Genomic DNA, 134,958 nt, shown 5'->3' on the forward strand with positions numbered 1-134,958 from the left:
TTCTCTCCCATCTTACTTTCAAAAAATCCAACTTTAGGAGGAGAGGCTGGGAAGATAAAAGGAGGAGATGTAAGCCCCTCTTCTCTTTAAAAATCGTTTTAGCCCAATAAAAGGAGGGGAGTGACTCTCCTTCCTCTCTCAATGCTTTATTTGAATGGAAAGAAAAGTTGAGAGGAAAGAAAATGAGAGAGATAAAATGGAGAGAAAGAAAATTGAAGATAAAATGTTATTATCCTTCTTGTTTGACTAGAGGATTGAAAAAAGGGGAAAAAAAGAAAATAAACAAATACATAAATGACTAAAATATTCTTATCTCTATATCAAAATATGTCATCTTGTAAATCAAATTAAACATCACAATGAAAACACCATATTAAGACTAATATCATTAAATAATTTAAAATCAAATTATTCGTTAAAAGTGTATCATCATGTGATTATATTTTGAAAACCAAATAATCTAATAAAAATATTATTTTTTAAAGTTAAAAAAGTGGGTAAATTTTTTAAATTAAACATAATTAAAGAAATAAATGAATTATATATTATTTAAATTATTAATAAATACCAAAATTTAAAATAAAATCTGGAATATATGAAGATTTTTATAAAATGGAACCAAAATGAAACCACAAAAGTAAAGTAGAGAAAGATGAAGACAAGAGAATGAGAGAACTATTGTATTTCTTCACTTGTACTAAAACACAAATAACATCCCCTATTTAGACATAGTATTACATGTAGGTTACAATCGTCCTTAAATGATAAATAATGGATAATCAATCTCATGAATGTGAATGAAGGTGAGTTATAAGATTAAATGGATAGTGGAGGAGTAATGGATAGTGCATGAGTAATAGATGAGGTAGTGGAAGTTACTTGGTGAAGATGAAGAGGAAAGGGTAAATGGACATCCACATAATATTCATAACACTCCCCTTTTGATGTCCATTATACAAATATGTGCCTTATTAAAAAACTTCAACGAGGAAAAACCTTGTGGGATAAAAATCTAGAAGAAGAAAAAGAGTACACATTTATCGATATACTATCTAGTGCTGTCTCATTAAAAACCTTACTAGGAAAAACCTAGTGGGATAAAAACCACAGTTAAGGAAAAAAGAGTATAGCATGTATTAACTCCCCCTCTTAGTAACACAGTTGATATCTCTGAGTCTACAGCAACCGATATCATGAACAAGCTTTTCAAATATTGTACATGGAAGTGACTTGGTGAACAAATCTGCCAAATTTTCATTGGAACGAATTTGCTTGATGTTGATTTCACCATCCTTTTGAAGATCATGAATGAAGAAGAATTTTGGTGAAATATGTTTTGTTCTATCTCCTTTGATGTACCCTTCTTTTAGTTTCCTAATACATGCAGTATTATCTTCATACATAATTGTCGGGATCATTTTGCTGGAAGACAAATCACAAGTGGTTCGTATGTGATGTATTATTGATCTTAACCATACATATTCTTGACTTACTTCATGTATTGCAAGAATTCTGCATGATTAGATAATGTGATTGATATGATTTGTTTCATATAATGCCATGAAATGGCTGTATCACCATATGTGAACAAATAGCCTGTTTGTGATCCACCGACATGTGGATCAGACAAGAACCTAGCATCTGCATAACCAATGAGATCGGTCTTGGGTACATTCAAGTAAAATAATCCCATGTCCACAGTACCCTGAGGTAAGGAAGAATGTGCTTAACTCCATTCCAATATCTTTGTGCCGGTGATGAACTATATCTTGCTAGTAGTAGGGGTGCACATGGGCAGGGCTGGGTAGGGCAGGACCCCTGCCCGATGCCCGGCCCGAAATATGAACGGGCTGCAAAATGCAGCCCGCTGCCCGGCCCTGCCCATAGAAGCCCTAACCATTTTGGGCTGGGCATGGGCGAGCTGGGCAGGGCGGGCTTCGTTGCCCAAATAGTGATGACCTGCCGATATCACATGTAAAAAAACTTTCGTCCATAATTGAAAATTACATTTCATAGGATGTACTCAATAAAGCTCAAGAAGAACAAGTTAAAAGTAAGATACTATTGCTTTTTTTAGAAAAATTAGACCCCTAAGATGGAAAACTAACAGACATGTAACAATAATAAATTAAATTGCAAAGAGGAGGGAATAACTTTTTTTTGGGTAAAGAAATGTAATATATTAATATTATTTTATAAATTATAATATATATAAATATAATCTGGGCAGGGCCAAATGGGCAGGGCAATATGTCCTGCCCGATGCCCAGCCCTGCCCATGAAATGCCCAGCCCAAAGATGCCCATTCTTTTTCGGGCTCCTTTTTTTTGGGCTGGGCAGGGCAATTTTTCTTCGGGCTTGGGCGGGCTTAGCGGGCATTTGGGCTTCATGCACACCCCTAGCTAGTAGATTAACAGCAAATGATATATCAGGTTGTGTGTAACTAGCAAGATACATGAGCGCACCAATTGCACAAAGGTATGGTACTTCTGGACCAAGTAGTTCTTCATCATTTTCTCGAGGTCTAAAAGGATCTTTATTTTTCTTCAAAGATCTTACAACCATGAGAGTACATAATGGATGTGATTTATCCATATAAAAACATTTGAAGACCTTTCTTGCATAGGTTTCTTGATACAAAAAAAATCCCATTTCTTGAATATTTAATTTACAATCCAAGACAAAATTTTGTTCTTTTCAAGTCTTTCATTTCGAATTCTTTCTTTAAGCAACCCATAGTTTTTGTAAGCTCTTCAACAGTTCCAATAATATTTATGTCATCAACATAAACAGCAATTATAACAAACTCATTTCCAAATCTTTTCATAAAAATGCATGGGTAAATTGGGTCATTCTTGTATCCCTCATCCAACAGATATTTACTTAAACAGTTATACCACATACGCCCTGATTGCTTCAATCTATATAGAGATTTATTTAACTTAATTGAGTATTGCTCTCGCAAACTTGAATTGTATGCTTCCGGCAACTTGAATCCTTGAGGGAGTTTCATATAAATGTCATTGTTAAGTGAGCCATGCAAATAAGTTGTAACAACATCCATCAGACGCAAATCAAGTCCTTCTTTTATTGCCAGACTAATTAAATATCAAAAAGTAGTTGCATCCACCACTGGTGAGTATGTTTCTTCAAAATCAGTACCAGGTCTTTGTGTAAATCCTTAGGCAACAACCCATGCCTTATGCTTATAATTTCACCATCTTCATTTTGTTTTCATACAAAAAAACCATTTGTATCCAATTGGTTTTACATCTTCAGGTGTATGGACTACAGGTCCAAAAACTTTTCACTTCTCTAGTGAATTCAATTCTGCCTCAATCGCGTCGTTCCATTTTGGCCAGTCTTTTCTTCGCTTACATTGACTAATAGACTTTGGTTTGTGATCCTCATCATCATTTATCACATTAAGCGCTATATTATATGCAAAAATATCATCAATGTTGACTTCATTTTGGTCCCATCGTATTTCATTCATAACATAATTTATTGAGATCTCATCATTTTCGCACATTTTAGGTACTTGAGTTTCTTTTGCGATTGAGACATTAGCAGTATTTAATGACTCCTCTTGAATTACTATTTTTTCTTGATTATCCTTGACCGGGCCATCTACATTTTTAGCTCCTTTTCTCTTTCAAGGATTATTATCTTTGGAACCAATGGGCCTGTCACGCTTCATGCATGCTTTAGATTCATTTACAATTACAATAGCAGGTTGTCTAGCAGGGACATCAATTCTGATAGGAGCATTAGCAGGTGAAATATGTGATTTGGTCACTTTCTTTGGGTCAGTAAATGTGTCTGGCAACTGATAAGCTAACCTTTGTAAATGAGTTATCTTTTGAACTTCTAGTTCACTTTGTTTTATATGAGGATCAAGTTGAGATAATGAAAGTTCCTTCCAACGAATCTCTTTTTCCAACTGCTTCTTTTCTCCCCTTCATGTTGAAAATTTTGATTCATCAAAATGACAATTGGCAAATCAAGCCGTAAATATATCTCCTGTTCATGGTTTTAGATATTTTATTATAGAAGGAGATTCATATCCAACATACATTCTCATCCTTCTTTGGGGACCCACCTTAGTACGTTGTGGTAGAGCAATAGGAACATATACTATACTTTCAAAAATTCTTAGATGGGAGATATCAGGTTCCTGACCAAAAACTAATTGTAAAGGGGAGGACTTGAGATAACTTATTGGCCTGATATGAATTAATGTTGCTGCATGCAAAATTGCATGTCTCCAGGCAGAAATTGGGAGATTGATCTCATAAGTAATGGTCTTCCAATTAATTGTAATATTTTAATTAATGATTCTACAAGTCCATTTTGTGTATGAACACGTGCTATAGGATGTTCAACATCAATCTCAAGAGACATATAATACTCATTGAAAGCTTGTGAAGTAGGGCTGAGCAAAGAACCCATAACCTGCTATACCCGCCCATAGCCCGGTGAAATTTTACCCGTTTAGACCCGCCCAAAAAGCTTATAAAACGAGCGAGCTCAAATGGACGGGGCTAATAGAATAAACGGGCGGGCTACGGGCACACCCCCGGGTTGCCCGTGCCGCCCGTATATATTTTTTATTTTTTATGTATAAATTTTATTATAATAAATTATTTTTCTTCCTCATTCAACAATAATCGCTTTGGTTCAGTGGCAAAAGTGGCTTGTTTATTACTTTCACTCGCTCCCAGGTTCGATTCCCCGCCAGCACCTACACAAAGGTTTTGAATATTTTATTAATTTTTATATGCCATTTAAGTTTCATAACTCAGATTCGGGGAGAAAAAAAACCCTCTCACTTCCATATCGCTGTCTTTCCCCCCTTCCGTCCTTCTCCCCCGAGATCGCCATTTTTCTGATTTTCTCCCTTCCTCTAATCCTTTCCACCTTTGTTTGTTTCCGTTGCCTTCCTCCTCTACCTACTTCTCTCTTATTTCTTTTCTCTCTCACATCGCCATTACCAAATCTCTTTCTCCACCATTGCTAAACCACCTCAGCCCTTGTCCTCCGATCTCGAGCACCCGACGGTGACGACAACTAATCAGCCACTCTCATGGCTTCATCGTGGTGTCACTCTCCTCGCCTCTTCTCTCTACGTCCATGACTTTGCTTCCCTCTGCTGATCTGCTCACTGCTCTCCACCGTGCATCTGCATCGTGAGTCTTGGACTGGCTCACTCATTTTAAATTTATGCGGTTGTGCCTATATCTAAGGATGTTGTGATTTTTGCTGTGAAAAAATTTTCTGCTGTCTTTCATCCTTCTTCATCTTCCTCGATCTATCATCTACATTTTCCAAATTGTTATGCCCTTCTTGTTATCATGATTTTCCTATGAAATTTGGCGCTGACTTTGAAAATTTGGCTTTAAAAATGATGATAAGCTATTGGTGATGCTCTTATAGAAATTGTGTGGTTGATTAGGTGAACTTTAAGTTGAACATAACGGGTTACCCATAACCTATTTAACCCGCCCATTTATTTTCAGACCCGTTTATAACGGGTTTAAACGGGTTTATTACGAGTACAGGTCAACCCGTACCCGTGTAACTTTAAATGGGCGGGCTACGCGTTAGGGCACGGGCTGCCCAACCCGCCCGTTGCTCTGCCCTATTGTGAAGTAAATTCACTAGCATTATCTAAACATATTCTCTTGATTGGATAGTCTGGAAAATGTGCTCTTAATCTAATTAGTTGAGCAAGTAACCTTGCAAATACTAGGCTTAGAGAGGATAATAAGCAAACATATGATCATCTTATTGATGCATCAATTAAAACAATGAAATACCTAAACAGTCCACATGGTGGGTGTATCAGCCCATAAATATTCTCTTATATACGTTCTAGAAATGTGAGAGACTCACTTTCTATTTTTACTGGTGATGGTTGAATGATTAACTTTTCTTTAAAACATGCAACACATGAGAAAACATGTGATTGTGGAATCTGTTAACTTTTCAGCGAATGTCCACATGAATTCTCAATTATTTTTCATATCATAATAGTCTCGGGATGGCCTAACTGGTCATGCCAAACATTAAATTTATTCTCACTCGTAAACTTTTGGTTTACAATAGCATGTGTTTCAATTGTACTAATACATGTGTAGTACGAGCCTAAAGAAAAGGCAGGTAATTTTCTAAAATGCATTTCTTACTAGAAATTAAATTTGTGATAACTAGGCATCCTTGATTTCCTTTATTTATTGATTCAACATAATATCCATTTCTACGGATGTCCTTAAAGCTCAATAAATTTCTATTAGACTTGGTAGAATAAAATGCATTATCAATATGTAATTCTGTTCCTTCAGGTAGCAATACATAGGCTCTTCCAGAGCCTTCAATAAGATTTATACTTCCAGATATAGTCTGAACATTGGCTTCTCGCATTACCAGAGAAGAGAAATATTTCTTATTTCTAAGTATTGTGTGAGTTGTTGCACTATCAACGAGACACAAATCTTTATTATTGATGTCAATAATGGTCATTCTTCATGAAACAAAAACATAGGAAAAAGATTATAAAAAGAAAACATGATTAATTTTATGATGAATAAAAACTCATAATAATATTTATTTGGGAGGTAATAACCTTACAAATACAAAATTTATTGTGGCAGATGAAAGAACACACTTATAAACAAAACATGAAAATATACTTAATTATAAAAACTCAATTACATCAAGATGACTTATTTTGGACACTTCCATCATCAATTAAGTGATCAATTCTTCCATTGGAGTTGGCAAAGAAATCAGTAACATCCAAATGAGTAAGATCCATGTTGTCGTGATCAGAATCGCCTTCTTCTCCAACAAAATTTGTTTCTACCTTTGGCTTTTTGCCTTTATTTTTATTCTTATCCTTATTTTTTAGCAATTCTTGGTAGGGGTTAACCAGATGTTTTGGTGTATGACAGGTACAAGACCAATAACCTTGCCACCACACCGATATCAAAGATTTTCAACATGATTATTATTTCCACTAGATTCCTTTTGGTGATTCTCATTATTATTTGCTCACCTCTGGTGGGAACGACCATCTCCATGATGACAGCCACAGCCACGTCCACGACCATGACCATGGCCACGTCCACGACCATATCCAGAACCATGGCCACAGGTTGATTCACTTGCTACTGCATTCGCTTCTGGGAATGGAGTAGAGCCAGTAGGACGAGATTCATGATTTCTCATTAAAAGCTCATTATTTTGCTCAGCAAAAAGCAGGCAATACGGTATTGCTGCTACAGGAACACATTGGATGCATGAAATGTGGAGAATGTTTTTTTTAACATATCTTCATTAGTAATCTTTTCTCCATATAGTTTCAGTTGAGAATTGATTCTAAATATTACAGAATTATATTCGATCACAGATTTAAAGTCTTACAAACGTAAATGCATCCAGTGATAACGAGCTTTAGGAATGATTACAGTTTTCTGGTGGTCATACCTCTCCTATAAATTGTTCCAAAGAACAAGTGGATCTTTTATAGTGAAATATTTAATCTTGAGTCCCTCATGCAAATGGTGACGTAAAAAGATCATGGCTTTGGCTTTATCTTGGTTGGATGCTTGGTTGCCTTCCTTGATTGTGTCTCCTAGACCATTGATATTTACATAGATTTCCGCATCTAATATCCAGGATAAATAATTCTTTCCAGTAATGTCAAGAGCCACAAACTCAAGTTTCGTGAGATTTGACATGAAGATACTATCATATAAAAGTTAAATGAAAATTAATATTAAGATAATGAAATAGTTATGAAACAAATCAGTACAAAAGTAATATAGAAATTTACTTTGCAATTAATTGGCCTTACTACAAAACCTTCCGATTACAAGAGGGCTTTGTGCTGATAACGTCTTATAAAATGGAACCAACATGAAACTATAAAAGTAGAGTAGAGAAAAATAAAGACAAGAGAATGAGAGAACTATTGTATTTCTACGCTTGCACTACAACACAAATGACATGACCTATTTATAGGCATAATCTTACACATTGGTTACAATTATCTTTAAATGACAAACAGTGGATAATCAATCTCATGAATGTGAATGGAAGTGAGTTACAAGATTAAATGAATAATGGACGAGTAATGGATAGTGGAGAAATAATAGATGGTGGAGGTAATAAAAGTTACTTGGTAAAGATGAAGAGAAAGGGGTAAATAGACATCCACATAATATTCGTAACAAAGATATATATCTTAATTTGTGCGTGTATTTCATTGAATGTAAAAAAAATGGAGTTTGCGTGCCGGTTTTGAATCTTGGCCATAATACAGTGAGATAATTTATTAATATTAATTTGTTGAATTATGAAGTGTCAATAAATAAAATTAAAAAGAAAAATTTGCATCAAATGCCAACTATACTTGAAAAGAGCGTAAGAGGAATATGAGTTTTACTCTCATTTTCTCTTTATATTTAAAGAGAAAAGATAGAAAGGAAATAAGATGGGATCTTTATCCTATTTTTTCCTTATTTTTCTTTTCTCTCACTTTTTTCTCATAACTTAAATAGGAAAAAAAACTCTCTTTTTTTCATTTGTTTTTTTAGTTTTTTTTTTGCTCCGATTTTCTCTTTATTTAAATAAGAGATTAAAAAATGTTCCAACCAAACAAGAGGGGGCCCGTATCATGCCAACACAGTGTTAAGAAAATGGACCGTCGTGCTCTTTGCCAGACGGTTTCATCCAAGCTCTGGACACATGGCGCTATACTGAGCGTTAAAACTGACGGTTGAAATCGCACGCCTTTGACCTTCCGTCACCCAACGCGCTCCTCACGGACTTCGGAATTCGGATACGCGTGCAGAGATGACTCTTGCGGACACAAAAAGGAATCTTTATTTTGAGTTTTTTTTTTTTTTTGAGTCAACAATCCAATCAACGTAAATTGAAGAAATGCATTTCTTGTAAACGTGTATTCCGTTTTATTACGTTATCCCTTCCTTAAAATGATTTCTATTTCTTCTCTATCCATTATTAATGTCTTCTTTGTTATTCTGATTAATTTTCTCTTACACTTTTTAATTATCAATGATCAAAATTAATTTTTGTAATTTAATGAAATTATTACAAAAAAAATTAGTCATCTAATTCTTGTAAGTTTGATTGATTAAAAATTAGTTCTTAAATAATTAAAAAAATTTAAAAGGTAAATACTTATAAAAATTTTTTTTACACAAAATACATATTTGTAGAAATTGAATGGTTAGTTTTTCCTAACATCTGATACATAGAACATAATTATTTTAGTTCACTGGTTCCTTGATTATAAATATGTACACGTCAGAGACCAAAAGAACATGTGATACAGAGAATTCATTTTGTGAAATTTTTATGTAATATTTTTGTAAAGAACCTGGTAAGCTGAATAATACTGCTGATTTTTTTTTTAATACAAAAGTTTAGGTGAGTCGGGTTTCGAGAACTCACCAGGACCAGGATATGTCTCCAGGCTCGAAGAGTGTTTACAGAGGTATTTACAGATCACCTACTAATAAGGTCTTCACATTGATAGCGAGATTCGAATTCACAACCTTATGAGTTATGAATTGACTCCTTTTTAACTAGACCAACTCTTATCAGTAATACTGCTGATATTATTGACGTAGGCCACGCGGCCATGAATCTCAACTCTGTGACCTGTATTTATACACAACAGGGCCCTTTAGGCCTATTTATGATACACTGGACACTGCACCTCCTGTCAATTCTTTCTTTTGTAATACCATCTTGGACTCTTAATTATAAGATCCTATTTATATACTCCTCCGATTCTAATTATAAAACCCAATTGACTTATTTGAGGAGATTAAAAAAGTAAGTTAAGTTGGTTATTTATAATAAATAAGTAAGTGTTGTCATTCCTAAAATATCCTTGCTAATTAAGTATATTGGCTAAAACTATCATTATTAGAAGGATTATCTTGGAAAAAAATGCATAAATATAAGAGACAAAATGGATTGGGGTCTTATAATTAGGACCAAATAAAAAGTCAAATGGAGTCTTATAATAAGGACCGGAGGAGTATTATAAATAAGATATTATAATTAGGACTAAAGATAGTAGAATGCTTTTTGCCATCCTTTATTGATAAATTAAATATAGTATAATTGCTGTTGGAAAAAAATAATATAATGTCAATCATGAACCGGTGCAAATAGGATAATATAGTTTAATATTAAGGACAAAAATCCCATAATTGAATTATTATTAAGAAACTATTATTTGATTTGCCGACCATTAGCTCAATTCACCCTCACACCGATCGCCTTTTTTGAAAAAATTTTAAGCAATGATGCCGTGTGTTCGAATTCTCAGGGAAAAGAAGATTTTAATGCGCTCAATTTTTGAAAAATGAGTGAATGAGATTGAAATTTTTAATAAAAATAATAATCATTTGCTCCTATTTATATTTATAAGATAAAGAAAAACTATTTTTTAGTCCTATTTATAACTTATTTTATTAAATTTTTTAATAAATATACCATTTTGTCCTTCATTCATGTAAATAATTTCTTTAAAGGTACATATATTAACTATAGGTAAAATTAAAAAGTTATTATATTTTAATAAAGAGTTAATGCATTTTAAAATTTGTTTTGATCTGTATAAAATATGTTGAAAGTACCTTATAATTAAAACTATAAGAACAAATAAGAAGATAATAAAATTAATTAAAAAATTTTAATCTCACTTCTTTATTTTTTTTTAATGGTTAATATCATTGTTGTTCCTTACAATTTAATTGACTTCTGATTTCACTTCTTATAATTTCATAAGAATTTAATCTGAATTAACGCTATTAAACAGAGAGACCAAGACCAAAACGTGAAACTATAAAAAATTAAAAAAAAAAAACCCCATGATTTCAAAATGTAAATAGTATTAACTCTTTTTTTTAAAAAAAATCAAACACAGTGATTTTAAGTAAGTGGTTAAGGGAATTTCGTTTACAAAATTTACTCCTTCTTCATGAAAAAGGAGAAAATATTGAACAGTTTTCCATTATAAAAATTATTGCCTATGGATACTTGAAATTTGTTTAAGTATATAGTCATTCAAATCTAATCTATGTTCAATCACTATAGCTCTTTTTCAGTCATGGATAACATATTTTCAAATTGTACATACCTGCAAATGAGAGTAAAAAAGTTGTTTATTGTGTTTTAGGATTAGGAATATAGAATAACAAGTACTACTACCGGTCCTAATTATAAGACCCAATTGACTTATTTGAGGAGATTAAGGAAGTAAGTTAAGATAGTTATTTGTAATAAATAAGTATTGTCATTCCTAAAATATTCTTGCTAATTAAATGTATTGGTTAGAACTATTATTATTAGAAGGATTATCTTGAAAAAAAATACATAAATATGAGAGATAAAATGGATTGGGGTCTTATAATTAGGACCAAATAAAAAGTCAAACGGGGTTTTATATTAAGGATCGGAGGTAGTATCTTAATGGGTAAGAATGCCATGAATTTGCTCGAGTTGCATGAGACAAAGGTTACGTTTAGAATTGTGGGAAACTTGTTCATGCCATCCCCGCCTCCTCACATTCTTCCTTCGGCCACAAGCCTTTGTTCCTTAATATCCTCAAATTTCCTTTCCTTCGTTTTCTTCATTGCCTGCTACCTCAATTCAATCATTCATCGATCTCAACGTCCACGAAACTCCCTCAAGCCAAGGCAAGTCCCACCCTCTCTCTTCTTTCTCTTCACATTACATTTTCTCCAACTAATAAATCTTTCTATATTTCAAGTTGTATATTAATCTAACTTACACGCGTTATTAAGATTGATAGCTTCCCACCAACCTGTTCTTCCTTTTCTTAGTTTTTTTTTTAAAGAGCATTTGTTATTGCATGGAGTTTGAGGATAATTTATTGAGAAAATTAAATTTTCAATTGCCAGTTTCACCGGCTTTTTTGAAAAAAATTTATAAGTCTTTTAGGGTCAGTATAATTTTCAGTCATTTAAACTCGTTCTTATTTTGGTTTTTGTCTCTTAAGTTTTAAATTATAAGTTTTGGTCCCTCAGATTTCTTTTCATTTAAAACATTAATCCCTATAATTCAGTAAGAACTTAGATCATTTTACCCTTTAATGGACCAAAACTTATTATTTGAAACTTGAGATACTAAAACCAAAATAAGAACAAATTTGAAAATCCAAAGATTACATTAACCCATTTTTTTATCAATACTTATAAATTTACTTGTTTTCAATCAAGTTCGTATAATTTTTTTATCAATCATTTGAAACTAAAGGGACTTGATTAAACATTAGATGAAACTTTAAAGACTTGAAAATTAATTTTTATAAATTTATAAATAGTATATTTTATTTAAATTTTTATATAATAGTTTTAAGTTTTTCATTTTTATAATAAGCATACGTCTTTTTTATATCAAACCATATATATATATATATATATATATGTATATCATTCTATGTAACATAGAAAATGTAGAGTTTGATGTTGATTATTCTTTTTATTTATTTATTTTTATTTTGAAACCTCAGTGGAGCTGGTAAAATGCTGAAGAAACTCAAACGAAAAGTCAACAATGCATTTGGTGATGGCTTCAAGAAGCGTACCAGACAATCTATAAAACCCCATCAACCTCTGTCTTCTCCTTCATCCTCATTGTTGCCATTGCCAACACCATTGTCGCCGGCGCCGCTGCAACCTCCTCCTCCGCCTCCTCTGGTGTTGCCATTTCCAATGACTCAGACGCGACTGAGTGGGCCTTTCCTTTTCCCACAAGCCCAATCCACAGTCCTCCCTGAACCTTCCAATTTCTTCTCTCCCAACCTGCTCTCCACCCCACTCCCCACAAACTCCTTCTTCCAAAATTTCGTCCTGAAAAATGGAGACCAAGCTGAGTACGTTCACCCTTACTTGATCAAATCTTCAAACTCCACCGTTTCTCTCTCTTATCCTTCTCGATTCTCCACCTCTGCTTTCATCTACCAAACCTTCGTCGCCGATCTGACCGTCGGCAAAGTCAATCCTGATTCCAATGCCAAGCATGTAATCTCTTCCTATAATGATCTCAGCGTCACGTTGGACATACCATCCTCGAATTTGCGATTCTTTCTTGTCAGAGGAAGCCCCTATCTCACGGTTGCAGTGTCTCAGCGTACTGCACTTTCGATCAAAACAATCCATGCGATCCTCTCTTTCTCTTCTAATGATTCTCTCACCAAGTACACAGTTCAGCTCAACAATGGCCAGACGTGGTTCATATATGCGTCTTCTCCTATCAATTTCAGTCATACCCTTTCGGAGATTACATCGGACGGGTTTTCGGGCATCATTAGGATCGCTGTTTTGCCTGATGCAAACCCGAATTATGAGGTGATTCTTGACAGGTTTAGTCCTTGTTATGCGGTTTCAGGGGATGCTTCATTAACAAAACCATTCTGTGTCGAATATAAATGGGAGAAGAAAGGGTGGGGGGATCTGCTGTTGTTGGCTCACCCTCATCATCTTCAACTTTTGTCTAATGATAATGCACGTGGTGTTACTGTTCTTGATGATTTCAAGTACAGAAGCATCGATGGCGATCTTGTTGGTGTGGTTGGGGATTCATGGTTGTTGAAGACCGATCCTATTTCTGTGACTTGGCATTCTACCAGAGGTGTGAAAGAAGAATCCTATGAAGAAATTGTTTCGGCACTTACAAAAGATGTAGAGGGCTTAGATTCCACCTCAATAACAACAACTTCATCTTATTTTTATGGGAAATTGGTGGCAAGAGCAGCTAGGTTGGCATTAATAGCTGAAGAAGTGTCATTTCTCGATGTGATTCCTGCGATCAGGAAGTTCTTGAAGGAAACCATTGAACCATGGTTGGAAGGAACCTTCAATGGTAATGGCTTTCTGTATGACCCCAAATGGGGAGGGATTGTGACAAAACAAGGGTCTAAAGATTCAGGTGCTGATTTCGGATTCGGGATATACAATGATCACCATTACCATCTGGGGTACTTCCTTTATGGAATTGCAGTTCTTTCCAAGATTGACCCTGCTTGGGGAAGAAAATACAAACCTCAAGCTTACTCACTCATGGCTGACTTCATGAACCTGGGAAGAAGATCAAACTCAAACTACACACGCCTAAGATGTTTTGACCTTTACAAGTTACACTCGTGGGCTGGAGGTTTGACCGAATTTGCAGATGGAAGAAACCAAGAAAGCACAAGTGAAGCTGTGAATGCGTACTACTCAGCAGCATTAATGGGTCTAGCTTATGGTGATACCCATCTTGTTGCCACTGGATCAACACTCGCAGCACTGGAAATTCATGCAGCTCAAATGTGGTGGCATGTAAAAGAGGGAGATACTTTATATGAGCAAGATTTCACAAAGGAGAACAGAGTAGTGGGTGTTCTCTGGGCTAATAAAAGAGACAGTGGACTCTGGTTTGCTCCTCCTGAATGGAGAGAGTGCAGGCTTGGTATTCAGGTTCTGCCATTGTTGCCTATAACTGAAGCTTTGTTCTCTAATGTGAGATATGTGAAGGAGCTTGTGGGATGGACTTTGCCTGCTCTGAATAGAGAAGGTGTTGGTGAAGGCTGGAAAGGGTTTGTTTATGCGTTGGAAGGAGTTTATGATAAAGAGGGAGCATTGGAGAAGATAAGAAACTTGAAGGGATTTGATGATGGAAACACATACACCAATCTCTTATGGTGGATTCACAGCAGAGGGGATCAAGTTGAAGATGAAGATTATTATGGTCATGTGAAGAACTGCTGGTTTGGTCATTACTGTCATTGAGAGTCGTTTGATTATTCCCATCTTTAAATGATTTACATAAAGTTTCAAAGCTTCTGGGATTACACTCATAATACTAAATTATTATTATCTCATATCCATGTTTGTTGATCATTGTAGTTATTGAGGAGCTCAAAATTCATTTCAGGGACGTTTGTTTTCATGCTACTTGTGTATTTCTGTAGCTCTCCCCTTAATTTTAATTTAAATGGTCTGATCCACCGTAATCAGTTAATATTACTTTAAGCGCATTATTAGTGATAAGTAACCATATGTATCACCTGCAGTGGATAGGATACGCACACACCCAAAACGAGTTCTGAAACTTGCAAGAGATGACCGAAAAAGACAATATAGTTGAACAAAAATATATGTATCAACGTCACGTGAGAAACTTTATAATGTTCACTTTTTAACTACTCTTCCGGTATAAGGGTTTTATATTTAGGATCAGGAAAGTATATAGGATCTAATATCCGGGCATTGTAAAGTTTGGACAAGAATAGTTCTCCCCAATATGATTATTTTTTATTAATGTAATTATAAGGAAAATTAATCATCTAATTCTTATACGTTTGCCTTGATCAAAAATTAGTTCTTAAATAATTAAACATTCTAAAAAAAAAAGTTACACACTTATAGAAATTGAATGGTTAGTTTTACCTAATATCTAATATACATTTCAAGATAATTATTTTAGTTCACATGGTTGCTTATAAATATCTACCAGTCAAAGAAAGCGGGGGATAGAGAGAATTCATTTATGAAACTTTTGTGTTATATTCTTTCTTTCGTGATAGATTATTTTTTGCCGTGCTTTATTGATAAATTAAATGTAATATAATTGCTGTTGGCACAAGCAGGATAATATAGTTTAATATTAAAAAAAAAAGCCTAACAACCATTATTTGATTTCTCTGGATTTTGTAAATCAAATGACATCAAACTTTTTTTTTAATAATTTTTTTAAGCAATGATTTTGCGAGTTTCAACTTTCGGTGGAAGATACGATAGATACATAAGGTGTGGACTTGTGGTAACAAAAAAAATAATCCCAAAATTGTTTGATTCAGTTTTAAAAAAATGAATGCCTCGAAATTAAACTTAAAAGCTCGAGTTTTGCGTTAAAAAAAATAATGTTAGAGATCTAATCAGACTTGGTAACACTAAAATTTAACACGCTAATGTATATTAATACTAGATAATCATATGAAAAAAATAAAACTCTGAATATTCTTACAAATGAAATACAACTTTCAAGTCCGCTGAATTGCAGTAAATAGTAAGGACTTTTGTCCATAATCTCTTGTTTGGTTGATGAGGAAGGGGGGAAAAGGACTTTAATAGGGTTCAATTTTTTAAAAATAAGTGAATGAGATTGAAATTTTTTAATAAAAATAATACGTGCACAAGAAGAAAGAATAGATAAAATTAATTAAAAAAACTAATTCCCTTTTTTTAAGAGGTTAATATTATTGTTAGTCATTACAAATTTTGATTTTAATTTCTATAATTTCATAAAAATTTGATTTAAATAAACTCCATTCAATAAATTAGCCAAAACCATAATTCGTTAGAAGTACAGGAATTAAAACCAAAACTCGTCTAATCTGTATACTTTTAATGAACTTTGATTAATAGTTCATGTACTTTTAACTAATTTTAGTTTCAGTCATGGCATTAACTAAAAATTAATATCTTTAAATTCAAACAAATCCTTATAAAACTATCAAGATAAGAGTAACCAAATTTTAAAATTACAAGGACGAAAATTAATATTCAATCAAACTGTAATAATATTAGTTATTTTTTTTAAAATCAAAACTCTCCCTCCACGGTTGATTGAGTCAAACAAGATGTCAAGTAGGTAAGGGAATTTGATTTCTAATTTTTGTGTTTGGAACAGTCTTACTTGGCTAGCTAGAGTATACTCTTGGCTCTAACAAATATACTCCCTATTCATAAAAAAGAAAGGAAAAATGTCGAAAAAATTTTCATTATAAAATTTATTACTCATAGGTAACTAAAAATTTATTTTCAGTATATCTTCAGCGAGTGTAATACTTTTTTAGCTATGTACTACCTCCGATCCTAATTATAAGAGCTAGTTGACTAATTTGAAGAGATTAAAGAAAGAAACTAAGTTAGTTATTTGTAATAAATAAATGTTATCTTTTCTAAAATATCCTTACTAATCAAGTATATTGATTAGAACTATTATTGTTAGAAGGATTATTTTGAAAAAAATACATAAATATAAAAGACAAAGTGGATTGAGATCGTATATTTAAAACCAAAATAAAAGTCAAATAAAATCTTATATTAAGAATTGAACGTTGCATAACATATCTTTACTTTGTACAAAAACGAAAAATATTTATACATAATTACAAATATATAACACATAGTTGTAGATGATTCGGATAAAAAATGGAAAAGTTTTTGGAGGGAAAAAAAAACCATAGAGGGAGGGAAAAAATATAAGTTGCTTAACTTGGAATACGGAGTTACAAGTGTCTTAATGGTTAAGGTCCCCTGAATTTGCTGGAGTTGCATGACTCGAAGGTTACGTTTAGAATTAATCGTGTAGGAAACTTGATCATGCCATCCCCACCTTCCCTCACTTCCTTATTATCCTCAAACTTCCTTTCGCTTCATTTGCTTCGTTCCCTTCCACCTCAATTCAATTCATCTCTCTACTTCCACACGAAACGCCCTCGAGCTAGCTAAGCCAAGGCCCCACCCCTCTTTAACCTTGAAAATATAAAATGGAATAGTTAGTTAATATTGCTCTCAACACTCAATATAAAAACTAATTTGACATTTAATTTGATTCTAAATATAACACTACAATCTATTTTATCTCTTATATTTATTCATTTTTTTCCATGACAATTCTTGTAGAGTGTAGTAATTGTATATGTTAAAGATTTTATCGAATAGTAATTCTAGCTAATACACATAATTAGCAAAAATATTTTCGAAAAAATAAAACATATTTATTATAAATAACTAATTTTTTTAATGTACTCAACTTAATCAATTAGCTTTTACATTAAAGACTTGGGGTGATATATTTTTATTAGAGGTAATGCAATTTTTAATCCCTCAAGTTTGTTATTATTTTGGTTTTAGTCTATCAAATTTCAAATCATAAGATTTGTCACTCAATTTCTTTTTATTTAAAACATTAATTCATATAATTCAATAAAAATTTGAACTATTTTGCTCTCTGAAGGATCAAAACTTAGTAGTATAATTTAAAATTCAACAGATCAAAATCAAAATAAGAACAAATTTAAAAGATTAAAAATCATATTAATCATTTTTGTCATTTGTAAATTCTTAACAGATGGTGGCTACTGGCTTAGTTTTGACTTTTGAAGGGATGTTTGGATAGAATCGAAATCATAATTTTAAAAATACTTTTATGGGATACAAAAAAAAATATGTAGTAAAATTACTATAATGCCCTTCTGTTTAATTAAAAAAAAAAATCGTGTATGATTTACTTCATTTCCTCGTCAGGCGCTCGAGTTAAAAAGGAAAGGGGCAGAAAGAAGTCTCAGGAGCCTGGAAGAGCCGAAACCCGATCGGTAGATGTCCTTAACGTTCTTCTTTCTGCATGTGAATGCTTTGATCTATGTGCGCTTCGTTCTTCTTGGGTCTTCATTGATTCTTTCTAAGAGGGGTAAGTTTGAGTCCTTTCTTTTTATGGTGGTTGCTGCTGATTATGAGACAAGAAAGGAGCTACATGTTCTTTTACTAATTAAGATTGGTATGCCGAGGAGTTTATTGACAAAGAAGGGTCTATGTTGTCTGTTACAAATTTGACTTTTTTTTTCCCCGAAGGAAAGAAAAAGCTTAAGAAACTTTATTGATGTTTGGGAGTGTATTATGTTTTGGTGGTTTTTGAATTGGAGTGGTTGTTCTATGACTTAATCTTGAATGGTCACAAGGTGTTTGATGAAATGTTTGAAAGGAACTGGACTTGTTTGCATACGTACTTTTATCGTATTTTGATGGTGGAGAAGAGTTCAGATTCTGTTTTAGGTTGATTATGATCTATACCTTGCTTAGAAAGGAAATTTTGGAAGATTTATAACTTCATAACAGTGTTGGGAGATTCCAATGATCAAATTTGATTTTCTTGTGAAATTTTGCAATGGCTCATGATTACTTTTGGATATCTGATTGTAATATTCCACTAGAGATTATTTCATCTATAGTAAACTTGTGACATCTCACTGATAAGAATATCGTTGTTATTTTCTGTCTACTTATAACTGCTATATATATATATATATGTATATATATTAAAACCTGTGGATTTACTTGCTTGATAATTTTTTCTCCAACACTGAATATTGCCTTCATGCCGATAAATCTTTCCTTTTGGGGAAACTATGATACAGCCAACATTCACACTTATGTACACACAGCATTCAAAATAATTCTTATATAATGGTGAAATTCAAGCTGAATATAAATTTCATTTCGGATATGTGATATTTGGTGCATGGAAGAGATCTAAGAAATTTAGACTGATCTGTTTGGTGTTTGTGAAAAGGACTACTCATAAGTGATGGATGCCAAGTTAGAGATTCATAAGCGAATCCATTATAATTGGTTTTAGTTAGTGCATATTAACTATTTGTTAAAATGCCTGTATAAGAGTGCTACATTGAGCATAAAATGAAATTGACTTGTTTCTTCATTTTGGATTAGTTTAAATTATTTTGAGTGTGATATTCTATATTTGTGTTTAGAGTTGTCGTGGATTGCAAAAAATCTTAAGTGCATACTACCTTATCTTGATTTTCATAAGTACCTGAATAATGTTGCACATGTTCATTTGTGCTTGGAACGTGGTTCTATTTTGTGGTTGCAAATGCTTAAGATACATGGAGCTATAATAAAAGCTGATAACAAATCATCCTAATTGGAATCTTGATTTGATTATTGTTTTTCTTGTTCATTGAACTATCTTGTTCTATATATATGATTTCTAGTAATGAGATTATAAAGTCTACAAAAGGAATTTTAAGACATGGATTATGAATATTTTGTTTTTTTTTTTTTACAAGATAAAATTTTCATAATATAAAATAATGCTCATCTATAAATCTGATTAGTTAATTAGATCTTAGATTAAGAACTGGAAGTAGTAAGTTTTAAATGGTGTACTTAGTACACACATGGGAGTATCTGGTTAACCTCATAGTTTGACTTGACTGTGATTCCTCGCCTATAGCTGCTGGTGATTCCTCATTGGCAGCAGCTCCGGATTGATTTAAACATTATTATATTTTTTAAGCTAATGTCTTTTTGATTATGAATTGCAGCATCATAAATGATGGAAAGTATATTAATAATGAATATAATGATGTTTATCTAGTGACAACTCTTGATCGAATTCCACAGGAAGCCTTTACTCTTCATGCTTCAAGTGAGGATGCTTTACATGTTAGCAAAATGGACTTCCATTCATCACATATTCTTTGTGATTTCCTAAAATGGCAAGTGTAAGATTGTAGTTAAACTGATGTTACCACGGTTTTTCCATTAGATGTATGTACAGTGTTCTTTCTTTCTTTGGTTGAGAAGTATAATGCCCGTAGTTAATATGGCATGTGTTTATATTAGATTAAGATTAAGGTTTGTCTATTCTGTGCCACAGAACTGATTTTGTGTGACCTCTAAATTATTGATCTGAGTTTTATTGTTGTGAGAAGCTTGTGCCTTTTTAAACGAGAGTTGAGACTGAGAGAGTGGACGAGGGTTTGAATCAGGATAATAATAAGCTTCGGACTCAAATTTTCAGCACGATTTGCATGTCTATTGTAGGGGGGGTCTTTTTTCACATTCTGCAAATCACATTCAGGTCCCTAGGGATTTGCAATCATTTTTTAACCAAATCATAAGTATGCATCACATTCGATATAATATAGAAAAATGTACATGTTGGTATTGATTACGAATTTTAATTTTAGTTTTTCATTTTTATTTCTAGACCCAGTGGAGCTGGCAAAATGATGAAGAAACTCGTATGAAAAGTCAGCAGTGCAGGGATTGATGGCTTTAAGAAGCGTACCAAACAATTTGTAAAACCCCTTCAATCTTTCTCTTTTCTGTCATCCTCATTGCTATTATTGCAATCACCACCGTTGCAGTCGGTCATTGCAGCCACCTCTGATGTCGCCATTTCCTATGACGGAGAAACGACTGAGTGGGCTTTTCCTATTCCCACAAGCCCAATCCACAGTCCTCCCTGAACCTTCCAATTTCTTCTCTCCTAACCTCTCAACCCCACTTCCCACAAACTCCTTCTTCCAGAACTTTGTCCTGAAAAACGGAGACCAAGCCGAGTATATTCATCCTTACTTAATCAAATCTTCGAATTCCTCGCTTTCTCTCTCTTACCCTACTCGCTTCTTCACCTCTGCTTTCATCTACCAAACCTTCGTCGCTGATCTAACCATCGGGAAAATCAATCCTGATTCCAATGCCAAGCATGTAATCTCTTCCTATGATGATCTCAGCGTCACGTTGGACATACCATCTTCGAATTTGCGATTCTTTCTCGTCAGAGGAAGCCCCTATCTCACTGTGGCAGTGACTCAACGTACTGCACTTTCGATCAAAACAATCCATGCGATCCTTTCTTTCTCTTCCAATGATTCTCTCACCAAGTACACCATTCAGCTTAACAATGGCCAGACGTGGTTTATATATGTGTCTTCTCCTATCAACTTCAGTCACACCCTTTCTGAGATTACTTCAGATGGGTTTTCGGGTATCATTAGGATTGCTGTTTTACCCAATTCAGACTCGAATTATGAGGCGATTCTTGACAGGTTTAGCCCTTGTTATGCGGTTTCAGGGGAAGCTTCATTAACAAAACCATTCTGTGTGGAATATAAATGGGAGAAGAAAGGGTGGGGGGATTTGCTGTTGTTGGCTCACCCTCTCCATCTTCAACTTCTGTCTAATGATAATGCGTGTGGTGTTAGTGTTCTTGATGATTTCAAGTACAGAAGCATCGATGGCGATCTTGTTGGTGTGGTTGGGGATTCGTGGTTGTTGAAGACCGATCCTATTTCTGTCACTTGGCATTCTACCAGGGGTGTGAAAGAAGAAACTTGTGAAGAAATTGTTTCGGCACTTACAAAAGATGTGGAGGGCTTAGATTCCACCTCAATAACAACTACGTCATCTTATTTTTATGGGAAATTGATTGCAAGAGCAGCTAGGTTGGCATTAATAGCTGAAGAAGTGTCATTTCTCGATGTGATTCCTGCGATCAGGAAGTTCTTGAAGGAAACCATTGAACCGTGGTTGAAAGGAACCTTCAATGGTAATGGCTTTCTGTATGACCCCAAATGGGGAGGGATTGTGACAAAACAAGGGTCTAAAGATTCAGGTGCTGATTTTGGCTTTGGGATTTATAATGATCACCATTACCATCTGGGATACTTCATTTATGGAATTGCAGTTCTTTCGAAGATTGACCCTGCCTGGGGAAGAAAATACAAACCTCAAGCTTACTCACTCATGGCTGACTTCATGAACTTGAGAAGAAGATCAAACTCAAACTACACACGCCTAAGATGTTTTGACCTTTACAAGTTACACTCGTGGGCTGGAGGTTTGACCGAATTTGCAGATGGAAGAAACCAAGAAAGCACAAGTGAAGCTGTAAATGCATACTACTCTGCAGCATTAATGGGTCTAGCTTATGGTGATACCCATCTTCTTGTCACTGGATCAACACTCGCAGCACTGGAAATTCATGCAGCGCAAATGTGGTGGCATGTAAAAGAGGAAGATACTTTATATGAGCAAGATTTCACAAAGGAGAACAGAGTAGTGGGTGTTCTCTGGGCTAATAAAAGAGACAGTGGACTCTGGTTTGCTCCTCCTGATTGGAGAGAGTGCAGGCTTGGTATTCAGGTTCTGCCATTGTTGCCTATAACTGAAGCTTTGTTCTCTAATGTGAGATATGTGAAGGAGCTTGTGGGATGGACTTTGCCTGCTCTGAATAGAGAAGGTGTTGGTGAAGGCTGGAAAGGGTTTGTTTATGCGTTGGAAGGAGTTTATGATAAAGAGGGAGCATTGGAGAAGATAAGAAACTTGAAGGGATTTGATGATGGAAACACATACACCAATCTCTTATGGTGGGCTCACAGCAGAGGGGATCAAGTTGAAGATGAAGGTGAAGATGACTATGGTCATGCGAAGAACTGTTGGTTTGGTCATTACTGTCACTGACAGTTGTTTTATTATTTCCTTGTTTTAGAAGTTTACATAAAGTCTAAGTTTTTTGGGTTATAATATTGTGTTGTATTATTCATATCTCATATATAGGTTTGTTGATCATTGTAGCTGAGGAGTTGTGAATTCATGTCTGTAGCGTCTGATTTCGAGCTGCTTGTGTATTTATGGCTTTTGTCTCTTTCCTTGAGTTAAATATAATGGCGTGAGCTACCACGATTAATTTTACTTTAAGCCATAAGTAACTACTATCTAAATGCAGAAATACCGTATGTAGCTCACAGGCACATACAAGAAAGTTCCAAAACTTCGAAAAGGTGAGGCGAGAAAGACAACATAGTTGAACAAAAATACATGTACCAATATCAGGTGAGATAATTTATAATGTTGGGAAAATTTCATTTGAGGGTCATTGTAGCCAATTAACATTGGTCAACCCTCAAAACATTTGAAAATTTCAGTCAACCCTATTAAACCAAAATGAATTTAAAATTTAAGAGTAAAATTACAATACTACCCCTCCTTTTTATTTTTTTAAAATATAAATATTAATTGTTACTGGAGTTTCGGCCACCAGTGTTCAGGTAGCCGGTTTCAGAGATCAAAGCTCCTGTGGCAGCCGCACAACCTGAGTGGTAGGAGGATTTTTTGTTTAAATTAATGTGATCAAGGGGGTTTGAACTCATGACCCATTGGCACATTAGAAGTAATGTGACCATCAAGCCAACCAAATCATTTAATCATATAATGCAAAGAAAAATATATATAACAAAACAAATGCAAGTATCTAATTGTAAATGGATAAATAAAATTCGACAATTTACAAGTAAAATTCATCAACTTACAACAAAAATTTGACAATTTACAAATAACAAAATGAAATTTACAACACCAAATGCAAATATCTAGATGTGAATAAATAAGTGAAATTTAGAAATTTACAACAAAAATCCATGCATTTACAACCCAAATGTGACGATTCATAAAAAATATAAGGGAATTCACAACTCCAAATACAAGTATCTATGTGTGAACGAACAAGTAAAATTCAATAATTTACAATCCAAATTCGGCAATTTACAAACCAAATTTGGTGATTCATAAGAAATATAAACATTGGAAAACTTATAAGAAAATTCACAACATCAAATACTTATAATTTTGTTATGAATTACTGAATTTTATTTATTCATTCACACTTAAATACTTGTAATTGGGTTGTGAATTTTATTATGTTATTTGTAAATTACTGAAGTTTTGTTTAAATTGTTGAATTTTACTTATTCATTTATACTTGGATATTCGCATTTGTTTTGTTACATATATTTTTCTTTACATTATATGATCAAGGGCTTGTTTAGATTGACTTATAATTAGCTTTTCAAACATGATTTACAGAATATTAGATAAGTATATGAGGAGATTTTTACATCAACTTACGTGAATTTGTTTAAAAATCCGTTTTAAATGGAGCTCCGACCAATCTCCAAATAGTTTGGCTAGTTTGGTGATCATATTACTTTTTGGTGTGCCAAGGGGTCATGGATTCAAACTCCATTGGCCACCTTATTTTTTAAAAAAAAAATATCACCTTATCTGTTTATAAGATAAAGAGAGAAGAATTTTTTTATCTTATTTATAGGTGGAGAGACTTTTTCATATGAATGTATATCACAATTTTTACACCAAATTTGTGCATATCCATATTAAAAAATTTTAATTTTAAAATTAAAATAAACCTCCTAATCAACATTTAAAATAATCAAATTTATAAATTTATTTTTAATTTTAAAATTTACATTTTGTAAAATTAGATAATTAAAATTATAATTATGATATATATATATTGATAATTATAATTTTTTAAAATTAAATGTACAGGAAAATAAAATTTATAGAAATGAAAAAGAAATCATCCTGAAATTTTCGCAATGCAAGGGTGAAAGAAGCGGAGAAGTATGAGAGAAGGGAGGTGGGACTGTGATAGCCGTATAGGTACCCATTGAGGTTGAAGGCGGTTTGGAACAATTTATAAATGGTTTATAAGTTACTTTTTAATAATGATTTAAAGAATAGAAAATAAGTATGTAAGAAAAGTTTTATCTCGATTTATATAAAACGTGCTTATAGAGAATTTTTACTGCTCTGCCTGCTTATAGAGAACGCTTAATGAGATCATTAAACGAGACCTTCTAATCAACAATATATCTAAAAACTGGGTTGTTAACAGAACACGATAGCGTCGTGTGATTCATGTAGCCGATTCCACCTAATAGGATAAGGCTTATTGTTGTTGTTGCCGCCTGCGTACCTGAGAGAGAGAGGGGGGATAGCTGTTAAAAAGAGGAGAGAGGATAAGAGAGATGCATATAAATAAGTATGAGAGAGAATATAAGATGTTAGGAGGAAAAAAAAAAAGACACGGATCTCTATACAAATTATTAATATATTACAGAGGGAGGTGGGGCATGTCAGCTGACAGATGGTATGAAATTGTTTGACATGTAATGATTTTATTGGTCAGCGTACAGATTAAATGGTAGTTTGGGACTACCCAAGAATTTCTCCCCCAAGAGAGGCCGATTAGCCATACTGGGCCTTTGCTAACTCAGATTGGGCCACTGCGAGGTCTACTTGGGCTAGATGAAAGAAATGATACGTAAACATGAACATGGGCCTCAAGAGCTCAAGGAAGGATATTAAACGTTTTGTCTTCGGCCCAAAGGTCTGCCTCAAATGGTCCATGAGTCATCCTTAAAGAGGAACCATGCTTGCAAGCCATACCTTTTTTTTTTTTAATATAAAAAAGTTTAGGTGAGTTAGATTCTAATGACTCATCAAGATCAAGACATACCTTCAAACTTAAAGAAATACTTTCAGATCGCTTGCCAATAAAGTCCTCATATTGGCAGTGGGATTCAAACTTACGACTTTATAGATTATAAACTGACTTTTTATCAACTAGGTCAACCCTTATTAGTTGCAAGCCATACTTTAAAACAACATTTGGGTCAAAGTTTAGAAAACAAAATACAATTGCTGCACCAAACGGGTGATCCCCATACCCACAGGCAAAAAGTTAAATTTAGTGAAAGGGACTAATCTCTCATAACATAACAAATCAAGATTCAAATCTCCACTGGAAAAAGTATTCACATTTAGCACCCGATAATTTATCGAATAGGATTACTTTCAATAAAAGAATGCTTATTGATGATAAGAAAAAAGTGTGATCCCCATGATTTGCAGTACTAGCAGTGGGCCCTCTTCAATAGTGATATACTCCCTCCGTTCCTTATTATAAGAGACGAATAACCGAATTACGTTGATAAAAAAAACAGTTAAAATTAGTTAAGAACAATTAATGTGTAAAAAGTATAATTTTTTTTCTAAAAATACCCTCATTAATAAGGAGAGAGAGCATGAGAGAGAACAATGGTAAATTATTAAAAGAAATATAAGTGGGAAGGAGAGAGAGTGTGAGTTGAAGACAATAAATATGGGTAAAATAGAAAATCAACACAGAAAAGTAGAGACAACTTTTAAGTGTCTCTTATATATAGGAACATGCCATAAACATCAAATGTCTCTTATAATAAGGAATGGAGGGAGTAACATATAGAATCAACGTTTCAACTGTTTTCCCCCCTTGATTAGCAAGCCGAATCGGAGCCGCAACTAGTTGCACCTAAGGGCAGCTAACATGCCGCTCCATGGTGTCGGTATCGTCTCAACTGTTAGATTAAATAAATACGCGGCCCTCTTATGCAGGATTGTATTGGTACATTCGAGCTTATATCAATGAAAACTAACCCTTGTGCTAATTTTTTGGCGTGTCATGATCATCAAATGAATGTTGAAGCTGTCATCATGAATATCTTACGAAGCCATTATCTTTGAAGATTTTAGCCTTAGACTTCCATTAGCTAATTTGAGAGAGAGAGAGAGATATATATATATAATTGATTGCTAAAATTAAAATTATTTAAAACTATCATGATTTAAAAATCAAATATATCCAAATTTGAGTCAAAGTTGGTGATCAATAATAAAGTAGTTTTTATAAGTTTCAAATAACTAATTCATGAATAACGAATAATTAGTTTAAAACAGTAAATAGATTAGAAATATATTTTTATTTTTAAATATGTTCTTGTAATAAATGATCAAAAAGGATGAAAGAGAATGTATACGAAAATTTGATAAGAGAAAAATAATTAAGAACGACATTGAAATAAAATGCTTTAAATATTAAAATAAATCCAAATTAAAATTTATAAAATGAATCACACCTCTTGTCAAATGTGAAGCTTATAAATTGGATTGGAAGAAGTATAATTTTTAGCTAATGCAGTTCATTACATACACAAGGTTAAGGTCATGGATTAGAAACAACTAATACACAGGGGGCCTGAACGTTCATTTAGATCACAACGGCCGGCAACCAAAAAAAAAAAGTGATCCCGACCGCTAATCCAAACTGACGCTTACTTTCTCGATTATCCGATATGATGGCCCAAAAAAGAGATTATTGAAGAAGGATGAAGACTTTTGGCCCCAAAAAAAGGGATGAAGACAAACCGATAGTAATTCTTTCCCCCCAAAAAAAAACAAAAGAAAAAAGAAAACAAGCACTTTATTATATTCATTTAAATCAATAGAGAGGAGGACATTTATAATGAACTCACATTAATGGCGAAGAATTATTTGACACTCTAAACGTTTCAAATATTGGACACAATTGCATTAAAAGCGAGAACAATGATGATAAAACTAGAAATTGTTGTATAAAAAATGATGATAAAACTATAAATAAATCAAATTATACTTTTAATATTAATAAGTAAATGAATGAAACATTAATAATTAATAAGTAAATGAATGAGAAATCTATTAATTTTTTTAAATTATTTGTCAATAAGATCAAAGCATAATCTTATTATACAATAAATTAAGAGTATTCTTGAATAAAAATAAAAATTCATTGAAGGCTATAATCTAAATGATTGAATTTCATCATATATAAATACTACTTCTCTGATCCTATTTATAAGGCAAAAAAAGAAGGTTTTTTTGTTCTATTTACAAGTTACTTTATTAAATTTTTAGTATGAATGTACTATTTCGTTATTCATTTATTATGGTATAAGTAGTTATTTCTTTTGAAAAGTGTATATTAAATATAGATAAAGTTAAAAAATTATTATATTGCAATAGAAAGTTAATACGTTTGAAGTTTTTTTTTATTTGTATAAAATATACTAGAAATGCTTTATAAATAAGACCAGAAGAGTATATTTCAAGTTCAACATCTTAAGATTGGAAAAATTCATGAATGGATAGGTTGGGAAAAACTCAATAGCCAGCTAAGATGCACGGGGTATTTGAAAAACACTTAAAAGTACTTTTAAAGAGTATTTTTTTATAAATCTATACAACATCCTTTATATATTTACTTTATATACTATAAAATTTTAAAACTATGATTTGGTTTTCAACCAAGTAATCTACAAACCTAAATCCAAAGTTTGATGGGTTCGGACATACGCAGTGAAGTTTCCCTGATGGTTTCTCGTCAGAGGAAGCCCGTATCTCACCATGGCAGTGACTCAGCGTACTGCACTTACGATCATAACAGTCCATGAGATCCTCTCGTTCTCTTTAAACCACTCTCTCACGAAGTACACCGTCAAGCTCAACAATGGCCAGACTCGGTTTATATAGGCGTCTTCTCCTATTAATTTTAGTCGTACCCTTTCTGAGATTACTTCGAATAGGCTTTCCGGTATCATTAGGATCCCTGTTTTGCCCGATTCAAACTTGAATTATAAGGCGGTCCTTGACAAGTTTAGTCCTTGTTATGCCGTTTCAGGGGATGCTTCATTAACAAAACCGTTCTGTGTGGAATATAAACGGGAGAAGAAAGGGTGGGGGGATCTGCTGTTGTTGGTTCACCCTCATCATCTTCAACTTTTGTCTAATGATAATGCACGTGGTGTTACTGTTCTTGATGATTTCAAGTACAGAAGCATCGATGGCGATCTTGTTGGTGTGGTTGGGGATTCATGGTTGTTGAAGACCGATCCTATTTCTGTGACTTGGCATTCTACCAGAGGTGTGAAAGAAGAATCCCATGAAGAAATTATTTCTACCCCTACAAAAGATGTTAAGGGCTTAGATTCCACCACGATAACAACAACGTCATCTTATTTTTATGGGAAATTGGTTGCAAGGGCAGCTAGGTTGGCATTAATAGCTGAAGAAGTGTCATTTCTCGATGTGATTCCTGCGATCAGGAAGTTCTTGAAGGAAACCATTGAACCATGGTTAGATGGAACCTTCAACGGCAATGGCTTTCTCTAACCCCAAATGGGGAGGGATTGTGACAAAACAAGGGTCCAAAGATTCAGGTGCTGATTTCGGCTTTGGAATGTACAATGATCACCATTATCATCTGGGATACTCCTCCGGTCCTAATTATAAGACCCAATTGACTTATTTGAGGAGATTAAGGAAGTAAGTTAAGTTGGTTATTTATAATAAATAAGTGTTGTTATTCCTAAAATATTCTTTCTAATTAAGTATATTGGTTAAAACTATCATTATTAGAAGGATTATCTTGAAAAAAAATGTATAAATATAAGAGAGAAAATGGATTGGGTCTTATAATTAGGACCAAATAAAAAGTCAAATTGGGTCTTATAATAAGGACCGGAGGAGTACTTCCCCTATGGAATTGCACTTCTTTCAGAGATTGAACCTGCTTGGGGAAGAAAATACAAACCTCAAGCTTACTCACTCATGGCCGACTCCATGAACCCAGAAAGAGGTTCGAATTAAAATTACACCGGCCTAAGAAATTTTGACCTTTATAAGTTACGCTCTTGTGCTGGAGGTTTGACTGAATTTGGATTCACAGCAGAGAAGAGAGGGGATGAAGTTGTTTGATTATCCCCATCTTTTAAAAGTCTGCATAAAGTTTTGATATTTCTGCAGCTTGTTTTCTGTGTTCATTTCTCATACGAGTTTGGGAGTTCTAAATTTATGTCGGTAACGTCTGTTTCATAGCTACTTGTCTATTTCTAACTTTTGGCCTTTATATTGGTATGATCTATAAGAATCGATATTATTTTGAGCCAATTACCAGTGAATGAAAATCCATATGCAAACATCATGCGAGATACTTCATAACGTTGAACTATCAAGGATCTGAAACATTACAAGGTTCTAACTCCGATCCTAATTATAAGACCTTATTTGTAGTCTATAAATGATGTCTTACAGGACAAGAGGTAGTAGCTCTCCCTAATATGATTGCTCGATGATGAGACCTCTGCAAATTTGGGTTGGGCCATAAACATGGGCCTTAAGAGGCCGAGGAATGAGAGAAGAAGTTTGGTCGCCAGGCCCAAGGTCTGCCTCAAATGATCTGAGAGTCATTCTTCATCTTTAAAGCGAAACCGTGCTTGTAGGTTTACGATGATAAAGTATATTTTATTAATTAATGTAATTCATTATTTACAGGGTCAAGGTCATCTATTAAAAAAAACAAAACAAAAAAGAAGCACATTGTGCCTCAACGTTTAAATTAAGATTACATAAGTTGTCTTGACCTTAATAAAGTAATAAACTTTATGGACTTAGCAGATTAGATATTTTCTTTCTTTAAAATTTAATTTAAATAATATTTAAAAAAAGGAATATCACTAGGAAGCAGATTGTGCCCACTAGGCCATATTTGTTTATTGGTCAGCTCAACAAACCATAAACGTAGTTTTGAAGATTTATCATTGCTGGTGTGCTATTGATTTGTGACAAAGCCAATATGTAAACTAATGCCATGGGAACTTCGTATATATTAATTTATATTCAATTTAAAAAATATGTGCTCATAACCATTATTTTCCAAATTTGTCACGATAAATCTTAACTATTACTTTTGGTCTTTAATATACTACCTCCGGTCCTAATTATATGATCTTATCTGTAAACTACAAATGAGGTCTTATAATTAAGACCGGAAATAATAAGAGGTAGTTGACTAATTTGAATAGATTAAGAATATTAGTTAAGTTAGTTATTTGTAATAAATAGGTATTGTTTTTCTTAAAATATTCTTGTTAATCAAGTGTATTAATTACAACTACTATTATTACAAGAACAAAAAAAATAGATAAATATAAGAGACAAAATAGATTGAGATCTAATATTTAAAACCAAAATAAAAGTCAAACAAATTCTTATATTAAGAAACAGAGGTAATATATTACAAAAAGAAGCATGCTTTAATAAATGAAAGTAGTTATGTGGTGTGGTATGATCCATATAATTTATCTCAAACCATGCTTTTGTATCTCAAATTGTGATTTTGATTTCTACCCAAACCCTTTTCTTATTATTGCTTGCTCGCTATTATTGCATGCTAGTGTGATATCCCTAAATTTTAATTATCATTAATCCATTTATATATATATATATATATCATTCAATTATTCTTTTAAGTATTTTTTTCCTGTTGAGCTAAAGTTTACAATTTTTTTTTTTGCACGGGCGCTTTGATGAATCTTTCTTGTTATACAATTATTCTTAATTTTATAATTTTTTATGTAAAAAACTAACTAATAGGAATCCCAATAAAAGAATATAATCACTAAAAAGATCTAATGATAAGTAAGTACATTTTTTATATTGAAACTTGCTATTTACTTATTATTATGAAACTTTTTAATAATTTATATTCATTCTCAGAAAACACATAATAATTTTTTTTAATATTCCATCACATCTATCTTACTTTTCTGATATACTACATTGTCCCAATTTTTTGCTTTTGTTGTTCATTTGACATTTAACATTAATTCCATATAACTTTGTTATTCTAAAAAGATTTAATAGACTTTAATTTTGATTGTTGAAAACATAACATGATAATACGGCAAAATATTAATTTATATTTAATAATTTATTATGTCATAGTTAAAATTTATGATATGCTTCAATTCATAATATTAGCATTCTAAATTATCCTTCCCAATATAATCACCAATTGACTTTATTTAAATTTAATCATCAAATATTAATTAATTTCCAAAAACATTTTCATTTTATCTTGGTCTTTGATAGTTTGAAAGCGCGTCGTCTTGTCATAAACAACTTGCCAGATGCAGTTGGAAAATGTGACAAGAAACAAGAAGAAGATTGGTTTGGTTGAAAATATTTATACACACTTAGTATTTATTTATTTCTCTTATTTTTGAATAAGAATTAAATAATAATTTTTATTATAAACTTATTTTTAATCATGTCTTTTTAATAAAAAAAGTGAAAAAATAAATTACACACATATATATAGATTCCATTTTAATTTAGAAATATAAATAATTACAAGTATGTATATTGGATTTGATTTATGATTTTTAATTCTAATTAAAGTTAACTCACATTTATGTAATTTAACCGAGAAAATATTAAATAGTCACAACTCTAACACGGTAACGCGCATTAGATTATGATTAGCAGGTAGGCATAGCTGTTAAGGACAACAGTTTATATTATATTCCGAAAATTAATAATTAATTTATAGGTACCTAGGAGGTATCTTGGTAAAAATTAATATCTTAGGCTAAAATGTCCCCGTATTATCTTAATATGAAAAAAAACATTAAAAGTTAAAATTTGCAAAAATGGACTGTCCTGACACAAAGCCAACCAGCAATAGTTGGTATGAGCTGGAATTCACCACCCAAACGTCCTTTACCTTCATTTTTTAAAGAATTTTTTTGCTGTTAACCTGGTCAAAAAGAATCTTAAAAAAAAAAAAAAGTTATGCACATTATTTATGAAGTATGATATACAGTGGCTCTTTTAGTATAAATATTACTATATCCGGTCCTAGTTATAAGATCCAGTTGACTAATTTGGAGAGATTAAAAAATTTAGTTAAATTAGTTATTTGTAATGAATAAGTGTTGTTTTTCTTAAAATATATTTGCTAATCAAGTTTGTTATCTAAAACTATCATTGTTAGAAAGATTACTTTGGAAAAAAATATAAATATAAGAGACAAAATGGATTGGGGTCTTATATTTAGAACCAAAATAAAAGTCAAATAAGATCTTATATTAAAGACCGGAGGTAGTATAAACATATCTTTTCAGTCAACATTCGTTATATACATTATCGATCTTGTAGTTAATTTTGGTTATTTGTCAAAGAGCCTACAATTACTAAATACTCTATGTAAAACACATTTTGTAATATAATTTCCATTATAAAATATGTCTTACTTTTAAAATTGAAGGGAGTATTATTGTAACATCACCTAAAACATTGCTTTCTTAGATTTTGATTTAATTTAATCATAATTTTAGAACACTTTTATTGGAATTAAGGAATGAAATGAGAAGCACCCATCCAAAAGAGAATTCATGCTTGTTTGAAAGATTTAAAATTGATTTAAGTTGGAATTTAAATTTTAGAACTTTTAAATTTGAACATTTTTAAATTAACTTTTAAATATGTCGTACAAATGAGTTTATATCAAACTAATTATTTTAATAAAAACCCATCCAAATATACGTTATACTACATTAATTATAATAATTAATTTTTACTTCAATTTTAGTCTCGTGAAAATAAGTTATAAAAAAAGTTATTTTTGCTAACCTTAATCTAAATAAAAAAAAAAAGTTAGACTGGGGCAAGAGAAATGAATGAATATGAGTGAAATTAACAACACATTAAAACCTGATGTTTTGGAGTGTGTTTGGATTAACAGTGATAGTAATATTTCCAATCTGACTTTAGATAATAGTTATATAGTATAATGTGATTTCTATTTTAATTAGTTCTTGTAACAAAAACTTATTTGGATGAAAACTCAAAACAGGCAAAAAAAAAAAAAGCAAAGATGAAGAAACTATAAGCAGCTACAAGTTGTTTTTAGCTTTTAAAAAGTATTTACATGGAAACCAAACTACAATTTTAAAAGTAATTTTACAATATATGAAATAAATATATGGTAAAAATTATTTTGATTTGTGTGAAAATATTAAAAACTGCTTCGAGAACAAACTAAACACCTCCTTAATTCGAAGTCGATCATAAACCTATCTGCCTAATGGTCAATCCAAACTTTCATTTGAGTTAGAAGTTATTTTTTCAGAGTGTCAAAGCCAGTTTGGGAACACTCTTAGTAATTGCATTTACTTTTATATACCCATCTTATCAAATGCCATTATATCTATGCGAGGGACTTACACTGATTTGTTAGATTTTTCTTTTTGCCAACCTTATATGTTAGAATTGAATTCCCCTTTTTGGAGAAAGCTTCTCCCTGTGCCATGTTATAAAATGCAGGAAATATATTAAAAACAAAATTAGTTTAGGAGCATTGAATGTTAGTATTTGTTTTTTTATATATAAAGATTTTAGATACTATAAATAGTATATTTGACTTTGACTTTTCAATAGGCATGTATTTATTGCACATGGGAATTTCTCATAGCATTCATTCAGAGAATCATAATCATAAATGATTCCAAAACACAAATTTAATCAACATAAGAAAAGTCAGAATTTTTTTAAAAATTTATCAATTATTCCCATTCCGATATCATATGCCTTTTTATAAATAGGTTAAGTTATTCATTTGGTTCTCTAAATCTACATTAAGTTTCAATTGAGTCATTTAAATTTAAAACATGCATTTTCAACCCCTAATTTTTGGCATTATTAATCTTATTAATAAAAAAGACGCTAACTCTATGTTAATAAAATATACTAAGACTTCTACATAATAGTTTTAAAATTAACAATGAACCAAGTATTATCCACAAAAGCATACTAATAATCGGTAATATACTTTAGCCATACACTACTTCTGATTCTTAATATAAAAGTTAGTTTGACTTTCAGTTTAATTCTAAATATAATTAAGATTCTAATCCATTTTATTTAACACATTTATCTATTTTTTTAAGGTAGTCCTTGTAGTAATAGTAGTTATAATCAATGCACATAATTAGTAAGGATATTTTAAAAAAGACAACACCTATTTATTACAGATAACTAATTTAATTAATTTTCTTAATTTACTCAAGTTAGTCAATTAGCTCTTGTATTAAGGATCAGAAGTAATAAGTAATATAACTAACTAATTATAACTAATCCATTTTTTATTGTTAATATACTCTTGTTTTCTTATTCCATGGGTCGGACTGAACCCCCATTTTCATCCACTTAGAGCACATTGTTAAAAGATCTTTGGCTGTTAATATACTCTGATATATAAACATAAACTAATATGATACTATGACATCTTTATTCTATTTATTTTACTATTTATTGATTATTGATATACTTGATTTTTGTTATATATGCCCTTAATTGTAATTGTTCAATGACTATTGCAAGTAATTTTAATTTTTCCTTCTTTCCCTTTTGGAAGGAAAACTAAATCTAGCAAAAAATAAACTTTAACTTATTAGCCGAAACAGAAGAACAAAAAGGTTAAGTTTAAAGAAACCTGACACAAATCAAAAGCTCGAATCATATATGTGTGTGTGAGTGTAGAAATCTAAGACAGATCTTTTGAATATTGGGCACTTTAATTAAAGTAAATTTTTTTTGGCCAGAAAAATAACGTTTAAATATGGAAAAAAAAGTTTACTAGTATAACAGATAACGTTATCATAAAGAAACTAATCCAAAACTTCATCGAAAGGGAAAAAATTATCTGGGCATTAGTTGTTTTGTAAGGTAGCATAGCAAATCTCTCACTCTCAGCGTCTGAAGAGAAGACTTCAAAATATTGCAAAATATAATTAATTGGCGATAGAAATTAAAAGGGTCCCGTAATCACCGTTTTTAAGGAAAATGACCCATTAGAGAAAAAGTCAATTCAGATCTTACTCCTCCTCAGAAAGGTGAGCGTGATAAATTTGAAAAGAGAGGCATGAAAAAGATCATCCACCGCAGCCCTTTGTGATTGAGAATTACGGCTCCTTTACAATAGTTTACAAATAACTTAATCATGATCAATGAAATATAAAAATAAGTATGTGACACTAATTTTGTTTTAATTTACGTAAAATATACTATGATGCCAAACAAGTACTTAATCATTTTATATGGATGAAGAAATATGGATTATCTATTCTTTATATAAGAGAATTTTTTTAATGTTTTTTTTTTTGGGAAATAAGGTGTTTAAATGCTTTGAAAGTATCAACAAAGAAGTATCACATGTTTATTTTTACATTAAAAAAAAACTTTGATTGTTATTCAGCGTTAAACTTTACTGCTAAATTATACGACTTGGCTGAGTTTTTAGTGGTTAAATTTAATGGTAGATAACAAGTTTAGAGTAGAGATGCTATAAAATAAAGAGAAAATTACAATTAGGTGCAACTTAAGAAAATTAAATACAAAAAAAATCCCTTGAAATCATGAAATTATTTTAAAGTCTTAAGAGATTTTTTTGTAATAAATTTTATTTGTTTAATTACCAAATTACTCTTTTTTTTTAAATTTATATTACAACTGAAAGAGTAGTGGTTTACAACTTATGGTGCAAGGATTGTCAAATCAGCCGCGATAGTTGTTAATCTTTGCACCGTAAGTTGTCAACTACTGCTCTTTCAATTGTCAATACAAATTTTAAAAAAAGAAGAAGGGTAATTTGGTGATTAAATAAATAAAATTTATTACAAAAAAAGTCTCTTGAGATTTCAAAATAATTTCATGATTTCAAGGGACCTTTTTGTATTTAATTCTCTTGAGTGAAACCTAATTACAATTCTCCCTAAAATAAAGCTTATAGGCATCTAAGAGGGGGGAAAAAAGGAGAAACTTCTAAATATAGGGTACTCCTTGGTGAATACTTTTAAGGTGTTTAATTACCTTATTCCAAAAAGAAAATACATTAAATTTCAAAAGCGACAATCTTAAAAACTATAATTAAGATAAGGACCCACAACATGTTTTATAATTTAACATGGTTTGTTTCTAATTTTTCACCTTATTTCTGTAATAAATTAATCAAATTTCTCTCATTAATGACTTCTGTTCATAGTAATTTTAATATTTTATAAGAAATAATTAATTTTAACTAATTTTATTAAAATTATTATTCAAGTATAAAATTGTTATTTAGTGCGGAGCAAGAGGGAGTCACAAGGAGTTAAGCACCACTTATGTATGTTACGGTGAGAATCTAGAAGTACTATAATATATTAATGGTATTAATGAGATAATGATTTCTGCGTCTTTTCCATTTACTACAGACAAATTTTTGTTTTTTTCAACGAGAGGTTGAAAGAGAACAGAAGGGATAGAAAAAGAAATCAGCTGTATAATTATTCTTTCAAATTTGTCCAAGCCACTTTTCCTCCGGGGCTGCATGTGAGGGACTGAAGCTGGGTCCTCTGAAGTCGCCCCCACGTTTTCATCTGCGTATCCGGCTGGCTTCTCCTTCTCTTCCCCCATATTCCGCGAATGAAGCTTTTCTGAAGAATTCTCAGCTTCCAAACTGTCGTTCATACACGTCTTTGGTAAAACATTTCTTCATTTTCAGTTTGTTTGTTTGTTCTAAAGTCTGCTTTTTTTTATTCTTGGCGATCTGCTCATTCTGCACTAGGCCTTGACTTTTGGTTCTTAATGGAGAAGATGAGTTACAAATGTGCGTGATAATGCTGCAGGTTTGATTTGTCTTTCTCCCAAAAGTTTCTGCATTTCCTTGAGGATTACACTGGAGTGTTCATAAATTTTCTTCGTAGGGGTTGTGGATATATTGACTTTTATTTACCTCTTCTAACCCACATTTTCCTGAATTCGGTCATCCTGGTCAAGTTGATTGTTAAATTTGTTCATTTCTCTGGGGAAAGCTTGATCTGTATTTTGTGGTTCATTTCCGATCTGGAAGGTCTTGCTTGGCCTAGTGTTTGTTTCTGGGGAGGAACCGTTAATTTTGTAAAGTAGGAATGGAAATATTTTAGTGCATTTTGATCTCTTGGGAAGATTACATTGATGGCTTCTCCTAGTTCTTCCCCTTCTGCTGTTCCACCCACTTCTGCTGATAATTCCCCATCAAATTCTCTCGTATCATCACAGCCTCCCACTTCTAGCCCACCCAGTCAAACCTCTAATACCCCTGCTCCTTCATCTCCTTCTGACGCCGCAACCCCACCTCCTTCCCCATCTCTTTCTCCTCCACCAGCTACACCACCGCCAACTTCATCCCCACCGCCGGCATTGCCACCACCAGCTTCACCCCCGCCTGAAGCATTGCTGCCACCGGCTTCTCCCCCCCCTGAATCATTGTCCCCTCCGGCTTCAACCATGCCTCCAGCATTGCCACCACCATCTTTACCATCTACGCCAAATTCTCCTCCACCAACACCTTCAGCATTGCCACCACCATCACCTCCACCAGCATCTGTTTCCACCCCTCCTCCAGCTCAGAAGTCACCTGCTGCTCCAAATTTATCCCCACCACCTCCAGTAGAGGTTCTCCTCCTCCCCCCAAGGCCTCAAGGAGCCTCCTGCAGCAGATCCGCCTCCCTCTCACCGCAATTCTCCTCCTCCTCCAAAGAATGTCCCAAAATCACCATCCTCCGGTTCCCCTCCTCCACCTCTGGGAAAGCCACCAGAAAGTGCTCCTGTGCTTACACCCCCACCGTCTGTTTCCGACTCTCCTCCTTCTCCTCCTGCAGATGATCCCCCTCAATCTGCAACACCATCACCTTCTCCTCCTTCAGTTCCATCTGCTTCTTCATCCCCACCAACTGTTGCACCTTCTCCTCCAACTAATTCATCTGCAGCTGGGGGCCCAATTTCAGCCCTACCGTCTATTCCAACAGAGAAACCAACTGCAAAACCAACTGATAATACTAGTGTAACTGCAAATGCCCCACCCACACATAGAAAGGGGTTAAATACAGGAGGAGGTGTGGCTATTGGTGCCATAGTTGGCTTTGTTGTCCTCAGCCTTCTTATCATGGCAGTGTGGTTTGTAAAACGAAAGAGGAAGCAAACAGGATCAAAAGTTGGTTATGCTATGACCTCTCCATTTGGCTCATCTCAGAATTCAGGTATTGCATTGTACACTGCCAACGGTCAGCAACTTTCGTCTCCTTGGTTGTTTAAATGTATTCTCTTTCTTCTCAACCTCAACTATTTGTTATTCAGAGTACTACTAGCAGATCTCCTAAACTACATGTAAACATGAATTTTAGATATAAAGATTCTGGTTGCTGCATACTTTAAAACAGAGAAGTTCTAGCTCTGTTGCAGGTTTTTCTTTAGATGAACCAGCAAGACGCTTTAGTAATAATTAAAATTCTAATTATTTATCACCATTAAATACAACTTTTTCTTTTCAAGATGGCAAAACCTATAGCATGGGGATGTGATCCTCTTTATGAAATCTCTATTTTATTGTTTGTCTTCTCGAAATTATGATGCTTGAAAGGGTATATTAACTTGACGTAGTTAGCGATTATCTTCAAAAGGATTAAAAAAAAAAAAAACCTCATCTCTTATCTTTGAGGCCCATTGTCGTATTCTTATATGAGCCCAATCAGTCTTGCAGTCATGTTAATGTGAGTTTTTATCCCTGTTGTTTATAGGTTAATAGTGTCTCTGTGTATTTCTGTAAATTATTGCCATTACCATTTTCTCTCTTTTGAATTCTATCTTGAATGAGCTGCCCTTCTTGAACTTCTCTTACGTGTTGCACTTTATTGGTTGAGTCTTTTGGTTCTATACACCTCTGATAATTTTAAGCAACTATGATAATGAAACTTGATTTTTCTTCTTGTTAGACACTGTCTTTTCTTAACTGGAAATATTTGAAACATATGCTGGTGTTTAAATGACATGCAACTGAGCAGCTGACTTGCCTTTTGTGGTCGCAACTTATTGAGTAAGAATTGAAATTGCAAATGACAACTGGAATGACTTTTCTGAAATTATTATTCTCCTCTAGGTACCATATTCTTGAGGCCACAGTCTCCAGCTCCCTACCATGGTAGTAACTCTGGAAGTGATCTCATGTATTCTCCATCGGAGCCTGGTGGAGTCAGTCAGTCGAGGTCATCATTCATGTATGAAGAACTTGTGCAAGCAACAAATGGGTTTTCAGCACAAAATCTTTTGGGTGAAGGTGGATTTGGTTGTGTCTTCAAAGGTTTGCTCCCTGATGGAAGAGAAATTGCTGTGAAACAGCTCAAAGTTGGTGGTGGGCAAGGGGAACGTGAATTTCAAGCAGAAGTGGAGATTATTAGCCGAGTGCATCATCGCCATCTGGTTTCCTTGGTGGGTTACTGTATATCACAACATCAAAGATTGCTTGTCTATGACTATTTGCCCAACGATACCCTTCATTACCATCTTCATGGTAAGAAATATATCAGGCCAAACATTTTAATGAATGAGTAAATATGGTAACTGCACAAATTTCTGGCTCCAAAAGAGGAGTCCATATGTCAAAAAAATATAATTGATATAGTTCATCTAAGCATACAAGAATTTGATCTAAAATAAAACCTTGGTATATTAAACTTTGCAGGTGAAGACAGGCCAGTTTTGGACTGGGTTACCAGGGTCAAGATTGCTGCTGGTTCAGCTCGTGGAATAGCTTACCTACATGAAGACTGTAAATCGCTTTCTTTTTTTTTTTTTCAATTTTCTATGGTGCATATCGATGCCTTTAACTTCAATTTCTCAATTGAAAATTAAAGCATTTCCATGGTACTACTGCACGAGTTTCTCTATCTTGTGTTGTTGCAGCAAATATTTACATAAACTGTTGATTTTATGCTCCACCTTATATACTGGCTAAGAAGAATATCACACCTTATATAATTTCCTTGTTTTATCTATCAGGCCATCCACGAATTATTCACCGAGACATCAAGTCATCAAACATCCTTCTTGACAACAACTTTGAAGCTCGGGTAAGTTACAATGAAATTATAAAATTGTTAAATTGTTAAGTGACTAAATCTATCTAGTATATTCTCAATGCATTGCCAGCTTAAGCTGTATTGCATATCCAAATTTAAGTTTTGCTTTCTTAATGCATTTTGTTTTTAAGACTGTTTTTGGTGGTTTGACCAACAGGTTTCTGATTTTGGGCTTGCAAAATTAGCCTTGGATTCATACACACATGTAACTACGCGTGTAATGGGAACCTTTGGGTATGTAACATTTGTGTTTATGTTTATAATTTAGTCTTATTGACAGAATCCTATAATTATTCATTTATATTTTATAATTTGCTCTTGTTCATCCTTATTGGAATATGTCTATCGCATCTATTATTAGTGCTTCTAATCATTCTTTTATTACTAAGCACCATTAGTTTTGTCAGTTTGTTGGTAAGAATGTGCGAAAGGAGAAATTGGAGAAGTAGTGGATAATAGTTTTATTATGGTAATCTTATTCCTCTGCAAGAATGATTATTAATCAAATATTAGTGTCGTGGAACCGAAAGAGAGCAAACAAGAAGTCAAGAACACTATAAAGATAACTGAATAGTCATAGTTATTATTGTTCGTAAGAGGGAAGTCACTATTATAAGGACTAGACACCTATTTGTAGCTTGATATGGCCTAAGATAGCTCTAGGACCAACATGTCAAAGCAAACCACATCCGTACAGTCTTCGGTTGAAACCTTAATTGAAGTATAATTCCCAAATCGAAAAATCTAATTAATAAAATCATATAAAGAGGCAAAGAAACATCTACATCAATTGGTTTGTAATCTTGCTAGTATTTATAGTAGCAATGTTATTTTAAAATTTCCCGTGATGCTGGTGGATTTAAATATGAAATTTAAGCCCTTTTGACAAATGGAATGGAGCTTAAATTCATTTCATCTGGAAATTGATATTACTGAACTGTTGGCCCTGCTTTGAGGATATATGATTAACAGAATTAGCTGAATTTCAGGTACATGGCACCGGAGTATGCAACAAGTGGGAAGTTGACTGAAAAATCTGATGTTTATTCTTATGGAGTTGTGCTTTTGGAGCTAATTACAGGTCGGAAGCCTGTAGATGCCTCTCAGCCAGTTGGTGATGAGAGCCTAGTTGAATGGGTAAATTGTATACAAGCATTGCTATGCTGCTGCCGCTTCTTTCTCATAATTATAGCAGAGACGATGCAAGACCATTTGAAAATGGAAGGGGAGGAAGAAAGTGGAGATAAAGGATGGCGGGGGGAGATGGGAAGAAAAAGAATTATTGATATTTTATGCAATCCCTAAGCTCTATAAAAAGCGAACTGATAAGGTTTTATAAAGAACATTGCATGCTTAAAACAGTTAATGAGATAGTAAAGCAGACTATCCCTAATATCATCCTTTCTTCACTAATATCTCATAATTAAAGTGATGGACAAGAAAATCAGCAGAAGAATATGTCCTAAATTATGAGGCTTGATATCTTTCTTGTGAATTCTCATAGTTTTTAGTCAGAGGAGCTTCTGGAGCCTCTGTACTCATAATTCTTGTTCTGCATGTAAATCGTTGTACTCAATCTCTTTCAAATGCTAGACAATCATGAAGAAAACATAACTAAAACGGGAAGAACCATGGCCATACATGTATACCATTACATAGAAGCATGAAGGAATCACCCTTCTGTCCCCAACCCAACCCCCCCCCCCCCAAAAAAAAAAAAAAAAAAAACAGCAAGAAAAATGAAATATTGAAAATTTAAAAAACTTGAGTAGTTTATAAAGGAGTTATCATGTTAAGAGATATTAAGTGCTTAGGAAAGTCTTGTGGGGTTAATTGGTTAAATAACATAGGTATCTGCAGTGGCCCCTAAGTTGTGAGTTTATGTGATTTTGAGTTGTCATAACTCAATAGTGCTGGTATAGAGGTTGAGGGATCAGTGTAGGGTGACTGAGACTTCTAGTAACATTTTGTTTGGGGTCTATTTCTTCTTTCCTCATCCTCTGCTCTCCTTATTTTCTCAACACCTTTACGGCTACTGTTTATATTTGTGGGGGGTAATTATGTTATGACAAACATCATTTATCTAGATATTAAGCGCAATAGGACATCAAATCTTAATATAGTAGCAGTATGACGCTTTCCCTAATTTATCATGAAATTCTATGAATGTCTGAGCTAACTTTTGATTTTCAGGCTCGTCCTTTGCTAAACGAAGTACTTGATAACGAAGACTTTGATATGTTGGTGGATCCAAGGTTAGAGAAGAACTATAATAAGAATGAAATGTTCCGGATGATCGAGGCAGCTGCAGCCTGTGTGCGTCACTCTGCAGCGAAGAGGCCCCGAATGAGTCAGGTAATTTTATTCTTTACCATGAACATTTTCACAAAGAATGTGTTTTTTTTAAAAAAAAAAAATACAAGGAGCGAGGCGACATTAAGTTTTGCAGGGGGGAAAAGTTAAGCCATGAGGCCACGGCAAATTCCTACCAAGGATGTATTTGATGCAATGCCTTCTTGACTAACATCTAGGAATTTAATTGACATTTAAGATATCATTTGTGTTTGGTATGGTATACTAATAACCCAAATGACTTTGTGCGATCCAAGTTTATAGATAGTTTGATCTCATCTCTTTCATTACTATTTTTATATATTAGACAGTTTTGCTTAATTTTTATGAAATCTTGAGGCTTTTTTCCAATTGTCATAACCACAATAATGATTCATCTTAAATACTCCTCTAATCCTACATATAAGACCCATTTTATAGTGTAAAATTTATACTATAAAATGGGTAAGGAGTATTAATGTATCTTATATCGCAATAGTTGAGGTCAAGTGTGGTGTAACAACATGATTGGGAGAGATAATCGACAAGCATGGGGGCAAAAAAAACCTATAGATAATCTGATTTCAGAGATACTAATTGTGCATTCTTCCTGTTTTGCCCTTCATTTCCAGGTTGTGAGAGCTTTAGATTTGATGGATGAACTAGCAGATCTGAATAATGGAATGAAGCCTGGGCAGAGCTCAGTATTTGATTCTGCAGAGCAAAATGAACAAATCAGAATGTTCAGGAGGCTGGCTTTTGGAAGCCAGGATTACAGTAGCAGTTATTTCAACGACTCCCATAGTAGCTGGAGAAGTAGAGATCAGAGCCAACACCACACCACTACTACCTTCTCCCAAAATAGGTCCGGACCATGGAACGTGTAAAGCTTTCATCGCACCGATTTCGATCTTTTTCTGGTACTTCAGAGGAATCTAGCTAGAGAAAGAGATGCAATCCACTATTATCCATCTATTTTTCTCTTACGAATCGGAGCGATCTGGGCTGACATATATAGCTACCTGCTAATGATGACGGTTTCCCAGCGGAGTTGAAGCATCTCTTTGGATTAAGATGATTTATGCACAGCATAACTTCCTTGTTTTCTGTAAATTTCATCTATTATTCTTTTGGCCTTTTGGCTCTGTTTTTGTTCTTCTCCCCTTTTTGACATGGTTTTGTAGCTTTGCTTCGTATTATTTTTTTATTTGATATATTTTATCACATGATCATATGATTCTTACTATACATTTCTTCATTAGTCCAGATCGCATGCCCCGCTATTGGACTGTGTCCCCTTATAGTTTGGTGTTAATAGTAACATATAATGAAGTCTTTCACCAAATGTAAAATAACAAAAGGAATTACAGATTAATTTTATGAAATAATTATGAAAAAAAATATTAGAGCTGAAGATTTTTATTATACAATATAGCGTAATGCAAAAATGTCAGCAACTTTATGGACGGTGTATGGCTTGAGATGCGTACGTAAAGCACGCAATTATGTTTTTTCCCCCCCAAATGTAAAACAAATGAAAATGTCCACTTATTGTTTGAACAATATCTAGTTGATATTAGTGTGTGCGTGTGAATTTTATTTGGGGAAAATAACATGTAAAAAGAAGTTAAAAATTACAAGAGGTTAAAATCTTAAAAGAAAAGGCGATGTTTGATTTAGTATTTTACAAATGTAGCCAAATTACTAAAATTTCTTTGTATCAGATTTTCTAAAAATAAAAAAAGTTAATAAATTTGCTATTATTAGTATATTTCTTGTCATTGTTTGTTTAACACTTATTATTATCATTTCACAACTTATTAATAAATAAATTATCATTACTAATATATTTTTTTGTTATTTGCTGTTTAATTATGGTCATTATCTATTCATAACTTTTTAATAAATTTTTTGATACCAAGGCATTTTTGTATCAAACCCTTGCTAATATATAATTAGCAAGGATATTTTAAAAAAAAATAATATAAAATTATTATAAATAACTAGCTCAACAAATTTTTTTAATTTACTCAAATAAGTTAATTAGTTCTTATATTAAATATTAGAAGCAGTACTTTAGAAACATTTTTTTCTTTTGCCGACACTTTAGAAACAAAATTTCGCGTATGGCACAAAAAAAAAACCTACTAATAAAATATTTTTTAATTTAATTTTATTATTTATACAAGCAAAAACTTAAGCAGACCGACTTTTTTAAGGGCTGGACAAAAATATTTAAAAAAAAAAAAAAAACTCTCAACACTCTTCAGTCTTCATCCCTTGGTTGACTTGTTCTTCTTCAATGGAGTCTCCGGTGCCGAAGCACGCGGCGTGCGCGAGGGGAAGTAGCGTCCCAGAAGCCACGCCATGGCGACGGCGACGACAGCCCCAAATCCGCAAACGGCAAACAAACCCACAGCCAAAACCGACAGAGCCACGGCGGCCGGCAACCATATGGGGCTTGACGCGATGATCAACACCCAAAGGATAGTCACACCCGCAACACTCCCGGCGACGATCAGGCCGACGAGCGCGAGCAGCTCAGCTGTGGAGATCAGAGAGCGACGGAAAGGAAATGAAACAGGGATGGGGAACGTGAAGACCTCTAGGAGCTTGGATGGGCTGTGAAGTTGCCCTAGAATGAAGGTGATGGGGTTGTTCATGGCTGTGGAAAGGACCTTTGAACGGTCTATCTGAGGAATTAGTGATGATGTCTGTGACTCCATGATAGAGAAGAGTTCGAATCCTCTCTCTCTCTCTCTATATGGGGTTTCTGTGGAAAGTGAAGCGGTTTCGATGATGAATTTGGGAGGACAGAAATGGAGTTTATTGGCTTTGGACTTTTGTTTTTTTTTGGGTTTAGGTTTAGAATGAGCAGATACTGTTATGGAAGAAAATAATAAAGGACGGATTTTATACTAATTGTGTGGTTTCTCTTCGCCCAAAGGAATATTCTTTGGTTCGGAGACGTGTGAGTGTGCGCGCGCGCGTGCAAAGAGAGAGCCGTGGGATTTATACATTTTGGAATATAGTAATGCTTTCGCTTTGGGTTAAAGAAATCTACATAGGCTGATCAGAGAGACGTGGGACAGAGATTAACAAAGTATTTGAATAGAATCAAAACTATAATTTTAAAAAGATTTTTATAATATATGAAATAAATGTGTGAAAGAATTTATTTTAATATATAAAAAATATTTTTGAAAAATACTTTTTAGGATGTCTAAACGCTCCTGAGATTAAATAAATTCTTACCATACTTCTTACTAAAAGTTGCTTGGTTCTATGGTACATGTATGGGTTTTTTTACTAATACTCGATAAACAGTAAAAAAAATTTTTCCAAATATTACGTGGTGGAAATTATTTCCTCAAATGCTATATTGTTCAAGACTTGAACAGCTTTTAAAGTTTATTTAAGCAAAAACGAGTTTTTCAATAATTATCATTTTCCGTGTAACTAAATTTTAACTTGATATGAATAACTTCTAAACTTTATCACTTCTTGAACAATTTTTTTTATAATTTCTCACTACACACTGATCCCCTAAAATAATTTTAAAAAGATTTGATTATCACTTAAATAATGATAATAAGTAATGATTAAGTTTTAAAAAATTAACAATAAATAATGATTAAATTGATATGAACAAAAAAAAAATTAATTCACCTTACAAATAAAATGTTTTAGTACTTCTTGCCCATAAAACAAGACTCTTAGTATCATGTCTTGCTCTCCTCCACATATGTTATGTTTGTATATTCACTTTTTTTTTTAATTTAATCGAATATCTCATTTGTCTACATAGTTGGTGTAGTGGTCTCATACTGAAAAAAGTGAAGTTGTCCTACATAGTAAGTCCCACACTGAACTCGTTGTTGATGAGAAAGAGTTATTCAATCTTTAACGCAAGATCCACTAAATTCATTCTTAGCAAGAATGCGTTTTTCATGAATAATTTAAACTCGAACAGTACCTGAATAATTTTAAAATGTAACATCTCCATAAATATTTTTTATGCCATAACATTTGAGTAAAATAAATTACTATTTAAAGTATATAAATAAAAAATCCAAAGAACCACGATTAGCTATTAAATAATGTTTTTTGAAGTTGATAGTTAAAAGAGAATTTTTATTTCGGATTTTATAGCATTAAGGTAATTTTCTTAAATAGGAAAAAAATAAAAATATTTTGAACGGTCCAAATACCGGTGATTATTATTTTGATGTAAAAACAGTAAGTTATAGATGGGCTGACATAACTTAATAATAAATTTAAGAAATTTGGTCATAAAAAGTTGAAAACATATTACAAATCAATCCATTATAAATTTAGAAGTTTCGTGAATCTTAAATATTTTGTGAAAATTAGAAAACTAAGTCATAAAAAAACAAAATATTAGTTATAATAAATTATAAAATAATTTTAAATTTTAATTAAGAAAATAGAAATTATAACGTAAATTGTAAAAACTCAGTTGAAAATTATTAATAGCTCAACTAGGGGACTTAAAAAATTAACTAACTAATATAATGCATAATTTATATATAAATAATATTTTGATTTTTTATATTTAAATCCTTTAGTTTTTACATCTTATACTTGCGCAATCAATTTGTTTAGTTGAGTGAGGTGGTCTATCAAATGAAGCATTTGTTATCTCCAGTAATCAATTCTTTAAGTTAAATCACATTGATTTGATTTAAATATATATATGCCAACTACTAACGAGGGATGGCGGGTTGGGTTTCGTGAAAGGAGCTATTTCCCCACAGCATGATAAATTAAGGTTTGAATCCCTTGTATGCCAACTACGCAGATAAATGAGACATTTGATCAAATTCAAAAAGTAAATATACAATAACCACCACAACATATGCATAGGAGAATAAGATGTGCTACTAGAAGTCTTTATTTGTAAGGTAAATTAATTTTTATTTTTTGTTCATATCAATTTAATCATTATTTATTGTTAATTTTTTAAAACCTAATTATTATCATTATTTAAGTGATAATCAAATCTTTTTAAAATTATTTTAGAGAATCAGTGTGTGGTGAGAGATTACAAAGAAATTGTTCCAGAAGTGGTGAAGTTTAGAAGTTGTTCAGACTAAGATGAAGTTCAGTTACACAGAAAATGGTGATTGTTGAAGAACTCGTTCTTACTTAAATGAACTTGTTCAAGCCTTGAACAACTTTGACTATAGCATTTGGGAAATAATTCCCACCATGTAGTATTTGGGGAATTTTTTTAGTGTTTATCAGGTATTAGTAAAAAAAACCATACACGCATATACACACTACCTCTTATATACTACTCCTGATCTTAATATAAGATTTTTTAACTAACTTAAAGAGATTAAGAAAGTTAGTAAATTATTTAATATAATATATATCATATGATCTCTCTAAAATATTTACTTAGATCATTAAATTATATATCAATATAAGTAAAGCAAATTAGTTTGAATAAAAACAATAAATATAAATATTTTAAAATAACTTAGTAACTTTTTAAATTTTTTAAAATTAATTAAATAGATATTATAGAGGTAGTGTAAAATTAATCTCAATCTCTCTTTGTATTTGAAGTTTAACTGTTTTAGCGGCATCGGAAAACTCACTGAATTAAATATAGACACAGGCGTGCCATATATTACTTATCATATTTTTTAATGGAATAATGTATAATTTTACTTTTAACTTATTATTATAGTAGATTTTTATTTTCTTAAAAATGTATATATTAAATAAAAATAAAATTTAAAATTTAAAATTTAAATTTTTTCTTAATTTCTTTAAAACATGTTAGATGAATCTTGGAGTTAAAAATTCCATTGTGTTATAAAATTTGTCCAACATAGATGTTCTCACCTATTTTTAATTAAGGAAAATTATGCAAGCATTTTTGTAAATTTCTAAAACACTTTAAAATGGATTTCCTATGTGGACTTCCATATAAATCATGTTTTATTTCACTAAACAAAATATTTAATACTGGTGAATTGGTTAATTTATTTTAAGTTTATAAGTCCCGCCAATTTATGTGATTTAAGGAAAAACACTCAATATATATGTGACTCTTTTTTTTTTTTCTTTTTTCTTTTTTGGACTCAGAAGTTAAAGGGACATCAAATCACTTCTAAACCCAATCCAACTACATAAAATGCTAACACTTTACATATCTTCGGCTTTAAAAAAAGTTTGTCTTTAATAAGATGGTAACCATTCACATGTTACATTTTCATTAAGACAAATAAATAACAATAAATAACCCTAAAAATCAACTTCTTTACTTGATCATTTTTTAATCTACTGAAAGCAATTCTGCTCAAAACACTATCAGACATATGGCTACATCTTTCAATAACAATTCGAATCCTGATTTACCACCTTGTGATGAAACTAACCGTTTCCATTAAAATTTAGCTCACCTTATCTTTAAAAATCTATAAATAATAATTTATGTGACAAGCTCAATTTGTGTTAGGATGAAGCCTCTCTCGAGCAGATCTAACACCCTCCATCTTCAACATCTCAAGCAGGATATCACTCCACGTGTCAATGGGCCCAGGCAAGCACCAATGAACGCAATCATTGTACAAAGTCACATTCTCATTAGCTCTATGTCCATACCTACTTGGATGCCCATCAGGTCTCATCAACATCGCCTGTGTCGTATCAAAAACCCTAAATTTCAAACCTTTCTTCCTCGCTTCTTTCATGGCGCTCTTAAACTCCTCCATTTGTATCATATAAAACTCCGAGTTCATTCCCTCCAACTGTACCTCATTGCTCTTAAATGGCTTCGTCCTCACACAATTTCCACCTTCGTTCCACAGTCCATTTTCAAAGTGTGATGGCGCAAAAGTTCTCAGAAACGTAATGCCTTTGAAGTTTTCTGTGTTTATGATCGTTCGGAAGGCGGTTCGGAAGGCTTTCCGGTAACCGTAGTACATGGTTAGGTCGGGGACGTTGGGGAGGAGGCAGTAATGGCAGCCCACGACGGTTTGTTTCTCGTAGAAGACCATGGACCTCATGAACCAGTGGCCGCCGTTGAGGATGATGTAGTCGAAGCTGGCGATTTCTGCGGCCCACCTTTCATCCGGCTCGTCGAGGTAGAGGTTGTAGATGCCGGAGTTCGTCGGACCGCCGGCGTCGGCCTCTTTGGATCTGACTAGATGCGGCGTCCAGAAGGTGGCCATGGTGAAGTTGTAGCTAGGGTACCTCCAACGCTTGAAATAGTCGTCTTGGGTCAATGATACATCTATTGGCCATTCTGCCTGAAAATTTAAGACCAAGGTTTAATAATATTAGTTATGATCATAATATGAATTAGAATGCATTAGCTAAAGAAAGTAAACTAAATCTTTAATTATATAATCATAACAATGGTGAAAGACTTAAAAAAAAAAAAAAGTACGAGTATGTATGAGATTGATTTTTTCTTTCAATTATAATTATTTATATTTTTTGTCTCTTCACAACTGTCATATATTTATGATTATAAACCTAATTAGGTGCCAAAGTCAAGACCTAGATCTTTTCGTTTACTTATTAATTGGGTGCATATAATACCCCTAAGAAACAGAAAAGTAATAATTTTATTAATATTTTGTATAATTACTTTTCCATTATAAAAGTGTCAATAGCATTTATGACTATAAAATATGTGTTTGATTTTAGAAGAGTTCTTAATGATATTCTTTGGGAAAGATAAACATCATGAGTAATTCAATTAAACCTACTCTTTTTTTTTTTGAAAAATTATTTTATAGCCACCTATAATTTTTCTCAAATTTTAATTTGGTATAAAACACTTTAATTTTACTTTATCAGCAACATCAGCCTTTGTAATTTTCCTGTTAGTACTATAACAAAGTAAAATTATAGCGTTTAATTAAGGGGAAAAAACACACATATACAAATTAAAAATTGCAAAAAACTATAAATAACTGCAAAAATGATTTTCTCTTTTTTGGGAGAAAATGACAGAAAATTAGGTTCGTTTCCTAGATTTTAACTACATTTAATTTGTGAACAACACCACAATTTTTAGGAATTTCTGATATGAGAATATGCAATAATTTTCATGTTGCCCCCCCTTTTTCCAACAATTAATCCTACTCTTATTGTAATATTTTTTTTAATCTTAATTTAATTTCCTGGCTAGTGAAAAGAAACACAGCATGTTACGGTGAAGGAATTCTAAGGATCCAGCTAATATATAACTGCATATATTATTTGTAAGCTAAGAGAACTTTTAGGCAAGAAACAGAAAGTGGTATTAATAATAATGCATTACAGCAATAGGGCACAATAATTCATAATCATGGTGGCTTTTCATACACGTCATCTCAATTTAAATATTCTAGAGGCCCCATCATATCTATCTTTTTGGTTTCCATGAGCTTCTAAGAATTCAAACCTAACATTCAAATGCTCAATAATAAAACTATATTTTTCTTCTCTTCAATAAATTCACTTAATACTAATAATAACTATACAAGAACAAACTATATGGCTTGTGCTGTGTTTTTTAAATGCATATTTGTTTGAAACTATAATAATGTTAAGGGCATTACAGTACTTGATTGTTTCATCCATATCATTCAATAAAGACATTACAGTAATTACATTGTTTTTATCATTTAGTCCATTGGATTTTCAATAATAATTAACCATTGGAAATCATAAAAGGCCCTATAAATCATTATAGTTTCTATTCTTATAGTAGCCACTCTTTTTTTTTTTTTGGACTCACTTATAGTAGCCACTCTAAACCATCAACAAATACTCAACATCTAAGGACACAGTTTGCCACATAATTTAATTATGCAGATATTAACAAAAGACCTAACCGTATGCAAGTTGATATAATAATATTGTCAAACTCAAAGAAACTTAATATACCAATTTGATAATTATTATTAGTATTGTTACTTCTTAAAACCTTTAGAATTTGACTCTACTCACTGTTTTTGGAGTTCGTCAGGGGTGGGCAGATCCTTTTCTAAAAGTTTTTGTCTTGGAAATTTGAACCCGTTATGTTATTATGGGTCTATTTGGGATAATAGTAAAAATATCTTATAAACACGTTTTACAAATCGAGATAAAACTTTTCTCATATACTTGTTTCGTATTCTGTAAATCACAATTAAAAAGTTACTTATAAACTATTTTAAACAGGCCCTAAGGTAACCGTGGTTGTGGGTGATATTGATATTGCTATTATTAACTAATTTTTAATTTAATTACATCACTTATCACATGTGCATTTGCTATTAATTTACCAAAACTGGATGAAATCAATCTGTATTAGGGGGGGGGGGAGTCCTCTAGATCAGAAGGCGAATAGAATGAAAAGAACAATCAATATGACACATAACAAACAAAATATTAATGAATAATGAAGCAAACCCCCTTTCCGACCTAAGAATGCAAGCACGCATGCGCACATACACATATCTCTTTCCAGAAATTGAGAACTAAACCAAAGAAAAAAAAACAAAGCAAAAATAAGAAAAGCAAAATGCGGCTGGGTTATTATAATAATAATAATAATAATAATAATAATAATAATAAGTGGGGTTGATAAAGTTTCATGTGGCCAGTTAGGGAATTGGAAGACATAAAGTAGAGACTGCAATTTGGATGCGTTTGGCAGAATGGGCAGACCAAGATTCTTTGGCATCTTAGGATTCTTTTCTTCATCTTATGTGCTTCTTTGCATGTTACTCCCATTTTCATCGTTCATTAATTATTAATCACCTAATCCTTGAATTTCACAATGGCTTAGCTCAACTAACTAGGAGTTGGTGAGATTATTAATTATAGAGATAAGATCCAAGAAACCAGTGGAGCCTATGTTAAAGCTAAATTTGCATTTGAGTGCCCTAATTTATGAAATTTAATCACATTAACCAATATGACAAACCTTATATTGGTTAGTCTACATTTTTTTCTAGTTTTTGTTTCAAGCCATATGTCTAAACACATTCTATTAAATAAGAAATGAGTTGTATTATTTATATATGAGATATATAAATAATGAAGCTTTTAGAAATTTTATATTTCATACTAATAATTAGATATATTTGGGATCATGAACCTATGGTATGATTAGTATGCAACTATGTATCCATCACGAAGATATAAACTTCCCTGATAAGCTGGTCAGAGGAATAACTTCATTGGCAAGGATAATGATGAGAAATCATAACTTTTTTGCACCTTGGCAGATTTTGTAAGCTATAAGTTCAATCACACACACACACACACACAAGTAAAAGGAAAAGTTCTTTAGGTAATAATTAGGGTCATTTTGGCTCTACACTTTGAGTAAAGATGTGTAGAATCAGACACACACACTTGACGTTCCGACCAAGCAATACTTTAAAGGGGGGAAAATAAAAGATAAACCACCTTTAAAATAATTTGATAATCTCAAAAACAAAACTGAGATGAATTAATAATGCGTGCGTTTTTTTTATTTTGACTAAAAATTTAGTTCTAGTCCTCACTAAATATATTTAAACTTACTATTTACTTTTCTTAATTATATTAAATTTTTTAAAACTTAATTAGCCGTCAATTATTCAAAAGTCTGGCAACACCATTATTTTCTATTCCATATCCTTGTTTAAAATCTAACACTAAACCTATATACCTAACTTGCTTTATTTAATATACCTAAGATTCACTGCCCAAATATAAAAATACTCCGAGATTTGACATTAAATTTTGGACAGAGATATGAGATGGGAAAAGACACCATATGCCTAATATTTTACTAATTAAAATCTCACCCATTTATAGTTATTAATACAATTTAGCTTCCAAACCATATCACATATCAAAATTAAGTATATTTCCCACAAATTAATAAATTATAATTTAACAAAATCAGTAATAACAATTAGTTACTATAGAGTAACAAACACCTAAAAAACTGGTAATCTTAAGGGCGAAGAAGAATTTACTAACCCTTGAAAGTAGGCAAATCATGGACTGCATCTGGTTCCTTCCAATGGAATCTCCAACGAAAGCCATAGTTTTGCCTCTCACAATCTCCAGAAACTGAAAGGGATTGAAGATGGGAAGGTCACAGCCATTGGGTTTCCATCTCCATTTCTGGAACTCAGAGTCTGGTCTTCCGTACTTCATACAGTTCTGGTGTTCATGGATGGCCCAGCACGTGGTGTTCTTGTAATATGGAGCCTTAGGGTTCGGAACCCACTCGCCGGTGAAGAGATCGCACATGGTTATGGAGGTCGACGGCAGACTCGTCGACTCGTTCAGATCATCAAATGCAGAAGATGAAGGAGAAGATGAAGATGAAGAAGAAGAATGGTGATATCGGAAGAGAGGGTTTGATAAAGGAGAGATTGTGAATAGAAGAATGGCTAAAACTGCGAGTAATGTTACTTTTGGGATCATTTGCTTTGGACTGTTCTTCCCAAACAGAAGCTCCATGAATTGGAACTTCATCTTTGAGACACAGAGATCAGAGAGAGAGAGAGAGAGAAGAGGGAAGAGAATCAATGAGGTTATCTTAGATCTGTTAATATATAATGTGTGTTTTTTGAGATGAGATGGATTCATTTAATAATATTTTTCAGTGTTTTTGGATGATGATTAGTACAAACCATGGACTGATTTAATTTTTATATTAATAAGCATTTCCTAATCATTAATTAACTCAAGGTAAATGCCGATTTTTTAGGGGGAAAAAAAGACTGGTTTACTAATGATGGGTGTCTTCAAAATTCGGCTAAAATATCATTAGCCATCATACTTATTTAAGTTAATAAAATTAAAGTTAAGTAGTTCTAGGGATATTGAGATTTTTTTTTTTTACTTAGAATATGTATGTATTCATATAATTTGTGAACAATAAGAGTCTCTTTATGAGTTTTATAATTGATATTGATTATCATCTATAATGATAAAGGATTAATTGATAATGTTTTCTTGGCCAAGTTTAATTAGCATATTGATTTGACAATTAAATTGCTTATCAATGCATTAATTGATTAACTTTGGATATTGAAATCATATAAAAAAATTTCTTTTATATATATATTTATATGAAGGATTTGAATAATTGGGAGGCACGTGACGCATCTCATGAATGCTTTTGCTTTGATCTGATCTCTCACATCCATTTCCTCAAGACCTCGTGCAATGTTTTGGGGGGTTTCAAAGTGGTAATATTTTAATTTTGTGAAACCCAAATATTATTTAATTGATCAAAGTTGGACTTTCCTTTTCAGTTCATTCCAATATTACTAATTAATTTGGATGTCTTTGCATGGATGCAAAATATCACATAATTAATGGGAAAAAGGCTGTAAAAATTATTACAATTATACATGCTTATTTCATATGGTTATTTACATTTATCAAATTAAAAGTTTAGGTGCGCATTTTTGGTGAAAATGTCAATTATTCATTAAAAACCCTACGTGCCAAAAGGAAAATAAATTAGGCTGCGTGCTTGCATTTATATGGCTCCTCAAATGCTGCGTTTTTTTTTTCCTTGATAGCGACAAAGTTAAAAAAATAGATTTTTAAATAAATTTAATACGTTAATTGTTCTTCCTTAAATGAAGTCACTGGTAATAAGCAGTGAAGTGATATTTTCCATCATTTAAAAGGAGAAAGGGGAGCACACCTCCTTAATTATGCTTATTTCAGCTTAAAATATTTAGAGCTTTAATTTTTTTATCACTTATCAGGTTCTAAATATAGGACTTATTTGTAGTTTTATTTTATACTGTAAAATGGATTCTATATTTAGAACTAGGAAAATTTATACACTACAAAATGAGTCTTAAGATCATAGGGGTATCTACAAAATAATCATTAAAGGTGGGCTTCCAACTTCTCACTAAAACAAAGTGCTTAATTTAATAGAAAATGGTTGTACCTATTTATGAAATATTATAATCTAATTATAAGTCTGCATGGAAAAAAAATGACACATGGTTATATATGATTGAAGAATTTGACATAATGGATATAAGAAATTTCATTTAATTATTTTCCTTTAATTAACTCACTTATACTATACTAACTCCGGTCCTTAATATAAGAACAAATTGATTAATTTTAGTAGATTAATAAAATTGGCTAAGTTAGTTATTTGTAATAGATAGATATTGTCTTTCATAAAATACCCTTACTAATCAAGTATCATTTGATGAAATATTTAATATGTGAATTAATACAAGAACTATCTTGAAAAGAATGGATAAGTATGAGAGATAAAGTGAATTGAAATTTTAAATTTTAAATTAAATTAAAAGTTAAACTAGTTTTTACATTAAGAACCGGAGATAGTACCTTTTTTTTTTGGGCCTCATCAAAGATATGATAGTGAGAGTTATGGGCTAGCGTTTGGTATAGTTGGGCCTCTAACAGAGTAGGATCCAATTACTCTTGGGCCTGTTGTCATATGGCATGATAAGGGGAAGAAGTTTTAACTTCAAATCAATGCTCAGAGAACCCAGCTATTAAGAGAGTGTTTAGATAGAAACCAAACCATGATTTTAGAAGCGCTTTTGTAGTTTACAAAGTAAATATATGGAGGAGTTTGCTTCGTTTTGTGGAAAAGTGCTTCTGAAACTATGGTTTGGAGGTTGCCAAACACCCCCTAAATCAATGAAGACATGGATTTAAATTAATGGTTAGACTAACAACCAATAGGATTGAGTCTAGCAGAAAAGACTAGACTCTTATAATATAGTAAATTAAGATTTTAATTTTTGCTGGAAGAGTTACCCACATTTAGTATTCGACAGTGTTTTGAACATGATTATCTTCAATGGAAAAACACTCATGCTCAAGAGAAAAGGGTCAGGCTGGTCTTTCTTTTGGGCAAAAGAATGGTCCTTAATTTATATTTCAAATAATATATTTTTAAAATTAAAAAAATTTAAATATTTAAATAAAATACATATATTCTAAAATTATAAAATAAATTATAATATAAATATATATATTGGACGAGCACTGTAGTTTAGAAATGATGGAATCCATCATTTAAATCGTTTTAACTTTTCATCAATGGATCTAGTAAATACAAATACATGATTCATTTTATATAGACTTCTAAAGGATTGAGTGATTCTTGGCATATTGTGTTTGACATATCTAAACCTTTGTGATTGACACAAAATTTTGTGATTAGCATAATGTTAGTTCAGATTCTTAATACAAGATTTAATTGACTAATTTAAAAAAATTAAAAAAATTAGTTAAACTAGTTATTTGTTATAAATAGATATTATTTTTCTTAGAATACTCCTGTTAATCATGTATATTAGCTAGAATTACCATTTGATAAAATCTTTAATATGTGCAACTACTATAAGAACTACTTTGAAAAAATGGATAAATATAAAAAATAAAGTGGATTAGGGCCTTATAATTAAAAAAAAATTAAAAATCAAACAAGCTCTTATAATAAAAAATGGAGCTAGTATATAGTACTCCTCCGGTCCTTAATATAGGACCTAATTCTTGAGTTGGTTTTGGTCCTAAATATGAGACCCATTTATCATATTTATTAATTTTCTCTAAATTACCCCTATAGATACTCCTTCAACCATAATCAAGTAGAAGAGGGAGAGGGGTATTAAGAAAGATGATTATGGTGTTTTAGGAAAAATGTGTCATTTTTCTTATAATTAACTAACTTACCTAACTTCCTTAATCTAATCAAATTAGTTAAATGGGTCTTATATTAAGGACCAGAGGAGTATAATTCATGCAACCAGAAGTTAAAAGACAAGTTAGTTAGTTTGAAAAAGTCACTGGGCTCGTTGGCAAAAAATGAAAAAGAAAAAGTCACTGGGCTAGACCGGACCAGCCGGAAAACCGAAACAGACTAGACCCCGGGCTAATGTTCGACCCGGTCTGGTCTATGTTCAGCCCAATTCGATCAAACACTAGCCGCATGCCAGCGATGCCCCGAGTTGGGCGAAGAAAACGGAGGGAGCACAGGACGCAGCGGAGCACAGCGGACGTTGCGGCGCAGGACGGCGGATGTCGAGACGAAGGTAAGAGCACAAGTCGGCGAAGCGCTGAGGAGGAGGACGGTAGACAAAGGTGATTTTTCATATCAATATGCTTTTCCTAGATTTAGTTTCTACGCGTTCTTCTTCTTGTATTTTTCATAGGGATTATTCTTGTTTTCCTTATCTTGTCTAAGTATACTTTAGACTTCTTGGGGGCGGGGGGTGTGAATCTGCCAAGTTCTTCGTTGAAAGGGTTGACTCGGACACATCTTGGCCGGGCAATCCGCACAACTGTTACTTTCCCTGTATACATGACGAATTTCGACCATCCATTCTCGCTTTAATAGCTTTTTAATCCATGCTTCAACCCTTGGCAATCTGTGATCTGCTTGTTAGCGTTGATCTCTTCCACCATCCCGTGGCACGTGGACTCCACCTAACCATTATGACTGATTGTTTTGCTACCTGTAGAGTTTCGCCCTCCCATTTCTGCTAATAATACCTCAGAAAGTCTTTAATGGTTCTTTCCGTATTTTGTGGTCTCTGAAATTCCTGTTGATGGATGTGTGCACTCCATATAAACCAACAAATAGTCGCAAAGACTTATGGCCAACCATGATCCTCTTCTGTGTGACCACGGAATTCCATATTTAACTTCAACCAGCTCGTCCAGTCTGCATGTTGAAATATCCCTTCTCTCTCATAGGGAACAAGCTTCTTCCACACCTGTGCTGCATAAGGACAGTCATGTAATGCAAGTAATATTGAAATATCCTCTTTCTGTACCCCCATTGCTTTCTGGTTTACTATTATTTTTTTTTAATCAGAACACACTTGCATTAAAAAATATTTCACTAAATAACTTACACAAATTACCTAGTCTCTTATTACACTTGCATTATCTCCCCCGCATCAGTATCGCTGTGTTAAGTAACTAGCCCCTCACAGGCGAGTCACAATAGGCTGTGTGGCTCATTATTTCAGGCTCAATTAGTCTCTCATTAGTCCTCAAGTAATTCTAACAACTTTTGTGAACCTGAAGAAACCCAGACTTAAACTACAAAAAAAGATTACTTCTAGGGATGGCAACAGAGCAGGTTACGCAAGCTTTGGCCTGAAAGGCTCTCATTTTGGCAAACTAAAGTGTGAAACTTAATTCTACATTTTCAAGATAACCAACCATTATGTATAACTTGTACATGATTGCCATAGCCTAAACTGCAAACTTGTACAAATTTCAGACCCCCAAGAGTAATTGCAACGATAATTTATGCATTACACAGAATTTGGCATTCAGAGTTTAGCGAGTTGAAGAGACAATCTTGCGCTATAAGTGAACCACCTGTTGGGAAAAATGTTTTAGGTACATTCTTTATCAGCTGAAAACGAAGTTAGGGTACAGAAAAGAAGGGAAGGAAAGGCACAAGAATGAAAGTGAACCATGCATAGATGCAAGAACTATATTCAGATTCACTGACGGTATTCATTCTCCACTCTTTCTTCCCTCCTCTGTTTCTTTCTACAATATAGACGTGTGATAAATGGTGATTGATTCATTCAGCATTGCAATGTTTGAAATAAGGGTTTAGCTTTGGACAAGCAAACATGAAAACTATAATACAATAAATTAGCGCTGGAGAAGAGGTGGTCAAATAAGCATAGGAATCAAAATGATTCGGTTCCCGTATAATTATACATTTGTTGCATCCAAAGTTTTAGCTAAACATTTAGTGTATCTATGTCTAGCTTGCGGCTTTACGGAGTGACATATCTGATAACGCATCATCCAAATTCGTCCGTTACTCTGAAGGTGAATTATTGCAATTTGGAGCAAAAGATGAGCATTATCTCGTTCTTCATCTTTTTTGTCTCGTTAAAATCGACCGTTTCCCAAGTCAACTGTATGAAATTTTACTGTAATCGAAAAACTCAAGCTGTATGATCTAATAAATAAATTGAGCAGGAGCCTGGGGGATATAGACGGTTTCAATTCATAAAGTGGCCAACATTTCGTAATGGGCATCTAGGCAGAGCCTTAATAGTAGACGCAGTTCAGCCTCGCAAATTATTGCTGTAAACGAGTAAATTTCTGAGGCGGCTTGTGCAGCAAACAAAGAAGTGACTAGCCCCGCAGGAAGAACAGGCAGAAATTACCAGGCTTCAATGGTGTTTCGGGGAAGACAAAGTTCACCCAAAACTACAGATAGTTGCACTGACGCATTAGTCAGTTAGTTAACGGTTCTGTGTCTTCTCATGTATATACTCTGTAATTTCAGTTATGCAATGACAAGTTATTGTCTGTTTCATCCTTCTGGAGATTCTCCATATGGCTTATTAATCTTATGATGAGAGATACTTGCATCATAAAATAAATTAAGATTACTTTCTTCTCTTGGATCCTAGCAGAAATGAACACTTGGGAATTGCATATTCCTTTTATATTCTCTTATGACTGTGAACTTATGTGATTGTTTATTGCTGTCGATTTGATCCTCTTAATATAGCAACTTTGTGAAGAAATTTTGTTTCTTCATATGGTGGATGTGTATATGATTTGTACCACTTTCCAGCATTATATCTTTAATGATGGTTTTCAGGAAAGGAGTAAGCATATTATGGGTGAGTTTACTATTCAGATTAGCAGAGGCCTTGTTGATCGGCTTGTTCAGGATGCGGATATGTCAAAGAGAACTAAAAGAACTAAAGGGAAGGCATCAAGAGAGCCTCCTGCAAGTCAAAAGCAAACAGAGGATGGTTCTGTGAAGCCCAAGAGAGAGGCATGGCCACTGCAGCCTCCTCCTGTGTTCCTGCCAGCAACTTCGGAGTTAGAGGCCATAAGATCTGCGGTTCAGGAAAGTGAGAAAGCTGTGGAGCGATTGCAGAAGGAGGAGGAGAACGTGTTGGAGAAAGTAACCCAAAAGGCGAAGGAGTTGCGTGATAAAGAGTATAAGCTTCCAAAGCCAAAGCCCAGACCATGCAGTGGTGACAGTGAGGCTTGCTTGGCATGTTACAAGGAGCATGTCAAGGATCCCTTGAAATGTGCTAGTCTGGTTATAAATTTTGCCGACTGCGTGCGCAGGTTTAGACAAGAAGTTGAACTCAGAAATGTCTGAACACGAAAATTTTGCACAAATCCATGGAAATAAGCATTTTTGTTTAATATCACCCAAAACTGTTCTTTTGATGTGCTTGGAACGTACTTGGGTACGCCCATTCCTATCCCTGGCCCAACTCTACAAGCGACCGTTAGGTAAAAATGTTGTTATAAATTGTTTAAAGAAGATTCTTATTGCTGATGCATGTCTCTATATGCTACTTAAAGGAATCATGCTTATCATTTAAAATTATGACATGTTAAAATTCTGGTCGAGTACTTTATTAGCCAACACAAAAACTTTACTTTTAATAGCATCGTTTGAATTAAATTTAAATTTGATTTTTTAATTTATAATTTTTCAAATTGAGAGTTATAATTTTCAATTTTTTATTTTTTAAAACAGAAATATAAAAAGCATTAGCCCGCATATATATAAATATTGGGAAAAACATAACAGCAAAATTAACTGTCAACAATTTAATGAGTCATAAAAGCAAAAAAAAAAAAATTTTAACGTGAAATTATACCTATAAGTATGCCCGCTAGATAACGATTTAATAACTTTATTAACGTCTTTTTTAATTTAAATATTATTTTAATTACAACTGCTCTGTATATCCCGATTTAAATCACAAACTTTTGAACCACTGCGTGGATTGGTTGATTCATGGATGCGATTTTGAATACTTTGAATTGAATTAAGGTCCCACTTGATTTATTAGCAAGATGAGGTTTTTATTTGAAAACATGGACGAGGATTGTCGTGTCTTGTCCTAAATAATACTATCTTGGATTCTAAATATAAGAGTTAATTTTTTTTTTGCCAACTAAATATGAGTTAGTTAGGGATCATAAATATAAGATATCAATCCACCTTATCTTTCAAATTTATAATGTTTTTAAAAATATTCTTATTAATTGTAAGGTATTTCCAGCTGAACATAGTCGTAATGTACATGATTGAATAAGGTTAATTTAGAAAAATCAACGTAGATTTATTACATATAACTAACTTAACTAATCTTTTAATTTTTTCAAATTAGTTATCTAGATCTTATATTAATAATTGGAGGAAGTAATTGACCCTCAACTTATTTTATTTAAAAATTAAAATTGAAGAGGGAAAGCAAAGTACTCAACCTTAATCTCTGGTAGCTATCTGATGGCTACTTGCTGCTGTCCACTGCTCAAGATAGTGATGCATCTTTTTATATGTACGTATATGCCCAAAACTAAACAAATTATAAAATTAAATAAAATAAATAGCAGGGGATGGAATTCCACCACAAGAACCTGTACTAGTTTTTAAAAAACTGGACCACCCTATATTCAATATTATTGTCACGTTTTAAAATGCATTGTCTTAAGTTTCTGACAAATATTAAATGCATATTTATTGTTAAACTCCGAGGGATTGAATCGGTGATGCAGGGTCTTTGATAGCAGGGGATCCTCCTCTGTTTTTTTAATAAATCCTATTTTTGAAGATTGTAATGATAATAAATATATATCACAAAACTTGGGTATAAATCCCTCCTTGAGAAATTAATTGATAAATAATTCTAAAAAATTTTATGTAACTTAACTTTTCTTGTGTATTATTTAACTTTCCTATGATCCATCATTCTTTGTATGCAATCATATTCCCTTTTATGATATCTGCCTTTATACAACTGAACTTTTTTTTTTTTGTATGTAATCCACTTTTATTTTTTGTATGATCCATCTTCCCTATATGCAAACTAATCTTTTTTCTTTTGCCAATCATATTTTTTATGTATAACTTATTTTTCCTTGTACAATTCATTATTGTCGGGACAATTTGTCAATTAGTTTTTCAATAAAAAAATTTGTACCCAGTTTTCCCATATAAGTGATATTGCAAAATGTCTAGAGTATTAATTTTTTTCCATAAATATTCTTGTGTTAAAAATTGATTTGTTCACTCTCTCTCTCTCTCTCTCTCTGTGGTTTAGTAAGCCATTCTTGCAGTGAGAAGTGCTACCATGAGGCACCCTTCATGCCACTGCCACAGCAAAGGTGCCCCCGTTGACTTTCCCTTTTAGTTAGAGGAAAATTTCTTTTTGCCGTACAGTTAGAAGAAAGCTGCCGTTAGAATTTAATGAATTTAAGGGTTACCTTAGAAAATGTAGTTGTAACTGTTGTAAAGTTAAGCACTTAAAAAAATTGCGACCAATTTTGTGACATGGTGAACAAAGTTTCAGTCATAATTTTATGCAATCTATAATTATAAATATAAGCTCTAATTTATAGCGCAAATTAGATTACAATCCTGAATATAAAATTCAGTTTGTAATGTAAATTACATTAAAAACTAAATTTTATATTTAGAATAAGAGGTAGTATGATATTAAATCTCATCCTCTAATTTTTTTAAGGTAAGAGATAAACTCTTCCGAGATATTAAAGACAGAGGACGACAAACTTCTCTTTGCTAAGCTATTACGTACATAAGAATTAGAATTAATATTCTTAATCACTTGTTTAAATGATTCAAATTCCTAATGTTTATGTCAACTCGATATGGTTCAATCATGGTTTTAATTGATATCTATTTGAAAATAAAAAACAATGGAACTAGGGCAAGGCATACCTTGAAACTTAAAAAATACTTTCAAATGTACTCGTTGATTGTCCACTAACAAGATCATTACATTAGACGACAGAATTTAAATTCATAATTTTGTAAGTTATGAGCTGAATTTTTTAGCAACGGGACTCTTGTTAATTTTAAAAAGATATCTAGTTATGTGGGATTCAAAATTGGCCACTCACCATCCCAACTTCCATTGGCCCTCACATAAATTTTGGCACAGCTATTTTCTTTTTTCTATTTTAAGAAGATTTTTATGCCTGATGCATGTCCATACAAACAAATACTATGTTACTTAAAAAATCATACTTCCCATTCAGACCACTTATTAAATTTTTTTAAATATTATTTCCAAGATTTTTAATAAAATTGCAACATGTTAAAATTCTGCTGAGAGTATACTTCATTAGCCAGCAGAAAAATTTTACTTTTAATAGGATCACTTTAAGTAAATTTAAAGTTTATCTATTTGATTTAAAATTTTTGAAATAGAGAGTTACAATTTTCAATTTTTAAAATCAGGTTGTAGTATCAAATTTTATTTATTTAACGTTCTTATTACAGAAATAAATAAAACTTAAAAATTATTATTAAACAAATTATTTTTTTATTATCATATGGTTTTTTCTTACAAGAAATTATTATTATTATTATATAAAGTAGTTCACTTCAAGTAATCAATGCTTATTGGCCAGAAAAATAATAAATGTTTAGGATCATGAAAATCAAAAAAGGAATATATATAAAAATTAAAGTTTAGCCTGTCAGATATATATGAGAATACCTAATCGCTTGAAGTTAATGCGTGGTCCGCTTTCTTTCGTCTCAAGTCCCTACCTTCCTTCTCCTTCTCCTTCTCCTTCTCCTTCTCCTTCTCCTTCAAACTGTTCTGTGCTTCCCCAGAAACCAAACTTCAATACTTGAATATTAATTCAGCCCACAAGAACCTTCACAAGGTACTTTATTATCTTCTCTTCTCTTCCATGTCTCAATCTCTGAATTATTCTTTCTGTGTTTGATATAATTCTTTTCTCTGCTCTGATTCTGGTGATGTGTTTTCGTGTACGTTGTCCCAAGGAATTGCAGAGGGCGAAAATGGCGAAGAAGGGTTTTGGGAGGCTGATGGAGAATCTGAAGACGAAGATAAGCAAGTCGCTGAAGATGAAGAATCATTATAACGATAATAACTATAAAGATTATGAGCAGGTGGAGAAAAGTGAGAGTATGAGGGTTGAGATTCGCAGCAGAAAAGCCAGAAAGCTCATCGAAGATACTCTCAAGGTTGCTGATTCCCCCAAAATCAAATCCTTCGCTTTCTGATTAATTTTATAGTAATCAACCCTCCTTCCTAATAACTCTGTATGTACCCTTCAAAAATTACATAATTATATAATGTTATGTTATTTGCAACTCCTATCTCTCTCTCTTTCTAATCTCTGCTCATAAGAGACATATGCTAACTTACCCAGAAGTTTCATGTTTAAGGGGATGTTGAAAACCAAACTATAACTTTAAAAATGATTATACGGTAAAGAAATTTATGTCGATTAACGAAAAAATACTTTTAAAAAGTACTTTTGGGGTACCCAAACACCTCTTAAATCTGCAATTACGTTAAATACTTATTGGAAGAGCTTGTCGTCCATAGAAATCCTGAATAACTTGGTTGGGATTAGTTGGAGAACTCCAAGCACTGGATATGGCTGCAAAAATAAAACAAAGTCTCTCTCTAATCTCTCTCACCAATCTAATTATCACTGAAAATTTTGCAGTCTGAACAGTGGGAGGGGACATAATTAGCAGTAGTGGTCCTATCTTGAATTTATGCTGCTCTATGATATAGAAACATGCATCAAGTCATATAATTATGAACTTAATGAAACTAATTAATTAATTAATTCAAATTTAATCTTTATCAACAAGCGATACCCAGTAGTGTTGATTTTAGAGAGAGTCATATATATAGACGTTGGAGCTTTAATTATTATTTTCTCTCTGTTTTCCACTGATTTTCTGCCATATATGGTTTGTGTGATTATGTAATTAGAGAGATTGGAACTATGGAATGTTGAATTTTTGTCAGAATTACGAGTGTTCTTTGTTTGTTTGTTTAGCTTCAGAATTTATAGTAAGTTTTAGAAGATCAGAGTAAATTAATTTGTTAATATTTGTGTCCAAAGATTTATATAAAATTAAATGTTCTAAGTTGACTTTTTTTTTTTAAATGCATTGGAAAAGGCTCCGATGAAACATGCAAAACCGTCCACAAGTATGTGACCGTTTCCCAAAAAGTAAGTGAGCTCTGCGGTTATGGATGATCAAAAGTAACCTCCCAAGCTACCCAACGAACAATCAATGAATCACATTAACTGCAAACACCACCTCCACACCCCCTCCCAAAAAAAAAAAAAAAATTCTTTTTTGTGCCAGAAAAAAAACGAAATGAAAACTAGCAACAAACACATAGTCCATGTAAAAACAAAAAAGAAGTCCAATTTGTTCTAAAGTGATCAATTTTTGCAACTTTGCTTTTGGTGAAATGATATGATTTAATTGTTTTCAATTTTAAACTTCAATTAAGGGTTAAAATGTAAATTTGTTTTAAAAATTTTACTCATAAGCACTTGGTATTTGAAAGTTTCTATCGATCCAAATTTGTCCTGATAGTTTAAAATCATAACAATACCATTTATACCGTTAAAAAAGAAATGCCACCTATTAAAATAGTGATATTAACTATTAACATTTTTAATAAAGGATAACATTACTATGATTTTAAACTTTTAAAACAAGTTTGCATCCAAAAAAACTTCTAACAACCTAGTGTCTTAGTAAAAAATTTTAGCAAAAATTTGCAACTTAAACCTTAATTAAATTTTAAAGTTAAAAAAATTAAATCACATTATTTAAACAAAAGCAAAGTTGCAAAAATTGATCAATTTAGGATAAATTTAAAAACTTCACCATCATTCTTTTGATATTTGAAAATTAGTTGAAAATTTCCTATAATAAGAACCAAGAGTATACATGTCATTTTGCCTATGTGCCCATTACCCTTCCTCCCTCGATACTCATTCCATATAAATATTTATATCTGAAACATGAATTAAACTTAAACATATAATTGATTTAATTAGTTTAACTTGTCTATCCCTATTTTAGTTTTTCTCATTGCAATAATTGAATGTAATGACTATGTGACGGATTCCTAATCTAATTGCTCAAGCCGGATTCTCTTAACACTATTGTTAATTAATAAAGCCATAGTCAATAGTCAAGCATGTATACGAAATGTAATTAATTTTTTTCCACAGGTGTTAATCAAATACCAATCAATTAAAGTTGAACATATATGAAAAATCTGAATTGTTTAGAAACAATAAGCCATTCAATGAACCGATTGATTTTGAATAGGATAAATTACATGAATTACATCTGAAAAGCACATATTGAAGAAATTAGGAAAAAATTCCATTATTTAAAAATTAATTTTAAAAAATACCACTAAATGAAAGTTGTAAATTCTCAAAATTTAGTAGCTTTGATTAATTCCACAGATATAAACATTTTAATTTTAATGTCACTAAAAAATCCTCATCAATAGGTGTGCGCATATACAAGTTTTAAAATTTCCTATAACTATTGTATACCTCGAATCCTATCGCAAACTTATTTATAATCTAACGACACGAATACTTATTTTTTTTATAAGTAAAAAATTGTGGGTTTAATTCTGCTTCTAATTTTCTAATTTTGAACAGTTAGCGTATGTACCTTTAATTTCAAAAAAAAAACTTAAACCTTTAAAAAAAATAAAAAGAAAATTAATTTTCAGTGTAGTGAAAGATCACTTGGCCTTTTGACTGAATGCTGTCTTTTGGGTAGGTGCTAAGATCATTGCAAAAGCTGACATCAGCTTTCACAAGTCACTACCATGTCAGCTTTACCGTATTCTAAGGTGAAAGAACCAATATATAATAAACAAACAGCATGTATATAACCGACAAAAAAATACCAGGCTGCGTTCACGTTATATCTTTGATTCTGTACGAAAATTGGAAAAGCTAACCAACGGGATTAAATGTCGCGGAAGGGACCAGTCTCTTCTCTAACATGACAAACTAAAATTCAAATTCTCACAGAGAGATGTTTATATTTAGTGTCTAACAATATCTCGAATAGGATTGTTTTCAATTAGAGGACTTTAACAAAAAAAAAAAACAATGGAAAAGCTGGGGAATTTTTAAAAAAATCCTCCTAATTACCTAAAAAAATAAAGGAATTAAAAGAAAAGACTCACCTGATGCATTTGGAATAATGACCATAGGCACATTTTATATAATTCAAGACAAAACTCTTTTTATATATTTATTTTATATTTTATAAATTATAATTAAAAAACTGTTTATAAATTATCTTAAATGGATGCGTAAATGAAGAATCTCGTGTACACAAATCAGAATATTTACTGAAATCCCAGTGTTTTATTGTGCCGTTTTTGGACAAACAAAACCCAGAAAACAAAAACACACACAAAGACAAAAGAGGCACAAGATCCCAATCCCCAACGAATCCGACATCTTTTATTTTTGGTACAAGGTTAAAGATAGGAAAATTATTTACAAGAACTAAATTTAAAAACCATTTATTTTCAGGGACCATGTTAATACTGTTGTTCAAGCATTTGACACTTAAAGGTCATTGGAAATATGTAGTTTCCAAATTTGTTCTTTGAAAATATATATACTACCTCCGATCCTTAATATAAGACCCTATCTGACTTTTATTTTGATCCTAAATATGAAATTCTAATTCATTTTGTCTTTCATATTTATACTTTTTTTCTAAAGTAACCCTTCTAACAATGATAGTTCTAGTCAATACACTTGATTAGCAAGGATATTTTAGGAAAGACAACACATATTTAGGACAAATAACTAACTCAACTTACTTCTTTAATCTCTTCAAATTAGTCAACTGGCTCTTATAATTAGGACCGGAGGTAGTATTTTTTAAATTAAAGTTTCGGATGATCCTAATTTGTGATCTCCAAGCCAGCGCCAAGAGAATAAAGTTAAAGACAGAGATGTGGGTGGATGTTGGCTTGCATGTGAAAACGGAAAACAAGGGATGGCATGAGTCAGACATGACTATTATATATTTATATTACACTCTGATGGTGTCCAGCATGTTTTCAAGTGGGGATAGAGTCTTCTGCAGTATCTTACTAACCTTTTATTCTTAATGTAAAAATTTGATAACTAATTTACATGTATTAAAAAATTAATTAACTTAGTTATTTTTAATAAATAAGTATTATCTTCCTTAAAATATTCTTAATTATATACATTAGAATAAAAATATTTTAACATGTGTAATTACTATAAGAACTACTTTAGAAAAAAATTAACAAATATGAAAGATAAAATAAATTGAGATCTTATATTTATAATGAAATTAAACTTTCAACTAACTCTTATATTTACGACATCTAAAAGACTAGGAACTTAAATTATGTAATGCAATATACAAGAGAGAACATTAATTTCTTTTTATTATAACACATTTAACTTATGAAAGCAAGTTGATATTCCCTCAAATCCGATATATAAGCAACGGCTAATCAATCCGGATAGATCAAAATATTAATTCAAATGAGCTAAAATTGATAAATGTGTCAGAAATATAATTATTTTTCAAACATGGTATTCTTTTTTAAAAAATAAGTGATAAAAAATGCATTAATTAATTTAAAGACAAGCATTTGATGGGGTAAAAATGAAAGAGCAATTTAAAATTCCAGAAAAAAAAATTGCTTATATATAGAATAAGGGAGTAATTAATATGCCATCCTTTACACCTTTGTTAGATAAAATTAAATAAAATGTAAAAATTTTAAAATAAAATGAGAAAGTGAGAAATTTAATTGGTCTGTAATTTCATAATGCAATTGAGGAAAATAATAGTAACTATTAAATTGAAAAAGCTAATAATGCAAATATCAGAACACAGTGTACCAGGTACCCTTTTTTTCCTTTGGACCAGATACTTGGTACCCATTCATTATTGAGAAAATAATATCTACCCAGGAGTCTTTTGAAAGTGACTTTAACACTCAAATGCCCCTGAAATCTTTAGCACGACAATGGAAGAAAACAACAGACCAAGGTGAATCCTACAGTGTGCTGCTAGCTCTCTTCATTCTTCCTTTCCCCCACTAGTTTTATCATGCGAATCATTGATAATGAAGAACCCAAATGCAGAAAAACAAAAATCATAAAGGCAGAAAACAAAGAGAATAAAGAGAGCAAGGAGACTCATCCTTGTGACAACGTTGACTCAGAAGTCAGAAGTATGGGATCAAAACCCTCCAGCAAGATCGTGAAGCCTTTACTGGACAGTGACTAAACTAAAAAGGGTAGCATAATAAATGAGAATCCATGAGTTCCCTTTTTTTCCCCTTCACTCACTCTCTTTTTCCTATTTCATATTTTCTATTTTGGATATTAAAAATTCGTTAACTCCAAAAACCAATATTATTATCAATATTCAATATACATTCCATAAGAAGTCACACTATTCATAAATCATGAAGAGTGACTCGTTTTCAAACTTTGTATATTGTACAAGAATCACCTAGTTAATATTATACAATCACTCAATCACATCAGTTTACTCTACTGTCGCAGCACGGTCAAAATGTACAATAATGACACGTCAAACTAAGTCAACAGTATTTTTGCTGATTTCCAAAGAAATCTCTAATACTTTCGCAAATTAAAAGTATAATGTTATATACTATCAAATTGCGCGTGAGTGAGGTGAGATTTGTGAGAGGAAAGGTTACTGTACTACTGCTAGCAACATGCACCAATCATTATTTGATCAGTTTCACATCCTTTATTCAAATGCGTAAATGATTTGAAAATTTATCAAAAAAGATGTAGAATGATCATGAGTTCATGACATGGCAACCCTTCTGAATCGCTGCACCGACTACATAGTCCCATAACTAAAGCTTGTTCACTTTATTTCAGAGAAAACCAATTGAACAATTTCAACGAATTCCATCAGGAAAGGTTTACACAAACGGCATTTACTAACAGAATTTCCTAATATCAGAAATATGGGTCTTGAGTACAAAATATGCAGCAGAATCATAAGCAAAAGATTCAGTACGCATTTAGGGGACCCAGGAAGGTGGATGCGTAGGAAGATATGCACTAATGTGAATGATTATGGTAAAGCATCCGAAGATCCTTACAGTGATTGCATGTCCATGGCAATAATGGAGGATCCAGGCAATAGGAATGGATTTGTCGAATGTGGCAAAGATGGCAACTCATGAGCAGATCCTCAGGTTCTCGTCCCCGGCAAACAACACAAGCACCTCTCTGTGAGGACTGTATAAAAGCATAGAACAGACGCATCAATACAAAAGAAATTAAGAGTACATAAACTTCCTGCCAAATCCGGACAACAATGAAATAATTCAAACATGTTGCAAGATTATACATTAACATAGTTGAAGAAAACATCTCAGAAGTAAACATTTTAAAGGTCTAAAGTGGATGGTCAACAGTTACAACATGCCAATAGGATCAAACTTTTGTGGACACAAGCCCCATAATCACAAATGACTTTTTATTTTCAATTTTGCGCGATTAATTTTCACAAGATTTAGTAGACATGTTGTAACCTCGATATAGCCTATAAAGGTGGGATCAATCGTCTAATATGTGGCCATTCATAAAATGGTGAAAAAGACTTTAATCTTTATTTTTTCACATCTAGATGTTTATAATCAACACACCACATCATGCTTGTATCACTATGATTTCAGCAACACGTAACTATTGAAGTTCACTGATGCAACAAGATTAAAGTCTTTTACAACATTTTATGAATGGCCATAGATCAATAACACACCACATCATGCTCGTATCCCTAGTGGGAAAATAAATCATTGTCATGAAGATATGAAGCTATAAACACAAATTTGGGACAGAAAACACTTGAAAGTTGTTCTATTTTATTCATTAGAAGCTATCTACTCACGTAGTATGGTTTAAAGGTTTTTTTTCCAATCACATGGCACTGAGCATGCCCCACTTGTCAGTTGTCAGTTTTACTTTTATGCAATCCATCAGACTGCAAGACATATAGGAACCATCTAAGTTAAGCAAGAGAGAATGGGGGATCATGCTAAATTTATTTAGACCACTCTGATGCGATTATAGGTATTCAGAAGCATAGTGAAAAGAAAATAAATTTCTCTTTAGCAATTAGATTATCAGAAGCCAAAAGTACAGAGAAGTGAATATTAAGAGGACAAGCATACCTCAAAACCATAATTTGGTTGCTCTCGATCCATAAGAAAAATAATATCTGAGATTGGAATGCCACATGGGATTGTTTGGGAATATATCTTTTGATCCTCGGCCAAATCCTCATATTTAATGATGCTGTCAAACCTTGACTTGCACAAGGGACACGTTGAGATTTTTCCCATTGTAGTCTACAGATTGACAACCATTCATGAGAATGAAACAAAAATTCAATTTATTATTTCTATTCACTCTTAGTTCTACAGAATAATAGCTTCAGATGACTTTTTCACACATAGATGATCGTAGCCGCATATAAATGAAAATAAGACAAGTACAAATTACAGATTTGTTCCATTTAGCAATCTACATTTAAATGAGGCGTGAGTGTCGGAATGGTGAATTTCCTGCCTGTAAAAGGATGCCAGAGTATCACGTGCCATTTATTTTGTAAACAAAGTGAATAGAATTGGAATCGCATTTCATTGATATAAATTACACAGTATAACGCTGATGCATATATACACTCACAGGAGACAATCAAAGGATGGGAGATAAGGAAAGAAATCATATTCAAGTTAACACCTAGTCCCTTTCTATCTAGAATATTACACAAATATTTACATTCAATATCAAATTTTAGAACATGCCAACAAATATAAGTTGTTGGCAAAATTTTGGTAGCAAAATTAGCATTGTGAATTTGATGGCTCTAAAAATTCTCCAAGACAACAGAAGCCGTTTGGGTTCATGGAAAGTCTTCTAATAGGATTAGAAAAAAGGAATTTTGAATGAAAATCAATAGAAGATAACATGCAAAAGAGAAGATTATGTAACCAATGAAGAGTAGAGCAAGTCAAACCATATGATATTTGCATGATTAAGAGAAGAAAAATTTAAACAAAAGGAATAGAAGCTGTACCCTATGATCAACCCAACTCTGGATACAAGAATAACAAAACCTATGTCCACATGGCAAAACCCCCCGTGTTGAGCTGAATTCCGTCAAACATATGACGCATGACAACTCTGTTGGCTTGGGTAAGTCAGCCACATGACCATCCTGAATACCATCTGCGGCCTTTTCAAAACACTCGTCTACTGATATTTGCTCGGCAGTAGGCAAGGCATCTTGTACGCATGGAGCTGAAATTCTTGTACTTGATAAATTATTCAAATCTTTGATTTGTCCAGTGACATTTGATGCTGCATCGATAGCTATGTTTTGATTATATGAGTCAATATCTGATCCTTCTCTATTTTCTAAAATAATAACAGTAGAGACACCACCAGAAAGGCTAGAGGAAGCTACAGTATCAGTATTTAATCTATCCATTCTGCTAAGGTACTCCTCAGAGTTCAAATCAAGTAAAGGAGCTGAAACTCCTTGAACATTCCTTTTCACAAGCCTTCTTCTGTGATGAGAAGGACCAGCATCAGTAGCCACTCCCTTACTACCGGAGATCTTTCGTTTATTTGTCCTTGACCGTCTGGAAGAAGTTATTGGCTCCTCCTGCTTTTTAAGAGAAAAGAAGACAAATAAGATCAACAGATATAAGATGACAAAGTAAATTAAAGCACCCATGTAAACATATTTTCGTGATTTGTCATGTGACTTGGATCATGTTCCTAGTACACACGTTTTTATTTGTAATTCCATTTAAGAATGTACCAACATAAATATTCTAAAGCACATGCTTTCAGTAGAAGGGATTAAAGATAGTCAAAAGAACCCTTCCAGTTAGACAATCAGTTTTATGTTTTTATTTTTTTAAATTTCTTATTTTGCATTAGCTGCTTAACATAAATTCCTTGAGCGGAGTACTCACGTCAGACATAGGGATTTGTCATATGCTTCAGATGAACCACTTCAAAAACTAATGTTCTAGCATAAATTTCAAAGCAAGCATACTTGTAGCAACAGCTAATCAACGTCCAAATTAATTCACCTATCCATCTTCTAGAGTGCCATCATAAGCATTTTGGAATATAGGTCGTAGGTACAAATGTACAACTGCAAGTAGCATTTAGTAAAACAGCAATGAAAGAGGAGGAGAGGGATTAAAATTTTATGGATACCTCGTTCAAATAAGAATCTTCCCTGACAGAATTTCCGGAAGCTCCAGAACTGATGTCAGTTGTTTGGCTTTTGGAGGCAATGTCATCTGATCCATGTTTAAGCACTTTATTCTTAGTCGAGCTACTCACCCGAACAGCAAGTGGAACTTGCAGCAAAATGGGCCCCACCTCTTCTCCACTGCAAGAAAGTTGAACACAAGGACAGATTTATTTCAATTCTACAGGTGATAGTGGATGCTGAGAACGATTATAAATCATCACCAGGTTTTCCTTTCACTAAAGCAGAAGCTATAGCTCCTCATACTCCAATGAGAAGAAAATATCAAATTTACCTTTTCAGTCTATAAGATTCCTCTGGAACACGCCTTCCTCGCTTTAAACAATCTTCAATCCACTGGTGATTCACTATAACTGTTCTGAACTTCCGAGCAAGATTATATTTCCTTCCTTCAAATCGCCAACAAATCTGACCATTTTGGACCAGATAAAAAACCATGAACCATGAACTAGTTTCTAGAACCAAGTATAAGAGTAACTATTACTCCAGAAACTTGTATATTTATCGTCCCGCAGTTTTCTATTATTTTCAATTCATCTCTGATGGTCTCTTTTTTTTCTTTCTTCTTTTTTTTTTTTTAATAAATTTTTCAGAAAGATAGACTAACCAGGTGCGTGATCGATCGTGACATTGCGCCAACATAATTTGCACCAGCATGTGAAATCAACTTGATAAGATTGAATCGCTCTGTTCCATGATAGCCACTCACTGTTGCCACCACAGACTCCATACCTTGAATTGGAAATGGTATGGATTCTGTAAAATCGTGGCAGTAGTATGATGTCAGTACATACAGCACAAAATGAGACAGCAGAGAGAACGAATTACTGAAAATTGAAAATCAAGTTAATACTCTCAGATCAGAAGTAGTGCCTTATAATCAAAATCCCACGCTATTATGAAAGATAGATGAATGTAGTTTATCAAGACGAGAATCTGTATAACCTATAGAAAATATTTTCCTAAGCAAGAACCGGAAGTTTAAGTTTCCTTTTTGTAGAAAGGCGACGGAAAAGAAAAATAAGAAGGACTGTGTTCTTTTCGGAAGCTTTCTTCGCCTACAAAGGCCGAATCAAAAGCCCTAAGAAAACAGTCACTTTCCTGACGATGAAATTGAAATTGAATAAGCGATGTTATGGACTGAGACAAAGAAAAGAGAGAATCACCTCCATATTGCTGTTGAAGCTGATCTCCTTCCATGTTCTCCAAAATCAACATTTTGCCGGGAAACTGAAAGTTTTAAATCTCAGACGAAGCCAGTTATTTACGGGACCCGAATGTCGGAATCGGGTCAGGATAGATGAGTCGGATTGTGCCATTCAAATCGGGTAGGTACCGGTTTTGGGGGCTCTTCTTTTGTTTTATTTAAGCAGCCTCTGCACTAATATAAGTATAACCACGAGCCTTCAAATTTTGAATCTTGAAAGAAGAACCATGTTATTTGGTTGCAATCAAAATATTCTGAATGAATTTTTTTCATTGTTCATATTCATCATTTTTAATATTTATTTTTAGTATTTTCAATACTCAGTTTTTTTAATTTTTTAATAGTCATTTTATATGCTTTCAATACTTATCTTTCAGGTAAAAAAAAAACCTTATCTTTCATATTTTTGACATTTATTGTTTATTTTTTCAAAACTAAAAATATAGAAGATGATTATTGAAGTTTAGGGGAAAAAAGGTTGAGTATTGAAAATACTAAACATGAATACTATAGATGTGGGTTGGAAGATAAGTGAAAAAAAAAAACTTGGGAAAATTTTAATTTCAACCTAAAACCCCAGCCTCTGTATCAAATTTTAAAATTTTAGGGTTCTTAACTGTAATTATTATAGGGTACTTATCAAAATCCGTATCCAATGATGGAACTATAGCTTTCATGCATAATTAAATGTATAGATTTACTCGTCAATTATTATTTTTAAAGATAACAATATAAGATGGTAAATCTATCATTTGATTGGAGAATATAAAATTAATCGCAGAAAAGAGTACTCCAAAAGGGTAAAGGAACATGAAAAGAAATACTCTAATAAAAAGATTGAGCACAAGGTTTTGATTATCATTTATCAACTTATTCAAAAATTCAGTTGTTAATAAAACACAATAATACCGTACAATTCATATAATTAACCTGCCTAGTGGGGTAGCACTTTGTTGGTGTTACTGAAAAATTATATTTACTATATTTTACTTTAAAATATGATAGAAATACAAGTAATTTTTAATCATATTTTTATTATCTTGTCTTCACAACCATCTGAAATGATATTATATTTTCTGGCTAATGACACCTTATTTTAATTCTTCAACCATCTAATATTATATAGGCTTTACATTCACACTCAATATGTTCACCCTCCTGAACAATTCAAGTTTTTAAATTAAAACTAAAAATAAAAATGATCCTCGTTTACATAAATAGCCAGACTCTTTTAACAAAAAAGCATAAAATCTAAAAAAATATAAATCATTCCAATAATTCTGATAAATTATATTAATTTTATATAGTATATTGATTTTCTGTCGGAATAAAAAAAATATGTGATATTGATTTTCTATTTCAATTGCTTTATTTCTTCCTCACTCTCACTCCTCAGAAATAGGAATGCAATTGTTTCTCTGTCTCTAGCTCTTTCCTCTCGACCCGTTTGGTCGCAAAAAGTTGGACGGCAAGATCGTTGAAGGGCATCCTTCTTGGGAACTTTGCTTTATAGTTCACTATATTGTTCTCATCCTACCATAAATGAAACTTCTTTATCAGTCGGAGAAACTAGGAAGGTTACAATAAAATTGCATAACTTCACAAATGCTCTTTTAGAGGGAGAAAATAAAGCGAGAGAAAAAGATACTACATATTAGCCTGATCCTCTTTTACTGATTGTGAATGAGCGAGGCTGTACAACCTTTAGTTCATCTTTTTCGATACACAAATGTCAGAGTACAGGGCATGAAATAAATCACCATACAAAATGAAAATCACACTACATATTCTTAGATATACTCTCAAACCAAAATTACTAAAATTTATATCCGGCCAATTGCCATGCTAGCATGGATTCCAAATGAAGTGTCTCTTTTTTTTTTTTTTTGCCAACGAAATGAGGGGTCTCCTCTGAAGATTAGTAGTACTTTTGGACCTAAATGTAAGAAAATTAGTTTTTATATTTAGAACGTAGTATAACAGAAACACACATATGATAGTGCTTCTGTTAAAAATCATACTGAAGAAAAAAGGATTCGTGTAAGAAATTAGTTTGGTCATAAAAAATACACAGGTGCAAATTCTTATCACTACATCAGCAAGAGAGGCCCTAGTTTGGGAAAATTTATAAAAACAGCTAAATCGAGCCTTACGCAGTGTAGAGCCTAATAACTAATAAGCAAGCAATATTATTCATGACTTATAAATAATACAACTTAAGTTTTACAAATATATAGTAGATTCCACAAAACGGTAGAAACTAACCAACCCTTTGGGTGCATCCGCATGGAAAAACCAAGATTTTCAAGTCTTTCGTGCAGGAGGGGCTCATGTTTCTGAGTCCAAAATTCCAAACACGGGAGGGGGGAAAAAAAAAACTCGGTGATAAATATGCAACAATTATAATAACCGCCTATATCTGGTTGCAAAAATAGGATGGGGAACCACCTATTCCATTGATTAGCATATTTCAGTTCAATAAGGACTCAAATCTAATTTTGTAGACAACTATGATGGGGGTGAACAAAAACTTGTGTAATCTAATTTTATCTAACTGTTTGATTCACTGAAGGCGCATGGAGCATAATAGCTCGAGCAAAATTCTTCCATCCATTCACATGACATTCATAATGAAAGAGCAACCCGATAAAGTCACTTGCAGGGGACTGCACTCAGTAACAAGAATCAGATGATAGCATTAACGCCAACATCAAGTAGAAATACAATTCACTCTACAAGGGAATGCATTTCCTAGAAGACATAACCTGCATGGAGTGTATTTTACATTCTGCTCTGCTTGAATTTAGCCCCATTGTGCAAATTTCCGCAAGCAGCACAAGTCAATGTCCAAAAAGCGTTTGCTCACCAGCCACTCGCCGGATTTCAAATTATCTCTTTTGCAGCTTGAACAATATCATGTCAACCAGAACTCATGAATCAAAGTCAATATCATGTCAACTAGAACCTTTCAACACAAGAAAATTTGGGAAATTTGCAGACATTAAGTTCATGTCAAACTATAATGGACTTCTCAGAATTTCAAGACTTACTCATCAACAAATGTTGATAAAAGCCACACATACTAATCCTATGCTCAAGGGATTTTTTATTTTGTGTGATTAAAATATACTCTTTAATTGCATTTTATATTTAAACGTGAACTCCAGGCAAATTATCTGCAACTGTTTCACCGCAATATATGGTAAATTTTTTTACCACAGAAGAATTTCAGGAAGAAAAGAACTGATTTGAGCCTACCTTATTAGGGATCCGCCAGCAGCAGATTCATGCTGCAAGATGCGTCTTGATGATAACTGAATCAACAAATGTCCACCAGTATTGAAACATTGAACTGATTAACTACAAATGACATTTTATAACCATAGCAGATCGATAGACATAATCTGAGAAAGTATGCAACAACTTCCAATTAGATAGATCGTATCAAGCCCGTATACTTCTTTCAGGAACATGTCAAACTGCAATCCTTATCCCTTGAATTTGTGACATGACAACATTACATGAAAAAATAACTATTCAACTTGCAACCGTATCCCTATTCACATTGATTAACTAGATTCCCTTGGAAAACTATGAAATGAACAAGGGAATCAACAGACAAGAACCTTTCCCGTTAGTCATTTAGAGCCACCAAGGTGCTTTTAAAAATTTCTAGCATTCCTTTCCAGTCAAACATATCAAGCAAATCAATACGTGAGAAACTAACAGTCCAACAACTTATTAGATAACAATGCCTCAGGCTATCCGGTGTTAATTAATGAAAGGCACGCTGCACACAAATACATGAGCCCTCTTAATACCATGAAAAGTAAACGTTACATCCAGAACAAACTACGTATGAATTCATTAAGGCACATGCCCCCGAGGCGAAATAAAACTCACATAACTTTCAGGTGAAATGAAGATATCAGAGGCAGTACAAAATTATCTACTTGCCAAAAAGTCAAGGTCAGAATTACAATAAATAAATTATAATATGAAATATGAAATATTCATTACATCCTATAGGGACTAATAAATGAGAATATTCCTGTATCTTCTATTAACTCACAAACACCTCATTATTGTGGTTTCGAGATTTTGACCACTCTGGATTAACATCAGAGGACAGTTAAAATGATGGCATCTCTTCTCCAAAGTTAAAAGAAAACGTGCGTCACCAGGAATGCCCTGAATTTCAAAAATCAAGCCACCATCCTTTGAGGGACTTGTAATTGCTGTTGACTTGACTCCTCAACATGAGGAGAGCCAGATGGTGGCTGACAAGGTTTGGCTGCAACAACTGATGGTCCAGAGACTGAATAATTTGATGTTGAAATTTGAGCTGCTTCCCCAGAAGATGGATAATGTTGAGCTGCAATTGGGCATAAAATTAAAAATTAGAAACCAAAAGAAGAAGTGCTCACTATCTGGCCAAATTGTCATTGAATAAATTAACTCATTAGGAACTATTAATCCAACTGATTATTCAGGAACCAGAGTAGCTTGTTTAACAGTACCTGAGGGTGTATAATATGGTGGTGACATTTGCAGTGGCTCCCCAGGTGATGGATAGTGTTGCCCAACAGGCTGAGGTGAAATCCTTGACGGTGGCATATGAGGGCTAGCCATTTGATGAGATGCACCCCATGAAGGTTGATGTGTGCCTATCATTTGAGAAGGCTGTGGTGCATGCTGCTGTCCCATTGTTGGAGATGGAGGTGCAGAAGGTTGCCTGGCATGATGAGGTGAAATACCTGATGCTGGCATGTATGGGCCAGTCATATGATGAGATGCGCTCCATGAAGGTTGATGTGTTCCTGTCATTTGAGAAGGCTGTGTGGGGTGCATCTGTCCTCCCATTTGAGGAGGCGCAGAAGACTGATTCTGTGGTCCTGTCATCTGAGGAGGGTATTTAGCTGCTGGTGGTGGACGGTATGGAGGCCTTGGTCCAGAAGGACGAGGATTGTGTGCCCATCTATTCATGCCAAGAAGTCTCTCGATCTCCTCACCCCTCCCAGCTTTCCCAAAAACCTCAGTTACAAATTCCTTCAATGCAGGAGTTACCCCCACACCATACCGCATAACTTCATCCAGCAAATCACGGCCTTTATCTAATAAACCTTCACCACAGAGTCCCATTACAACCACCTCATAGCAAGAAGGTTCTGGCTTGGGATCTTTTTCTCCCATCTTACTCAAAATCTGAGCACAATCAATAGCTTTGCCATTCTTGATCAGTTCATCAAATACCCTGTTACCAAAGCTAGCAACCACCCTCAGACCAGCATCCACCATTCTGTTAAATACCCTCAAAGCATCATCAATTCTTTCCATTTTCAAGTAGGCCTCAATCAAAGTCCTATGGGTTGGCACATCCGGGCTTAGTGATTTTGAGCACAGTTCTTCAAACAGAGTTTCTGCCTCTGATATCATCCCATTCTCACAACATCTAGAAATGATATTATTGTAGCCTGCAACATCCATGGCAAAAGGCTTTGAATTTGCTTTCGTCCCAACCTTCTTAAATGTTGCAAGGGCTTCTGAGAACTTCCCAAGCTTAAAACACTCATTAACCATTATATTAAATGTATCCGAGTTAACAGCTTGGAAATTTGGAGGAGTGTGGTTGTCTAACATCTGATCAAATAAAGCCCAAGCCTCTTTTTCTCTACCATGCCTAAGCAAGACCTCCAACAGAACATTGCAAGTTGCTGGAGTCATCCTAAACTGTCGATCCATTAATGACCTATATGATTCCATAGCCTCCTTATTTTTCCCCTGATTGAAGAACCATTCCATGTAAGTTGCATTAACAACCCCGTCATACACCAAGCATCTCTCCTTAAGCTCATCAAATAGCTCATTTGCCTTCTCCAAGTTTCCCAAGTTTAAAAACCCAGAAATCAAATTATTATAAACCAAAGAATCCGCACCGTGCCCTTTATTTAACATTTCACGCAAAAGGTCAACAGCTTCACCGATCCGACCAGCATCAATCAAACCTTTGGTAAGGTGTCGATAAGTCACAGGGGACGGGCTGAATGGTGCATTAGCCATGATATGGCGATAAACCTCAAGACCCACATCAACTCGACCCTCATCACAATGGGTATTAATCAAATTATTGTAAGATACAATATTGGGCACTATATTAGACTGGTTGAAGAAAAACTGAAACAAGGAAATGGCATCGTTATACCTCTTAGCCCGGTACATGGCAGCAATAATGGCATTGCAGGTGAAAACAGTGGGGCGCGTCCTAGAGAAAACAGAGAGACGCGCGACCGAAGAGGCAGCATCGAGGTCACCGGCGCGAATAAGTGATTGGACGCGATTGTGTAGACTGAGGCGTGGTCCTACCAATGCAGAAGTCGAATCAGGCAGGCGTGGCGCGTTAGGGTCACGCGAGGGAGATTGCTGCGGAGGGGGGCGAATTGCATTCAGGGGCGGCTCGATGCGGAGGCGACGCTTACGGCGTCGGCGCTCAGCGGCGGCTTCTTCGGCGGAGGAAAATGCAAAGGCACGGTTTTGTGAGAGGTGGCATGGGTTTATATTAGAGTTCAGGTTCGCATATTGGGTATGATGGAGGTGGTTTTGACAAGTGTTTTCGAAGGCAGATAAACGGCGGAGGGAACGCAGAAGAAGGCGGTTGAGCGACATGGATTCGTCGGAACAGAGGTGATGAGGGAGGGCGCGATCTTCTGGTCCAAGAGAAAGACCAAGCAAGGGATCGAACCGATAGATAAACCCTAGCAAGTCAGAGGTTTAACCTCGTAGCAGATGAAGCGAAAATATTAATTAATTAATTAATAATTCCATGGGATATTAACAAAAGAAAATTATGAGAAACTACTTTTTCACAACTAAAATTTAATCAGTTGTCAATAGAAACTTTAATGATGAAATTTAATTTTAAAATAGAGATAAATATAGTTTCCTAGAAAGTTCTTCCATTTTGTATCAAATCATAGTTTTATCCTTACCTCAGTGATAATTTTATTGTTTGAATTTTTGTAATATATTAGGCTATATAACAATGAAACTTTTTTTGTGTGTGTTCAAGGCAAAATAGTAAAGGGAGAATCCCAATTAAATCCAGCCGAAATACCTAAATTCAGATTTAGGCCTACACTTTTAATAAATTCTTAATTAGGCCATGAGACCTAATTAGGGATTTCTAAATGTTATTAAATAACCAGAATGCCCTTCTTCAATTAAAAAAAATTGATTAATATACCTCTCCCAAGTAATTCCTCATCTCTTATGATTTTTTTAGACCAAAAAACATATAAGTAATTTTACAATGTTTGAAATTTGTATATATAACTTACACTATTAAAAATATTTTAATAAAACATGTTAAATTTCAAATATAAGTAAAATTATAAATATAAGTAAAGTTTAAATAAATTTTTTTATTTTCAGTTTTTATAATTTACATTAGTTTTATTTATTTAAACAATGTTGGATCCAACTGAAAACGTAAATGATTACGATTTAATATTAAATTTTTATTATAATTAAAATATTTTAAAATTTTAAAATAAATATTTACAACCTGAAAAAAATATTTATTTAAAGATTACTTATATTATAATTTGAAATGTTTTATGAAAATATTTTGAAGATTTTAGTTATATTACCAAATTTCAAACACTAAAAAATTATTTATATTTTTTTGTCTAAATATTAATAATAAGAGATGATGAACCACTTTAGAGGGATAAAATAATCAATTTTTATTTTTAACTAAAGAGGGGCATTATAGTTATTTAACAATATTCATCAATTCCTAATTAGGTCTTATGTCCTGATTAAGAATTTGTTAGAAGTGTAGGCCTCAATTTAAATTTAAGTATTTCAGTAGGATTTAATTAGGAGTTTTCCAATAGTAAAAAGGATCTCGTAATTGTTTTTTCCCAACAGATTTCATGGTTGTTTGCAATGATGTAATACTCTTGCATCATTTTTTGGCCCAATAATATTTTGCATTAAGAAAAAACAAAAAAAAAATAAAGAAGGAGGATTTTAAATGCGAGATTGAAAAGCATATTTCACCGTGGTACGTGATAAGTACTCTATGGTTAAGTGTTTTAGTGGGTCTATTGGTAGAGATCAATAGTTTATTTTCAAATGCACTGATATTTCCCCCTTTTTATTCTAGTTATTGACAATAGACTTGCTTGGCAATATGACAAAACCATGATTCTGGGCTAAACAGGAAGAAAAATTAACAAACTATGGTTTCGAGCTAAAATCATGGTTTTGGGTTCAAAATTATAGTTTCAGAAGAAATAAATTCATTCTATTTCTGGTTTAAATTAGAGAGTATAATTGTACTTGTCAGAGTAGATCTCAACGATAATATGACTTTAACACTTTTTAGTTTTTTTTATAAACATATTTAATCTTATATTTCATAAATATATACACATATTAATTATTTATTAATTACATTATCTTATATATTATTAATTATGTTGGTAAAAAATATATTATTGACAATTTTATTCCTTTAAATTAAAATATATTATAAAATCTATCTTTTATGTAATTATCATATTAACTTATATTTTTTTAGTAATTTGCATATATAAAAAATGCTATCCAAACACTCTCACTTTATTAAAATTACTTTTTCACTAAATTTATTATTTACAATATCTATTCTTATAAGAATCTATTCTCTAAACTATGGTTTGGTTTTATCCAAATACCCTCTAAATATCTGTGATTAACCCCTCCTTCTCCCTTTTTTTTTCTTTGTTTCTTTCAGAAGTTAAAAAAGAGAAAGAATGAAGTTGGATTCTGCGAATGAAACTTGGAATTTGGTCCATGCTTGAATTGAACAAAGTTGGAATAACTTTTTTTTAAAAAACATATTTTCACGTGTTTTTTAAAAGAAATGTTAAAGGGCAAAAGTGTCTTGTACATTATTTTACATGTTTTTTGACCATTGGCTCTGTTGTATATATATAGGAGTTAGGACTTTGCATCAGAATGTACAGTACCCAACTCGTAGGCCTCGTGGCCCAGCTTCAATAAAGAGTTTTCTTTGTGTATTATTCAATTACTTGTTATGCTGTCATGGTATCCAAAGCCAGGTTGATTGGGCCAGCAAATCAAGAGTCTGGTTCTTGGAAATTTAGTCTCCGTTGTGGGTATTGAAGGCCGCTTGATGACGTCGTCAAGAAAATATCGCCTCCCCGTCGTAGCTTGTGAATGAATCTATTGTCGCAAGAACACTCTGTCTCCGTCTTGCGCACTCTGTTCTAGGGCTTGGTTGCCCTCTTCTAGTCAAAAGGTACAGAATCTTTCACTTCGGTATCTTCTCTTCTTTCATCAATTCCGCCATGGGAAAGGACGATCAGACCTCTGAGGGTGTGAAGTCACCAATAGATTTCACACATCCTCTGTTCCTTCACCCATCTGACATCCAATCCATTAATCTGGTTTCTCAAGTGCTCCGAGGACAGGAGAACTATGAGGTTTGGAGTCGGTCCATGCGTTTAGCCCTCTTCGCCAAGAACAAACTTGGTTTTATTGACGGCACGTGTGGCCGTGAAGATCAAGATCCCACATTAAGAGGATTATGGGATCGCTGTAATGCAATTGTGCTATCCTGGTTAGTCAACTCGGTGGATAAACAGATAGCCACCGGTATTGTTTTCTCAAATAGTGCAAGAGATGTTTGGCTCGATCTGCAAGAAAGATTTCACAAGGCAGACGGGTTACGAATTTTTTCCTTACACAAGGCTATCACTTCTTAGGTTCAAGGCACATTGAATGTGTCAGAATATTTTACTAAGTTGAGAGATCTTTGGGACGAGTTTGATGCACTCATGCCTCTACCGACATGCCAATGCAATACAACGCAAGAATACAACAAAAGGATACAACAGCAGTGCCTCCTTCAATTTCTTACTGGTTTGAATGACAATTACCTTAAGCTCGAACTCAAATTTTGCTACAATCCCCCCTTCCCACTGTTAATCAAGCATACCTATTGATTTGCCAAGATGAAGCCCAACAGCATATGTCGTTTCATTCTCCTCATTCCCCTCTTGATGGGGCAACAATGACTGCTCGCGGAGGAAGACAAGGAAGGGGGAGAGGACGAGGGGGCTCCCAAGATGAGTGTTCACACTGCCACCGGAAGGGTCATAAACGAGAGAATTGTTATCACCTTGTTGGGTTTCCTCCAAATTTCAAAGCAAGACAGTCACAAGGTCCTCAGTCCAACCATCTCACCAATGCTTCCTCTGCTTCTGCACCTCAATTCACTCATGCAACTATTACGCAGGAGCAATATGATCAAATCCTGAAGCTTCTTAAGAAGGAGCAGGAAGACATAGCTGTCAGTGCTAGCGATTACGTGGAAGAAACCATTTCAGGTTCTATTAATGCCATCCCTAAATCGTTTTGTGAATCTCATTGGATTCTTGACTCTGGTGCTACATGTCATGTAGTGAATACTTTGAACATGTTTGATACTGTGGAAAAATATTCAGGACCGCTTAGATTAATTAAGGTTCCAAATGGAGATAGAATGTTAATCACTCATATGGGTTCAGTTAAAATACTTGACAATGTTATTCTCACAGATGTTTATTATGCTGTTGGTTGTTGTTACAATTTAATTTCTGTGTCTAAACTTACAGCCAACAAGCAATTTGTGGCTTCTTTCTACTCTGACCATTACACTCTGCAGGACACCACACTTGGAATGACAAGGAAGATTGGTAGTCTTCATAATGGACTCTACATCATTCAGAGAATTAACAAGCTAGATTCCATCTTGAATGCTTCTGAAAAACAGACACAATCTATATGGCATAGTAGATTAGGTCATGCTCCCTTAGATAAGCTTCGGTACTTAGATTCTCTTAAGAGGGAAATTTCTGTTTTCAATTTTGATAAGTGTGTTGTATGCTCACGTGCTAAGCAAACACGTGTGCCTTTCCCTTCTAGCACTTCTAAGACCGATGCTTGTTTTGAGTTGTTGCATGCAGATGTGTGGGGACCATATAAAATTCCTAGTTACCAAGGTCATCGTTATTTTTTTGACTTTAGTTGATGATTTTTCTCGATGTACCTGGGTTTTTCTTATGATCAATAAAACTGAAGTTTCTCACCACCTGCATAATTTCTTTGCTTATGTGTATACTCAGTTTTCTGTGCCTGTCAAGAAATTAAGAACTGACAATGGTCTTGAGTTTGTTAACACTAACTTAAAAACTTACTTGTCTGCAAAAGGGATTATACATAAGACTTCTTGTCCTTATACCCCACAGCAAAATGGCGTTGTAGAGCGTAAACACCGACACCTTTTAGAGGTTGCTAGAAGCCTCATTTTTTAGTCTAACATTCCACTAAAATTCTGGGGGGAGGCCATTAAGACTGTTGCTTTTCTAATTAACAGAACACCTTCCACTGTCTTGCACCACAAAACCCCATATGAAGTAATCTATGGTCACCAACTTGATTTAACATTTTTAAAAGTCTTTGGTTGTTTAGCCTTTGCCACTAACCTTCATCCTCAAGATAAACTCCAACCTAGATCCTATCCTTGTGTCTTTATAGGCTATCCGCATACTCAAAAAAGGCTATATCTTATATAATATTCAGACTCAAGACATCCTAATCACAAGACATGTTATATTTGAAGAAACTAGATTTCCTTTTAAAGATGTTGCAGGGATCACTCAAGGGGGAGAGGTCTTTTGTTTGCAAATTTGAGAATTTGGAGACAACAAAGTTTGCAAATTAACCAAATCCTTGTATGGACTTAAACAAGCTTCTAGGCAATGGAATGCCAAGCTCACCGAAGCTTTGATAGAAGCTGGTTTCACACAAAGTATGTATGATTACTCTCTGTTTATAAGGAAATCTGATTCTGAAGTTACTTTGGTTTTAGTGTATGTGGATGACCTTGTGATTACAGGAAGCAAAATGGAAAGGATTAATGAGGTGAAAGGCTTTCTGCATAACAAATTTAAGATCAAAGATCTTGGACAGCTCAAGTACTTTTTAGGATTGGAAGTGGCACGGTCTAAACAAGGAATAGTCTTAAATCAAAGAAAATATACACTGGATATTTTATTTGACATGGGTTCAACTGCAGAAAAACCACTTAGCATACCTATGGAGCAAAATATGAGGCTGAGTAGGAATCCCAAACATGAGAAAGATGATCCTTTACTGGCAGAACCGAAGAGATACAGACAATTAATTGGTAGGTTATCTTACCTAACTGTGACTAGGCCTGACATTAGTTTTGCTGTGCAGGCATTGGGACAATTCATGAACTCACCAAGGAGGTCACACTTTGCTGCATCAATAAGGGTAGTGAGATATCTGAAGGGTTGTCCAGGTCTCGGTATTAAGCTTGGAGCAGCAGGGAAACCAAACTTGGAGTGTTATGTTGATTCAGATTGGGGAACTTGCCCAGATACAAGCAGATCGATGACGGGTTACGTGGTTAAGTTTGGAGGATCTCCAATATGCTGGAAATCCAAGAAACAAAACATAGTCTCTAAATCTTCTGCAGAGGCTGAGTACAGAGCTTTAGGAAGTGCTGTATCAGAAGTTATTTGGATCACAAGGCTGTTAGAGGACCTTGCCATACGAGATTTGAAACCAGTGCAAGTTTTCTGTGATAGTCAATCTGCTATACATATAGCCAACAATCCAATTTTTCATGAAAGGACCAAACATATAGAAATTGACTGTCATTTTGTTAGAGAAAGGTTGCAACAGAGAGTCATAGCACTAAAGCATGTTCGAAGCCAGGAACAACAAGCTGATATACTCACGAAAGGTTTGGGAAAACAAGATCATGATAGGATTCTGAGCAAGTTTGGGACCTTAAACATTTATGCCCCCAAACTTGAGGGGGGGTGTTAAAGGGCAAAAGTGTCTTGTACATTATTTTACATGTTTTTTGACCGTTGGCTCTGTTGTATATATATAGGAGTCAGGACTTTGCATCAGAATGTACAGTACCCAACTCGTAGGCCTCGTGGCCCAGCTTCAATAAAGAGTTTTCTTTGTGTATTATTCAATTACTTGTTATGCTATCAAGAAAAAAAATAAGTATACATATAATATCGATATATGAATGTATTGATTTGCCGTATATTTATATCATATTTAAAACTTCTTTTTTTTCTGACCATGAATTGGAAAGATTTAATTAAACAAGAATTGTACACAAATGAAGTCAAACTGAGTTGGCTATCAAGTATCAACTTGTAGTTTATTCCACATTTGCGTTATTTAATGGCACTATGTATAAGCGGGATTTCAGTCTTCAACTTTTGCATACGGAGTAAATTTGATCGAGAAGGATTTGTCTTTTATCTTCAATACTCTTAAGAAAAATTATTAGCAAAACACACTGCTCTCTTTTCCCCGTCATTCACTTCATGAAAAATACCCAGGTGCTCATCATATAATGCTGAACTCACAATATCACATGTAAAAAATATTTAAGGAAGGGGTTTAGAAGTCAAGAAGATTTGGCTCAAGTGACTTCGTCATCTTCTTAGGAGGTGTTTGGATGAAACCAAACCATGGTTTGGAGAATAGATTCTGTGAAAAATAGATTTTGTGAAAAAGTAATTCTGAAAAGTGAGAGTGTTTGGATAGTTGTTACCAGAAACACTTTTTACATGTGCAAATTACTAAAAAGAGTATAAGTTAATATGATAATTATATAAGGGATAGATTTTATAATATATTTTGATTTGAAAAATTAAAATTGTTAATAAAATAATTTTTACTAACATAATTAATAATGTAAAAGATAATATAATTAATAAATAATTAATGTGTATATATATTTATAAAACATAATATTAAATATGTTTATAGAAAGGAGGAAAGAGCAAAGGAGGAAAGGAAGAGCAAATGCGTAGGACCGACTGGGAAATGAATCAATTATTTGAGTCGGGAAAGGGGGCTCTTTTGTCATCCGTGTTAGGCCTACAACAAGGTTCCAATAATTTGAGCTAGGAAGCTACTCTGGACCGCTTCTGGTGAAACCATGGTTTGGGGGTTCAAAACCATGGTTTGCCCCCAAACCATGGTTTCACATTTCCTATCCCTATTTGGCTGACATTTTTCCCAAACCATGGTTTGGGATACTTGCCAAACAGGCCCTTAGTTTAAGAACCAGTTCCATCTTCATCGTTGTGACTTCACTCTCACCACCAAGACCTACTGCCGTGACTGTTGTCTTCACCACTAACATCATCATCTTTACCACCAAAGCTAGCTGTTGGTTCCCTAAATTGATCGCTTGCAGACTTTGGTAGCGATGGCAGAAGTGACAAACAAGATAAGTGCAGAGGAGAGGCATGGCAAGAAAAACTATCTCCCTGCAGGTTCGACTCGGTCTTCCTTAGTTGGGGTGGAAAAGAGGCACGACAACCCAAACACATTTTGCTACTATTCATCATATTCCTCATTCAAGTAAACGGCAGTTAAGCCTTCTCTCCCTTCTCTGAAATTTCTTCTCTGAAACTTGTTGCAGGCCATCTTAGAAAGTGTTAAGTTTTCTTTTTCTTTTTTTCTTTTGGCATCTAGGAAGTGTTAAGTTTAATGTTAAGTTTATACCCAAATTACTTCATAAACCCAATAGGCTAAAGCCCACTTAGTAAATAGCCCGGTAACATTTATTATTCTGAATTCTTCCATTATACAGAATATATAGTATATACATGGCACTCTCTTATGTATTTTAGGGTTTGTCACCCTACCTATTTATTGAATAGAAAATACAGTGAACAGTATGCCTCATTTTACACATTTCCTTTTTTGTAAAAGACTTTTTTTGTTATCAGAGTGTTGAGGCAAACAACCATAACAATCAACAATGACTCACTTCACTCTTAGCCATCTAGAAACACCAACGAAGGGTCCTCCTCAGTGTCCGCGACACTGCTGACAAAATTGTTGGAGAAAAGCAAGGCTCTCACCTAAAATTTTTCTGTCAATTTGGACAGAACAAATTATCCTATATGGGTCCTTCATGTTTTACCCATTATTAAGGGTTATAAGCTCAAGGGTTACAATAATGGGACAAAGATGTATCCCACTCAGTTCATCACTAAAGACAGTACCACCAAGTTGAATCCAGACTTTGAGGAATAGGTAGCTGTCGATTAGTTGCCCTTCAGTTGGCTTCTCAACACGATGACCTTGGAGATTTCATCTGAGATGACTAATATATCAACATTTACTGGTTTATGGCTCGCTACTAAACAGTCAGCTGGAGCAAGGACCAAGTCGAGACTTCTCATGCTCAGATCTAAGCTTCAACGTACTAGGAAAGGTACTATGAGGATGAATGTATATCTGTCCAAGATCAAGGCCCTGAATGATCAACTCTCCCTCACCAGGAGCCCTATTCCACTTTTAGATCTTATTATTCAGGCCTTAGCTAGCCTTGATGCTGAGTATAACCCTAGGGGTGAGTATTCGACTTGGTTAGTGCAAGTAACTAAAATAACCAAATAATGAAACATAGCATAATTACAACACCGAACCAAAACAGAACATAATGAGCTAACCGAACCAAAATAACTAAACATATTTTGGTTCGTATAGTAGACTTATTCGGTTATTGGGCCTTTTTAATAGTATGAGTATTAAGGCCTAACAATAATGACTATTATGGCCCAACCAAGCTAGGCCCATTAAGATCTTTTTTTTTTTGGTGAATACCATTAAAATATTTGTCTCTCCTTTATGTTTTTGCACAACCCATCAAAATATTTGTCTCCATTTGAAAAAAGAACTACACATATGCTCTGCTAATGAAAAATAAACAAATAAAACTACAAACAGTGAAGTAGACAGCCTCGCCTCATTTGAGAATTGATTTGGACATGACCATGAGAGTTGGCGTGCTTATTAGAGGCTCAGTGCATAATGCATACTCATCTTTTTTCATGGCTCTTCCATACGCCACTACCCACTTGCATCTCACAAATTCCAGGTCCCCCATTCCCGATTTTATGCATGTTACTCACATATCATATTTTAAACATAAATACATAATAGTATAATAAATAATAATTAATCCCTTTCAAGCATTAATCCATAAGAGCATACAAACCAATAGCAAATAAAAATCCATACATAATTAAAATCCAAACAAACCAACCAAGTGCCAACAACATAACATGTGAAATTTAAAATTACAACAAATTCCATCCAATTCTTGTGCCCAGATTTCTTGCATGCAACTTGCCACCAATACCAAGTCATCAACAATTACAATTAAACAAGAAAATAAGAAAATTAGAGAGTGCACAATTTTAGAGCTAAAAAAAAGAACAAGTTAAGTACAAGATTTGTTTACTCAAGTATTTTTTTTTCCTATAACATATCAACAGTTGCCTCCAATGCAATTTTTTGCAAATCTACACAAAAAAAATCAGACTTCATATATCACAATAAATCAAGCATTATATTATTCTTGTAATGTTATGAAGTAAAAGTAAAATATTACCAATTTCTATCTTTTGAATATCATCATTCTCTTCTTTTACAACAAATTAAATTGAGCGTCTAAGCCAATCTTGAGCACAAATTAAAAATTACACAGCTTTAGGAGTTAAAGAACTCCAAAATGAATCTAGTACTCGTCCTGTAGTGCTAAATGTAGACTCTGATACAACTATGGAATTTAGGATAGCCAAAACATCTCTAGCCAGTAGAGAAAGAATAGGAAATCTAAGACCATTTAGCTTCCACCAACCTAAAATATCAAAATCTTCTTTATTAACCTCAATTTCTTTATTCAAATATCTATCAACCTCAGTTCTGCTAGTTCTTCCACCAAGACGCTTATTCATGAACTCTTATTACTCAATATCAAGCAACTTTCTGACTTTTATAGCAGGGTCATCCTCTTTATGATAATCCTCTTGTGTGCTATGCACTCGCTCCCTTTTAGATTTGGTTGAGGGGAAAAAATGTGTTTGTATTCATTACATAAAAAAATTAAAAGTTCTTTAATATGCATCCCTAAACTTGTACCAATTGCATTTGGGTGTATTTTACACAAGGCAAATTGCACCCAATCTAATTTATATCGGGGATCAAGAACAATAGCAATATAAAGAAGTTGGTTCATCTTCATAGGATCTCCCCAATACTTATCAAAATTTTCTTTCATTCTGTTTGCCATGGAAGCCAATTCCCAAACATCACATTTTGTCCACTCATCCAAAAAACAATAAAGCTTATAAATTTCACAAAAAAAGGTATTGGATGTTACAAATAAAGAGCCAGAAATCCACATAGTAAGCTCATAAAAATTACCCAACATCGTGATCATCCTCCTAACATTCTTCTAATCTTTAGACTCAGGCACTCCCTTTCCATCTTCAAGATCAAATTGAAAATAAGGATCTTTATCCTCAAATCTTTTAAAGGCTGTCTCAAATTTTTGAGCAATCTCTAACATCAAATAGGTAGAATTCCACCTAGTTGGGATGTCTAAGCATAAAATTTGTTTACTTTGAATCTTTTCATCCTCACAACTCTCTTTGAACTTTCTCATTCGAAGGGGTGATTGCCTAATAAAGCGAACAACTTCTCTAACCTTTTTCATTGAGCTTCTTATTTCTTTCAACCCATCAGTAATAATCAAGTTAATTATGTGTACAACACATCTCATGTGTAAGAATTGACATTTCATAATTAAGTGGCCCCAATTCATAATTTTTCCTTCTAAATATTGAACCATGACATCATTAGAACCAACATTATCCACAATAATTGTAAGCACCCTTTCAATTCCCTATTCAAGTAGACATTTTTCCATTTCTATTCCAATATCTTTTCCTTTATGACTAGAAATTGGAATAAAATTCAAAATCCTCTTTCTTAATGTCCATGCATCATCTATGAAATGAGCAATAATACACATGTAATTAATTCTTTGAACGGAAGTCCAAGTGTCAGTGGTGAGGCAGATCCTTTGCCTTTTATGCAACAAATAGTCTTTAAATTTAACTTTTTCCTCAATATAAATCTCAAAACAGTCACAAGCAACAGTCCATCTTGATGGAATTTTAAATTTAGGTTGAGTAATAGACATAAATTGCCTAAACCCTCTCCCATCAACAAACTTGAAAGGTAATTCATCAGTAATTATCATGCATGACAATGCTTTTCTAATAGCATCTTAATCAAATTTCCAATTTGCAAGACCTATTTTGTCATCTTTTACATTAAAGATCAAAAGAGATTGTGCAAGTTCTTTAGGAGGGGGCTTCAATTTACAAGAATTCATATGGTTGTTAAGTGTAGTGGTTCCATTAGCTTTTGGATCACATACAAGATCATTTCCATAATAATTGCACTTATCTCTAATTTCACCTCTTTCATTCATAAATTTGGTGAAATGCTCCCAAACCTTTGATCTTGGCTTTATGCTTTTTCTTTTTGTAGTTCCACTTATTACTAGTATTGAAGGCTTTGTTGTTTGAGTTGCACCATCATCCTCAGCTTGAGCATCACCTATAGTTTCACCATGAGAAGACATCTAATTAAGTAAATAAACCAGTTACAATAGATTATATAAGAAAGAGTACAATTTATAATGAATAGATAACTCCCATCTATGATCAATCTCTGTTTCTTTTAATTTACATTTTCTGACCGGAGAGGAATTTTGGATTTTGACATATATGTGCAGTACAGGGGATCATGATATCAAAAAAAAATCAAATTAATATTGTTTTTCAGTTTTTCCCTTCTTCAGTATATAGAAATATTTCTACTTAAAAAAAATACTAGGATTTGTTCTGTAAATTATGATCTGAGGCTCACTTTTGTCTTCAGCAGTCAGCATAGTGGAGAGTGGATATTACGAAATTGAAAACTCAAAATGTGCTATCTTTACATCTATCTAAAGGAACATATCATTATCTTTTAAGAAATTAAAGCTTGAAATGGAGGAAGCTTCAGTCACATATTCTTTACAGGGGTGGTAGAGAGCCAGAGACGAAGTAGAGAAGGTAGAGAGCCACACTCACCTCTCACAAATACAGATACGACTGTGTCACTGTCAGAGACTGGAGAGGATGCTAGACGATTGGAGCACCAAAGGCTTCACAGGGGTGGCAGAGAGCCAGAGACGAAGCAGGGGTGATGTTGAATTACACTGAAGTTGGAAGCCACAAACCAAATGTGAGGCAATGACAGTGAGTCGCCAACTGACGACGGTTGAGCTCAGTCTCAGAGAAGGTGAGAAGCTTAATTAGAAAGAAGGAGAGGATATTGCGCCACTGCGGTGTGCAATTTAGGGCTAGAGTTTAAGAGAAACTAAGAGCATCTATGTTGTTGCGTGCATGGCTGCGTGGATGTGTGGTGGGTGACTCTGTGACTGAGTACGTTGTGTTTTGCTTCTGAGAGTGAGAGAGGGATTAAAATATTTTGAAAAACAAGAGAGAAATAAAAATAGTAGAAAAAGGATAAAAATTAAAAAAAAGGTTTTATTCGGTTATTCAGTTATAACAAAAAATTTTTTACTCACCAAATCGAACCCCGAAAACCAAAATAACAAAAAAAAATCGAATTAACCAAACCAAAAAAATCGAATTAATATTGGTTCGATTATGTTTTCAGTTATGGTTCGGTCTTGGTCACCCCTATATAACCCCATCGTGGTTCAGCTTTCTCATGAAGCTAAAGAGTTTAGTTGGTTAGATATACAAACTTCTCTCTATACCTACGAGAGTTGCATGGATCAGTTGAACCAACTTTCTCAACTCTCCATCAACACTAATCTAGTTAACTATACCCGAGCTAAGGAGAGGTACTGTAACGTCTTGAGTTTTATTTTTAGTTTTGGTAACCCATTTTTGGTTGATTTTGAGGATAGTTTAGTGATTAAACTTGAATCTTAGTGTTTGGTTGGGGATCAAAGTGAGTTGGAGTGGCTGGTGAACAAATCCCTCTCAAGATTTGTTCGCCACGACGAAGTCAGGTTTTTAGGCAAGTAATCCCTCTCAGGATTAGTTCGCCGTGGCAAAGGGGGTTGAATCTATATAGTCGCGGGAGGGGTCTGTTTGTGCAAAAAACAAAAAATCCAAAGGAAGAGAGAGAGAGGCTCTGCTCGGGTTTTGGTGTTTTGGCTTGGAGAAGGTATTTCTAAGGGTCTAATACCTCAAGTAAGTGAATCTAACCCCTAATCTACTCTTTTTCTTGGGATTTTTGAGGAAATTGTAGATGAATCTTAGGGCTTTTTAGTTTCTGTCAAAATTGAAGCTTTGACCGATTGTTTTGAGTTTAATTGATTGCTTTGGATTAGTCTAAGTATTTAATCAGTGTAGTTTTCTTGGATTGGGAGATTTTGAAGTTTTGAGAATTTACAGTTTGTGAAAATGGAGGTTATGATTGAGGATGATAATGTAGCGGTTGAAATTGAGTTTTATGGATTGGGTTATATTAAGGAGGGTTAAATTGGATGTTTAATTGGTTTAGAATGTTGTTGGGACTTCTTTTATTCTAATTGGGTGTTTGGGTGATGAATGTCTAGAGTGGAACTTTGAGTTTCTGAATTCAATTGATGTTTTGAAAGGGGAGCTAGAGTGATAATGGTCTCTTGTGGTTTTTGGAATGTTGTTATGATGGTTTGGCCCTTATGAGTTGGGTAGAGTTTTGGTTGAGACTAGGGATTTTGAGTCCCCAGGTGTTGTGTTGACCATTTTATTAGTTTGAAGGCTAATATATAGTGGTTATGTGTTTGTGTGCTTGTGTAGACCTGTTGTGAGTATTTGTTGGTGCACGGGGCATCGTTGGTGTTTTGATTATTCCTTGCTTAGGTGAGAGGTAACCACTTTCCAATCCTTTGTACATGCTGTTACGGTACTGTGAGTGGATTTATGTTTTGTGCTCTGAGTAATAAATAGTGTTCTAAATGTACTTTGTATATGGAAAGAGAAATTGTCTTGTGGGGTATTGCATGACATTAATGTATTGGGAGTTTTAGAAAGATGTGCTACTTGTTGAAGTTACTTGAAATGTGAACTTATTTGTTGGTAATGTTTGAGCATGATTCATGTGTTGGGAAATGGTGAGAGATTTGGTTGATACTACCACGTGGTAAGGCCTCCATTAATGCATGATGGTTGGCTCTTCATGTCCCCCATAGTGAGGGATAGGCCTTTTGGCTTCTTATGTCCCCCATAGTAAGGGATAGGCTATTTGGCTTCTTACGTCCCCCATAGTAAGGGATAGGCCAGGTTCGGTTCTTAATAATTTCCCAAAGTAAGAGATGTGGTTGATGGGATTGCATCATCACACATGCATGACTGTTGTGACTATTGTCTATACTATTACCTACTAATTGCCCCACTTGACACCTTATGAGCATCCATTAGTTTGTACTCTGAATTGGAAAGGTTGGTTACTGGGACCTTTGTCTCAACCCGTGGTTTACAATGTTTTCAGGTGAAGAGCATCCATTAGTTTGTACTCTGAATTGGAACGGTTGGTTACTGGGACCTTTGTCTCAACCCGTGGTTTACAATGTTTTCAGGTGAAGATTCCAGGCGTGCACTGTCGGGAAGGAGCACCGAGGTTTGAGCTACTTTTAGCAGTAATGCCTCTGGCTTGTGTAGATGTATTGATAGTTGTATATTGCCACATGTAGGGTTATTTTGGAAATGTTTTGATTACATGGCATTATTGTAAAATAAAGGAAGTCTTATCTCCATATTTGGTTGGCCAGAGGCCAATTCTAATGTTTTATGATACTTGGGTTTATGTTGTTGAAAAACAAGTGGATGGGCTTATGTATGATATCTTTTGTTACCCGAGCCTGAGACTCAGAGGCCCAATGGAATGAACTGATTGATTGACGAATGAATGATCTTTGGTTACATGCAATTTGTTGGGTTTCTGCTCACAGTTTAATTGTCAGTTTTAAAAATGTTAACATGTTTTCTTTTCTACAATGGTAGCTTGTATAACTGATTTCCTTTTCTACCATAGTAGTAATTTTATGACGAGCTTGTAATGTTAACGAGTATATAATGTTTGTGGGTAAGAGTTTTACAAGTACAACCCAAGGAATACCTAGTATGGAGGCTGTGGAAACAGAGGTAGAAATGGCCATGGCAGGAACAACCATAATCTTCATCGCTACAACAACAATAGCGACAAAGATGTACCTAAATGCCAGCTGTGTAAGAAGCTTGGTCATGTTGTTGAAAACTGCTTCTACTAATGTGACAAATCTTTTTCTAAGTTTGGAATAAAGAAGTACGATGGCAACAGAGGCTCAAGTAATTATTCCGACTATGACAGGGCTTATTAGGCAACCCCTAAGACTGTGAATGATGATGCCTAGTATTTGGACAGTGGGGCAACCAGTAATGTGACCAAGGATCTTGCCAAACTTGATGATCTTGCTGCTTCGTCTAGTAAGATGACCATAATAGTTGGTAATGGTTATAAATTAGGAGTAGAAAGAATAGGCTCTTCTACTATTCAAAACACTTCTCACAAGAAGGTTAAACTGAAAAATGTTCTTTATACTCCTAAAGTCGAGAAGAATCTCATAAGTGTTTACAAAGTGGCATGTGATAATGATATTGATGTGATATTCAACTCAAGTGGTGTTTGTGTGAAGGATTAGGCAACAGGGCAAACCATGCTTGGGGGAAAACAAAGTAATGGTGGTATGTTTAAGGTTTTAAACCAGCAGAAAGATGGTAGTGCAACTCTAGTTTTTGTTGCAGACAAAGAAGCTAATAGTTCAACATTTAGGAACTGTAGTTTCAGTAAAAGTTTTTGGCACTGTAGACTTGGTCACCCAAGTAAAAAGATTTGGAATCAGCTCATTAGTGAATGTAATTTGAAAGTAATTTCTAGTAATGAGAATGAGCATTTCTTTTGTGAATCTCGCAAGTATGGTAAATCACATTCTTTGCCCTTTAAGGTTTCTAACTCTCGAGCCTCAAAACCCCTAGAAATGATTCATATAGACCTATGGGGACTAGTACCAATTGCTTCTATGAATAGCTATAAGTACTATGTTCTATTTCTTGATGACTATAGCAGATACTCTTAGATTTTTCCACTGAAATCTAAGGATGATGCTCTGCAATTTTTGTTCAATTTAAAAAATATGCTGAAAAACAATTTGAGAGTAGCATTAAAATATTCCAAAATGATTAGGGAGGAGAATATAGATCCTTTGCTAAAATTTTACAAGATGCTAGCATATATTTTAGACATTCTTGCCCTCATACTTCGCCTTAAAATGGAAGAGCTGAAAGAAAACACAGACATATCATTGAGACTGGCTTAACCCTACTTGCTCAAGCTAAATGTCCTTATTTTATTAGTGGGAGGCATTCCATACTGTCACTGAACTTATTAATAGAATTCCAACTCCTATTTTAGGAGGAGGTTTATTGTTTTGCAAGTTACCTGATTATGAGTTCTTGAAGATTTTTGGTATAGCCTGCTACCCTTGCCTTAGACCATATAATGACCATAAGCTACAATTCAGGACCACCAAATATGTCTTTATTGGCTACAGTAATTCTCACAGAGCCTACAATTGTCTCAACTCTAATGGGAGAATATGTATTTCACAACATGTTGTTTTTAATGAGACTGATTTTTCTTTTTCACCAAGTTTTATGAATAAATGGAAGGTACCTGAGGAAGTTATTCATCCACATGAATTCTTCAAAGCTCCTCTTTCTTCTCTGCCTAAAGAGTGTCCAGCTCAAATGCCTCCAACGTCTAGGTCAACTATTCAAATATCTGAGCTTCCTGCACTGCCAATACCCAGCTCTCCCAGTAGCACTCATGCTGAAAATTCAAAATCAAAACCAGTCACACAGAGTTCATCAACTTTAATAGATGAACTATAATCAACTCCTTGTAGTCCTATGCAATCTAAAGAGGGCTCTGGATCTCATGAACAACCACAAGTGCGGGAGACAACAATTGTACCAACACAACATCATATAGTCGCTAGGAGCAAAATAGGTATTCACAAACCCAAACATCCTTACATGGGTATAGTTACAACAAATACAGAACTTGTTGAACCTTCTAGCATGAAAGAAGCCTTGAACTCTTAAGAATGGCAACAAGCTATGTAGGAAGAATATGACGCACTTATCAAAAATAACACATGGAAGTTGGTTCCTTATCAAGGAAATAGGAAATTAGTAGATTGCAAATGCGTGTTTAAAGTTAAAACTAGTGTAGATGGCTCAATTTTTAAGCCTAAGGCAAGGTTGGTCACTAAGGGCTTTCAACAAAGTCCTAGGATAGATTTCTATGAAGCTTTCAGTCCTGTCTTGAAGACCTCAACACTACAGTTTATATTAACCTTGGTTGTGACTTTCGGCTAGCCTATTAGGTATTTAGACATCAACAATGCCTTCCAAAATAGAGATCTACGAGAGCAAGTTCTAATGAGACAACCAAAAGGGTTCGAATCAACCCAATTTCCTAAGCATATGTATCTACTAAACAAAGCCCTCTATGGATTGAGACAAGCACAACAAGCATGGTTTGAAAAATTAAAGTCTACCTTACTTAATTGGGGATTCACCAATTCGAAACCTGACACGTCTCTATTCTTTATCAAAGACAAAAGGCTTGTCCTTTTTGTGCTTATATATGTTGATGACATAGTTGTGATAGGAAACTCTGTGAGAATCATGGAATTATTTATCAAACAGCTTAATACTTAATTTACTCTTAGGAACTTGGGAAACCAGTATCACTTCTTAGGAATTAAAGCTTATAGAGATGTTAAAATTTGATTAAAGGAATTGAAATTGAAGAGAGAGGCAGCATGAGTCTTGCTCTGGTTTCCACGATGACTTTTCTGAGCCTGGCTAAGGTAGGGCAGCAGACGACAGAGGAAGCGGACTTGTTTCAGAGAAGTAAAAAGAAGATTAAAAGTAGTAGTCAGGGAGAGGGAAGTAATGCGGAAGGTAGATCGTATTTGGAGATGCCGAAGGGGTCTAACAGGGATTCTGCTCAAGATGATCCGCATATGGAATCTTTACGTTTTAAGATTAAAATAGTGAAGCGCGATAGAGGAGAGATTGCAATTCCTGTTCATCTTCTTAAACAGGGCCTTGTCCTAGATGAGAAAAATATTCCAAATGAGCTTGATCATGAAGTTGCTAGGAGTGAGAATGAGTAAGAGGATGTTAGAACAATGGATTCAAAAAATGTGGGCAAAGAAAGGTACAGTGTCTATTATGGACCTTTCGAACGATTTCTTTGTAGTACAGTTCACTGCGATTGATGATTATGAGCTTGCGGCCCTGGGTGGTCCATAGAAGCCAAATTTCAACCCCAAGGCTAAAGCGATTGAAGAGGTACTGATTTGGGTGCGCTTCCCAGACCTTCCTCTTGAGTACTATGAGGAAAAAATCTTGGAAGCTATGGGAAACGAAATAGGTGAAACTATGAAAGCTGATTTATCGACCTCGATGCTATCAAGAGGGGATATGCCAGATTGAGCGTATAGGTTAATTTGAATAATCCACTTCTCCCTACCTATATTATCGATGGAATAGAGAGGCCTATAACCTATGAGGGTCTTCATTTGATGTGTTTTAAATGCGGTAGATATGGGCAACTGGATAATGAATGTAAGGAGAAAGGAGGGTCAAGGGATTTTAGGAATGGTGAAGAGATGAAAGGGGTGGAAGAAGGTCCTAAGCTATATGGTGAATGGTCTACTGCCTAGAAACCAAGGAGGAGGAGAGGCCTTATGTTTAAGAGGAAAGCCGTGAATGAGGGAGTGGGTTCAGTTTTGAGATTTGAACAGTTGGCTGAAAACGAGGAGCAAGTCGGTGAGGAGATGAAAGTCGATCACCCACCCTAAGAGCCCTTTCAAAACAAGGTGTGGATTAAAAGGAAGAAGGAGCCCAATCAGGGTGGTAAGGAAGCCTTTATGGAAGTAGAAAAAGAGTAGGGTGGACGGGTAAGGAGTTCAACAATACATTCACAGAGAGCCAAAGATGGCACTAATCATCACGTAATATGTATGAAGGAAAAAAGAAGTGTAGGTAGACAGAAAGTGGAAGAAATTCAAGAAGAGAGGAGTAGTCTAAAGGAGTTGGACCCCAACATTGTTTTTGAAGCACCCGAAATAGCAAGAGAAGTTTTACTTTTAAAAGGAAAGTTTGAGGGTAGACCTCTAGATGAAGGTGGCAATACAAAAGAAGGAGATGTTCCCGATATGGACAATAGGAATGGTCTAATCAACATTGTGGAGGGACTTATAAGTCTCGATTGATATTGTTTCTTTTTTTTGTTGGGTTTATCATGTCTGGACATTTGATGGTTTGGAACTGTAGGGGATCGGGAAGTAGAGAATTTAGTAGAAGTTTAAGGGAGTTATGTAGTATCCAGAAACCATACATAATTGGTTTATTAGAGACCAGAGTCAACCATAGTAGAGCAGAAGGTCTTTTTTGTAGTTTGGGATACAATAAAGGGATTTTTAGCTCAGGCTTGGGTTTCTCTGGAGGAATATGCATTGGTTGAAAGAAAGAGTAGGTTACAGTTGACCTGATTGAACTCAATAAGTAGTTTGTGCACATGTGGGTGTAGTATGGAGGTGGAAGGAGATGGAAGGCGACTATTGTCTATATTACCCCATGGGAGAGAGAAAAACAACAGTTTTGGGAACACATGAAACGTTTAAATATAGATAATTATATCCTTAGATTTTGATTGGTGACTTCAATGATATCAGAAATGAATAGGAGAGGAAAAGGGGTGCCCAAATTAACCTTAGAAGATATGCTGCCTTTAAAGACAGAATTAATGAAAGCCAGTTACTAGAAATAGTAGCTTGCGGTAATAAATTTACTTGGAAAGGACCTCAAATTCCAGGTCGTGAAAGGCCTTTTGAAATATTAGATCGTGCTTTATGCAATATGGAATGGAGGGAGCAGTTTTAGGAGTCTATTGTTAAAAACCTTGTTAGGTTAAATTGTTCAAAGCACTGCCCTCTGTTGTTTTGCTTGAGAGACGAGTATAAGGAAAGAGGCAAAAAGACCATTCCGTTTTGAGGCATCTTGGATGCTTCATAATGACTTCTCTGAGCTTTTTAACCAGAATGAGGGAAGACGAGCAAAGTAGAGAGATAATCAAAGAGGTTTTCTTGAATTTCTTTAAAAGGAAGAGACGTTTGATGGCTAGGATTGATGGCATTCAAAGGAAGTTGAGCCTATGTACAAGACCCCTATGGTACCTGTTGGACCTTGAGGAGACCCTTCAGAGGGAGTTAGAGGACGTTTTGGCACAAGAGGAATTACTTTGGTTCCAGAAGTCTAAGACTGACTAGATTAATGATGGAGATCTAAACACAAAGTACTACCATATAAAAACAGTCTCTAGAAGACGGAGGAATAAGGTAGTAATGCTGAAAAATGATAGTGGGTAGTGGGAAGAGGATTAGGAATCCCTTAAAGTTATGGCAAGGGATTTTTTTTCTCAATCTTATCAGAGAAGAGGGTATAGGAAGGAATGGAGGCAGACAGAGGTTATGTTTCCTGAGGTGAGTAGGGAGGATTAGGGGTTTGTAGGTCATGAGGTGAAGGTTGAGGAGATTAAAAAAGCAATTTTTTTGATAGTGACCTTTAAAGCCCCTAGTGAAGATTGTTTTCCTGCTTTGTTTTTTCAGAAACAAAGGGACTTAGTAGGGAAGGATGTATGTGAGTATGTTAGGAAGTTGTGGAGGGGGGAGGTAGATATGAAGGAAGTAAATAAGACGTTACTAGTGTTGATTCCTAAGGTAAACAATCCAAAGAGCTTACGTCAAATAAGGCTAACTGGTCTCTGTAATGTGCTCTATAAATGTGTTCCTAAAATCCTTGTTAGTAGAATGAGGGATATGATGAGAAGGTTAATAGCTCCTAACCAAGCCAGCTTTATTTTTGGGCGCCATATTCATGATAACATAGTGATGGCTCAGGAGGTAGTGTACTTAATAAGACGGATGAGCGGGAAGAAAGGATTCTTTGCCATTAAAATCGATTTAGAGAAAGCCTACGATATGTTGAGGTGGAGCTTACTCCAAAAAACTCTCTAGGAAGCTGGTGTAGAAGGAAGTTTGTTGGACTTGTTAACGAGTTGTGTTTCTATAGTTTCAACCCAGGTAATTTGGAATGGGAACAAAACAGATAGCTTTAAGCCTTCTAGGGGACTAAGACAGGGGGACCCCTTCTCTCCCTACTTGTTTGTGTTGGCCATGGAAAAACTTACTCACCTTATTCAAGAGAAGAGGAGGAAGGGGGAATGGAATGCAATAAGGATGGGTCGTAGGGGTCCGAAAGTCTCTTACCTAATGTTTGCAAATGATTTGCTTTTATTTGGGGAGGCCTCAGAAAGTTAGATACAGGTGACTCTAGAGTATCTGGAGGAATTCTGCATGTTATCAGGACAAAAAGTTAATAATGGTCAATCTGCTATTTTTTTCTCTAGGAACAGTAATGTGGAGCTGATAAATAAGTTGACAAGCCTATCTGGTTTCAAACATACAGACGATTTGGGAACTTATCTAGGAATCCTTCTTTGTTATGGGAATAGTAGAACGCGTGGTTTTGACTATGTCTTGAGTAGAGTCAGGAAGTGATTGGCAGGATGGAAAATGAAATGCCTGAGTATGGCTGGAAGAACAACTTTGGCTTGGTCAGTGATCAGGGCGATTCCAATATACCCTATGATGGTCTCCCTACTTCCTAAAAGCTTGCTGGAGGAAGTTGAGAAATTCCAATGCAATTTTATATAAGGGAATGAAGTGGATAAGAGAAAATTATATAATTAATTGGGACCAACTACAGAAACCCAGGGAGAGCGGTGGCTTGGGCATTCTTAATCTAAGGGATATGAATGCAGGTTGCTTGTTGAAGTTAGCATAGGGGTTAAGAAGTGGAGAAGAAGGCTTTAGTTGCAAAGTACTTAAGCACAAGTATGGATTAGGTAATTAGCTTCCTTCAATCCTTGATGCTCAGAGGTCAGCGTCAGCGCTCTGGGCAGACTTGACATCGGTTTGGGATCATATTAGCAGGTTCTCGTGGAGAGGAATTGGAGATGGGAAATCGACTAATTTCTGGAAAAAGGAGTGGATTAAAGAAGGCGTTTCTCTTAAAAACTTCCTAATTAAAGAACTCGATGATGAAGAAGGGGAGTAGAGAGTTGCCAATATGGTGTCCTTAGATGGTGATTGGAATTGGGACAAAATCTGAAAGGTAGTGAATAAAGAAGTTTGTGACTTGATTGCAGCTGTAGTCCCTCCAATAGGAGAGGAAGAAGACTGGTGGCTATGGAAAGGTGGGAAAGACGACTCGTATTCAGTACTTGATGGTTACAGAGCCATTAGAGACGGTAATTTGGGGGAGAAGGACCCAAAATAGAAGACGATTTGGAAATGACAGGGCCCTAAGAGAATTCGTTTATTCCTATTATTGGCCACTCATGATCGATTGCATACCAATAGTTTAAGAAGGGATAGGTAGGGAGCTGATGGTCATTGACAGGCGTGCGGAGGATTGGAAACAACATCACACGTCCTGTGAAATTGTGTGGTAGCAAGGAAAGTTTGGGACTTTGTGTACAGTTCAACCCAACAAATAAACTCGACAGAATCTCTCACGAGATGGCTCATTAGAAATCTTACCAATGAAAGGCATATGGGTGGCATACCTGGGACCCTGCTTTTTGGGGTGACTTGGGGTGACTTGTTGCAAATTTGGAAGAGCCAAAATAAAGCTATCTTTTTAGCTACCCCACGAGACCCAAGGGGAATAAGGATGAGAAGTTGGGCTTTTGTAAAGGAATGTTTGAATGCAAGAGGAATGAGGAAATTGACCAGGATAAATCGCAAGAGTAGAGAAGTGCTATGGTGTCCTCCTATTGAGAGGTGCGTCAAATTGAATTCGAATGGAGCGTGTAAGGGAGAACCCGGCATGGCAGGGTGTGGCAGTTTAATTAGAGATTCGAAGGGTGAATGGATCTGCAGTTTTGTGAAGAAGATAGGTAGCTATGGGGTTCTTGAAGCTGAGAGCTGGGGCTTGAAGGAGGGTCTAGATTTAGCATGGGATCTGGGCTTCCGAAAAGTAGAAGTGGAAGTGGATTTAGAAATCCTGTTGAAACAAGTTAAAAGGAAGGGAGTTATTTGAGCAGTCTAGATAGGCAGATCAAAGATTTACTAGATCAAAAATGGTGGATTCGAGTCGTAGCAATCCCTCAACAAGCTAATAGAAGTGCAAATTTCCTAGAAAAACTCAAATAGGATATGAGATCTAGAAGAAGGTTATGGTTTCAACCACATCCTATGTTGAGATCGAAAGTGGAAGAGGAAAGCTTACTATTCGAGGAGGCACATGCCAAGACTGGGGAAGGTTAATTTGTTTTTCTTTCTTTTTGAGCCTTTGAGCCCCACTGTATTACCCAATAAAAAAGCTTATAGAGATGTTACAGGTTTCTATCTCAAACAAGAAAGATATATCTTGAACATGTTAGACAAGTTCAGTATGAGAAGTTGCTCTCCTTTACCAACTCCTATAGTGGTAAGTAGACACTACTCCAGAAACAATGGGAAACCCTTGAAGAATCCTATAGTTTATAAATAAGCTGTTGGAGCCTTACAGTATCTAAACAATACCAGACCAGACATTGTTTTTGCAATAAACAAACTAAGTCAATTCCTTTAAGCTCCTACATAAATCCACTAGCAAGCACCCAAAAGAATCTTTCATTACCTGAAGGGAACCACTAATCTAGCCCTGCATGTTCGACCAAGCACACATCTCAAACTTCAAGGTTTTTCCGATGCTGATTGGGTCGTGCGTCTGGATGACCGTCGTTTAATTGGGAGGCTATTACGTCTTTCTTAGTGATTCACCTATTTCTTGGTCTGCAAAAAAACATGTAGTGGCTCACTCTAGCGCTGAGTCTAAATACAACTCATTGGCTAATTTAGCAGCAAAACTCGCCTAGCTCCAATCACTGATCGGAGAATTTGGATGGAAATTGAAGACTCCGCTGATAGCTTGGTGCAACAACTTAAGTGCTTTAGCCCTAGCTTCTAGTCTTGTCTATGATGATTGCTTAAAACACATTGAGCTTAATGTTCATTTTCTACGAGATAGAGTTCTTGACAGGAAGCTTTCAGTTCGATACATCCCTTCTTCAGATCAAATAGTGAATCGTTTAACCAAGGCTCTGTCTCATTCCAAGTTCTGGGCTTTCAAAGAGAAATTGGGCATTGCAATTTCACCTGGGCCTAGTTTGAGTGGGCATGTTAAGTTTAATGTTAAGTTTATCCCGGATTACTTCATAAGCCTAATAGGCTAAAGCCCACTAAATAGCCCTGTAACATTTATTATCCTGGATTCTTCCATGGTACAGAATGTATAGTACATACATGGCACTCTCTTATGCATTCTAGGGTTTGCCACCTTACCTATTTATTAAATAAAAAATACAGTGAATAGTGTACCTCATTTTACACATTTCCTTTCTTATAAAAGACTTTTCTGGAAGCAAGCCGACATTCTCACCAAAGTCATTAGCAACACCAAGCAAAGTAACCTAATGCTAATTAAAACGCAGAACGATTTAAGAGAGCGAGCATAGAGAAGAAAAGAATACCCATTTACTATTGCAATTTAAACCAAAACCACAGCTCCCAGACCCACCTATGGAGGCCTAGACCCTTGTTTTAGAGGAAGGGAGAGAAGGGATCGGGAAGGAAGTTTCAAAAAGAGAAAAAAAGAATGAGGGCGAGAGGAAGGGTGAGAAGGGATGGGGGGAGAGGGAGAGTGAGAATGAGGAAGATAGGAAGGGTGAGGAGGGATTAGGAGGGAGAGAACGAGGGGGAGGGGCAAAGTCATGTTGCCATGGAAGCAATCAAAGTCAAAATTAACAACCATAAAGGTTAATTATGGACATTTTTGTTACGAAATAAAGCTTCCAAAACATATTATAGCTAAAAATATCCTTCTCAATCCTAGTAATCCTTCATGTAAAGTTTTAAATCTTATCTCATTTTAAATTATTATTATAATAATATCTCAATTTATCTTTCTACAATCCACTATCATAAAGCATCATCAACTAATATTAATTCAAGTATTGTTAAATCCTTTTTATTTGATCTAACTGCTATTAAGTTAACAATAGCGTGTAACATATGGCATATATCTATTATGACAATGGCAAAAAAAAAAAAAAAAACCCTATCTAATTTAACAATACTCAGATTATTTGTTAATTTCAAAAATTAAAAGTACAGGCAACAAATTTATAATAGAATATTTAATTTATATCCAAACAAAGCGCCATGGGAGGACATGAGGATAATGTAAAAGCCACGAGACAATTCCAATTTGATGCTCTGTAGTTATGTGCCATTTCTCTACCACTTTCAATGGGGGGAAAAATTGTCGGGTTTTCTGGGTTCAGTTTCAGTAGAAAAATGGAGGTATAACCAGTAGGAACTTTCCGGGACCTCAACCCAAGGGTATGAACAATTGAATGAATAGACTAAATAATGATACAAGTAATACGTACATCTAGTAGTACATGTAAAGAAGCTACTTTTACTATGAAGCTTACATCAGGTCCTCCTATACTACTGCTCTTAGTATGTGAATGTGCTACAAAACTGAGGTCTCTTTATAGACAAGAAAGTGATAGATATTAGCTGCATGAATGAATGAATACTCAATCAAGCATTTGTACAGCCTTTTATACACAATTAGCCGAAAGCACAAGCCGAGCCAACTCCTTATAGCCCAAGGATGAGAATCACATCTTGTGTTAGCTGTGTTTTGAACTTCATTCATTCTTCATAGAGCTACAAGTTGTCTTCAATCTCATCAGGTACATGCAATTTCTCAATTGCAGCCTATCATGGGAAAATTAACAAGCAGTCAAGTTGGATAAGCATAAGAGAGAGCATAAATTTAAGGACCTAATTGTAAAATTAGGATCATGAGACAAATTTTTTGACTAAAAAAAAATGATTTAAATCTTGTGATTATCAACCTGAGGCCACTGAGGTTTTGACAGCTTGAGGAAATGTTTTACTCAACTACTTGCAAGAAATTCCTTCTGGTTCTAAATTTTGTATATTTGAGTTCAAGGGTTGTTTTGTTCATGTAGTAAAGTGCTAATTTTATAGTTGAATCTCAGTTCAATAAGGTAAGAAGCAATTTCTCCTCATTAAAGGAGAAATGACAAGTTTTAGTGCTTCCAGCCTTCCACCTAAGTCCTAATCACAATCAGATAGATTGGTAAACTACGGAAATGGTTGGCAATTTGCAAAGGATTTGGTGTTGTAAGAAATTACCTTGATGGCAGCAGCATCAGTTGCAGACGGTTTCAAATCCAAAGCCATACCATAATGAAGCATTGCTCTCTGATGCATGTTGCGCCTCTTGTAGATCTTGCCCATCAAAGCATAGACACTACTTTCACGAGGGGCATACTCTTTAAGTTCCTCTAGGACTTCCAAAGCTTCGTCAAAATTTTCCAAGCTCATGAGTATATTGGCCTTCTGATACATTGGAACAGGGTTTTTCTTATCCGCTATAATAGCCCTCTCCATGATCTTCAACGCTTCCTCACTTCTCTATCAAATCATACAAGTATAATTTCAGAATGCTAGATATAAAAATTCAATCATGGAAAGCACTCCTAAAAATAGCCGCAAGAGATTAACCTTTAAAGCATGCAAAGCAGTACCAAGGTATGACATTATAACAGAAGAGCGAGGATTAATTTGGAAAGCCATCCGAAAATGATGTTCAGAGAACTCAAACTTCTCCTGGCGAAGATATATCATCCCAAGTCCATACCAGGCATTGTAGTGTCTTGAATCAACACTGAGTGCACTCTGGTAGCACTTAATTCCATTCTCAAAATCTTCAAGCGCTACATACCTACAGGCAACAAAACACTGGACGATAGAGTTGCTGAAAACATATGAAAATTACGTAAGATCCTGCATAAAAGTAACATGGTCATACTCATGTCCACAAAGGGTGTGTGCATAAGCAAATCTGGGATTCAGTTGAACGGCTCGCTGAAAATTCTTTAGTGCAGTTTCGTGATCTTTCTGCAGGCTGTAGCAATTACCCATGGCGCACCTACCAGAGCATTCAATTGAACAGAAATAAGGTTAATGCAGGAGCCAAAAAATAGACAAAGCTTTCTATTTGAGCCAGACAAAATATGTTTGCACTAACATCAGTAGCAGCAACAAACAGATAAAACCCTTGTGCCTTAATACTGTGGTGCCAGCATCACATCACAAAAGAATAATGCACATTTTCGTAATTGCATTTGAAATTTTAGCTTCCAGCAGGGAGAGAAAAAGATGTCGTTTTAAACCTTTTGGCAATATGAAGAAACATCACTGGCAACTAACAATGAATTCGAGAAAAATTAATTTCAGTCCAGAGAAATAGAAATTTCAAACACCAAATCACAATTTCAATATGCCTAAATGTGGTATGGCATCTCTAAAGAAAAATGTACATCTGTCTACGTAAAGGATGCAGTTTTACAGGCGTGCCCACCCCCACAGCACACACACACACACAGGCAGATCTTTTGGACCTTGTGGCAAAATGGTGAAGAAAAAATATCAGTGAAAAGAAAGATGAAATTTATACCATCAAATAATCACAAGACAGTTCAGCATGCCTACCAAGATTGAGGAGCTAAGCGGTCAGTTGATATCAGTTCCTGTGCCAGATAACTTAACTTCATATCTTCCTTTAAATGCTGCAACAATGGAAAACGTCATCTCTACATATGTCAAGACTAGAGATCATCTAGGAGATATTGTCACAAGTTGAGAGTGATTAACATCAATGATGCAACTTGAGATATGTTATAGAATAGCCTTATATAAGCTTGTTATCAGTAGAGGCACAATTAGAAGGATCCTCACAACTATAGGCAAAATTACTCAGTAATACGTTTCCTTTCCTAGAGGTCCCAATTCTGTATTTAGAGAGCGAGCTATTTTTATGAACAAAATCACTGAATCATTTGTTACCCTCTGATTCTCATGAATAGAGACCACTCAATGAATCTGCAAAGGCTTCAAAGGAGAGTTGTAATGGAGCAAATAATAAAAGAGAAGACAAGTTAGGAAGTTGTAGTTAGTTCGAGTTGTTTGGCTAACCGCTTTCTTTATATATACCAATGTACCAAGGGACGAGGAGGACAAGTGTCTTGGTTGATGAAACTCTTCATCTAAATCTCCCCTTTTCCATCTTTTTTCATCTGTCTCTCTCTCTCTCTTTATTTTTTTAACATTCTCAAGGAGGCCATGTAAAAGAGAAATCAGTATGCTTTACTTAGCATTGGTATTATCTATGATATACTATATTTTACTCACATAAAGGACTGTTGAGTATATATCCATTCCTTCCAAGCTATAAGGTGTGATCTGACGAGCATGGCGAAAGGCCTGATCAGCTTCTAAATAATCAACTAATTCAAAGTATGCTTTTCCAACCTGCAATAGAACATAACAATGTAGCATTACAGAGTCAAATGCACCGCTAAAGAACTGACATAAGATATAACCGAGAATAGTGAGAGATGTATAGGAATTCAAGAACCTAAAGATTGAAAGAGTGCAATTGCATCAACAAAATGAATTGGCCCAAAGTCTGACATAAATGATTTCTTGATGACATCAATTTAGGTCTAGCTAGATAATCTAATCTAAGTTGTATAATTACTAAATATGTTTGTTTTATGCTTTTCAGTTTACTATATTCAAAAAGGGCAAATATATTGGTCTGATGCAGAGTTAGCGGGTTCATCAGGGGTTAAAATTTAAAAGAAGTTAGAAAGAATGCTAAAAAATTTTACATATATGTCTCCATATTTTCTATCAATCTCGTACAATCCAATCAAATTGAAATAGTCATACTCACCACCATTTTATTACATTGTGACCTTACTATTCAAGTTTTGCTCCACAGTACCAAGAGAACCACAATTTCAACAGATTTAAATACTAGAAATATCATAAAAGTACATCACAAGTTAGATTTAAAAAGAAAACAGTAAAAGAAAACAAAACACCAAATGCATCAGAATTTAGCCGTCATAAGTGAAGGCATGCTTTCATTTTCTAAATAGTCAACAGAATTGGAAAACATCATAAGAATGATGGTAAATCTTTAAATTGATGCTTATGTTACCTGAGAAAGAACCCAGCCTGTGTTGTAATGCTTATGTGGAAGTTTCATATATGTTTCTAGTGCATCCTGCACTACCAATACACAAACATGAGAAACAGTCAAGGAAAAGCTATTTTCCTCTCAGGTTTCTTCCCACTATTAAGTGGACAAATATATAAAAACTAACTTGCTACCCTACCAAAATAACCAATTAATACCTGGCATCTGTACAGGCAGGCAAGTCGATAGCCCTCACCAAGAATTCTCAATAGGCTTAATACTTCTGAGGCACCAGTGATGACTCTAGAAAGACTCAAGACTTGCCCACCAACTAAAAAATTCGATCCTTCTTGTTCACAAGATTTAGCTTCAATCACAGGAGATGAACTAGCAGTTGTTGAAGAAATATTTAAACGGGAATCATCGAGAACATCATTACGGCTCCCTAAACAATTAATAAACGAAGAGGTATTAGTAATGTAGCTCATAGCTACTTACTAATTATTAAAATAACTCCGGAGTTCTTAAATGATAGAGTAGATTTTTAAAAATCACAAAAACCAACAATATCACTGGAAATGAAAAATCCTTCAGAGGATAAATAATACGATCCAATCAGATATTATTCCAGCAAATTCTTTTCAAAATCTTTACCAATATTATATTATATTTTGCAGAGATTAAATTTCAACATAGGCATGGCAGCATATATATTTTGCTACCAGACATCACCCATTTAAGCAGAATCCATAGGCACTAGACAGTAGACAACAGCATCTGTGGTTTGAATTTGCATTCTGACAATATATATTGTAACTTGACTAGTATGAGCACTCTCTCCGGTTCAAAATATAAACTAAATTTTACCCATTTACGTTTATCAAGAAACTAGTTAAAATCAGTTTAAAATAATAAATATGCGAGGCATGTATTCCCCCCCCCCCCCCAATATGCCCTTATTAACAAATAGAATAAATAAAAGATGCAATAAACGAATAAAAAAGAAAAGAGAATATATAGGGGTAAAATTGGAAAAAACTCTTAAATGCTCAGACAAAAGTGAATGTTCTCATTTAAAAAAAAAAAAAAACCAAGCCTCTCCAACAAAGCTTATCTTATATTTTGAACCAGAGGGAGTACTAGAAACACTACACATCTGCATATAAATGGACACTAAATAGAGTTGAGAGGACGAAGATGGAAAGAAATCAAACAAAACAGAAGGGAAGACAAGGAATGAGAGTGGACAGATAATAACTTTTCTCCCCCTTGTTTGAATAAACATTCTCCTCCACATTGGAAGTACTCAATAATATAAAGGGGGAAGAACTATGGAAGTGAAAGGTTAGTTGAAAATCATTTATTATCCTCCCTTGCTCATTAATAACTCCCAAAAAATAAAAGGTTTTGATGAAAATTCCTTTAACTCCCCTTCCCCTCCTTTTTAATAACTTCCAATTAACCAATTAAGGTAGCATTATCCCCCATCAAACAATTCATTTGGGGACTGACAGCAGTCAGTCAATACCTCAAGAAATTGAAGCTTTTCTTGCTCCCTCCACCACTCTTACATCAAAAAATTAAAAAGGAGGATAAATGGATCATCAGTTAAGATGCAATTTGTAATGAAAATAAATGGATAAATTACTAGTGAACCAAAACAATAGTATTGGTGAAGGGAGACTTCTCCACAAATGCACATAAAACAGTTTCAATTTCATGTCTAAAGATTCACCACCTTCATCAATATTTTCATTGGCCCATGATGTCCCTCTACGAACTGTCGTGTTACGAAATGCCATGGAGCTGAACTTAGAACTTCCAAGATACTTAGAAGAGTTATTATTTCCATTTCCAGATACACCGGCTGCGCTAGCATTTACATTTACACTTGCATCATTAGCAAGTCTGGTGCTACGTCGAAGCCCTGAATCAGAAAATAATCTACCAGAAATCTGAAAAATGAAAGGCAAGAAATGGTTGAGAAGAAGAAACCTCAATATCAAGAAAGTATACATATAAATGCAAACATGCAGTACATTTTTTAAAAACACTAAGTTAATTGAAAGTTCTGCTCCCAATGTGCAGCAATTCAACTTGATGCAGAAAGTAAAAATACAGAGACTAGAAATCAAAGCTATAAGTGACCTGGTATGCTGAGGAACGAAGAATGCAGAAAAGCATGAACTTTGCAGTTGATATCAAAACCAATAAAGGAGAATCAATGGCATTATAAATCCAAAGCTAAACTCAGAACCCGAATAAAGATCATAAATAGATGAGATGTCCAATAATGCTGCTAGAGTAAATCTGACATTCCTCAAATGAAAGAAACTCCCAACTCTAACAAAATATTTGACAACAGATCGTCAGTTCACAAGTTAACCATATGCAAAAAGTGTCAAGTGCCACCAATGCCTGAAGAGATAAAAGCATCCACAATTAGCAAGGTACTTTAGACTCTACCACTTTTTTTTGTCCAAATTAATATCTCTACACAAAGTAACTTCCACAGGTTGATGAGTCTCTCATCTTTCTCCTTTTTTTATTAAGCAAACTTGCATAGGGAAGTAAAATAACAAAAGACTAATGGCTTGAAGGTCCTGAACCTTTCGTAACTTTCCCTCATCCACAAACTTTCTTCGAGGAGCTTGGATAGTTGAGTTCACTGTTGACTTGGGAGAACTGTCAGCACCAAGCGTGCTAAGGTTTGGGCCGTTGGGCTGCATATTCCTACACAAGGGGGGTGGGGCAACACCTGACAGCTGCAAAAACCATTTTAGAAAGAGGATATCAAGCACTAACATTAAACCAGTTGAGAAAGTCATGTTATCTTCCAATAAAATCATAGAAATCAACATCACTTTCAATTAACATTTCATACTATCATTTTTCAAAAATGTAGAAACAATGACTTGGTTAACAGTTTAATATTTCCACAAATTTTTCATAAATAATTCAATTAAAGCAAAAAAGCTGATCAAGAGACAATATCAAACTAGATGCAATTACCTGTGTGGCCATTGGAGAAGGGGTATTATAAAATGATAAGTTGGAAGGACCACTATTAATAGGTTGACAGGCAGTTCCTGCTACTATAGATGGCCCATTGTGATTTCCGGGAACATCCTTTAAATTATTGCCTTGCACGTGTTTTAAATGCCTTGGACTCATATCTTCTGAGGCAAAGTGTTTGGCAGAAACCACATTACGGTCCTCAGCTGATGTTTGCAGGCTTGGAGAGGCTGAATCATTTACATATTGTTTTTGTATTTGTTGAGCAGCTGCTTCACCAAAAAATGCAGTTGCTTCTTCGGCAGAACCTAACATTTAGAAAACAGAATTAGGATGATGGTGATGATCATGATCATGATGACAAAATATGCAAAGGAAAAAGAATCATTACTTTATTCATCCATTTTGACAAACAATGAAACAGTCATGTAATAAAAATAAGGTTATTTTGCATCAGTTAGTTCCATCTACATTCTGTGCATGGAATTTAAGTAAAGAACAGAACTATAGTGAATAAGGAGGCTTGCACAGAGGCAGAACATTCACAAATACAATGGGGTAGCCCCTCTTCCCGTTATTCATAATGACATGAAAATAGAAGTTAACTACAATATAGACTCATACAGATAATGGTAAAATTGTTCTTAAAAAAAGATAATGATAAACAATAACTAAGAATCCTAAATAAATAATAATAAACTCTTAACACTCTAAATGATGATGTACTTTTTCTAGATAAAAACTTAACTCCATATCCAGTTGAAGTTTCACTTTCTCAACACTCATTCTCAAGTTGAAGATTATACAAGCTTCAACTTGTTCTGAATAAATCCCAATTCATTATAGAAAATGTATCTAGAAGGGGACATCTAGACATTGCACTAAAACTCAAAAACTTGACACAGATTTCGTGATCCTTCTAACATCCTCGGTAGACAAACAACAGCTCCCATAATTGTTTGACCTGTTTCTCACATGCAGTCTCCCTAAGATTCTCTTAGCAGCTGCCCTCTTTGGCTACATCATCTAATAAATATGCTCCAACATCTATAAGTTTTCAGTGTACAAATCTTGAGTAGCACTCTCAAGCTCGCTTAAATGACCAAGGGTCTCAATCTGTCATGCCCAAAGAGTGCTGTTAATCAGATAGTAAGATGAGTATCATGGTGTCTTACCTAATATGCACAACTCATCATATGCAGACCACATCAGCGGATCCATTGATAGCGCCAACTTAAAATGATGTACAGCACTCCTCCTTCTGTCAGTGTACCTGAAAAAGGAAAATAATAATTGGAGGGAGCAAAAAAGGACAAACTTTGCAGAATGTATCTTAAATGGATGGATAGATGTAGAAATGTAGGAGGGGTGAATATAGCAAGAGATAAATTAAGAGTAGCAATGAATTCAGCTATTTAAAGACGAGGATCCAATGGAAATCAATCCCCCAAAAAGAACCAAAACAACATAGAGATTCAAAGCACAATACAAAATCCTTTATGGGAATTAAAAAAAAAACAAATATCTAAGAAACAAGAGATGGACAGAGGTCATAAAGAAGAACTGCGCAATTGAAAAAAAATTATTTCATTAGTAATCCGTTTTGTAGATAGGGGCACCTGCACAAGTCTTGAACACTATTGATCAAATCAGCATTTTAGCTTAGCAAAATAGATGCCCCAGAGCTGGTTAAAAGTCCAAGTTCCAAGTGTTCAAATCAAGTTATGCAATATACTCAAGAACATCATCAATGGTTTGCCTTATCCAGCAAGCAGTAAATTATCTGTCACGCTAAAAATATATAGTATCTCAGTGATAAACCTACCCATGAAAGCAAAAACATTTTGGTATGAATATCAATTCAGTCCCAAAAGCATTATAAACACCTTTTGTTGGATCAGTTTTTGAAATTCTCAAGCCTTATATAGATCGGTCGCATGAGAAAATGATTTTTGGGTTCACGATATGACTATCACTCCATTTAGCTTCTTGCACAGGCCAGATAGGAAAAACTGAGATTAAAGTTTCCCATTTATGAGCACCATGACACAATCTCAGGTACTTATTAGATTTGATTTAATGAAAATCAGGTTGCTTCCTCTAACACAAGAGTAAAAGTATGATTCACACAAATTCATCGACAGTTGATAAGATGCATGACCAACCTATAAATGAGTCCCAATAGATATTGACCAGCTGCACCATTTGGAACCTGCATAGCAAGACAGGCAACAAAAGTGAAATAATCATTCACCTTCTTGGATAAAAAGAAACCTAAAGCGGAACAATGTGCATTATAGAACCCATGTGATATAGAATAACGCATATGCATCCAAGTCCGTCTTTACCAGAAAGAAGGCAGACCAAGAGTATTAAAAAGGGAGAGAGAGAAGGGGGGGAAAAAAAAAAAAAAGAGGCAGACCTAGAAAAAGATTGGGGTAAAAGCCTATCAGTTAATGCAAAACATGTTCTTGCAGCCAGGAGACTATTCTGATTCTTATTTAAAAGACACATGAGATTATGTTAAACAAAATATCATATATGCATGATACCTCTGCACTAGGTTCATTAGCAGGGCATAATGCTGCTTCAGCTTCCCTAAGAAGACCCATTTGATAGCACGATATGGCAAACAAGTACCGGGATTGAGCCATTTGTGTTCCTTCAAGCAAAAAAAGAAAAATAAAGAAAGAAAGATGATAGGCAGATACAATAAGAGACACTGCATTGCAGGGACAGAAAACAAAGGAAAGAAAATGCCATCCCATATACATATAAAACAAATTAAAGTACAACAAACAAAAGAAGGATTTACATGTACAGGTGTATATCAAAAGTTGATTAAGACTCTTATACTGCAAGAAGCATACCCTTTAAGATATGGTAAGCAGAATAAGCTTGATTGCTCTGCAAATAACATCCAGCTAATAATTGCAAATTTGCCTGGACAAGGGAACGTCAGTTGTTAAAACTAGCACGAATAGGGAAAAAGATGACATTCTTCAGCACAAGAGAATGAATGAAAACCCAGAGAAAGGGCCTGAAACAAATTTCATTAGCAAGAAGTACAGATCACAAGGTTATAAGAGCGCAATTCTGTTCTAAAAACTATAAATTTTTTGAACAATGTTGAACGATGTGTCTCATTGTTGAGTGTAATTGAATTTAAGGTACACAGTGTTAGGTGACGTGCAGACAAGAGTTTCTATACAATAGCAGCTGCACAGAAAGTGATCTAGGGACTCTAGCCCTAAAGCTAAAATTTTTGAAGTAACAACCCATGTCACACCAAATAATCATTTGGATACACCAATACAGTTACGAAGTTCATTCAAGGTAGTTAAAAAACGCTAAGAAATCCTTCCAGTAGTACTGTAGTTGCCACTTCAAATTTTGGAGGAATAAAATCATCATCTACTACTCATTACTGTCAGAAAACTAATTAAGTTCTAAAAGCAGCAGATACTACCGATATAACCCTATTAGGCATATGACTAAACCAGAAACGCAGAGAGGCCAGGAGGCTAAAACGTAAGGAGCCAAATCTTCCCAAAACAACCACCACTCTAGAACCTCAGAAGTAACACTTGAATCAAATAGCTGGGTTATCTATTAGAACCATCGATCTCGAGGCATAAATATCGGCACCTTGCTTAGAGGCACAAAGGAATGAAGGGAAAATATTAAACATTGTAAAGTTCTTACTCTAAGCAACCGATTAACGATTAACGATTTCCACAATAAAACAAAATGAATGAACAGGCAATCACAAGGCGAAGTCCCACTGGTGAAAAACAAATATTATTTATATTTATGGGGGAGAGGAAAAACAAAGAATAGTGCCTCAGTGGGAAACTCGGCGCAGAGACGCTCGCATAAGAAGATGGCGTTGTTGTGCATGAAATGGCGAAGACTCTTCTGCACACAATCTGTGAGTATCCCTTCCATGGCTGGTGGGTTCGGAGGTGCGATTGTGTGTGTGTGAGAGAGAGAGAGAGAGAGAAGGGGGGATTCCGGTTTTTGTTGGGGCACCTGCTGGTCTCGGTTCAAATCTCAGGGTATTTGAAATTAGGTCACGTGACAGGTGAGCCATGAATTCTATACGTTGGAGAAAGGAAGAAAATATTTGTAAAAAGAAATAATAACAATCGTCATCATCGTGGCCTTCAATCATAATCATGATCTCATGATATTTTTAACTAAATAAATCAAATATATTTAAAAAAACTAGTTATGTGATTAAAATTATCTAAAATTAACGCAATTGTTATAAAAATAAAATAAATATATACTGACGGAAGGTTAAAAAAATTATAAAACTAGAAGAGAATTGGAGAGAAGATAAATGAGAGGGAATATTTTGGGAAAATGACAACAAAATACTACCTAAATTTCAAAAAGACAAATAAGACACTTGAATAAGTAAAATGACATATAGAGGACTAGGTACCAATCTGGAATTCAGATTTTTGGCCAAAAGACCGAAATGCCGCCCTGTCTGAAAGTGAGAGAAAGGAGAGAGGAAGACCGACGCTGATGAAATACGGGAAGAAGGAAAGAAGAATGTTGGAAATGCTATTATCTTACTCCTTCGCATCACCATTCTGTAAGATTGTTGATTTTGTGGGTTTTGTTTATGGGAAAGAGGATTTGTAGTAAGAGAGGGAGTGAACCTATGGGAAAGAAGTTGATGGCGGGATTTGGATTATTCATTTTTGTGGCTGCTTCATGGTGAAATAGGAACAGATTATTGCATTTGAGGGTTTATATTTAGTATTCGGTGAATGATGAAGCAGAAATCAGAAAACAATGGCAAGCAATTACGTAACGTAACTGCTGTCATATGCCTGCTGGTTTTTGGTAAATCCCATTACGTGAATGGTAAATTTTACTATACATGTAGTTAATTATGAAAGTTAATACATTGCCCTGTCTGAAAGAACTCGTACTCCCTGAGATTGTCGTCGCTGAAGTAACATCAACTGTAATACACAAGTAGGAAGCTTAAATATTATTCTTCATAGAGCATTTTCGATGGGTTCCCACAGCTTAAAATGTTATTGCCTAGCATTTCTCTTTTTGGTTCTGTCTCTGTTCTTCGCATAAAACCATTTTCAGAGAATGTGAAGCTGTCTGGTTTTTTAGTATTATTAAACCATTTGTCCTGAATTTTACAAAACACATATTGTGATTTACAACTTTTGTAGTGAAAGTGACTACTTTGTTAATGGGTTTTGCAACCTGTTTTCAGGAGATAAACAACTTGTTTGTAAAAACTAATAAAATTCCACGCTAAATTTGACAAAACGTATAGTGGGATTTACAACTTCCGTAGTAAAAATGACCACTTATTCAATGGGTTCTGCAACTTGTTTTTAAGGGATGGGCAACTTGTTTCTAAAAACTAATAAAATTTCATACTAAATTTGAGAAAACACATAGTGAGATTTACAACTTTCGTAGTGAAAATGATCACTTCTTCAATAGGTTTTGTAACATGTTTTCAAGGGATTGGCAACTTGTTTCTAAAAACCAATAAAATTCCATGCTGAATTTTACAAAACATATAGTTATATTTACAACTTTTGTAGTGAAAATTACCACTTCTTAAATGGGTTTTGTAACCTCTTTTCAGGGGATAAGCAACTTGTTTCTAAAAATCAATAAAATTTCACGCTGAATTTTACAAAATACACAGTGAGATTTACAACTTTTATAGTGAAAATGACCACTTATTAAATGGCTTTTGCAACCAGTTTTCAGGGGATGGGCAACTTGTTTCTAAAAACCAATAAAATTTCACGTTGAATTTTACAAAACATATACTGGGATTTACAACTTTTGTAGTAAAAGTAACCATTTTGTTAATAGGTTTTGCAACATATTTTTGGAGGATGGGTAACTTACTTTTCACCACCAATAAAATTTCACACTGAATTTTACAAAACACATAATGTGATTCACAACTTTTATAGTAAAAGTGACTACTTCTTCAATGGGTTTTGTAAACCTGTTTTCATCAGAAAGGCAACTTATAAGCATAAATAAATCATTCAGTGAACGTGCACCTGAAGTACGTCACAATAAACATTGAACTATTAACTTTCATAATTAACTACATGTATAGTAAAATTTACCATTCACGTAGTAGGATTTACCAAAAACCAGTAGGCATATGACAGCAGTTACGTTACGTAATTGCTTGCCATTGTTTTCTGATTTCTGCTTCATCATTCACCAAATACTAAATATAAACCCTCAAATGCAATAATCTTGTTCCTATTTCACCATGAAGCAGCCACAAAAATGAATAATCCAAATCCCGCCATCAACTTCTTTCCCACAGTTTCACTCCCTCTCTTACTACAAATCCTCTTTCCCACAACCAAAACCCACCAAATCAACAATCTCTACAGAATGATGATGCGGAGGAGTAAGATAATAGCATTTCCAACATTCTTCTTTCCTTCTTCCCGTATTTCATCAGCGTCGGTCTTTCTCTCTCCTTTCTCTCACTTTCAGACAGGGCATTTCGGTCTTTTGGTCAAAAATCTGAATTCTAGATTGGTACCTAGTCCCCTATATGTCATTTTGCTTATTCAGGTGCCTTATTTGTCTTTTTGAAATTTAGGTGGTATTTTGTTGTCATTTTCCCGAATATTTTTCGTTCATTTTCAAAGTGCCAAAAATATAATAATACAATTATTGATATTATTGTTTTGTTCTTGTTTGATCATAGTATGTAGAAAATTAATTTTTATGGTCATATCATATTATTCATCACATTTCTTGTTATTTGAGAAATTTTAATGAGGTATTTACAATATCAAAATATTTTTTTAGTCTAGAGATTATCTTGGTGCATCCAAATTTTTAATTCTTCAATACTTTAAGCTCTTCAATTTCATAGAAGCAAATTAAAAATTATATTTTAAATTATATATATTTAAATTCTCGTAGTACTTTATATGTATTTAAATAGGAAAATTTTGTTTAAGGACCGCATACAGAATTAATTTCAGTGAGCCCCCAAAACTTTCCAAAACTTCACTGCAGGACTTAGGGGGCAAAGTAATATTAATTTCAAAAATGAAATGACGCTATTGCCCCTTGTAAAACTCCCTCTAAAATTTGCAAATAAGGGCCAAAAAACGATGGTCAGAAAGTCTTCCCTCTCCCTCTATGCGAATGAGATCCCACTCTGCCAAAACTCTCCTCTCTCCCTCTCTGTGAACGTGCTACCACTATGCGAAAACACTCCCTCTCCCGATCTGCCAACGTGCTACCACTCTTCCAAAAATCTTCCCTCTCCCTCTCTGCAAACGTGCTACCACTATAGGAAGACTCTTCCCTCTCGCAATCTGTGAAAACTGTTGGATGTGCCCCCCAAAAATTCTGTCACCTTCATTCTGCAAGTGTGTGGTAGTCACTACAACCAGAAGAAGAACAAGACGAGGCCAATAAAGGAGGAAACTTGCAAGGCTATCGACAAAGAACGAAGAAGGAGGGCGAGAGGAAGTCACTGATTTCCTTTGGTAAGCGTCATGGTCTACATTAAATGTAGTAAATTTCTTCGATTTTGTTTTCATGGTAGGTTAAGGAAAGAATGACCCACTGAAAGGTGGGTGTGTTTGGTAATGACATTTGGGTTCTAACCTTAAGAGTTTGTGTGGGGACCAAGTATAAATTTATTATGAAGGGAAAAATTAGTACTAGTAGTTAATTGTATTGATATACTCTTTGTAGGCATTTTGTAGGAACTAAAAAAAGAATTTGGGGGGGGGGAATGTTGTCGTATGGATTAGGCAAATGAGTGGGTTTTCTTTGGTTTATCCCTTTGATTGTTGGAATGTAACATTTAGTGGACTAACAATGATAGTTAGTCAATTGATGCGAAGAATTAGTTCAATAACCATCTGTATGTAACAACTTCATGTTTGTTAGAATCTGAAAGCTCAGCAATTTACATGAAGAAATAGTTATTAACCACTTATACGTAATAGTTTCATGTTGGTTAGAATCAGATATTTAGTGGCCTTAGAATGAAATTAGGGAATTTACACCAAGAATTAGTTGATTATCCACTTAGCTTATGTGTAACGGTTTCATATTTGTTGGAATCTGAAAGTTAGACAATTTATATAAAGAATCAGTAAATTAACCACTTGTATGACACAATTTCATGTTGGTTGGAATCTGATATGTAGTGGCCTCACAATAAAAATTAGGGAATTTACACTAGGAATTAGTTGATTATCCACCTAACTTGTGTAACGATTTCATGTTTGTTGGAATCTGAAAGTTAAGCAATTTATGTGAAGAATCAGTAAATTAACCACGTGTATTACACAATTTCATGTTTGTTGAAATCTGATGTGTAATGGCCTCAATAGAAATTAGGCAATTTACACCAGGAATTAGTTGATTATCCACCTAGCTTCTGTGTAACGGTTTCATGTTTGTTGGAATTTGAAAATTAGGTAATTTACATGAAGAATCAGTAAATTAACCACTTGTATTACACAATTTCATGTTTGTTGGAATCTGATATGTAGTGGCCTCACAATGGAAATTAGGCAATTTACACCAAAAATTAGTTGATTATCCACCTGGCTTCTGTGTAATGGTTTTATGTTTATTGGAATCTGAAAATTATGAAATTTACATGAAGAATTAGTAAATTAACCACTTGTATTATGCAATTTCATATTTGTTGGAATTTGATATGTAGTGGCCTCACAATGGAAATTATGCAATTTACACCAAAATTAATTGATTATCCACCTAGCTTCTGTGTAACGGTTTCATGTTTGTTGGAATCTGAAAGTTAGGAAATTTACATGAAGAATCAGTAAATTAACCACTTCATGTTTGTTGGAATCTGATATGTAGTGGCCTCACAATGGAAATTAGGCAATTTACACCAGAAATTAGTTGATTATCTACCTAGCTTCTGTGTAACAGTTTCATGTTTGTTGGAATCTAAAAGTTAGACACTTTACATGAAGAATCAGTAAATTAAGCACTTGTATTACGCAATTTCACGTTTGTTGGAATTTGATATGTAGTGGCCTCACAATGGAAATTAGGCAATTTACACCAGAAATTAGTTGATTATCCACCTAACTTCTATGTAACGGTTTCACGTTTATTGGAATCTGATATTGAGTGGCCTGATAATGAAAATTAGGCAATTTACACAAGGAATTAGTTTAATATCCACTTCGCTTCTAGGTAACTGTTTGATGTTGATTGGAATCAGAAAGTTAGGAAATTTATATGAAGAATTAGTTAAATAACCACTTGTATTGCAGAATTTCATGTTTGTGGCCACACTATTGGTCCAATTCCTCACGGCCAATTTGCTGTTATACATCTTTTTTGCTAATTTTTTCCTGTGCTCATGTACCAAGACAACAATGTTGTTCTTCCTCTCAAGAACCAGCCAAGCATTAAAAGATCCAGCTAGATTTGTAGTGATATTGTCCCACCTCTTGTAAGAAAATTTGCTTTGTGCCTAATGCCCAATGTCTCCATTCCTTTGAAGCCATTGTCCCAATTTTGGACAAAATCCCATTAACTTGTCCATATTGCAATCAAAGTCTCTATCAAGTCTTACATATGCAATAGAATCAAGTAATTTTAGTACAACTTCTTTGTCTGTCCGTTGGTCTTCCTCTTTCCCCTGATTATTTTTGAGAACTCAGCACTGTAATTCTCCTTCACATGATGATAGCAAAAAACATGTTGATCTCCTCCAAACACGGCTTGCATTACACCTTTTATTGAGTTGTGCCTATCTGATACTATTGTCATTTCTAATGATCCCATAATATCCTTTATGTCACCTAGAAACCATGCCTACTTATCAAAGGTCTTACCTCTAACAATTGCATATGCAAGTAGGAATAATTCATTATCCACGCCATATGCTTGTGCTCCTAATAACGTCCCTTTGTAGGAACTACACAAGTGGGATCCATCCACATATAATATAGGTCTACCACCTTCCAAAAACCCTTTTACACAGCAACCATATGCAATAAATACAACTTGAAACCTATTACCTGATGATGCAACCCACTTTGCTACTATTTCTGGATCACTTTACTTTAACTTTTCACGTATCCAAGGGATTAACATACAAGACTCCTCTGAACAGCCATGAATTTGTGTCAATGCTTTCTCTTTCACCCTATATGCTTGTTGGTAGTTAAGGCTCAACTCATACTCTCTTTCCAAATCCCGTCTAATATCAATTGGAGATTTGTCTATGCTAGAACTCAACTCATCTACTATGACTGGTGAAGTAAGTCTGCACCTCTTCATGTGAGGGACAACTAAGTTGTCTTGTGCATAATGAAAGTGTTAAATCTTCTCACAACTAGGAATATATTCTTGTCATCCACACCATACACTAAAATTTCTCAGGGACAACCATCTACACAACAATTCACAATCATCTTATGCTTATCATTCTTTACATATCGGCGTCCAAACTTGTGCGCAAGGCTATACTTATATAATGACTCTCTAAAATGTTTAGCATTAACAAAGTTTTGTACTTTTGATATCAACAAATCTACCCACTTTGAAGAATTCATCATCGCCATTAGGGTTAGCAACATTTCCATACGTAGACTTCCTATCGGTGTTGGCACAGCTTGTGCGGGAGATATATTTATGTTGTCTGTGTCTAGATCCAATTCATTTGGAGATAATGACCTTCCACAAGGGCCAATTAAATCATCTAACCTGTATAAACAAGTACAACTACTAAGTATTACAATTCAGTTTATCAAAATATGATAAATTTCTTATCCTATACACATAATCTCAATAAAACAAGTTGAAAACAACTTACTCTTGTGCACTGTCCAACTGTAACACTTGTGTCAAGTCTTTCTTATTCTCACAAACATAAACATGGCCACTGCTATTATTGTACTCAGTTACTTGTTTAACACCAATATCATCAACAAGATTCAAGAATGTTTCCCGATCAAAGCTAACTATGTACTTCATTTTATATTCACAAGTCCCTAGCCAGACATTACGAGCTACCATACATTGTAGTTCTTCATACGTCATCCTTTCTCTAATCAATCTTCCAGTAATGATGCCCCCTTCATGAATGAATTTTCCTTCTAAGGTCTTTACAAATTGCCCTCCAACATGAAAGATGCAAAATAATTGTTTCCTACTATTGCTAGCCATTTATCCTCTACTACTGCACATTATTCAAGTTTCACTTTCAATCAACTTTCAGTAATTAAAGATAGTGTACGTTTACATTAGGAATTTGAAAATTGACAATAGAAATATGGATTTTCACAATACTAAATTGCTTTTTCCCTTTCACAACTTGAATTAGCAAATTTACAATCTGAAATACATATTTTCACCATTCCTTTGCACATTTACCTGTCATATCACCCATTCCAACACATTCACCCATTTTCCTTTCATTTCTGCCTACCTAAGTTCCTTCAACAACATCCATTCTCACCCACTTTTCAAATTGAAATCACAAACACCACGTTTAACAACTTAAAACAGGATGAGGATAAAAATTTCTTTCTAAAACCAAGACCACTGTCACATTTGCAAGTCACTCCCAACCTACGTACCCATCCACTTAAATACTCATTTCTATGTTATTCACCCATGACAACCCACCTGTGCTCACCAAATCATATGAACAAAAGGAAAATTTTGAAAACAAAATCTTACCTCCCATGCCAAGCTGACGCCACTTTCAGACAAGACGCAACACCGTAAGGCACACTTGTGATTTCTCTCTCTTGCATAACTCTAGCTTCGACTTTGACAAACGACGAAGGGACGACCTTAAAAGTGAAGCTCTACCACTGCATTTTCTCAGCTCATGGTTGTCAAGTATCTCCCTTCATCACTGCTGCGCTGTATGGGGGAGATAGGAAATGGCGCCAACTTTCCCCTTTCCGTCTTTCTTCTCTCTTTTACACCACTTAAAATAGAAGTCTCATTTTCGGAGGGCAATAAGTTTTACGAGCGGCAATAGCATCATTTCATTTGTGGAATTAATATCAGTTTGCCCCCTAAGTCCTGCAGTGAAGTTTCAGAAAGTTTTGGAGACTCATTGAAATTAATTCTGTATTGCAATCCTTAAATGAAATTTTCCCATTTAAATAAGACATGATATTGGTAGTATTAAAAAAAAAGGACCTGATGTTGATAGTCCATTCTCGTTTTTTTTAATTAGAAAAGTAGGTACTAATGACTCAAAGTTATAAACCGAATCGAATTTGTGATCTCCTTTTTTTCTCCATGTTATTAGACTATAAGGCCATTAACAATTTATATTCATTTTAGTGCCTATTCCTTTTTTTTTTGTGCGACAAATTTACTTTAAAAATATTGACCTACGAGCGGAGTTGTTAGTCATCTGCACACATATCGATATATATGATACAATTGTCTCTAATGCTGCTTCAAATAAATTGACCAATTAGTTCCAACAGTTGATTGAATGGTATTGTTCAAAACTCTTTCCTTAGTTTAAAACATAACCTCAACTAAGGAGGTGTTTGGATGAAATCAAACCGTGATTTGGAGAATAGCTTATGGAGAATAGATTATGGGAGAATAGATTTTTTGAAAAAATGATTCTGAGAAGTGAGAGTGTTTAGATAGTTATAACCAGAAGCACTTTTTACATGTAGAAATTACCAAAAAGGGTATAAGTTAACATGATAATTATATAAGAGATAGATTTTATGATATATTTTGATTTGAAGAAATAAAATTGTTAATGAAATAATTTTTACTAACATAATTAATAATATATAAGATAATATAATTAATACATAATTAATATGTGTATATATATTTATAAAACATAATATTAATTATGTTCATAGAAAACTGAATTTTTTTTTTTGCTAACAGAAAAATATTAATTTTCTTTAAAGATTTTAAACATGAAATCCCATAACATTTTTTCACAACTAGTTTTTGTAATAACATACTACCTTGGATGTTTAATATAATTAATTAATTAATTGTCACCACATGTATATATATTCATAAAATATAAAAGTAAAAATATTTTTGGAGAAGATGAATTATTTTGTTGTAAACAGAAAATTATGTATTTTTCATGAAGATTATAAACATGAAATGGGATGATATTGTTTGATAAAATTGAATAAACACGCCTTAAAACAATTTATTAATTATTAAAGTAAGTAATAATTGGCGTGCGAATATAAGGTATAATATTAATAAAAAAATATAAATAAAGAAGTGTCATAATAATTAAGATGATGTATCGATATAAAGCATTTGTAATAGGTTTTGTTTTTAACTACATATTACAATCTATGATAAAAGGAAATAAATAAGACATGACTACTATCCTTGTATTGAATTAACAAGTTCGTCTCTTATACTGTCACGAACCCAAGCCATGTAAGATGAAGATTGAATTGATGAATGTATACGTGAAAATCCAACCCCATCATCATCTTCTTCTACATAAGTACCTTCCTCTTCCAACTGAACGAATCTAGGATCAGTAATAGATGTCGTTCTAATAAAATTATGTATAGCTATCGTTGTACAAACGATTTTAACTTGTGTTTCACAGTCATAGGATGACATGTTTCGTAAGATTGCGAACTTATTTTTCCAAACTCCGAAAGTTCTTTCAACTGTACTCCTTAAACTTGAATGGAAATAATTAAAGACTTTATTGTCATTTTCAAACGCAGATGTCCTTCGCAAATTAGGCAGATGGTAATGCTCCCGTCTGTATGGGCCGAGATATCCATTTGGTGTTGGATATCCAGCATCCACCAAATAATATTTTCCTATATAAAAAATGAAATGATTGTAAATTATGTTTCTATTGTTAAGCTAAATATAAATAAAATGTACGAAATAAAAAAATACCTTCAGGTAGATGGGGAAAGTTCATTAAAGGAGTTGTGAGGGCATGATCAAATATCCGAGCATCATGTGTGCTACCTTCCGAATTTTTGTATGAACATGCTAGAATGTTGGATCTTTCAGTTTGATATTAGAAATGACAAGTCTACAACATGCCATTAAAACATTATGAAAATGTCTACTAATTGTCTCCCCTGAATGTTGAAATCTTTCTTGTTGCATTTTGCTACTAAGTGCATGGCCAACGGTATGTAAAAACATTGCAACTGATTCATGCATCCCTATATTTTTAGTTTCTTTTAGACCATGTTGTTGCAATTCTTCCACCAGACTTAAGAACACACCCCGTTCCATCCTAAACATGTTATAACAACGACTAGGATTGCCATCTAAAACGTCCCTTACCCATAACCTGCCTGTATAAACACTTGTATGTTGAGGCTCTTTACACAAGTTCAAAGTAGCGTATGCACCGACCAATGCTGCAACTTTGTTAACCCTTTTTTTTTGTCCCTTAGCATGCTCTTCCACAAGTTTAATTTCAGCATCCATTTTCGTTTTATCCTCTGCACATACACATAAAATTTAGAATTCTTACGTAGAAATTATGAAACATTTATAAAAGTTACAGAGTTGTCTGATTCATACAACAACCCACTAGTCACATAAAACAATACACATAAGGAACTATCTAATATGATAAACAAGTCATAAATCCCTAGTGTAATACTCCAAAATGGGCAGAAGTTGTTCCTTCTGATCCTTCAGAACTGCATACATTTCCCGTGACTCTGGCCGTTTTATAAGGAGTTGTGTGTACCGTCTAAAGAAATCAAGGTCACTGACAACTTCATGAACTGTTTTGAGGTGAGACAGGACTGCCCTAATTGAAATCTCATAAGCACGTGCTTCTTCTTCCAACCTTCTGGCTTCTACTCGTGAAACGACCTCATTTTCGTGCTCAACCTCAGAAATATTTGTTTCAACAATCTTGCTGAGTGCATCCGCTATTTTCATAGAGGGAGATGTGCGTTTCTTCATGACTTCACTCTTCCTTCTAACCCCTAGTAAGCTACTAGGTCGACTCCCACTTCTGCTTGTACCCCCACCACTGTTATCCTGCCTTAATTCAGTGTTGCCCCCACTACCTTCACTATTCTCATTAAAGTTCACTGAGTTAAATTCCCCACTTATACCAGTTGGCGCACCTAAAATTTCATCACTATCTCCGGACCCTTCTTTCAAATCTTCATTAGGTGCTCCTTCACTTGGAAGTGTCATGGAAGAAGTTGCTTATGCTTGTGGTCCAATTGCAGCCACACTCCCAAACAGTTGAGTTAATTGATCCCTAAATTGAAGTCCTCTTTCTTTGAATTTTTCGTAGTTTGGAACTTCCTGCACATTAGACAAAAACATGAAATATACAAAAAAAATTAACAGGCAAAGAAAATGTAAGATCAAAAGGTTCAATAATTACCATTATTTTCTTCTCCCATCAATCATCAGTTGCACTGATAGTATTCCTTTCAGTATCCCATCCCAAACCTGTCTCACGAAGCAGCCTATCCCATGTCTGCCACTCCTTTCAAAGGGAATCATATTTGTTCTTAAATTAAGGTTTTGTGTACACTCTCCCAGTTTTGGTAGTAAACTTATCACTAAGAATATCCCAAGCTTTCTTTGTTAAGCCTGTACCTTTTCTCTCCCCTTGTTGCACTAGTTCAATGCATAGGTCAATAAACACTTTTGTGGTTTATAGGTCCCAGGAAGCTTTCACCGTATCCTTACCCATTATACTATAGCACAATTACAGCTCTTCAGTCATCACAGGTTAATCAACTCAAAATCAATTGAAATAACAAGTGTCATTGTTACCCAAATCAGCTATAAATACCATATTAACATTTTTCTTTCCTTCATTATTATTTAAAACAAAAAGAAATTCAATCTATGTATTTATAATATGTAATTAATTTCTTTAATCCAACATAAAATGAAACTAAGTTCCCATTCCTTTCTTGACCAGAAAAAAATTAAATAAATTAATTTTAATTACCACAAATACAACATCTTATAAGTTCATTCAAAACAGGATTACAAAAAATAAAATATAAGGATTACAAATATATGTCTCTAAAAAAACTAGTCAACTATATGGACTGAAAACCAGTCCTCTGACCCCGAAAGCAAAGACCATCCCTAAAAGTAGCACAATGTTTCGGTTTCAACAAAGGAAGCAAACCGAAATCAGATAAACCAAGCTACACAAATGAAAATCAACCCACCATTAAAGCAAAACGCCAGCCACAACTATCAACCAAGCAAAATCAACACCAACCAAACACCCTAAGCCAGCACTAAAAAAAAAAATTAACTACGGTCAGACGACCAACTGTGATGCGACAGAAATTATGAATGTTGAACATTTTTGTTATCATGATTCAAACATTAAATACAAAGATTTGATTAGATTTGCATTTGGTATATTTGTGCGTATGAGAGTCCTATGAAGGAGCAAGAACGAAGTAAAGAGAGATGTGGAGCTAGATAAACAGATCTCACAACCAAAAAAAAATCCACCAGAGCATGTTGACACGCATAAACCAACTAAAAATACCATAAATCAGGCTCAACCCCAGATTGTAATTAACAAAAGCAAATCTACCCAGAAGCAGAAGAAGGTCGAAAATGAAGTGTCATGGAAGATTATATATGGTGTCGCAACACGTAGAGGAAGAAACAGAGGCGGCTCTGGTTTTGGCTTACAAGTTGCAAATTTGCAATTACAAATATGATCTAGAATCCACAAATACTGAAACAAAAATTGAGCTAAATTGACACTGAAATTAACAGAAGAGGATGAAAACTCCAAAAGCATCGAGAAAGTTAGCAGAGGATAAGAGTAGGGAGCATTTCAACTCCATGGAGAAGAAGAAAACGCATGAGGGAAGAATTGATTTTTCAAGAGGAGACACCTTACCTGAGCGTCGGATCTAAGCCAGGGAACACTGACCATCGTCGAATGCTTCACAGCGGACGAACCCCAGGAAACAATGGACGGAACTCACAACTGATAGCTGCAATCTTCTTCTGTAGAGCTGTGATTTCTCTCACCGGCACCTTCAAACCGTGACTGGACGGCGACTTCTTTATTGGCGGCGACTCGTTCTGTGAAGGAGGAAAAAGCGAAGGAGGAAAGGAAGAGCAAATGCGTGGACCAACTGGGGAATGAAACTTTGAACTAGACTGACTGGGGAAAGAGTAAAGGAGGAAAGGAAGAGCAATTATTTGAGTCGGGGCTATTTGGTCATCTATGATGGGCCCACTGTAAGCTTCCAATAATTGGAGCCAAGAAGCAACTTTGATATGCTTCTGATAAAACCATGGTTTGGGGGTTCAAAACCATGGTTTCATATTTTCAGGGACTGTTTGGCTAACATTTTTCCCAAGGTTTTGGGTCCCAAAACCTTGGGAAAAATGTCAGCCCAAAACCATGGTTTGGGGTGCTTGCCAAACAGGCCCTAAGAAAGACTGTGGATCAGTTAGCTCTCAACGCTTGCATTTGACACACCTAAATTAATTATGAATAAAAAATTATGGATATTTCATAAGTTATTATTACTTGCTTTTTAATCATACTTTTATAAAAATTCAACAAACACCCTATTTTTCAAATCAATTAGGCTTATAAATCAATTTTATAAGCTCTGTTTTATGCAATGCTAATTTAAATGCATGTGGAGGCTATTAGTTGGGAAAAACATAATTGATGCTCTCATAATTGATTTTAGTTAAAATAAACTCTCGAGAGGCCTTTGAAAATATAATCGGTGCACATTGATCGAGCGGTTTGAATCCTTTTCATTTGGTAATCAATAAGCAAGTTTCCTATTGAATTATCAAAATTTTGACAAAGTCTTCATGAGACGTAATTAATTAATGCTTGATTATTTATTAATTAAAATCCTGATAGGATCTTAGTTCGGGTTTAGAATCAAGACAACTAGTAAGCAATAAGCCTTGTTTGATTGATGAAAGTTGAGGTTTTTTATGGTTTTAAAGTACTTGATTGATCAACATTGTAAAGAGGTTCACTCTTAGTCGAGTAATTTTAATTAGGATTTTTTAATTAATATATAAATTAATTTAAGTATTTAACTATTGTTGTTTGATGTCACATTTTATTACAGTAATGTTAATTTAGATGAAATAAAAAAATATTTCTTGGCATCTAGAATATACGACGGAAAAGTTAACTAAAACGTGAGAGATTATATCATTGTAACATATTGTTACTTCCCTATGAATGGAAGTGTCTTCTCAGTTATTTGTCTCATTGGGTTTTTTAAGCTTATGAGGTGTTTAGGTGAAAATCAAATTATTGTTTTAAAGGTAATTTTATGATATACGAAATAAATATGTAGAAAAGTTTATTTCGATTTGCAGAAATATGTAGTAGCCAAACACCTCCTTACTCCCATTTTTTTCTTTTTTTCTTTTTTTTTTAAATCTACCTTATCAGCCTGGTTAGTCTATGAAGCTTCAATGGTTTTATTTGAAATTGAATATGAATTAGACTCGGTGTGCTTTTCTCCTACTTCTATAATATTTTTCCTAAAAAAAAAAATAGATATATGCAGACTTGACATCTAAAGCATATGTGAATCAAATAACTTGTTTAAGCCGTTATTGTCCAAACATGGTTAAATGATTAATAAGGATGTTAATCATTCAAGAATTTGGCCGATCCAACTTTTGTGAACAACAACACATAATTTGATTAATTAATGCAAAAAGGTTTTTCTTTGATATATTTGGAAAGTTTAAACTTTTGGACATCTACACACACCTTATTTTATTTTCGTCATTTCGTACGGTTATTATAATACAATAATTAAGAAGTTGATTGGTCAGTTTTTTTTTTTTGTTGGAGAGAAGGTAAGATTAACATATCTTTGATTTTAATTCCATTTTAAGATTTCCCAAATACTTTAGGCACTTTCTTTGTTAAAAATTATTTTTAAAACCATCATAAATGTCTTTAAACTATTGCTCTTTACAAAAGTTCTAAGCTCAACATTATTTGCAATATATAAAATTTGTTAAATCCAAATGAACATGTCATTCTTTTTTCCCCCCATATCATCAAAACTTAAATTAAAGACCCTTTGATTTTGCCAAGAAAATATTGAAGGAACCATGGTTCAAGAATTAGAGGAACGGTGAGTTATGTGATCAACCATTATTAAAAAAAAAAATCTAATAATAAAGGTTCAGAAAGCAAAAGGAGTTATATCTAGATTGACCTAGATTGGGTTGATTATCTGTTTGGGCGGTGTGATGTATAAAATCAAACCACATCAAATTAATCATATATTCGGATCAAATCAGGATGCATTTAGCCCAAAATAATAACCTAATCTAAGGGATCAAGCCTTTGTGAATTGAATTTGCTAGATTATTGGCTTTTACCATCATCATAAGTTAAATTTTTTATGATACAAGGCCAATTACATATTTCCAAGTGCACCCTAATAAGAAATGTTTTGATGGAATTAAAATCATGATTTTAAAAATAATTTTACAGCATATAAAATAAATATGTAGAAGAATCTATTTCGATTTACAAAAAAAGTGCTCGTTAAAAAATACTTTTCTTGAAACTCAAATAGCCCTTGAGTTGGAAATATCATAAAATAAGTTTCAAAATCTTAATTTTATCTAAATTCTAAGAATTTTATTTGATAGATGTATGGAAGTGAATTCTCATAATATGTAAGAAATTCAATTTAATTTTTAAATTCTACATGTTTAAGGATCTTTAATGTTTTGGCTAAAAGAAAAAAGGATCTGAAATTTTTTACTAGAATGATTTTGATAGGAGTCGAAATATTCTAGCTGTTCTTTTGTCATTTTGTTTTTGTCAGCTTTTGTCAAATTACTTTTAAAAAAATGATAA

General features: G+C 34.0%; 9 protein-coding genes and 1 pseudogene across 14 annotated transcripts; 5 read left to right on the plus strand and 5 right to left on the minus strand.

The window, feature by feature from the left end:
* Positions 1-12,676: 12,676 nt before the first annotated feature.
* Positions 12,677-14,995, plus strand: LOC114734574 (probable endo-1,3(4)-beta-glucanase ARB_01444). Its single transcript, XM_028922191.1, has one exon. It carries the CDS (start codon positions 12,780-12,782, stop codon positions 14,835-14,837), a length of 2,058 nt encoding a protein of 685 aa, XP_028778024.1. The 5' UTR covers positions 12,677-12,779; the 3' UTR covers positions 14,838-14,995.
* Positions 14,996-20,847: 5,852 nt separating this feature from the next.
* Positions 20,848-23,289, plus strand: LOC114734578 (probable endo-1,3(4)-beta-glucanase ARB_01444). The gene has a single exon (XM_028922197.1). The coding sequence runs from the start codon at positions 21,030-21,032 to the stop codon at positions 23,103-23,105; it is 2,076 nt and encodes a 691-aa protein (XP_028778030.1). The 5' UTR covers positions 20,848-21,029; the 3' UTR covers positions 23,106-23,289.
* Positions 23,290-26,811: 3,522 nt separating this feature from the next.
* Positions 26,812-30,056, plus strand: LOC114734581 (putative endo-1,3(4)-beta-glucanase 2; annotated as a pseudogene).
* Positions 30,057-37,520: 7,464 nt separating this feature from the next.
* LOC114734594 (proline-rich receptor-like protein kinase PERK8) lies at positions 37,521-44,671 on the plus strand. The gene is made up of 10 exons (XM_028922217.1): positions 37,521-37,660; positions 37,808-38,609; positions 38,647-39,199; positions 40,096-40,506; positions 40,678-40,764; positions 40,995-41,065; positions 41,232-41,308; positions 42,064-42,211; positions 43,268-43,429; positions 44,038-44,671. The coding sequence occupies exons 2-10, from the start codon at positions 38,136-38,138 to the stop codon at positions 44,290-44,292; spliced, it is 2,238 nt and encodes a 745-aa protein (XP_028778050.1). The 5' UTR covers positions 37,521-37,660; positions 37,808-38,135; the 3' UTR covers positions 44,293-44,671.
* An 879-nt stretch (positions 44,672-45,550) lies between these two features.
* On the minus strand, positions 45,551-54,928 carry LOC114734576 (uncharacterized). The gene is made up of 2 exons (XM_028922193.1): positions 54,918-54,928; positions 45,551-46,139 (listed from the first exon to the last, which is right to left on the minus strand). The coding sequence occupies exon 2, from the start codon at positions 46,129-46,131 to the stop codon at positions 45,679-45,681; it is 453 nt and encodes a 150-aa protein (XP_028778026.1). The 5' UTR covers positions 46,132-46,139; positions 54,918-54,928; the 3' UTR covers positions 45,551-45,678.
* Positions 49,601-54,911, minus strand: LOC114734575 (protein trichome birefringence-like 19). Its single transcript, XM_028922192.1, has 2 exons — positions 54,395-54,911; positions 49,601-50,691 (listed from the first exon to the last, which is right to left on the minus strand). Exons 1-2 carry the CDS (start codon positions 54,896-54,898, stop codon positions 49,885-49,887), a joined length of 1,311 nt encoding a protein of 436 aa, XP_028778025.1. The 5' UTR covers positions 54,899-54,911; the 3' UTR covers positions 49,601-49,884.
* Positions 54,929-58,400: 3,472 nt separating the features above from the next.
* Positions 58,401-61,735, plus strand: LOC114734577 (uncharacterized). Of its 2 annotated transcripts, XM_028922195.1 has the most exons (3): positions 58,401-58,522; positions 60,395-60,658; positions 61,029-61,735. In XM_028922195.1, the coding sequence occupies exon 3, from the start codon at positions 61,047-61,049 to the stop codon at positions 61,542-61,544; it is 498 nt and encodes a 165-aa protein (XP_028778028.1). In that variant the 5' UTR covers positions 58,401-58,522; positions 60,395-60,658; positions 61,029-61,046; the 3' UTR covers positions 61,545-61,735. The 2 variants fall into 2 exon arrangements, with proteins under 2 accessions (XP_028778028.1, XP_028778029.1); XM_028922196.1 differs by lacking the exon at positions 60,395-60,658.
* Positions 61,736-71,105: 9,370 nt separating this feature from the next.
* LOC114734587 (uncharacterized) lies at positions 71,106-75,817 on the minus strand. Of its 4 annotated transcripts, XM_028922208.1 has the most exons (8): positions 75,773-75,808; positions 75,214-75,362; positions 74,881-75,014; positions 74,549-74,726; positions 73,760-73,985; positions 73,392-73,675; positions 72,484-72,660; positions 71,106-71,545 (listed from the first exon to the last, which is right to left on the minus strand). In XM_028922208.1, exons 1-8 carry the CDS (start codon positions 75,804-75,806, stop codon positions 71,366-71,368), a joined length of 1,362 nt encoding a protein of 453 aa, XP_028778041.1. In that variant the 5' UTR covers positions 75,807-75,808; the 3' UTR covers positions 71,106-71,365. The 4 variants fall into 4 exon arrangements, with proteins under 4 accessions (XP_028778041.1, XP_028778042.1, XP_028778040.1 ...); XM_028922209.1 differs by having other exon boundaries at positions 73,392-73,985; positions 75,214-75,433; positions 75,773-75,817; XM_028922207.1 differs by having other exon boundaries at positions 73,392-73,982.
* Positions 75,818-79,654: 3,837 nt separating this feature from the next.
* Positions 79,655-82,559, minus strand: LOC114734586 (pentatricopeptide repeat-containing protein At1g10270-like). The gene is made up of 2 exons (XM_028922205.1): positions 80,334-82,559; positions 79,655-80,188 (listed from the first exon to the last, which is right to left on the minus strand). The coding sequence occupies exons 1-2, from the start codon at positions 82,474-82,476 to the stop codon at positions 80,019-80,021; spliced, it is 2,313 nt and encodes a 770-aa protein (XP_028778038.1). The 5' UTR covers positions 82,477-82,559; the 3' UTR covers positions 79,655-80,018.
* A 25,713-nt stretch (positions 82,560-108,272) lies between these two features.
* On the minus strand, positions 108,273-119,078 carry LOC114734593 (cell division cycle protein 27 homolog B). Of its 2 annotated transcripts, XM_028922215.1 has the most exons (16): positions 118,911-119,015; positions 117,938-118,010; positions 117,620-117,729; positions 117,233-117,279; positions 116,243-116,340; positions 115,065-115,375; positions 114,662-114,817; positions 113,791-114,007; positions 112,271-112,497; positions 112,074-112,139; positions 111,257-111,376; positions 110,558-110,634; positions 109,875-109,994; positions 109,568-109,787; positions 109,196-109,477; positions 108,273-108,751 (listed from the first exon to the last, which is right to left on the minus strand). In XM_028922215.1, exons 1-16 carry the CDS (start codon positions 119,013-119,015, stop codon positions 108,701-108,703), a joined length of 2,280 nt encoding a protein of 759 aa, XP_028778048.1. In that variant the 3' UTR covers positions 108,273-108,700. The 2 variants fall into 2 exon arrangements, with proteins under 2 accessions (XP_028778048.1, XP_028778049.1); XM_028922216.1 differs by lacking the exon at positions 108,273-108,751 and having other exon boundaries at positions 109,408-109,477; positions 109,591-109,787; positions 118,911-119,078.
* Positions 119,079-134,958: the final 15,880 nt, after the last annotated feature.

This window comes from Neltuma alba, unplaced genomic scaffold (assembly GCF_004799145.2).
Source record: "Neltuma alba isolate B1F8T4 unplaced genomic scaffold, ASM479914v2 tig00013118_pilon, whole genome shotgun sequence".
In the NCBI taxonomy this organism is placed as follows: Eukaryota; Viridiplantae; Streptophyta; class Magnoliopsida; order Fabales; family Fabaceae; genus Neltuma; species Neltuma alba.

Bases quoted from the DNA above. Each gene is read 5' to 3' on its own strand.
- LOC114734574 (XM_028922191.1), top strand. From the start codon at position 12,780: ATGACTCAGACGCGACTGAGTGGGCCTTTCCTTTTCCCACAAGCCCAA.
- LOC114734578 (XM_028922197.1), top strand. From the start codon at position 21,030: ATGTCGCCATTTCCTATGACGGAGAAACGACTGAGTGGGCTTTTCCTA.
- LOC114734594 (XM_028922217.1), top strand. From the start codon at position 38,136: ATGGCTTCTCCTAGTTCTTCCCCTTCTGCTGTTCCACCCACTTCTGCT. The intron at 38,610-38,646 runs GTAGAGGTTCTC...GGCCTCAAGGAG, and splicing joins ATTTATCCCCACCACCTCCA to CCTCCTGCAGCAGATCCGCC. The intron at 42,212-43,267 runs GTAAATTGTATA...TTTGATTTTCAG, and splicing joins ATGAGAGCCTAGTTGAATGG to GCTCGTCCTTTGCTAAACGA.
- LOC114734576 (XM_028922193.1), bottom strand. From the start codon at position 46,131: ATGGAGTCACAGACATCATCACTAATTCCTCAGATAGACCGTTCAAAG.
- LOC114734575 (XM_028922192.1), bottom strand. From the start codon at position 54,898: ATGAAGTTCCAATTCATGGAGCTTCTGTTTGGGAAGAACAGTCCAAAG. The intron at 50,692-54,394 runs GTTAGTAAATTC...TTAAATTTTCAG, and splicing joins TGATTTGCCTACTTTCAAGG to GCAGAATGGCCAATAGATGT.
- LOC114734577 (XM_028922195.1), top strand. From the start codon at position 61,047: ATGGGTGAGTTTACTATTCAGATTAGCAGAGGCCTTGTTGATCGGCTT.
- LOC114734587 (XM_028922206.1), bottom strand. From the start codon at position 75,806: ATGGAAGGAGATCAGCTTCAACAGCAATATGGAG. The intron at 75,015-75,213 runs GTTAGTCTATCT...CAAAATGGTCAG, and splicing joins CACGATCGATCACGCACCTG to ATTTGTTGGCGATTTGAAGG. The intron at 73,986-74,548 runs GTATCCATAAAA...TCTCTTAAAAAG, and splicing joins AAGATTCTTATTTGAACGAG to CAGGAGGAGCCAATAACTTC.
- LOC114734586 (XM_028922205.1), bottom strand. From the start codon at position 82,476: ATGTCGCTCAACCGCCTTCTTCTGCGTTCCCTCCGCCGTTTATCTGCC. The intron at 80,189-80,333 runs GTACTGTTAAAC...GCCCAATTGCAG, and splicing joins ACCATATTATACACCCTCAG to CTCAACATTATCCATCTTCT.
- LOC114734593 (XM_028922215.1), bottom strand. From the start codon at position 119,015: ATGGAAGGGATACTCACAGATTGTGTGCAGAAGAGTCTTCGCCATTTC. The intron at 118,011-118,910 runs GCACTATTCTTT...TCCCTTGTCCAG, and splicing joins GCGCCGAGTTTCCCACTGAG to GCAAATTTGCAATTATTAGC. The intron at 109,478-109,567 runs GTTAATCTCTTG...ATGATTTGATAG, and splicing joins CTGCTTTGCATGCTTTAAAG to AGAAGTGAGGAAGCGTTGAA.